The sequence below is a fragment of the Prinia subflava genome, chromosome 2 (genome assembly GCF_021018805.1).
Source record: "Prinia subflava isolate CZ2003 ecotype Zambia chromosome 2, Cam_Psub_1.2, whole genome shotgun sequence".
NCBI lineage: Eukaryota > Metazoa > Chordata > Aves > Passeriformes > Cisticolidae > Prinia > Prinia subflava.
Window position 1 is genome coordinate 62,479,411 of NC_086248.1, and position 144,179 is coordinate 62,623,589.

The 144,179-nt window shown below is 39.0% G+C and overlaps 3 protein-coding genes across 5 annotated transcripts; 1 reads left to right on the plus strand and 2 right to left on the minus strand.

Annotated features, from left to right (window-relative positions):
* Positions 1-20,544: 20,544 nt before the first annotated feature.
* Positions 20,545-62,179, minus strand: VTA1 (vesicle trafficking 1). 3 transcript variants are annotated; one of them, XM_063390254.1, is made up of 8 exons: positions 61,995-62,179; positions 48,482-48,576; positions 45,342-45,469; positions 44,614-44,689; positions 41,123-41,234; positions 35,234-35,410; positions 33,368-33,448; positions 20,545-26,514 (listed from the first exon to the last, which is right to left on the minus strand). In XM_063390254.1, the coding sequence occupies exons 1-8, from the start codon at positions 62,101-62,103 to the stop codon at positions 26,369-26,371; spliced, it is 924 nt and encodes a 307-aa protein (XP_063246324.1). In that variant the 5' UTR covers positions 62,104-62,179; the 3' UTR covers positions 20,545-26,368. The 3 variants fall into 3 exon arrangements, with proteins under 3 accessions (XP_063246324.1, XP_063246323.1, XP_063246325.1); XM_063390253.1 differs by having other exon boundaries at positions 35,234-35,413; XM_063390255.1 differs by lacking the exon at positions 61,995-62,179 and adding an exon at positions 54,711-54,816 and having other exon boundaries at positions 35,234-35,413.
* A 4,715-nt stretch (positions 62,180-66,894) lies between these two features.
* GJE1 (gap junction protein epsilon 1) lies at positions 66,895-68,753 on the minus strand. The gene is made up of 3 exons (XM_063391874.1): positions 68,522-68,753; positions 67,731-67,913; positions 66,895-67,348 (listed from the first exon to the last, which is right to left on the minus strand). The coding sequence occupies exons 1-3, from the start codon at positions 68,558-68,560 to the stop codon at positions 66,953-66,955; spliced, it is 618 nt and encodes a 205-aa protein (XP_063247944.1). The 5' UTR covers positions 68,561-68,753; the 3' UTR covers positions 66,895-66,952.
* Positions 68,754-74,374: 5,621 nt separating this feature from the next.
* On the plus strand, positions 74,375-95,986 carry NMBR (neuromedin B receptor). The gene is made up of 3 exons (XM_063391875.1): positions 74,375-75,119; positions 89,031-89,379; positions 91,585-95,986. The coding sequence occupies exons 1-3, from the start codon at positions 74,710-74,712 to the stop codon at positions 91,984-91,986; spliced, it is 1,161 nt and encodes a 386-aa protein (XP_063247945.1). The 5' UTR covers positions 74,375-74,709; the 3' UTR covers positions 91,987-95,986.
* Positions 95,987-144,179: the final 48,193 nt, after the last annotated feature.

A 144,179-nucleotide genomic window follows, 5' to 3' on the forward strand; every position in this document is an offset into this window, starting at 1 on the left:
TGCCCCAAACTACTTCTATGAAGAGGTCTGCAGCACTGGAATCCTGCTTTCAAATAACCACCTTAGGATTTAAAGTAGTGTGCTAGAAATATTAATGCATTAGAAGAGTTATTCTGAGTATCACTACATGATCCTACCATAAAAGACTGTATTTAGATATTGAGAGTGGGTGTTCCTCTGGATGCTGCCCTTTCTCTCTTCTTGGGAAACATGCTTCCTCCCCGTCCCCTCTCTGCCCTTCCTCATGCCTTTTCGGAGGATGAAAAAGGAAGTGGCACTATGTCCACAGACCCCACAGGGGCTTCCTAATCATCCTTCTACTCCCAAAGCACACAGCACTCCACCTCCACCTTCTCCTTGCTCAATACTTGGCAACTGGTTCCACCCTGCACTGGAATTTCCCACAGCATCTTAGCAATTAAGGCACATGTAAACAAAGGAGTGCAAACCCCTAACCACTACTGAGGAAAAAGGGTGAGTTTATGAGGTGACAAACACCTACGGGTGACTAAGAAGATACAGAAAACCTAAGGAGGCAAGAATTTCAGAAAGAAGGTGCAGGAAAAATGGTAGAAGCAATGACAATGAATTGGTGGAAGAAGACTGGGTGGATAAACCAAATAGGTACAGAAGAAGCATAGGTAGAGCCATATAAGGGAGAGACAATAAGTGGAAATACTGCTACAGGGTAAAAAAAGCCAAGGGACATTGCAGTGAGAAGATAATGGAAAATGACTGAAGGAGGTACAGAAGGAGAACGGTAAATTAAACTGGAAAACCAGAAAAAAATTAAAAATATGAAATAAGGATTAAGTTTATCAAAATTAAAATGATGAGATAAAATAAAATGGGTGTGAAAAAGATATGCAAAAACTTGTTTGTGAAATTCATACACTGCAAACAAGTATTTTAGGAAATATTTTAACAATGTAACTGTAAATGCACTTTTCCGACCACTGTTCTTCAGTATCACACATATTATGTGAGAATGTGTGTGTAGAGATAATGCCCACTATACTAACTATTGTAAAGATGAACAATCTAAATCATTAAAAGCCATGAACTTACAATCATTACATTCTCCTTCCATTTCTCATTTCTTTCTTTTCTTATGAACTTGAATGCAGACTTGCATTAAGCTCATAAGGAAAATGGAGCTGAATTTGCAGTAGTCTGCCTGGAATGGCTCCCATCACCACTTAGTTCAAAAGTCAGCAAGGCCTTAAATGGGGCTTTTTGTAGAGTTTCCATAAATAGCCAGCTCAGATTCAGGAAGGTCTAAACACCTCAAATTCATATGAAGTCAGTCAGAGGAGTGTCTATTAAGTTGCTCTTCATATTTTCCACTTTTATCTTGAATCAGAAGAACTTCTCCTATCATTAAAAACAATCTCCAGACAAAAACTAAGGTTGGGGTTTTTTTTCCTGAGTAATAATAACTAAGTAACTTTGTATTATTGACATAGACATTTCAAAAGACAAGAAGAATCACTATGATGTCTCCAGTGATGGTTATTGATGACAGTCTCTTGAAGCTGCAACATGGTTCTTAATTTCTTTACTCTCAGTAAAGTAATTTATCTGTTGGGGATTTTTTTCTGGCAGCTGTTAATACTTAAGCTTCTGAAAGCACAGCTAAAAGAGCATAATAGAATCTTAAGATGTCATCAGCTTAGCTGTAACATTGGATCTCAGGACAGGTTACTGATTTCAACTGTACTTATATTGCAATCAGCAATGGAAATAATTTGAAACTGCTCTGCCTACACAAGCAGAGTGATTCCCCCTGAGGTTAAGGGAAAGGTTCCCACTGACTTCACCAGGCTTTGGATTAAGCTGTGAATAAGGATCTGCACAGGGTAAATGCTGGTGACAGAATCTGGGGCTCTGCCAGATAAACACAGAAAGAGATGGGGAATTTCAGAATGCTTTGTTCCTGGAAGAGAGGAGACTTTCTATCCTTTGTTTTTTAGCTCTAATTATCCCCCATCCAAAAAAGAAAAAAAAGGTCAGGAGGAAAGAAACAGGAGAAAAGACTGAATTTTTCTTTTGCTCTCAAATGCTCAACAGAATGTGAGTACACTTGTGAGAAATGTTTTGTTTTAAACACTCTTTACTAAAAGTGACAACAAGCAAAATATGGAAAGGTATGATCTAGTCAGTCGTGTTAGAACCCATGGACAAGTCTCATAAACAAGGTTTTGGGTAAAAATGTCAGAGTGTACACTGGAGAATTCCATTCCCCGTCAGCGTCTAGTCTGTACTCATTTGGAAATACTCTGACGATAAGTACTGGGACATCCTCTTCCATACAATATCCAATATTACCCCTCCCTTTTATCCATTTTGGGAGTATTAAGGGCCAAGGAATATCCCTTTATTGAATGCTCCATTTTAATGAGATTATAGTAAGAGACCCTTCCAAAAGCTGATTTTGTGTGGGGACACAGAAAAAAATTCAAATCTATACTGACTAATGTTTCTCTTAATTTTCCATCAGTTTTCATATTTTTGAATAATCTAAGTGTTAACTTTTTCTGAAATTATTACAAAGAGGGGGCCAGCACCTTGAAAGCAATTTTTGTACTAGACCAGAATTAAACACACTGACTTATTTTCAAAAACATGGAGATGTGGCACTTAGGGACATGGTGTAGTGATAGGCATGGCAGTGCTGGTTTAACAACTGGACTTGATCTTAGATGTCTATTCCAATCAAAATGATTTTATGATTCTATAGGCTGGCTACGTATTGAAATAATCATATTAAGCATTCCAAGCTCTTAAATTTTGTATTCTTTTGATCAACAATGAACTTTTGTTTTCAACCATTTTCTGCTCAAGCCAGTTTTCAGAAAAAAAAGCAAATGTGGGTACTGCATTAAATTTAAATTTATTATATTAATGTGACATACTGGTGTTTTAAGAAAAAACAAATAGATAATTTTTGCCAGAAAACCAGATTTCAACAAAAATTGGTACAGGGTAGCAATGAAGTTGAAGACTGTGAATTTTCAGTGCAGAGAAAAGCATTTGTCCTTTTCTGAGCCAGAAAGAACATTCATCTTTCCTGGTGTCAGCAAATACATGCAATTTACACATCACTGTCTAAGCTTCTGAAAAAAATGTGGCCCTTGAGGCTTTCTTCTTCAGAAAATACAAAATAAAGCTTCCCACCAATGTTTTTTTTTCATTTGGTGGGAATAACTTAAAAGCAGATAGGAAGCACAATTAAAAAATCCCTTGACTGTAATCCATTCACCACACTCCAAGCCCAGACTTAGCAGGAAAATAATTTGGTGATACAGTAGGATTGCCTTATCATAGCATGCCTAAAAAAAGTCTCTACAATTAGATTATTAAAGCATGGGGCCAAATTCAGTTCAATTTTAGTTAATAATGCAAAAGCAGTTGCAGGTAAGTTGGATGCAAGCTTTTGTATTCTATTTGATGGAATGAGACTTGAGGCACTGCAGGTCCCCTGATTTGGGTTTCTGTTAGCATGGAATAGGTTTTTTTTTAAATTTTAAATGCATAGCAGATTTGAATGCCTGAGCTTTTGGGTTTATTTTCCCTTGAGTTCCTTGGCAACTCACCAGGCCTTTTCTACTTGCTCTGCATGAGAAACAGCAAGACCATGTGAGTATTATATGTGTGTGTGTATAGGATATATGTGAATATATTTTGGTTGTAACACACATTTTCTCTGAAAAAGAATACCTTTGTACTGACTACTCATGCATATATATGTGTCTGTGTGTATCGAGTAATAACTAATAATTAATTAATCCTTTGTCTGCATAGGGACTGAAGGAAACTGGGAACTCATAGATGCACACTATAAAAGAAGTGCTGTATTCTGAAAATAACGTGGAAATACAATCATCTTGCTAATACATGTATAGCTCAAGTAAAATATTACCTTAATAAAGGAGCTAAGGATCCACTTGTGCCTGTACAGATGTAAATATATTCAAGTTTGTTTGCTCCAACTTATGATAGAATTACTCATTTAAATTACAGATGTAATAAAAACTAGTCTTGCACAGCCCAGTGAGTAAAATCACCAAGACAACTGTTAAGATATAGAATCCAAGAGAGTAACACTGTCCAACCAATAATCAATGTTCCTTGAGCTAATGCTTTACCTATGTATCTCTCCTTGCATTTCAAGCTGCCTGAACCATGGAAAATGTAGAATGATTAAAATAATTCTTCTAACAGCCATGAAGCACTAAAATTTCAAAAGAGTCTTCTGTTTGATGGATGCAGGACTTGCTCCCCATGGTGTTGATACCAACAGTGAAAGAAACTGGAAAAATTTTGATACCTACACTATGGTCTTATCTCCAGCACTCCTCTTCACAAAACCTCTTCCTCCCATGACCTCACTGCACTGCAGAGACCCAGTCCTGCAGCCTCCTTCACGTCCCAATTAATAGCACTCTTCCCTGTAGTGCCTAGGGAAATGCAACCTTAAATCCTCCTTTTCTCCCATTCTGCTTTCCTCTTTGCTGGAGTAAGTAATTTCCCATACTGTCTTCTTTTTTCAGACTGCAGCATCTCTTTCCCTTCACACGCCTTCTGTCCCAGCCTGCCTCAGTGCCTCCTCAGACTCTGCAGGTAGATCTGCTAAAAGCGGGAGGCAAGCTGGCACAAGCCAGCTGAAAGAAAGGTAGCTGGCAGAACACAACCAGTCTGTGGGCTGTTCTTAGAGAAGGCTGTATTCATGTGGCATGTTAAACCCACATAGACAATCCTTCATTCTGGCTCTGAAACCTGTGGGGTAACCTATTTCACACCAATGCAAGGGAGCACTCAGCACCCATGCCCAGACTTTTAAGAGCAGTAGCTGCTAGGGGAAGGAGGAACAGAGGAAGAAATAGAAGGGGACATCACCTGGGACATGGCTGAAGATACACTCTTGGGAGGAGGTGCTCCAACAATGAAGGAGTTATTGCTTTGAGGGATTTTAGCTATGGACAACCTATAGCAGAGCAAGGACACCCCAGAGGGACTCACTGGGACAGAGGACAGCAAGTGGGGTAGAGGAGAAAGAGTAAACAAGGAGTGTCAGAAAGTAACTATTATTCACCAACGCAAATTTAATGCAGTGCCTCATTGTAGAGTCTGGGACAGTGTCAGGTGGTGAAAACAAGGAAAGTTTAAACCAGGAGGAGTAGAAAAATGATATTTGACTGAAGGTGAACCTAGGAAAGGGGAAGGAAAATCAATTGTTAAATCAATTATTAGAAGCTTATGTTCACAAGCAATAAAAAAAATAAATTAATTGAATGGTTTGGAAGAGACCTTAAAGAGCATGTAGTTCCAGTCCCATTGCCATGGGCAGGAACACCTTTCACTAGATCAAGTTACTGAAAACCCCACCTAGCCTGACCTTGAACACTTTCAGGAATGGGATAGCCACAACTTCTCTGGGCAACCTGGTCCGGTACCTCACCATCCTCACAGTAAAAAAATTCTTCCAAATGTCTAACCTAAATCTGCCTGCCTTTAGTTTAAAGCCATCACTCCTTGCTCTATGCTCTTGTAAAATTCTCTCCAGCCATCTTGTAGCTCCCTTCAGGTTTTTGAAGGTTGCTGTAAGGTGTCCCTAGAGCCTTCTCCAGGCAGAACAATCTCAACTCTCTCAGAGTGTCTTCATAGGAAAGGTGCTCCAGCGTGTTGGAGTATAATCTTCATTATCCTCCCCTGGAGTTGTGCCAAGATGTCCATGTCCTTCTTATGTTGAGGGCCCCAGAGCTGGATGCAGCACTGCAGGTGAGGTCTCAGCAGAGCAGAGCAGAGCAGAGGGGCAAAATCCCCTCCCTCACCCTGCTCTCCATGCTGCTTTGGATGCAGCCCAGGGCACAGCTCGTTTTCTGGGCTGCAAGTGCACATTGCTGGGTCACACTGAGCTTCTCATCCACCAACAAAGCCCTTCTCAGAGCAGCTCCCAATTTGGCACTGTTTTGCCTGTGACAGTTTTGGAGTCCTCTTCTATTTCTAAGCCACTGTAAACATTTTCTTACATCTTACCCTTCTACTTCTCATATGCAAGAATGCTCTTCCCTGCTTTGGAATAAGCCCAAGCATTTTTCAAAAAGTTTCAGGCACAATTGTGACCTTAACTAAATCTACCAAATAGCAATTCCAGCAGTGGCTAAATCACTACTGATTTTGTTAACTGTGTGCATGCCACTGATAAACATGTTAAATTTCACATACTGAGAAAACACAGGAAAAATCTCCTTCCATGCAAACTGAGGCTCATTTTCAGGAAAAACCAGTTACATTTATATGTACATTATCGAATCATCTAAACCCAAATTCCTATTATGCAACTGTAATTGTTGTGTTTATTGGCCATTTTTCAAAATAATGAGAAACATTTTTATCCAGTATGGCACTTTAAATATAAGATGGTGAAATGTGAAGTGAATAATTAAATTCAGTACTAGAGAACTTGACATATAACTCTTGACATATCCTGTTATGAGCTTTAAGATAGGAAAATGCAATTTCCTGGTGCAAACACTTACTTTAGGCTTAATATAATCAGAATGATCATAAACCAATGATTCACAAGTTCTGTGTGTACACCCTTATTATGATATTGTTCTTAGTCATAGAGTTTATTGTCCTTAGAGTCACATAGCTCCTTTTACTCCAGAAGAAACTATTCTAAAGTGGTTGATAGTCTATGGTTTGCCAGTATTTCTTCAGAAGATCCTTTCAGTAGCCAAGAGCAGTTTATGTTGTCTGCACAGAAATAAAGTAACTAGACTTCCCTCAAAATGGCCACCAAATGACTGAAGAAAAACCTTCTTGTAATGGTTGTCATGACTATTTATAATATTTGTTAGTTCGTCATCCACTTCTACTCTTTCCTTTAAAGAGAATAGACCACAACTTAATTCAATCATAGCAAGCAAAGGATGGAAACAGACCCCACACAATTGCTGTATTTTCTTTCTTTCTTAAGAATGGTACTGGCATCTAAACAAAGAAAACTTGAGGAGAAGAAGGAATCTGGCTTTCATTTTTGGAAAGTATAACACTAAGCCAACAATACGTCTGTGGAGACAATAACATATCCATCTCCACAATGGCTTTGGCAGTCATCCTTTCATCTCAATTTCCTATTTCACAGTTTCAAAATTCAAGGTACAAATGCTCTCTTCACCTCATTCCATCTCCCTTCCCCTCTCCTAAATGGTGAATGAAGCCTCAGCCTTCAGGAACACTATTCCCTAAAAGAAATTGTGCATCATTCAGACTGCGCTCCTCTGGCTTCTTTTCCCTCACTGCTCCTAGGAATCTGAATGGTTTTCTGAGCTGTTACATCGTGATCAAACCTACTTGTTTTCATGTTAGCACAGCACCAGCTTACTTAGATGCCAAGTGCGTTTTCATCCAATCCTTCATGGAATTATATCCACCTTCCTGACTAGAGTCTGCTGCTGCAATTACATGAGGCAGGGGTTTTAACAGGGCTTAACCCTTCACCTTACCTCTCTTTCTGATCCTGAATCTCACTTCCTTCTTCAGCTGGAATGCATATTGCTCGATCTTTCTCTCTACCAAGTGCCTTTGAAACACTTTGGTTATAGGTTTTTCACTGCAGGCAGCTGCCCTGCCACATTTACTGAAACCTGCATAGGACACAGCTGTTGGATTCCGTGACGGGATCTCAAGACAGCCCAAACTTCTGTGGTGGATCTGGGAGTGAGGGTACTGAACATCCCAATAAGATCTTCTACCCACAGCGGCATTCACAAACAAACTACAACCTGATGGCTCCGAAGACAGGTTGTTGGATCTTGTAGATAAATTAGAAAAAGAATAAAGCACTTGAAAATTCTTTGCCCTTGCTAAGGTTGTTTGCTTTGAGCACTAGTGCAATCTTGAATTTGTTCCTCCAGGTTTTCAGGTTTGAGACAGCCTGGACAAGACAAGAAGTTAAGATGCTCCCTTTCCTGCCTTCCAGCCAAAGTTCCCTTAAGAAACCCCACAGCACAAAGCACTATTGGGAAATCAGAGCATCTGGCTTGAACATATGTATCTGCATGATCAAAAATTCAGATTTTTGTTTTATGTTCAGTTTCTGAAAGCATTAATGGGACACTGTCTTTACTCTCTACAGGTCTTTCCAGGCGTAATGTGATGGAAGGCACGTGCATACAATCTTCCACTGTGCAGTTTAAGAAACTAGAGCTATCTTTTTTGAATGAAAGTCTGTATTACCCTTCCTTCTAGGCTAAAGTATTGGTATTTTCTGTCTCTTGAGATTAATTTTCTTGACTGTTGCTCCAGTCTTGGTGACTTGCAGAAGAGCTTCTACAACTTTTGGGCTTCCTTTCAAAGTCTTTTTTGCTTTATCAGATGACAAATCAGCACATGGGAATAGAAAATTTACTTTATCCTATCACTGCAAGAAATTATTTTTCTGTTTTCTGTGTTGTGTGCCAAGATTCTGCCCTCTCTCTGAATGTATTTGTCAGCAGGACCCAAAGTTGTGTTTACAACACAATCCTCCTCTTACTATGAGCGACAGAATGCATCTGAGTGTGGTATGGATGAGCATTTCTATCTATTCTTTTACCAGCCATATCAGCAAGATATGGCTGGTAAAAGAATAGATCTATTATCTATTTCTATTTCTATCTATTCTTTTACCAGCCATATCAGCAAGAACTCTCCCTCCAACTTTAATTGGAAATAAATTAATGATATAGTGGAGAAATATCTCAGGTTTCCATTATGCAAAGTGGTAGCCTGTTAAATAGTCAGGCTTCCACTGAAGGATGGAACTAACATGCAAACACTTGGAGACCACATTTTCCCATTGAGCAGACATACATCTAATAAAATGTGTGAAATATAGCAAGGCTTTGTCTTTGAGGCCTTTTTGAGGATTATAAACCTGTAATACAAATAGTTTTCTCTGCAATAAATATAAATACCACTGAAATTGAAAGATAGGGTGAGAATATGACAGAATAAACCTAATTGTTTTTTGATAGATACTTCCAGACTGTTTCCTCTCTGCTGCATTGTATTTCCAGCAGACTTCTGGTAAACTGAAGTACTCAACTACCCCTCTGTTCATAAAATTAAAAAAAAAAATCTTTGCCAATACATCACTGTTCAGAATTAGAATTTAAGTTTTTAATTTTTCCCTAAAATGGCCCTATGTGATGGGCCATTTTTTATTTACTGACATTACAGAGCCATGTGAAACAATTTATAAAGTGCATTTCATTACTCAAGCACCAAGCTCTTAAAGGTGACAGTATTTCACTTTGCATTAGATTAAAACATATTTGTCAAATATAACTTTTGCAAGTAAGTAGCTGTTTTTTTCTGTCCACATTTGGAGCCTTCCTTGACTTTCTTCCTCCTTATTGATCCAAGTCAATCCTTCTGGCATTTGTGTTCCTTTCCCTGTTGCACATGAGAATTTTTCCACTATTGAGAATGCCTGGTGCAGTCTATTTCATAGATGTATGTACTGCTTGGCTTCCATTACAAATATAATTTACAGAGCAATATTTAATGATTTCATTGCTTTCATTGCACTCCACTGGACACATAGGATCCATGTGCATGTCTTGATTTTTATTTAGTTCTTTGTTTTATTGTAAAAGACATTTATTTTGGATAGATGCAACTATCAGTCTATACCAGTTCACTTATTTGGCAGCTGCAAATTAAAAATACTACACAGTATTATCCATTAAGATTTGATAGGGAAAAAAAGGAGGGAAATTAAATATACAGGTAATTCCAGAGGTAAAGAACTCTCAAAAAGAGAAAAAAAAAAAGAAAAAAAAGAAAAGATTGTTGCATGTTGTCAACTGAGACAACAGGTGAATCATACCCTAGTCTCACCTGGTAATGCTGAAATAAAGTACATCCACGTGGAGGGAAGGCTCCCTCCAGACGCTTGTAAAAAAGCCTACTGATGCTCCTAAAAGGTATTATATTGATGTAACTGCTTACATAGTTTTGCCAAAACCAGAAATCATACAGATGTGACACTAAGGTTTCACTGAATGCTATTACCAAATAGCTATTACCAAATTTCTATCTCAACTACACAAGTCAGCTACTGAATTACTGGATTTGATGTAACAATTAGTCAATAAAACCCAGAGCCAGGACAGCAGATACACTGTTCCTCCCAATATTAAACTGTAGGTAAAGTGAGGATACTTGAAAGAGAAGGCTGTGCTATTGTCTGTCATTAACAAGGATTGTTAGAGCCCTCAGCACCAAGATTTAATTAAATGAATACAAACAGGCAGTCCCATAACAGGAAGACACTTAAGGAGCAGCATAGAGGCAGTTTTAAGGAAGGGCTTCTTTTTCTTGCCTAATTTACTATTTCCAGTTATTGTTTACAAATCTTTCATGTCAGAGTACTGCAGTTAATGAAAGTATCTGTGTTTACTCCTTTTTACAGTTTCCTCAAAAACTAACATGTTATTTATCTTCTCTAGAACTAATAACTATAGTTCTAATATGCTGGTTATAAAGAGATGGCTGCAGTCTAGACAAAAGCCAGCTTAAAGTCAACTTTAGTTCAAAGGACAGCAAATAAAGGCTAACAGTGCAACTAAGAGAATCAGGCTACACTGAAAAGTAAAGCACATCTTTAAACAGCCTTAACAAGTACAACTGAGAACTGCAACATCTAGCAGAAATATGGGCGGGCAGACTGATTTGTTTGTTTGGTTTAGTTTGTTGGAATTTTTATTTTGGTAAAATCTTCTATCTTCCCCATTCCTTCAGGTAACAGTCAACTTATCATCAAATTTATTATTAATTAAAATCCATCTTTTCTCAGTTAAAAAAAAAATCTTTTGCAGTAGAATTAATTACGTTCTATGCCTAACAGGTATTCAAGCACTTCTTGCAGACTGGATACAGCTTCAGCAAAATTTCCAGATTCCGACTTCATTGCTGATGGCACCTATATTACCTGGAACTGAAGATTAGAAATGTACTTTCAGAAATTTCCCTTTTCTGGGATAAAGCTGGCTATGACAGATAAATGTTTGTACCTTTATATAGAGAGGCAAAGTAGAAGGTAGTGAGGAAAATATAGTGCAGCTTGTCATGGGAATACATTGTTTGAAATGCGCTACATTGGCTCACTTGGCTTCAGGGAATCTGTGTGGAATTTTGGCTGCATTGTGTTTGAAAATTGTGTTTGCATTCAGCCATAGTGTATCTGTATGATAAGGAAATTACATTTATCATAATTACTGGTTTAGCACATGTTCCACATCAGTACTGAAATACAAAAGCTCGTAAATTCTCTTCTTCCTTCAAGACACTGTTATTTTAAATAAACCTCATCTGAAGTGCAGGAAATTCACAGGAAAATTTTACTTTAAAAACACCTTAATATAAAAAACCCCCACTTGTTGCACTTCTGTTAGAGAGGTCTACTACAGAAGCATAGCTGATACTGAATACTTTTCTATATGTGTGTAGAAATGTTTTTTTCATGTGTTAGAAATGCTTTTGCATATACTCTTTCAAAAATCAGGAAACATTTTGGCAGCTAAATTGGATTTGGTATGGCTCCAAAGGTGCTTCAGTGCACATTAGTTTTAAAATTGAACAACTATGGTATAGAGGCAAAAGTGCCATTTTGATCTGAGGGGAAAAAACAGAACATGAACAGAAACGAAAGTTTCTTTGCTAGTAGAACAAGCAGATTTAGTGTAATAGAAATAATATTCCTAAAATCAGCTTTTCTTCAGTAAAGGGCATCACCAAAATGCTTAATTTGACAGACAAAGGAGTAATTGAGGACAGTGTAACTCCTCTGTTCAGAGAAACCTGTCTAATTTAACGATTTAAGCATAACCTGGCTACTTAAACAGTAACACACAGACACCAATATTGCAATACCCCCTGGTCCAGGAAGCACCATAACCGACTTGCTGCAACCACCTGCAGTCCTGCTGGCAGCAAGGTGCCCTGACACAGGCTGCTGCTGCTGCTGTACCAGCACGCAGAACCCCAGGCCAGGAGGGATAACCAGCCACGCTGAAACCCAAGCTGCCACAGTTCTGTGTTAGAAGTATTAAGGTAACTTAGACCATGGTTACTTTTGCTGCAGTAATGCCCTTCACTTGAAATTCAAAAATATGCCCTTGCTTTGCGTATGGAAACAAAGAGCTCTCTTTTGGCTTTATCAGTTGCTCTAAATATTTGGGATTTCAACAGCATGCGGAGTGGGAAAATGATATTTACACTACCCACCTTTAAGCACTCAATGTACTTCCTTCCCCCTCCTTGTCTCCAGTGTCTGCCAGGTTTACATTTGCTATAGCACCTCTGTCTCCTCTGGGAACAGAACACCAGAAACAGCGTATCGCCTCTAGCTTTGTGATAAGTGGCAAGGAAACAGGATGTAAATTCACATGACAAGTACTCACTTAATAATTTTTCATAAATTATAGTGCTATTATATTTGATACTAGACAGGGAAAATATGTGTACAAACAGAGCCATTAATCTACTTCAAGTCATCTGTAGAGAAATACTTTAAGGATCAAGTTCTCATTTACTTAATTGATTTTTATTCTGCACATGCTTGTGCAAGATGACAACATCAACAGTTCTGGTGAAACAACCGAAGAGGGATATCAGAGAATACCACTATGAAAGGAATTTATCTACAGAAAGCTATCAGTGCCACCAAAACTATCACTGAGATAAGGAATGTTAATTAATATCAAACCAGGAGGCTACCTTTGGAATGGATAGTGTTTGATCAGTAACTGTGAAGACACCAGTTTACAAATACATTTCTTTCCCTAAATTCTACACACAACTCAATTCTCATAGACTACACACAGCTGAGCCTTCCTCACTTTGTCCTAAGAACTTTAGGGGTACATGAGAGTTGGTCCCCAGAACAACCTGGGAAGACAGGTAATTTAAACTGAACTGGAATCTGCCCAGTATTTTGCAAACAGAGAAGCTTTATTAGGACATACCAGGGAAATGCAAATATTTTATTTCTCTGTGGGCATTTTAGAATGGATTATGATGATTCTAAAGTTTTATTCTATACTGTATCATACTGTCATATATGCAATGATTAATTCTTACTACTTGGATATAAGAAGAGGTGGAAATAAGAACAATGACAAAAATGAGTCTTTAATTCTTGGTGAAAACATGCCATAAATTCCACATAGCTCCATACTGTGTTCCATCAGCAGAATTCACACTATGGCCTTAAAATTTCTCCTTTTCTTACACATATAATAAGTTTAATACAGTCTAACCTTATGACACGTCACTAAAGCTAACTCTCTCCAGTGAAAATAGTCATGAAATTCTCTTGTTATGGAACAGAGAAACTGCAGGACAATTAAAACTCCCATTTATTTGCTGTGTTTAAAAGTAACTGTCACACTGCCTGTTGTAATTCTCAGATTATGTTTCTGTGTACCTGTCCAGAATTGGTGTGTTAAAAATATGGAATTTTAATATTGTCATTCTAGAGAGTTAAAGAAGTATTGTCTGAAATTCTTTATTTCACTTTGGCAATTGTTCCTATTACACTCATTTACTAGTTTACATACTATTTTATTTTTCATTGTGATAATTTCCACCGTGTATGGTAGTACACAGCCTTAATTTGTGTCATTGTGCTCCGCCAGGCCTAAAGCACAGCTAAAACTCAAAACACGAGCACAGCCGCAGTACAAAATTAGAAGAACTGATGAAGAGTTGGTTTAGGCTTTGAGAAATAACCACATTCATTTAATTCCAGGCATGGATTACTTGGTCTCTAATGCAGTTGTGCCAGTTTTATTAAAAAATAAGATTTACAAAGCAACCTTTTAACTGGACACAAATCTCATACTGTGGTTGTTGCTTGAATGGCAGGGACATGGTTTAGTGATGGACTTGGCAGTGCTGGGTTAATGATTCTATGATCTAGGATTCTCTTTCTAACATTGGAATAACTCAAATGCCATGTGGAACAAGCTGTGTTTCTCCTGTATAGTCCCTTAGAAATTATGAGTGTTTAGATGTGTTTCTATAAGGTTTAGAACCCATGACTGGTTATGGAAAGTAGAATTTATCCAAATATCCTGTCCTCAAATTACTTGGAGGGAATATATTGTTCCCAGTTTGTTTCCCTTCTTCACCACTGACATAATTTGTGTCTAAACTATTGCATTAGTATACTGCAGAATCAAAGGTCCTGTATTTATATAAAGCACATATTAAAACATAAATATTTCTTTATGCTTGGTGACCCCTCTTTTCTGGGGACAAATTAACAGTCTTTTGTACACTAATGCCCTAATGTTCCTATGGGAATACAGTAAAATATACTAGAACTTCACCATTAATAAATTTTATGATTAATAAATTGTATCAGGTGAAGCAAGAAGCACTTGATTGTTGAACCTTTTATGAATTAGGTTCCCCTCAACAGAAAGTTTTCTTGAAATTTACCAGTCTCATTAAGCTTGTGCTATGGAAAATAGAAAACATGCCTAATAAATGAAGGGTCAGTATTTGAATGAGAATTTACCAGTAAAATAAAATAAAAAGTTTAAATATTATAATATAGATCCATCATAGAAACAAAGTAAAGGGTAGATTTTTTTCTTTTTCCCCCTTTGGTGCTAGTTCCATGTTAGTGATCATTTGTAAAGTAATCACATAAAAATGCACAGCTCTCCCTTTAGAAGTTCAGACGAAGGCAGGAAAGTCAAAGCTCTGTCTGATCCTCTTCTCTGCATGCCTCCTAGTTTTGCCAAGGAAGCAGTACAGAATAACTGTTGACTCCAAATCGGCAAGAGTAGGAAGTCTAATTAGTCTGCAAAGGGATGGCCATTCCTTTGTAGTCTGACACTGGATATACTTCAACACATTTGTACACTCCCATTTTTAAAAAGGGGGCTTTGTAAAACCCTGGCATGCTTACATCCTGTTGCTTTCGCAATGCATCATACTGTGGCCAGAAGTGCTGCTATTGTATATCCATCAGAGCAGCTTCCAAGATTAAATTAATACATACTTTAATCTTATTTTGTTTTCAAAATAGCACTCCAATAACTCAGTCCCGACTGAAGACAAAAACAAACAAACCAAAAATCCCAAAACATAAAAGCAGCACACCTGTTGAAAAGATAAATCCTTTATTTAGAAAGGAGGCTGCAGTTATGTAGGGTAATAACAGCCAGAGCTACGCAAAGCTCAGGGATGCTGCTAGACACAATGGCCTGCTTCCAAACCCCTCCTTGGTCAATGGGGTTTGTAACCTCAGGCTCTGCTATCCAAGAATCTTCCAAAAGAAAGCAAAATCCAATTAAAATCGAATCTGCACTGCAAAATACCAATTCTTGCCCTTTTCCCCTAAGTGACTCTTGGTTCACTGGATTGTCACTTTGGCAAAGTAGTCAAGTTTCACATCCCAAACTGTAATTAGAGAAAATAAACAATGATGTGTCCTGTTGAGAAATAATATTCTCAAAATGATAGTGGAACAACTGAAAAAATAGTACTGTGCAATGTGGAATAAGGCATATAAAAAAAAAAAATCACATGCAGTGATTCAATTTTGTCCTTGCAGTTTATGAATTGCCTGTTTTGTATAAGACGCTCAAGAAAATACTTTCTCAAGTAAAGAGAGAGAAAGAAAAGTCACCTTTGGTGAGTCTGCTGATTTTAAATCACTCCAGCAAAAGCTAGGCTGCTTTGAATAAGAATACCAACATAAAACAAAAAGTGATAAGTTGTGGAAACCTGTATCTAAGGAAAATAAAAAAGAAAATTCTGGAGCATGCCAGTGTCATGGCACAAGCAGAGCACTGCACTCTCCACAAGTGCTCAAACAGAGTTATGTCAGCCCTTATCAATTATAACTTCCATTCCCAAGCAAATCTTGGAAATGGCAAATACAGGTACAAATGTGATAGAGAAAAACTTTTTTAATATATACATAGTTCTTTTTATACTATGTGCTCCACAGATACCAGACCCCGATATTGTAAAAGAAATGGACAAAATCATGACAATCATTCATGACATTTAGTCTTTCTAGACTTTGAACCTGTCTTAAAAGATTTGGGAACACGGTTTTAGAGCTAACGTCTTCACAGCAAATTAAGTCTTGAGAATCTGAACTGCTATTTAGGAGTATGTTTTTGTTTTAATCATCTTTGCTCCCACATAAGCTAATCTGGATATAAGTCCTCCAGAATCCACAAATCATATCTCCCGATCCTATTCCTCTCTTCTTTTTTTACATGCTCTGCAATCACCTGTCACCAAAGCATATCTGTCCCTTCTCCATGAACCCACCATTCCTGTTGCAGTTACAGAGGTTCAAGAAAATCACACTTGCAGCAACTCATAAACCAGCACACATTTGTATCAGTGCTCCACCTCCAGAGAATGAAGCAAGTTATTCACCAGCCAACTTACACAATTGTTACAACACAATGTTAGTAAAAAAACCCCCTACTGACAGGTATGAAGTACCTGCCATTCCTCTTGCCACATTGTAGGGGTGGCATTTCATTGCTTTGAAATTGTCTATGTGACTTGTACATGACACATGTCAAGGCTAGCTGCAGGCATGGAACAGCAATTGAAAGCAGTCAGACAGTGGTAAATAGGAAATATAATAGGAATTTATAATTATTATAAATAGGAAAAATAATTTATTCCACATAAATACTGCTATTACATAATCTTCTCTGCAGACAATTCCACATACTTAAGTCCTGATTTTGTTCACATGGAAGTGCTAATTTCACCATTTAAGATCCCTATGGCTCTAGATTTCTCCTCCCATATGCAGAAAATCTGACACCTAGATGCTAAATTAGATATGATAGAATCAGACATTACTAAGACAGAGACCAGTGTTCACACATTGAACTGAATTAGTTTTCTTTTCATGTAGAATTGGACCAAATAATTTTCTTCTCTCCCTGCCTATTTTGATGACACTAATCAAAATCTGTGGTTCTGGGGAAAGGAATCACTGAAGAAATAATTATTTGCATTTAATAGCTGAATGCTTGCAACTAATTCCAGTGTGATCATTGGCTTGTTTGTGAATGTTGTAACACAGGTTATGAACCTGCATTTGGTGGCAAGTGTAGCATTTAAAGACATGCCAGACAGAAATGGATGTGCTATATTTGAATGTTTATGAGGCAAATAACAAACATGCATCAACACCTCCTAAATTTTTTACTTTGCTGCTATCTTAAAATACAATTTTAGGTACAACAGTAATTAGTTGGCACATTAACTTAGTAAGAACTGAATAAAAAACGTATGTGCAAATCCATCATTTTGGACAATCAAATGAATCAATGGCGTAATCAACTAAGAAAATTATTTGAAGAACGAGTGGATTGTGTTGGTATAGTTTCCCCTCCCCAGCCCCTCTTATACTCTACCACTGTGAGACTTCAAATACATAAAATTTAGGTTTCAGTTATATCATGCCAGAGAGAAATATTAATTACATTAAAAACTCTAATTTCTTTAACAGTTACAAGAATGAAGCACATATTCCCATACAGAATAAACCCAGAAGCTCACAGTATCAAAATGAGCATACATGTCTCCCCAAACACTCACAGCAATAAAGATTTAGGTGGTTACATTTTTGACATTTGTTTTATTTTAGAATCTGGGTTAATTTTTCCTGTCCTCCATCCACTTCTGTGTGGAAATTCTTGTGTGAGAAGAATTTAAAGCTTTTTCCATATAAAGTCCTTTTACTGGGCACTGCTCAAGCATAGCTGGAAAAAAAGATAACTATGAATAGTCCCCTTAAATTTTCTATCCTTTTATATTTTGCATGTACATTAAATTTCTAATTTACATTGCATCTTCATGAACACTATCTGCTGTGGTCATTTGAGTAATGACATATGATGAGCCTCTGATTCTATTAGAAAGTCTAACAAGGGAATGGGGGTCTCGTGGGAGGAGTTCTAGCAGACAAAGAAAAAACTGTTTCATGATTTCAAACATGTCTGAGGTTACCAGCTGTCAAACACTGGAGATAAATGGCATCAAAATGACATTAGATCAAAGTCACAACACACAAAATAAACAATTTGAATTGCACTCAACAGAAAGATCAGTTTTAATATTTTCTAGGGAGGAGGGAGGTCCCCTAGTGACAAAAAGTATCAAGCCGCTATCCTTATCAAAGTGACCACTTCATTATGCAGATGCTAAAGATTTCTTACCGCATGATAAATTTTCTTTAGGAATTAGGATGCACACCGACTAGACACTAATGCATGTGCTCTGGTATTCTCCTGGGAAGCCCAAGGAGTCATGTGACAATTGCTTTGTGCCAAATCCCAAAAGAGATTATTTAGCGAATCTCCAAATGTTACCAAGTGGTTGTCAGATCCTACTATAAACAGAACCACTCAGTTCAGCTCACATGATTGTAACAAGCCTCTTCTGCACTCTCGTGTACTTTTTGTCAAAGTTCCTGGTTTTCTGAGCATTTTGAACCCAGCCACTCAGTGAGACCCAGCCACCAGGACCTTTGTTTTGGAGTGATGATGAAGGAACCTACCAAGACACAGACTAATAAAACATACTATCCTTGTGAAGTACTTCTGTCACCTGATGCAAAAATTTCAAGAAACTACTTTAAATCTAAGTCTCAATAGAGAGTTTCAGAAAAATGGCTGAAAAAAAAGGCAGTATAAAGATTATGAGATCAGAACCGCCACTCATGCTATCAGCACACCACACCTGGATCCATTAATGTCATTGCCATTGTTCTTGCTGTATTTTACTCAACAGCAAGCAAAGCTTTCTGAACACTGCAAACACTTATGTACATGAGTACTCTTACTGCCTCACTACGACCATTCAAATGGATGGAGAGTTACTCAGGCAAGTAAGTATAGGATGAAGGCCAGATGTGTGTGGTTTCTATTACCAAAAGCTGTTGAGCTGAAGTGCAGCCGTTTCGAGTACCTGCATGCCTGTTTTACAAACACAGACTCAGTATTGACACTGAATGAAGTATTTTTCCCAAGACTGTGCAGACACACTTCATGAACTTCAGCACGAAAGAAATATTGATGATTTTTACAATAGCTTACAGAGATTTCAGTATGGGCTCGTTCCTACAAAGCTGAATTTACACCAAGAGATATGGACTCTATCTTGTGCAGTGCCATATCCTAACACTATGCTATACACCTCAATCTTTGAAAAGATTTTCATATTTGCAAATTGAAAAGGTGATTGAACTGAGAAGTATGCAGACTGTGGATATTCTTTTACAGTCACAAGCAAACACACATTAGGTATTGAATTAATGCAATCTATAAATATCTCTTCATTTTACCCCACACTCACTATTATTCACAAAAATCCTTACAATGCATTGTAGCAAACATTAGGCCTAATAACGATAAAATTTTGTGGAAAACATTTTCCCACTGGAAAACATGTGGAGAAACCAGGTAATCACAGTGTCTCAAGTTCTGCAGTATCTTTTTCAAAAATAACATCTCCAAGTATTTTGGAAGATGGACCATTACTCAGGGTTTAGCAAAAGCCAGAAAAAATGTCCCAAAAGCCCTTGAAAAATTGAAATTTTAACTCTAGAATAATTTCAGACTTACAATCCAACCCATAAACTTATTAAGATGTCTTAAAATAAATGCTTGACCATTAATACCTTTAAAAAGCCATTCTGTACCCATGGTTAATATTTTTTCAATAAATAAGATTTTCATCATCTTAGTAGCTCTTCTTTGCATCTCATAATGGTAAATAACTTTCAGCAACAAAGACCAGAATCAAACTCAGTACTGTAAGTGACAGTGTACTTTTTGTACTGATACAATCTCGTCCAAGGCATACTAAATTTACATTATGATCAGCATTGCTTCTGCTTCCAGTATCCTAATTTTTATTTAAAAAAACACCATCTTGTTAGAACCCAAGAGAATGACATTGTGTTTTGTGTTTTCAGTTTCACTCAGTTCTAATCCTTCAGTTAAAAATCACAGAATTTTCCCCAGTTCTCTGGAGGTCTTGCAATACTTCCCAACTTCATCTCATCCACAAATTACGTCTGATTTAGATGCTGACCTCAACCTAAGTCACTGATACATGAAACAGGATGTCCCTAGGCTGATCTATCCCCATTTCCATTCTGAAAATAATTTAGAATTTACTGCAATCTCTTTTTCCACCAGCTTTAATCTGTTTTTCAATTCTCATGTTAATCTGTTTCCATCCAAGTATTTTAGAGCCTTATATCAAGCATTACTTCATTTTAAGTAAATTAAATTAATTGCATTCATTTTCTAAAACTCAGTGTCCCAAACCACTCGGGGTGAGGGGAAGAATGAAAGGGCAAGGAGGAAACATACTGTATGCTATCACACTCATGTTTGAACTTCCGAGGCTTTTGTTCACCATATGAAGTAATCTCTTGTTCAGTCTTGTGGTTAAAATAGGAGGTCTAAAATTTATCACAGCTTTTTTTTTTTTTTTTTAATACAATTGTTTAATTCAATTAAAGGTTCCTATTACTGCATTTATATTTATTTCAGTATGTAGAATGGAGTTTATTTTGGACCTCTGATAAATTCAACATTTTAAGATTTGCACTTAAGATGCTACTTTATATATTCCTGCCTGTCATTTACAACTACAATGTTTCCATATCTCAAATCTTCTCATTTCTGCCTGTTGTTCCCTAAATTACCCTATCAAGTTTTTTCCCATTTCTTCTTGTAGGGTTGACCTTGGCAGGACACCGGTACCCACCAAGCCACTCTATCACTCCCCTCCCCAGTGGGACAGAGAGAAAACAAGATGGAAAACAACTAGTGGGTTGAGATAAGGAAAAAAAATAATAATAAAAAAAATTACCATCTCTGTTTCTCCTAAAAATTCTATTTACTTGGGGAACTTATTACAATGATCAGCCCTTCTCTTCTCATTACTTGTCAGAATTACAAAAATCCTGACTGTATTAATAAGTGTTAAATCTAAATAATCCCATTTTACAGATGGGCTCATTGAGGCAAAAGAAAATTTACAATTGCATCAAACTGCTTAGCTGGAGGTCTCCAAACTTCTACAGATTTGTTTGTTGGGCTCTGACTTGTGAAATAGCTCTGAGTAGAGTTAATTTCCATATATCCTTCTTTAGATATTATAGTCATACTGCTGTCAAAGAGATTCTGAAGCTCTTCAAAGAAGGGAATTACAATCACTACCTCTTTCTTTACAGCGCATACCAGCTAAAACCCAGACCAGATAATCTTTGCAAATTACCCGAGAATGCCTAAACATGCAGGCTATCACTCAGATTTAGCATTGTATTAAACGACAGCAAACTCCTCCCAGCTATGGGAACACCAGTTTGAATACAGACACTGCAAATGGGGAGGCAAATCAAACAGGAAGGAAAGCACAAAATCAGTAGATAGCATTTAAAGGCAAACAGATCTCTGTAGTTCTCTGCAGATACCAGGCAGTAAATTTATGCAATCTCCCCAGTTCTCCAAAAGGGCACACAAAGTAAATTGTAATTACTTAATAAATATGACATATTTAATAAGCATAGATTCTTAGGATGGGAGGATCTACTTTCCATTTTCAGAATGCTGTCAACTTGTATTTTTTTTCTTCACTTTTACAGCTACACTTGAGATTCTGCTATCATTTTGTCAACTACATAACTTTCTCCTGTGTTGTAACTTACATTTGCTCCAGTCTGCATTAAAAAAAGTTGTTTTTTCCTGTCATTCTAGTGCTCCTTTCCACCTCTCCTATCCCCCTGTAATCTTCTGCCTTAATATCCAGCATTTTATCTCATCACTTTCAAAGTTCTAAAGAAATCAGACAACTCTAACCTCATTCCAGTCACTGTCCTGCTCCCAATCCATGTGGGAATTTAAGTATTTTTTGTTTTCTTCTGCAATCACTTTTGTGCCCCCTCTCATTCTGTGGAGAATACAATTTCTTTTTCTCTCCTAGCATACGTCTTCCCTCTTTCAAGTTTGTTTTCAATACTCTTATTTATAAGTTTCCTATTCTGAGATCATTTAGGGCATTACAACAGTGTCTATAATCAGACTGTTCCAATACTCTTGCAAGCCAAGGAGAGCTCTGCTGCCAGCACTCTTTTCTTGATTGATAGTGAAATACCCAATGGAAACTCAAGTTTTGTCCAGTTCTCTTGTTACTACAGCAGTGCATTGAAAGGTGATCATGCAGTAAGAAAGAAGTATTGCTCCTTTTTCCTAACAAATTTGGTTAAAATTCCAGTGTTTAAAAATAGGTCCTGAGGTGATTGTGAAAAACAGTTGCTGTCAGTACCAGGATGCATTGGTGGTTTAGAAACTTGGCATCGAAGTCAAGGTTTTCCTAGCCCAGATATCCTGGCTCAGGCTCTAATTCCATAAACCGCACGACAAAGGATATTGTAAAAGTACGCAAGAATTACACTTTATAAGCATGGGCACTTTCCAATCCCAATCAAAACATTAGCACAAAGACTAACAATAACAGAAATTACATTTGATCTTTCTTAAATTTAACTTCATCTGAATTTGTGTTCTCATTCTTTTTGTACTGGGCTCCAATTTTACAGCTGACACGAAAAAGAAGAAAACCAAAGATCATTCATTTGGAATACCACACAATTAAATGCTAACTTTTGGCCCTATGCTAGTACATTTAAAACCTCACATTAAGAACATTTGTCAGTAGTATCTATATATTTGTATACGACATTTTCCCAATACTTGTGAACAAGGTAATAATTGTTTTTTAAAAGGCATTCCTATAGCTCACCCCTGAATTTCCATGCATTATATTATACATGCACTGATGTATCTGCACACAGACCCCCTCCACCTCCTAATTCTACTTCAGGCAGGAAGTTTCTCTGGTGTTAGGTTCTCGTAGGTCAGTATTGTAGTCTCAAATCTTACTGTCACAATCACATTCTGAAATGTGATCATACTTAAGTCTGTGCTTCTGAAACTTCACTTACAAAAGACACTATTAAATATTCCACCTGAAATTACTTTAAAAATTTGAGAACATTGGCTCCAGTATTAGTAAATCCAATTCATTTGAACGCATCTTCACCATTTCATGAAGGATGACCTCCTCTGCAAAACACTCTTTAAAGACTTCTGTAGGAATTCTGAAGTATAGAACTTTCCTTAGAGAGAAATGAAAATACAAAAAACTGCAAAAACATAAAGCCTGTTAAGTAACAAACATAGACTGACTAAAGTTCTAGCTTACATAAGTAGCAAAGCTGAACATGAAATACTTGATAAAAATTTAACAGATGCTTCCTTCTCCTTCTTCTCCTTTCTTAAGCAAGACTTCAACAATTGAGAACTCACAATCCAAAGGAGAACAGCCAACAAGTATGTAGGTGGCAGTCACACAGAAAAGGAGAGTTTGTAACTGCAGCATGGAACAAAATCAGAACTCTCCTTTAATACTGTATTTGTTTGTGTGGGGAAGCAGTTGAGAGAAGCTATGTGTTGATACTTTATCACTCAGAATGGCTGCAAAATGAATCAGTCAACACTTAAAAGCTCACACAACATTTAACAATGGGGCCATAAATTTCAGTGCTTGTCACAAATTCCAACTTGGAATAGTTATAGCTTATGTACCTACATTCTCCTGACATCTTCAAATATGTACACTTTTTGAATCGTTCTACAATGCTGGTTTGTACTTTTGGGCTATCTGCTGTATCTAAAGCTGTCCCAGAGGCTATACTTAATGGAATGGAAATGCTTTGCTATAATTTACTTTAACCATCAGTTTAGATAATAAATATTCAGTCTGTTACATCAAAAATCAGCAGCTTAAAGATGGGGTTTAAAGCAAGGTTTTATGAGTTGTTACAAAACTTCTCAATTAAGAAATGAATTATTACAGCAAAATAATTTTATGCAAAATAAATTCAAAAGGCTATGTCAGGTATTATGGTCTGAAGGCTGGTATAAGGATATGTTCCATTTTACATGAAATTTGTATAGTAAAACTTCTAAACACTAATTTATTTTCAGAAATAATATCTTGCTAGCTTCTCTAAGAGATTCCTAAAGTTTTGTATTAGCATTTTCATCTCCATTCCCCTCAGGAACACTAACTTTAATTTTTTTCTAAGCAGAAGTAAGTTAACAGATGTGCAAATGATCACTCAAGCAAATTGCTTATGACTTTTGCACTGCTTACCACTTTTTTATTGATAATTCCCTGGTTTCCTAGAGGAATCAAGAGGTACAATAGAATCATGGCTACCAAAAAATATTTTATACACCTTAAGAAATACTTAAATTTTAATTTTCAAGCATAGTTACGTATTCCATTTCAGATCATTAAGCCACAAAAGCCCAAGAACTTTAATTTAAAAGCCTCAAATCAATACAACATTATATCACAGTTACTTATTTTTGCACGTAAGACAAAAGCCCCAAAATTCTTTTTATCAATTTATAAAAAGAAATAGGAAAACTGAATTTTTTCGTACAAGTTCTGGAGACTGAAACTGGTTTTAAAAAATAGTAGTGTGATCCTGAAATGAAAGAAACTTCTGATTATTTTATAGCAATGCTGCATATACTTTATAGCAATGCTACAGTGTAAACCAACAATTATATATGTAGAAGACCTTGCAATAATTCAGTTTGATACTGAAGTGAGAGATCTACCTTGCATGACATACTGTACAAAATACAGACTTACTGCTCTGGTCTGTACAGCATTACTGTCAAAATAGTTTCAGATGGTTTTATTCCAAATTTCCTCAAACGATTAAAATCTAACCTAAGTCATTGTCCAGATTAGCATACTATACCATATCAGAAAGCAACACAAAAAATATGACATTTTACCTATTAAGTCTCAGTCAACTAAAGTGCTTAAGCATACATTTTTAAGTTTCATACTACCTGTTTCAAATCTGCTGTCAAAGACACTACACACTCTAAAGGATACAACCAGCTAAACTTTAATGCCTGCTTATGTTTGATTTTCTTTTCCTCATTTTTTGCTTTGAATATAACACTTATTTTAGTCACTCCAAAAAGCAGTGCAGCTATAAATAACATGGATTTGATCCAGCAGCTTGGAAAGACAGAGAGATTAGATAAAATGTCATTAGAATTATTACATATATCAGACATGCTTTATGGTGTACTCAATTATTATGTCACGCCAGTTAAAAGACTGAGTATTCTTCCTTTTAAACAGCATGGGGGTATTTTTAACAACCAAGAGCTCTATAACTACAGTGGTAGACCTCATAAATACTCAGTTTCCAAGATATTTTAATTAAATCTCAAGTCCAAAAAGTCTTCACAACAAAACAGACAGAAAAAAAATTAGTTGGAAATACAAAGCTCTATGACACTAATACCAGAGACAAACCTATAGTATTTCAATGGCTGAACAACAAGCTTTCTTCCAGCCTCTTAAAAAGATGGAACAGCTTTATTCTTTCAGTAAGTCTTCTTGACAGTTCAAATTATTAAGAATCTCTGCCTCCAGTTTTGGGATCATTGTTGATAAATATTAACATTTTCTCTTAATTATCCATACATATACAAAATTGTAAGTGTTTACACAGAAGGAGCAAGAACCAATAATCAAGAATTAATGTCCATACACCTGTGGGGAATTAGATTGGAACAGCATCAAAATTCCTCCCTCTGAAGTATCAAGAGATGTTTTTTCCAGCACATTTTCAAATGAAATACAAAGGTCCTCAAGACTCCCTCAGATTAGACTTATGTCTCAGATAACACAAATACTGAAATAATTTATGTATAGAAAAGTCCTCCCCAGTGTGAACCTGTCAGCCTTCTCACATGCTCTCATTTCAGGAGGAAAGAACTTACCTTAGTTACTATTTTAAAGCTATTATACCTATTAAATAATTGTTTGCAATAATAAAACAAGAGTAAGAATTTTAACAGAATATCCTAATTCTCCAGGTTTTTACAGTCAGCATTTTCCAATTCTGATAAACCAAATATTGCAAGATGAATTCTAACTCTTGACTGGTGCTCACAGTACTTTCTTCAATATTTTGCATACATCAAGCCACTGCATTCATATTTCAAGCTCCACTGTCTGTAAAATGAAAACAGAGATTCCTATTGTACCATTAATTGCTAATCTGACACTGAAATAGTGGTTTCATTGTCACGAGTGATGGGATTGAGAATTTCTGTGTAACTCCACCTCCCTAACGGGTACAGTAATAAACTGTTAGTTCTTTAGGAAAAAGACATGAATCTGTTGGATTAAATCTTCATTCTCTGCCTGTAATCAGCAGCTTGAGGGCCTTCTGGAGATTCTGCACAGCAGTGCTGACATCTTCATACTGCAACGCACTGCCAGCATATTTGCAATATTTCTGAGCTCTGGCAAAGTCCTCTGGAGTCAAGCGGACTTCTCCTGCAAAAAAAAAAAAAGTATTACGAAGTTACTACAAAGGAAATCTGACTTAAGCTTCCTTTCTTACCAATTTTATGTTTTATTTACGTTTGTGGTACTATTATGAAAACCAGGCTAATATTTGTGGTAGTATTAAAAAGACCAAGCTACAGTATTTCTTCTGTTCTCTTCTCTTTTCTTTCCATTCATATAAAGCTTAACTTCTTTGCTATTCAAAAATGTGAGGACTTTTCTAAACACTGGTATTTGCATGACCCAGTGCGTTTCAAAAGTATGCCAATACCTTTGAGAAAGATCTGCTCTTCATCTAAGGAAAAGGAGAGCTTTTACATGACATGAAGCTAGCTGTAATCATGTTACAACCTGCAAGAAATAAAGACAGTGCTTTTTGTGTTTACAGTATAATTACTCGGCTTTCTTCAAGAATAATACATAGCCAGAAACTGTTCCTTCTCAACTGGAATAAATTTTCAGAATGTAGAAGCATTTCTCACTGGCATGTTTTCACACATTTTATGTTTCTGTTTTTCCAAATACTTCTTATGTTTCCAATTTTATATAGGACGACTGAAAACAAGATTGATGTCACGAAATGTGCCCATTTTTGTAACACTGGAGAACACTAGCAAAAAGTACTCCCTTAATATAGTACAAACCAACTGTTACTTATTAATCAGAGTATTTTCTTGATGTAAGTTAAAACTTTAGGAATTCTGTAGTGCTCAAACACACGCATTCAGTCTTGGAGAAGGCATAGTAGGGACTTATGCCCTAACTGGCAGAAGATTTTATATGTGAATAGTATCACTGACTTAGGTGTAAAATAAAGCCCAGCTGTGTTACTGCACCTCCTTCCACCCACAAATTCACTGGGAGTTTTAAGGCTAATCCTATGCCACTCCAACAGTGTATGGGCAAATTATAAAATCTTTACTCTTTGAAAACAACTTAACTTGTAAATGATAGATTTTTATGGGCATGGGTAATTAATTATATAAAACACTAAAGGTTATGTATATAGTCAATAATTTCCCATACAGTATGGTATAAGCAATGAATAGATTTCACAGGTTAAGAAAAAATGTGCTTTTAAAGGCAACATACATTTTACATAAAACTTTAGTCAAAGATTTAGAACTGTTGTTAGCATGACTATGTTTACCAAAGAATCTCTATTCTTATCAAAAAATGTCCATTATATTTGCTTTTCCTTCTCCCAATCTTACTATTTAAGAACAGCTTTTGAACAAACAAAAAAGAAAACCTGGGAATACTAAAAGCTAGACTGGTCTTGCTGGTTTTCAAAACAACCCTACCCAAATAAAAAGCAGAAAGGTAAGCCCTCTGAAGATTAATTTTATCAATTTTTAAAATACACTCTAGAACTCTACTTATTTTCCTTTCAATAATTAAATATAACCATTGAGGGACATAAAAACTTGGTGGGCTCATTATCATTGCAATGTGTGTTAATTTCATGCTTAATAAGTGAAGCCACATTAAATCTCTTAAAATATATTCACATGTGAGCAAATACACACGAGGGAGTGCATAAATACAGGCACACACCTCGGGTATTTTGTAACCTCAATACAGTCACAGACTAAAAGCAGCTGGGGTCAATCTGCGACCACATTACTGAACATCTTTAAGAAATTAAAAAGACCAAGTTCCCCTCAAAGTAGCTTTATGCTATGATGCCAAAAGAAACTACAAAATCATTCTTTAAAAACTGGCCAAGGCATCAGTCCAGTATTCAACTAATTTCTTGGAAGCAAGCCTAAATTCACCAGTCTAATCTTATTTTTACAGTATGAGCTCTATTAATGTTTTTTTGGCATAAAGCCTTATTTATTATGAAATCTACCTCAGATGCTATTATGACATAACTTGAGGGAAAGAAATTATTAATTTTACATTTATAAACCAAAGTTTATACAGTAAGAGGTTTGATCTTTTGATGTGCTCAGTAGCCTGAGATCCTATTGATGTCAACACCTCACAATGGAAAAGCAAAGTAGAAACAAACCAGCTTTGTGTTCTGAAGTTTTACAAATAATGTAAAATTTAACTGTAGTGACTCTACTTAAATCAACAGTATAACCACAGAAGTTAGTAACTTCAATTTACATATTCTAAGGGTAAAGCAGTTCTGGAGGAAAGGCCCTGGGGGTCCTGGTGGACACTGATTTGCCCAAGAGCCAACAATCTGCCCCTGTGGCAGAGAGTGACAATGGCATCCCGTGCTGCATTAGGAAGAGCACTGCCAGCCGGTGGGTGGAAGTGATCCTCTCCCTTTCAGACACATCTGGAGTGCTGTGTCCATTTCTGGGCTCCTCAGCACAAGAGAGATGGACTGACGTCCTGGAGTCAGTCCAGCAAAGGGCCACAAAGATGACTTAAAAATGGAGCACCTCTCATATGAGAAGCGGCCAAGAAAGGTGGGACTGTTTAGCCTAGAGAAGAGAGAGCTCAGGGGGATCTTATACCAAGTATATAAACATCTGAAGGGAGAGTATTAAAAGGACAGAGACAGGCTTTTTTTCAGTGATTTCAGTGACAAGACCAGAGGTTGAAACACAGGAGAGCCCTGTCTGACACCAGGATACAGTTTTTACTCTGAGGGTGATGAAGCTTTGGGACAGGTCGCCCAGAGAGGCTGTGGTGTCTCCGTCCCTGGAGAGACTCAAAACCTATTTTTTGAATTAGCAGTGACATTTTGTCTCAAACTTCTTTAGCGCAGGAAATTATCCACAGGGAGAGTGCATGGGTAGGGGGAGACACAAAGGACATGGTCCTGAGTGACTGGTTTTACATGACCCTTCCTTGAGCAGAGGGGTTGGACCAGACCACCTCCTGAAGTCCTTTCCAAACCCAAGTATCCAGTGATTTTTGGCTCCAAAAAAGCCCAACAACAGGGAGATAGGAAAGGTATACTGCATTTATTATAATCAAACCTGCTTCCTGTGTTAATCTCAAATTATTAGGACTGTAGTTATATTAGGACAGGAATATGGAATCTGGAACAAGCATGATTCTTTTAGCTTAAGAAGAACACAAATCAAAAATTATTTGACTAGAGCTGCTGAAATATTTCAGGGGAAAAAACCAGTTTTATAATGAAAGTAATGTGCATTTTACACAAATATATCTGTTTCTCCTTGGAATCCTTTTTTACCCATCTAGATGTTTTTCCTGTTTATGCTGCCCAAATATAAGGCAGTTGATTTAGGAACATTTTAATCACACAAATTGGTGCATAAAAACAGCGATGACAAAGGTAACAAATGGTTTTTGAAACAAGATACTCTTTTTTCCCATTCAATCACTTGAAATATTTTAAATATAACTATTCAAGGATTTCTTTTTAAGATCATGAAAACACATTCAATGTCAAATTATTATTTCTACCTTGAGTGTAGAATATCAAACATTATACATACAACTACAATGGACAAATGCTTTCTTTATACTAGGCCACCTGTGGAAGCGACCATATGGCAACCTAATAAGAACTTACAAAAACTGTGTAGCACAACTATGAATGCCTTTAGTGTTAGCAATATCTGGGGTAATAAATTTTTTAAGAAAACTACACCAGAGAAGTGCACACACGTGTACATGAAGTTGCTGCATAACTCTGCATTCTGTTGTCAGACACACTGACCCATGCTTAAATGCAAAAGCTTTGACACTTTCAAAAGTCAGTGTTAAACTCTGAAACCTCTTCCCACAGGACAACTACTGAAAGATTTATGCTAACTAAAAATCAAAGACCACCATTCCTTTAACTTAATCTTCCTTTGATAAAATATTCTACTCCTTTCCACCAAAAGTTTTTCTCCCATAACAACATTAATCAAATGACTTCTCCCGTGTTATGGGAAGCAAAGAAAATATTTAATTTATCTTTAAAATATACATTTCATCTTGCTACAACAAAGAGTCTTGCAGGAGTATGTGGAATATCCTGTTTGGCTATGCCTATACTACCACATTCAACATTGCCAAGGAAGGCGTCTCAGCACTCAAACTTGACTGTGTGCAGTGTCAAACTGCTGGAACGGATTCCAGTATGGTTTTGGCCCATGCGAACTAGCACTTTCCCAAACAATTCCTGGGCATGACTTGTGGTCAGAGCAAGCTACAGAGCATTCAATATGAGCAGTCTTAACAAGCTACCCTGTTTAGGTTTAGAAGTTTAATAATATGGATTTGAGAGGTTCTGTGCCAGCTGTTCTCCGTGCCAAATATTTGCAAACCTGTATAATTTGTTAGCATAGACACAGACACCGTGTCTAATTCATGGAATAAATGTACCTTGCACTGTGCTAGCTCTGCAGATCTGCTGGATGAAGGGTAACACTGATCCCTCCTTGCTGTCCAAAGGAAACAGAAACAGTACACACCTCAATACGCAGCAAGGATCCAGCCCAGATATGTATGTATATTGCAGCTCAGGAACTGGGGAGGGCTCCTGGGCCACACAGTTTTGTACATCCACTAACAGATACAGGCATTTCTCAATCTACTTATGGGTTAGAGAACAAGGCCACTGCTGGCATAGAAGGACAAATACTTTCCATCACTCTCAAGCTTCTTAATTCCACACATGCAAACAAAACTGTCACTGTACCTCTGCTGACACATCCCCTCTGAGACTCCTGCATAACTAACAGTGTGTTTTCTAAGTTTTCAAACCAAGAACCTGTATAATCTTTATTATCTCTTTGAGTGCACTTTTGCAGCACTCCCTCATACGAATGTATCACTTTGAGCTGTTACAAGACCCAAACTTGTAGTGACACAACAGATGTGCAGAGGAAGAATGCAGGCATGCAAACACTCAGGTTAGATCAAGTTAAGAGATTTATCACGGTGTTTAGCAAGGGTCTTTAATCTCTTAATTACACAATATTACTTAATACGCATTCTCATAAACACACTTAATTCCTTCTTATTTATGTACTTATTAAACCAGGTCATCTAAGGTAGGTGGTAAGAGGGAGTGCAAAAAATGCACTGATATTATTCAGATATTGAATAATGGAATGTCTTAAACTTAATTAAAAAATTAGGTTTCAATCAAAATGATGACATTTTTGACAACCAGAAACAAACATTCAAACTGAGAAACAATGATAACTAAAATTTTCAGAGTAGTTACCAAAAACCCTGGTACAATGACTAGAAGATGATGATAAGCTAGTTAAACATGAAAGCTTGGCTTCCAAACACCACAAAATTTGCCTTCCAACCAGCAGTTACTACAGCAAGGCTTAAGTAAAGCTTTGAGCCATTTGAGCTGAGGAGCTACCAAAACCCCCACAGCAGTCCCCAAAACTCAGAAACTATCACCAAGTTTAAATGTTACAGCTACAGGTCTGAGGTTGTTTTCAATAAAATGAGTTACTTCCACATGAGACATTAGTGCCAGCTCAGCTGGCCAGAGCATTGTGCTAATAATTTAGCTAATAATCAGTTGTGGGTTCAATCCTTGTCTGGGCCATTCACTTCCAAGTTGGACTCAATCCCTCTGGGTCCCTTCCAGCTCAGACTATCCTGTGATTCTGTTATTACAATAATATGCCAAAAAAACTATAGCACCTAGAGTACCTTTTGCTCTAGAAGAGAATACTAAAGGTTAATATGTCTCTGTGAATGGCAAATGTTATTTTTAAGGCATCTTCTATAAAAATAGCTCTCTAATATATTAAAATGGAAATATCCTTAAGCATTCTTTATGCCAGCAGACTAAAACCAATTTAAACGTTGAATTCCTACTACAATATTCGATTAAAGCAAAAATGATTGTTCAGTAAAGCTATTTTAACACAGACACACTCTTCAACAACATAATAAAGTAACTAAATATTTATAAGTTAAACAATAGAAGAACATACCTGTCTAAACTTTGTAGTCGTAACAGACAATGCTTTATTGTGGTTAGTACTAGAACTTAACATATCAATTATGTATAATATTATATACTAATATATACTACTATCTTTCCCTAATGAGGATAAACTGTAGGGGAGAATATGAACAGATTTTGTACCAGGACTTCTAGACCTCCTCCTTACTCAACATCCATGTTATATTGCCATCAAAAATCTGATTACTACAAACAGATGTAATTATGTTTGGTTTTTTTTTTTACACTGTTTTCTCCATTCCATGGACAGAAAAATTCTTAGAAAACAGTTAACTCTTTGTCCAAACGTACATGAGCGTTCAAATTAGAATCTAGGATGATTCCAGATTTATTGCCAGTTACTACTCTTCCACAGCCCATGGTTTGCCTAAGGTTAGCCCTTATGTGTACACTTCAAAGCATGGAATATGCAAGCAGACATAAAATACATATGATACAGGTTATCAGTGATTTCAACATCAAAGCACACACTATTATTCTGCACAAAAACACAACTCGAATGTTTTATGAATTATTTTATGAAAATACTAAGTAATTTACATGCTAACTCTGTAGAATAAATTTTAAGTAAAGGGAATGTGTATTGATTACAAAAAAGATAATTTAGCAAGTCTATCAGGAACACAGGCTTTGCAAAGTATATCAGAGCCTCACCTGAGAAGCAACAATATAAATAATAAAAAGCTTTATGCAATGCTAGCTCACTGGGTCTGCTGTCAGACAGACAACACTATATCGTAACAGCTTTCAGAAACTACTAAAATCTTAGCAACACCATGCTTAGATGTTTTTAAACATTCTTTTTAGAATTCTGGAACAGTGTTCAGATAATAGTGAAGGTATTTCTCAAACTTCTTCCTTAAGTGCAGGAGAGACACAGTATGTCCATGTACAACAATACAAATGCCACAAGCTTACCTGTAGACTGAGCACTGTAAAGGGAAGGATCAACTAGAGGAATATTCTGAGGAGCAGGCTGAATGGTGTTACTTGTCACTCCTGCAAATCAATGCAAAAAAATGAACTTGGATTATTTTTACTTATTGGCTTTAAAAGTAAGCAAAAAACCAGAACAGATACACCTTATGATTTTCAAATTAAGCAGCTGATAGCGTACTAATTCTGAGACTGTGTAACAAATTTTAATGGTTTCACTTCAAAGAAGAATGTTTTATAAAAAAACCCAAAAGAATGTCATCCATTTTTCCAGTAAAGGATTTCAGAGAAATATAATTTCAGGCATTAAAAAAAAAAAGAAAATACTAGTCCCAGAGACATTGGTTACCTTAATTGAGGCAAATCTGCTAAAGAAAAGTGTGAGTAAACTTCTATATTTGAAACTTAAATTCTACATCCTAATACCAGAGGCAGTCTATATTATTATTCTTTTAAAACCCAGTGTCAGTCACCTCACACTTGCACACTATCTCCTTCCTAATTCCTTTGAAAACAATTAGTGAGAATAAAGAAGCTAGGTAAGTTTAAAGGGGAAATAATGGTGCTAGAAGAAACAGCACTTCATGCTATGAAGCATTCTTGTACCTGCATTCCCATTTTAGGTACACTCATTTGCTTTGATCCAAAACTATTTTTGCAGTATGTCCAGAACACACCAGACTAGCATAAAGTTATTTCTACAACATCTGCTGTCTAGGAAAAGGGTATAATCACTTTTCTAAATTACCTCACTCCACTGAATGATTGGTGGGATTAGAACTATGTAATGCACAGAATTCATGTATTCCAACAAGGTATGTACTCATAATTTTCAGATCTGGTAAAAAAACCCACAGACTCTCCCTCCCAGACCCAAAAAACCCCCCACCTATCTGAAGGATTTCCTTTTGATAAAGCTGAAAAAAAAAGCATCCTGAACTCTTCATAGGGTGAAGCATTTTCTAAATGAGAAAGTAAAAGGAGGGAATGTGATAAAAATATCTCGCACATTTGATAATATAAAAATGTATCTGAACAACAGATGACCACCATGATTGAAATCAAGAGATTCTAATTTTTTCATCTTATTAATGATTAATTAATAATTCTACTCTACGATTATTATAAAAAGTTCCCATAAGGTAAAAAAGTTGTATTCACCAATCATTTAATTTTTTTTTCTAATAAATACAGCATCTGGGAAGGAACTTGGAATTTTTAAGAACTCAGTTTTGGTCCAAAAATTACACGTAATAATAAGAAGGATGTAGAAGCCAATATGTTTAGGCATAGGGACAAAATTCCCATTAATAATATTGTCTGAAGTCAATCACACTAAAGCACTTGCATGGGAAAAGGGGCACAAGCCAAACCAAACCAGCATGAATGGTACATCAGGCACGATTGCTATAGGGTTGTAACAATTTTAACACTGTGCTGGATAAGCTCCCACATGAAGAACAGCAGCCTATCTGCACAGGAAAAGCTACATATGAAATGAAGTAATACAATTCCATCTATAAACTGAAAGATTCAAATTGTGCTTTACAGTACAGATGTTGCAACCATTTCACTGATTTAAGAGAAGACAAATAAATTCTGTCTGCAGGAACAGTCACTTTCTTAGTCCATATATGTCTTCTGTAAATGTGCTCCAAACTACGATTTACATATTCTAAGAAAACATTAAAAAAATATGTCCAGTAGCATTTTTACAATTTTAGCTTATGAAGATGCTTTTGCCACACAATACTGTGTTATTCTACTTTATATGTGATGGACTAGAATTTGGTCAAAAATTCATCTCCCAATAAAGGCCTGGATTTCTCAGGTATGATTTGGACATACCTGTGTTATGAGGTACTTCAGCTGGAGTGTTGGCTGGTGCATGGGCACCTGGTGGTATATGTATGCCAGTGTAATTACTAGTTGGTATATTGTTAGCTTCATATGTAGATGATGATGATGATGATTGAGGTGTTCCACTATGGACAGAAGATGATCCCGCTTCTTCCCTTTCGGCATCTGCTAAAATGACACAAAATAGGAATTACTGCAACTATTAAGCATAAAAACTTGAAAACTTAGGCTTTCCTTAAAACCTCCTTTCGAATCCTTATTGCTAAAAAAATTGCCACCATACAGTGTGACATAAAACATCAATCCAAACCACACCTTTGAAAAGGTAAAAAGCACCATACCATACAATAAAGATCTAGAAACTCAGATACTTTCAAAGATCTCTCCTGTTCAACTTCAAGAATCATTTCCTTGCTTGTCTGAGTATAAGCTATCCGTCTCATTAGAACAATTTGTTATACCTTCATGTTCTGCATCCACAGACGCTGAACAAGTTATTACAAAACTACATTTTAACATACACATGAATCACAATATGAAAAACTGTATTTGCCTTACAAACTCTTCATAAAAGGCTAGACAGTGCCAATTCTATTACTTCAAATCAAACCCCACATAAACCAAGAGGAGCTTTGGGAAAGTAATACCAAACAAGAAACTAAACACAGCTTAGCCAAGTCATAATTGCATCTAGAACAGTTAGAATACATAATGAGCTATAAGAATAATGAGGTTCAAAATATCCCACAGCATGTATAAAGAATATACATATTTTTCATTCTAGTAATGTTCTTAAGGTTCTTAAGGTTCTTAATTATTTATTTAATATTGCTTTAAAGGCTAAGAATCCAGTCAGTTCAGAATATATGGTTGATTCCTGCTCTTTCACTTGAATTTAGTTCAGTTTAAAACAACTGATTTACTGATTTACATTTACTGTGTATGCATTCACCTGTATCAATAATGTCAGATGGAACAAGCACAGTTTTTGGGAATTACTTATTTAACAGCCAGTGCTTGAGAGGGAACAAAAAAATACAGAAGGACTAAACTTGTACGTGTGTAAAGCTAGCAAGAGAGATGTTTTAAGAAATCCACATTGATCTTCAACTACACAAGACTATGTGTTACGCAAACACTTCCACTGCTTAATAATTAAATGGCCTACTATTAAAAATATGACTATTTTAAATATCAGAATTGTTTCCCATGTAAGTCCTTCTTCTTCCCAGAAAAAATTCACCTGCTAGCTTTACAAAAAATGCCTACATACCTTCTAATTTACAATATGATTTACTAAAAAAAGGCTATAAAGCAGAGTAAAATCAAGTGTTGTTATTAGAGCATTTTTAGTGGACTTTAATAAATAGACTCCGGCTTTATGGTACAATTTCTGACAAATGGAAATGAACACTTGACAGGCTTCTGGAAGACAAAGACCCATAATAACAGTGCCTGCAAGAGGCAAACCCACAAATGGGCAATCTACTTTTTAATCAGATACAGGTATCAAAAAATTAAGCTCAACTGTTTGATTTGCTCATTGTGCAACTGGCCAATGTTAAAACTGTATTAAACATAAAAGTAGTTTTGTTTAAGTTAAGTGTCCTTAGGTCTCTAAAGTGCCCAAATATCATAAAAGCATTGTAACTGTTCTTTCTGCAAAGCAAATATTTAAAATATTCTTTATCGAAGACTAAAGTATTAGAAGCATTTTAAGATACCCACTCTCAGTATTTGTGAATAGTTTTTAACAGTAGAGCCAGATAAAAGGATTTCAGGCTGCTGTGAAAGAACATTTAAGTCAACAGAGGTTTTAAAGTCTATGGTTAGAATGTCCTTAACACAACTGAAAAGAGAACTTTTCCAGGGAATGGGAAAGAATGCTAAAAAATTAGAAAATTATTTTCTCATGCAGCAGTAATAACCTAGAATTCAAAGTTCCTTACTAGGAATTCAAATCCCAAGTTTGCTTAAAGATGCTGAAACTAGGCTGTGAAACAATGACACAATTGTTTTACATTTCATTTTGGCTCCAGATGAAATTGTTTTACATTTCATTTCAGCTCTTGTCTTGGAACCTCATCAGCTTTTGTGCTTTAATCCCAGCATAATGAATTCATGTGCTCTTTAAATTTTCTGCAGAGCTACAGTATACCCAGACCACCTGCTTGTGGTTTTTAAAATTATTTATTTATTGAAGCAAGACTTCTTGAAATAATCACCCCAGCCCCATAACCAACCATCCAAAGATACTCTTACACAAACAGAGAATTCTCAAGGCTTAATGGCATAACCTTTTCTAGTGTAAGCAAGCACCAATCATGACTTAATTTCAGCAGCTCAGTGCACTAAATATAAAATTAACAATTTTTTTAAGGAGTCCTGACTCCTCCAGTTCTCTGGACTCCTATTTTTAATGAGTTCAGAGAACTATAATCTATCAATTTAACTTTTTTTCTTTCTCTCATTCTGCTGCGTTGTTTCTCTTTTGCTTGAGATGTTGCTAAAAGATTCATAATGTAAGGTTCTATATGAATACTGCTTTTAAAAAACAACCAAATGTATTTTTTTCCACAGCACAGAAAAACTAACCCAAAAATCCATCAACTTTTCCCACACTGTTCTTTTCACTAGTTGGAACTATTAACGTTTTCTGAAATTCTGTAATAGAAATGTAGCCTATATCTTATATATTACAATGAAGGTGATTACATTTAATGTATTTATTATGGCTACAGTATGGCTATTTAGAAACTTTTCTCGTATTTCCGGTTTTTTTTCTATTAGCGTTAAATCTTGTTGATTACCTATGGCTAATGCTAAGTAACCTTTACATGTACTCTATGACTTGTATTCCAACTGCATTAATAAATTAAACATGTCATTTTAAGGTTTCCATAGTGGCATCATGACAAAAGCATCCATAAATCCAACAGCAGAACTGCATAAAGCATGCCTATGTTACTTTAAAAACATCTCCAAGAGTTACAGTATGGTTTTCAAGAATCACAAAAAAACTGCCACACTTTGGAAAAAAATGGTAATTTGTCAAGCTACAGAGACCTAGTTTCACTCTGTTTAAACAGACTTTTTCCACATGCTAGGGGAGGAAGAAAATGAGCAAGCAGAAAGGAATGGGGAAGGTCCAGTCATACATTCAGACAATACTGCTTTTCTTCTTATTATGCAGAAAGAGGAACTGAAGCTCTTCTGTACTGATTCTCCTCATAAAAATTATTTTGCATAAAAGTTTGGTCTTGATTATGTGAAACATTATGGACACCTACACTATGGAGCTAATTGTAAAAAATAAACATCAACATGTATTTTTCATTTCTCAAAAAATTTGGGGTGCGAGAAGCAGTCTCTCTACATGAAATACAATTCAACAACGAAACAAACAAACAAACAACATTGCCAAGTTACAGATCTTGCAGGCTCCCTATAAAAAAAGATGTTAAAATTTTGATTCACTCAGCATTTGTGTCCCTTTTAAGCTGCATGTAGACATTATCTGGTAATGAAAGCAAAAGTCTTCACCAATTTCCATTACCACCTGTAATGAATTGCAATGAAGACCAACGATTTGAGGAAAGCCTGAATTCTGCTTTCCTTCCTATAAGTTTCTTTTGTAGTCTTGAGCAAGTTAGTTACCTCTGCACATTAATAAAATGAAGAAAAAGCCTATTTGTTGCTTTTGAGAAATAATTAGCATCTACAAGTTGCACACATGGATTTTTAGCAAAAGCTTTTTACTGTTTACTTATTTTTGCAGTAGTTTAAAATTCACATACTCAGATTCGCATCACATACTCAGGTCAGCTTTACCACACTATGAGCCAGACCACTAAAAGAGCACTGATTTAAAGCTGAAAATATTTATCTGAGCTATTCATTACATTCCAAATAACAAAACATTTTTCTCTCATGTTGTGTTCTCCATTAAATCATTTGACAGAGATGAGGTGCTGCTTGCAGTTGGAGTTGCATCATAAGTACCTCTTGCTACAGCTGCATGGACAGTTAAGAAAACTGTCTGGAAAAGATTCTATGTTGAAGAAGAAATTAGTTTGCTAATGCTTCACTTCAAATACAGCTGTGTCTAGATTGGAGCACATTTCAGTGGTTAAGATACCCATTCCAGTGTTTAAGTCTGTAGGGTGCCTTTAGGTTAGGAAAACATAATGACAAGAATAAACAAGTAGCTTGGAAATATAACCATCATATTCAGTATTTGTTCACAAATATTTGAATTTACTTATGTTGCAATGTTTCTGGAGTACTAATATATAAACAGTAATTTTATCAAGGAAACTGCAAATAAATTATATTTGGCACCCAGACTCTTAGACACTATAAAGTTAATAATGAACTGAAATAGATGTTCAGCACACATTCTCCTTAAAAAAAAAAGTGATAATATCCTTTTTTAAATGTAACACTGTCCAGAACATGTGAATTACAATGTGGAGATGCATCAAAATGTGAGATTGCATGATGAAAAGATTAGGCATCAGAAGAGAAACTAGTTTTCTAATGTTTTGTCATGTTTAAAACAGAAGTAATGAGTAGAAAATTACAAACGTACTAGTAACTTATCAGTTACTTAAAATTACAAGTTCAGAATCCACTCCAAAATCCACAAACCTCAGTACAGACCCCAAGCACAAATTAAAGCAAACAAATAAACAATTGCTTTTATATGTATATACATCTATATTGCCTATGTGTGCACAAGTATAAATACACTGGTAATCTATACTAATACATATGCTCACAAAACTTTATTTAGCCACCCCTATAAGGTGGTTCTGCAGGTTAGATACAAGCCACACTGAACAAGCTGGATCTTTCCCTTTCACACTGTAGGTTTGTTTACTGACCCTTTTTATTTGGAGAAATTTGTATTACCAAATCCAAGCTTAAGAGATAAATTAGCATCAACTTAATTGACAAGCCAAGTCTCACATGCCAGCTCAAATTATTTGATGGTCTCAGTTGTTCCGCTAGGTATGTGAAGAATAATACACAGAGGTTGTCATTGTTTGTCTGGTTTAATATGCATAGTGAAAATATCCATTCCAATGACATCCTGTTTCATAAGAGATCAGCCTTTGAAATTTGTATTCAATCTGCATTGAGGAGAAAAGCAAATAAACTGGTCTTTGCTACCAAAACCAATGAAACTGATCACCATCTAAAGCAAAACAACTTGTACTGATACACATTCTGTTTGGTTAAGCAGATGTCCTTGGAAATCACCTCCTTAACTGTTAGATAAAGTGGGAACCTCAAGGAATCCTGTACAGAGAGCTCAGGTAGCCAGAGGGAGCAACTGAAAACACAACATAAAGGAGGATGAGCGAGAATGAGGCAGAAAATCCATCTCAGTAAGAGCAGGCCATAAACCTGTTTAGAAACTGACATTACACAGGGAGAAAGAGGCTGTCTCACGAACAGGTCTTTGCTTTGAAGCTGAATTCACTCGCAATCAGTCCATTTTTAACTCCTGCATAACTTCTGAGAGAGGATAAACTGGCAAAGGGATCATAACTTTACAGAATGGATTTAAAAGGACTGTGGTTAGTGGTAAAGAAATGTGTGGTTCTGGCTCAAAGCTGACAATGCCTTCTTAGAGAGTAGCTGTATTCAAAATAATAATCTCCACTACAAAGAAAAGAATATTTTATTAAATAAGTCAATCACACAGTAAGGTCCAATAAAAATACCAGCAGGAGAAGGCAGCCCAGTGCGAATGGCACATCAAGCGGGGAAGCTGTGCTTCCTGAGGGCTGCTCCCTGAAGAACTGTGCACACCACCACTTCACCTTGGCACAGCCTTCCTCTCTCTTAACAAGAAAAAGAAACACGTACCAAAACTCTCTCCTTCCATTCCGATGGGGCCTGGCTGGGGAGTCTCTCCATTCTTTAAGCAGTTGTGAATGTATGCTGCCTTCCACCTGGCATACTTCCTGTGCTGGGCATTCTGGGGGAAGGAAAAGGCCAGCCATTTTAACCACTCATTTCTGGGAATTGATGCATTCAAACCACAAACATAAACATCATTTCCATTTTCTCTGCTGTCATTTGACACCCTTTTAAAGATAAACAGCACGTGTAAAATTAATAGGTGAATTTAAAAAAAAATTAAAATAACAATTCTAACAAGTTCTCAGCATGAAAGGAAAATGTGGAGATCTTCAATTAGTGCAGCATAGCAGGAAAAGGAAACAAATGACACCAAGAACATCTAGTATGAAAGGCATAGCACTGTGTAGTAATTATTGACATGAAATAATGAAGAAAGCTTCCTATCTCCATAAACTTAGATGATTATTTACTTTAGATTTAAATACTTCAAACTTAAAATGCTACTGCTGCTGCTCAGAAATATTATATATTTTCTAATTATATTATGTTAAAATTCAAAATTTTGTTTAAAAGCATGAATACAGAAAGGCTGATGTAACTGCAGACTAATGTGATTTGTTTGTAATATTCTATGACATTAAGATTTCCATTTTGTTTTTTAAAATATACTTTACTATTCCTAGATACAACTTTTAACATGTCAAAACATGAAAGGAAGATTGGCCACTTTGTATCTCCCGGGACTCTTACAATAGTGTTTAATTCAGGAAGAGCTGTCAATTGATGTAAGAAATATTAAACTGATTATGCAAATCAACTACTTTGTCAAAAGTTGTATGGGAAACAACCAGTTCTGACAGTTATGAGGTAATATAAATCAAAGAATAAGGCTGAATATAAACAGATGAGAAATGTGGAAAGATGAGTGGAATAATTTGCCCAAATGAACCATGCAGGTTGGGATAGCATGCTTCACAGCAACATAAAAATTATAAAAATTATTTTAAAATTAAAAATTAATTTGGAAATTAAATCCAAAGTTTCTGAGAAATTAATTAATGAAATTCAATTCTGTACTTCACAAAACCTATTGCACTGTCATCTAGAACAGGGTAGAGAGTCACAATACAAAAGGTATCTCCAGCAAGCTCCTTTGCTCATATTTAATACATTGCATTACCCAGATGCTCATGCAATCCAGGAGAAAGGTCTGGTCTTCATGTTTCAAAACAAGATGTTCTCCAGAAATAGAGCCTATTCTGATGACATATTTATTCAAATGCATTCAGTCTGCCTCAAATGGAAAGTACAATTGGAAAACATGGCTTTCTGTTAGATTTTGTTTTAAGAATAACTTCTGGTCAGTCAGTGTTACAGATTAAATTCCTTCGTTTTAACAAACACTCTAGAAGCCACAAAATACAGAAAACACACACCCAGAGTATGCTACTTTTAGGAAAGATTATTATGCAATATTTAAGAGCCTGTATATCTCCCCTCTACTATAACACGGTGATTATTTACTGACAAAGTGTCAAGATGCTGTTGTATCCCGTGTTCATCCCAGGTGCTCAGCATGGCGGGAGCGGTGTCTGTGAGGAGAGGCCGGGCCTGCCCCACGCTGGGTAAAACCAGCTCCAGGGCACCCACCCCGGGGCACAGCTGGGGCCCTCGGCCATAGGGTGGGGCCCTTGGCAGTGCACATTCAGGAAGGGGCTGAGCACCACCAACCCCCACAGCCAAGATACTGGATGGAGAGAGGAGGAGGGAACAAAGTGTTCGATGTCTGTCTCTGTCCTGCATCCCGACTGCAAAGCTGCTCATTCCAGAACTGAGAAGTGAAATGCTGTTGGTTGTGGTTTGTTTTTAACATGCACTGCTGTCCCTTCTCAACAGACTGCCCTATTGAATGAATGTTACTACTGAGGTAAATGAAAAGAAAGCTGCCATTGCAGAGCTTCCTGCTGCTCTGATCTAAGCTGTGTCTTGTAAAACACATCTTCCAGAAAATCCTTTTACCTAGTTCCATTATGGAGATATAGAACAACCACTCTTCATCTGTGACACAATCCATTCATACTACCCAATAATCAATCAGTTGCCATTTAAAAATATACATATTATGCTCAACACCCATTTTCTGATTCTAGGTGTCAAATATCTGCTTTCTATGCCCTCTGCTGTTGATTTAAAAGCCTTTTAATAGTTGACAGTCCATACATATGAAGGCAATTTCAATTATCTATTGAAAAAATAGGCAGGTGGTCTGACTATAGATGTCATACTCTATAACCAGGTGTCAGGCTCAGTGTATTTCAGGATGACAAAAACTTCTGCAAAAGTCTGACAGTCAAGTTATACTTCTCCCATCATGTTTTTACATGAGAATGGATAAAGAAACTGTTGAAATGATGCTATACAGAAGAGAAAACAGTATGTGTATTTCTTGTACACTTTCTTTTACTGTCAGTGTTCACCAATTAAACAAAATGAGAGAATTATGCTTCTTTCCAACTACAAAGCATTTCTGTCCTTTCAGCATCAACAACAAAAAACCCCAGCACACAGTACAAAATGCACCACTGCTACCATTCTGCACTGACACTTGTAACAATTTCTTCCATCTTCAAAGCAGGATTGCTTCAGGTACTCTGAGGACTCATTTGATCAGTGCACTGTCCTGTGCACTGGATTCCTACACACTAAGACTGTTTTTTTCAGTCCAATTCAATGTGCAAATGTGCATTCACCCTCTGGCTCTAGGAAATGTTATCATTACTGGATCTAGAAAAGGATGTCAGGGTGCAGAGCAGACAGTTTTACGAGAACATATCAAAGAGCAAACTTACTTCTGCCTCTCGATAAAATGAAAATTTGGATTGGTAGAGTCTCAGGCTACGGAAGATGGAGAATCTTGCAAGAACTCTTCACCAAGCATTTCTCTTGGGTAAGACCTACCTGTAGTATGTACACTTACATTCTATGGTATTCAAGAAGTGCACCACTATCAAGACCATGCTTTTACCTTCTTTCCAGTATTTACAAATGCAAGTAGTTACAACAACTGCATTTTAAACTGAGCAAGTACGACTGCAGTTTAGGCACAGTTACTAGATTGGGGATTTACATACAGGATGTCAGGCCTGTGACTTTCAAGCACAACATGGAAAAAAGGTGGACAAAGCTAGGAACCTTGCATCATTTTCCCCCTATAACCATTCCCACTTGCTCAATGTAATGCTATGTGTCTCACAGTAAAAATCAAACTTTGAATTTCTAACTGATACTTGTCATGAAGCACTTTTTAACATATGTCTAGTATTTCATCTACAATTTATTTGAAATATTTAGCAAGGTTCTTTATGGCTTACTAACAAGTATTTTGCTACGCTATTAGAACCAATGCTCTTTGAAATTCATATTCACGACTTATAAAAGCAACACCTGTGCTTGGAAAAGCTATCAAATAATACACTCATATGCCTGACACTTACCTCTTCAGAGAGCTCCCCAAATACTGTTAGAACATCTATCAGGAGACTTGCAGTATAAAAGGACTTTATCATGTTTCTGCAAAAAAGAAGGCATTTTGCTAACTTGGTAATGTCAGTCTCTCAGAATCACATTTTAGGAGCTGTAATCTTAGACCATACTGGCTTATTTCAAGCCAAACATCAGGTTTTTTCCTTTTAATCTGATGTTACAGAAGCTGCTTCACAACATTTAAAATCCAGCAATACTGCTTAGTCTCCTAACTACTATGCAGAAAATGTTCAGTATTTTTTAAAACTTACATGTTCTGCACTGAGTTTTCAGTTTGGAATGTTTTGTGTAGGACATCAGAAATCCTGTATTAGCTTAGAAAAATACATGACCATATAGTAGTAATTGCTGTAAACCCAACCACATAATGGGTCATTACAACTATTTTACTATCACTGGTCAACAGAAACTAGAACATGCTTAATAAAATAAAGCACAGTATTAGCCTGTGGTTTTAGAAGGCTTGCCAGCAGGTAAGCAACTCCCTAAGGAACATAAGGAGAAAACTAGATAATGTGTGAAGTTACAGACCTAAAAGCAGTAACAAATTGAGTTTTACAGAAGTGAACAGAATGTATTAAAAGCCCAGTTCTTGTTACGAGTAAAATTAAAGAGAGTTTGGATGTTCACATTCCCTGATCAGTATAGTCAGATAAGAACAACAAAGATTTTCACTTACTTATGAAATTGCCCAGCTCTGTCTTCATTGTCTGCATACAAAAACATTTTCAAGGCATAATTCTCCACATGAGCAGAACCAACAATTTCCTGAGTAATTGCTTCATTATCACCAAATTGCTTTTTCATCTGAAAAATGTTGGAAAAATACAATAATTATGTTATTAGACTTTAGCAATTCTGCAAACACAAAAAGAACCTGTTGATTTAAACAAAGTCAAGTACAATTGAAAAAGAAACAACTTAAGCTTTGTTTACAAATCTACAGCCTATAACATAACAAATGCTAAAAGCAGCATGTGAAAGAAAAAGCACATTTTGGAGAGAGAAGTATTACAAATAGGTAGCTCTGAATCTTCGGTCACAAAATGCTTACATAAACCACCAACACCCCAACATCCTCTCCCCCAAAGTTAAAAATAAACACAACTACAATGCTGTGAAGGAACAGCAACAGATATTTTTCCCCTTAGTACCTGAAAGACCCAGCACTCTGAATCCTGTGTCAGGATTAAATACAGTTCAACTGGTAAAGTAATGCATGCTTTACAAAGGTGCTGTAGATCAGAGTGATGTATTTTTTCTCTTATAAGATTATTTCACTGCAGTTCATTACATGTTTCAAAGTATCTGAGCCCTACCTTGACTGGTCTAGTGACCTATGGATTTACTGGAATTTTCAGTGTAAGCAGCATATTTCAATTCAAAGAACTCTTTTCAAAGATGTTAGAGTACAAGATTCCTCAGGTTTCCCAATAAAAATCAGTAAAGCAAACAACCCTCTAACAGTTACAACAGGTGGATTTACAGCTTCTGAATAGGCTTACTGTTTGCACATAAGGAAATCTCAGGTTATCCTTAGAGAACAAAAACAGGAACACTGCATGATACTAACCTGCAGCCTTTATTTTGCCAAAAGATTTAAAAACAATCTCTGAATAGCAGCTATTTTTCACTGTGCGTGTGAAGAAAATTTAATCATGCAGGCAGCATTTTCGTATTTTTTAGATTGCTGCCAACTTTCTAAGACACAGAATGTTGCCAGAAAAGTTACTTGATTTCAGTAGTTAAATATAAGCTTTCCAAACAGAATTTTAGTTTAAAGGCTTTCATCAAACAACTCTATGTTGTTTTCAAAAAGTATTTGTTTTATGAAGTGTAATTTTCTTGTGAAAGTACCAAAATTTGTGTGTTCAAATGAAACACTCGAACACTGAAGATAAGTCAGGAAGAAAACTATTTGTATACACTAATATTTCCCTAACCTATCTGTATGCCTCACACTCAGAAAAGAACTGATTACTATACTTGATCTGATGCTCAATTATTTCAAACACACAACTGACAGTGTTACATACACTTTAACCAAGTTGTTTACTGTTGGTATTATCACACAATCTGTGATTCAACACAGCAGTACTGGTGTTTCACATGTTGATACAAAATTTTAACCTAAAACTCAAGGCACTGAGGTTTAATCGTATAAAAACTTAAACTCCACCCCTCTGCGCCCCCTCGTGGTTATTGGCAGACTGGAAACAGCAGCTCCCAAATTACAGCAGGGGTCCGAATTTTCCATAAACTCAAACTTCCTAGACCCCAAAACTCTTTATTAGGCTTGACTAGGAGTGCTCTCTCCATCCTTCCACCACCCTGATACAGAGAAGAATGTTAAATACCTGTGCGTCACTTGTCATACAGACAATCTTACCAGTAACCAAAAGGTGAAACTATGGATTTTTGCTGCTGTTCTGGTCTTTTCAATTTTGAAACAGAAGGGGTAACTGAGTGCTGCAGACTAACTGCTGCAGTACCACAAGTAATCCAGCAAATTCCAACAAATTCCAACAAATTCCAACAATTCTTAGGAAGTGAAGAGCAAAATCCTTTTGAGTTTTAATCTCACCTCTCCTGCCATCTCTCTCTCCCTTTGAACACAAACCCCAGTCCTATTAACGATGTCAAAATCCAATGAAATAACACACCAAGATTTCACTGTACACTGAATTTTCCATCGCAAAAAATCAGTGATAAAAAAAGCAAGAAGCACTAGTTATGAAAAAAAGAAGACAAATGGTTCATGTTTCATTTTTTCTCTGAAGAATCACAGAATGATTTGAATTGGAAAGGACATAAAGGGTCACCTAGTTCCAACTCCCCTGCTGTGAGCAGGGATGCCATTCACTAGAAGAGGTTGCTCAGTTCCTATCCAACCTGGCCTTGAATACTTCTGTGGGTGAGCGATCCATCTCATCTTTCATAACAGAAGGCTGTTGCACTAGTTTCACACAAACTCTTCAAGCATTGACGGACCCTGGATGGAATCACCAATACTGAACAAAAAAACCACTGCTGCTTCATTTTTCAACATTACTTTCTGCTTCCAAATGAGCACTTAGACCTTAAAATCAACAACCTTCTTTCTTTGAGAATACTGAAAAATACAGGGTATGAACATAAACAGCTCCTGGAACTTAAACTGCCCATCTGCACCACAACTTTATCTTTCTTTCTTTAACTCTCTTCTATTTAAGGCTTTTTAATAGTATCAGGTCATAGTATCTGCATTCAGAAGAGCATGGCATAGTTATCCCTTACCCACACATTAGACTGTGCTTACAAGAATTTATAAAATAAATTCTCCAATCTCTAACACAGGATACAATCAGAAGTATCCTTATCTTTTAAAGAATATTTTTAAAAACTCCTTAGATACAACTGTTTAGGTTAGAGATTCCAAACGCATCCAAGGACTAAGCTATTAAGGCCTATAGCAGTGAAAATAACTGTACAGACTTCAAGGAATCAAAGACAAATCAATTTTAAAAATCTTCTAGAAACCCCGCATTAACTTCATAATGAATTATGATTTGTCATGAGAACATGTATAAATAAAGCATTGTAATTTATGCTGTCTACACAAAATCTTATGGCAAAATTCCAATCATGTTTGTGCATGCATACACACATACAGCTTTATCTCCTCCCAATCCTTCTGCAAGTCATTTCATACAACTGAAGTTCAAGCAGTGTGCTTGCATGGAGAATAGCTGCAGAGAAATTACAGTATTTCCAGAAATTTAAATAAAAGTTAAATTAGTATCATGATAATTTTTGAGGAAAGCAATAAATTCTACTTACAGCTTCCAACTGATCCATCAGTTTGGATAAAAATTTACGGCATTCTGGGGTTTTACTATCAATCTTCATCCCTGTCTGCATTGCATACAAACGACCTTGATACAAAACACACAAAAAACCACTGAAAGTTATTTTCTGAGGCAAAACCCATAAGCAAACAAAGCAATGCCCCCCAACACACCTGAAAGACAAACACATGATTTAACCATAGACTGACTCCAGTACCAGTGAGCAGTGACAGCCAAATGTAAGGTTTGGCCTTGCAGGGATACTAGGAGATATTTTTGGGAGATTTATGTTTTATTTTTCCCCAGTGACTATTCCTACTCATTTTAAACTGATGTTTGTATCATTATCATGCAATATCAAGTGCCTTTATAAACTATCATCACCCTCACTTGCAACTCACCCAAATAGGAACTTCAAATTGATTTGAGTGTATGGATATAAATGGAACTTCATGTAGCAGGAGTCAGTTGGCCTTAAAACACTTGAACACATGGTATTAAGCACCTACCATATCCATGCATACATAACATCAAAACACTCAAGGCACAAACCTGATTTTTAAATCAGACAAGACAGACTTTATCAAACTTCCCCTGCAAGTAGAGTTCCCAGTTTTTAGTAAGATCTTTAAAATGAATGCTTAATATATTTTGATTAAAAATAATCTTTCTACTACCAAAAATCTGTGAGTTTTAGATTTGCACATGGCAGAACTTTACAGGCTTCATGGAAATGTGGGCAAACCCAAGCAAGTATTATTTACTAGGATTAACACACACCGAGAAGGGAAAATAGCCAGAAACATTCAGTAATCAAATGCAGAACATTTTCCACAAAAAAAACATTCTTCTAACTCTCACTTCTGACTCTTAAGGGAGTCCTACAAAACACTTTCAAATGCAGAATTTAAGAATCCAAAGTTGTAACTCCACCAAATACTATCATGAGGTAGTTATTATGGAATACTCTATGTCCTTCTTGCAGGACAGAGTTCTGCAAGCAATCCTAACTTGCTTCACAGCTTTAGTATCTCGTTCCTCCCTTCATACACCAGAGAATCTTTTCTCTTCAAATTACCTCAGTACACATGAATATAACACAATTGTTATCACATTGCACTTACCCTGATGCTTGCTACAGAAGAAAACATTATATACTCAAAAGCTTGTCTGCCTTTTCCATCTATTAGCAATTTATCTAATAAAATTAGGTCTCTTTCTACAAAACTTACTTATATTCTGCTGGTGAGCACCATAATTTAATTCTTCTGGATTTTTAAAATAGTACTTCCTATTTCATATACAACTGAGTGTTCAAACCAGACTAAGCATACATTCCTTATTCAGGTCTGCAAAGCTCACTTATTTTTGAACATTAAAGCTGTTGGGTTGTCCAACCATTTAAAGACATTCTTCCTGAAAAATAAAATACTTCTGCCCTCCAACGCATCTCTATTTTTACTATTACAATACATATATTAAATATATGTATGAAAGGATCTAACATCTTTATATTTAAGTTTTCAGTAAAGAACAACCAAATGAAAGTCCTGAACAAAACTAAAGGAATCAGTAAAGGCTAAGACCATGACAAATGGAAGAATTGCTATGTAGGTTTCATCAAGTGACAACTTTATTATGAAGCTAATTACTGACAAGTACTCTTAAGCCCACCTAATTTATCTTCAGGATAGTGAAATATTAATGTTAAACATTACAAAACATTTACACATGTAAAATTGAAATCAGATTTCAAAAAAATTCAAACACAGATACAGAGAACTGCATGTAAGGCACTAAAATTAGTATTAAAAGCAACCATCAATTAAAATACCATCATCACATGACAAGGAGCTAATTTGCAGTCTTCAATTAAATTGATTTGTAAGTACATGCTTGATTGTAAGCTTCCCAAACCCATTTCATGGTATAATCTACCAATACAAAACTTAAGAATTAACAAAGGGTTGCTAAACCTATGAGCCATCTAGATCAGTTATTTCTTTTTGATGGATGCCAAGATCAGATATTTTCAGAGGCAAATAAATTAATTTTAGACTGATATGCATTAGGGTGACAAATTCAAAATACATTTGGTCATTACAGGATATAGATTTACCTTACTTGCTGAATGATGCACCTTCAGATCCTGTCTATAATTCATTTACATAAAAAGAACCGTGTTTCCATATAAATGGATTTTACAAATGTCCTTAGCCTTGATTAGTTTAAAAATTAAAGATCTTCTATGTTGTAGCCATTACTCTTGTGTTATCTGCATGTGGGTTTTTCCACGCTCATTGCAAATACATCCATTTAAATCGTGAAAGCCAGATAGTTTTTTCTTCACTTATATCCAAAGGAGTGCATTTACAGGACTGAGACATCTGTATGCTTTGTATAAAGCCCTGAAAAAACAGCCCTTTCCCCTCTTGGGATTTCAGAGGCTGAGAACAACTTTAAGAATCCTTCAGGCACTCCAATGAACAAAACCAGACTTGAACACAAGACAACACTTGAACACAAAGAAATCACATCAGAGAACAACAGCTACAGACACAAGAAAAATGTTTTTCTTGTCCGTATATAACTACACTGTGGGTGACCTCAAGCAATCTTCCACACCAACACCCTCATCCTAACAAAAGATTCTAGGACCAAGGTACCCAAGGTTCCCAGGATGTTAAAAATCAGAGTACCATTATCCAAAGCACAGACTGTCAAGAAAATGTGAAGGTGCTCTCACAGCAGCAGCTCTATGATACTAGGAACAGAGACATTCTAGAGACAGATTGTTAATGTCACCTGAGATAAGATTAAATGTCCCACCTGTCACAGCAATTACATCTCTCTACCACACAACTGACCACAGCAGACAGTTACCACAAGCAGCCACCAAGTCCCAATTTGTATCACTGCCTATAGAAATTGCTAAGATTTCCTGAAAGATCTTTTTAACCAACAAAAGGTCAAAGCACACGTAGGTTACCCTAACAAGAGAATCTACTGTGACCTTTAAAAGCTTCTCAAGTCTGGAATTTTTGCATGCTCACTTAACATATTTATGTGTTTGAAATAAGGACTAACCTGTCCAGAGACAGGCCTCTGATGAGGCAGTCATTCAGATAAGGGCAAAAGCTATTCCTTTTTCCTCAAGTAAATGGTGATCAAGAAAGAGCACGATATGTGTGAAAACAGCTATTGACAGCTAGTAGCATTCCGTGCCAAAAGGCAGTCTTAGCTCAGATACTATTGACAAAACATTGATAAAACCTGATTGCAATGAAAGATGAGGCAACCTTCAGGTTGGAAAAATGCAAACCAAACACTACCAGTCAAAATCTCCACAAATATCAGTTTCAGCTGATGAACTGGAGAAACAGAAGAAAAGTACACTCTACCAGTTTGAATCTCATCAGTGACACACAGAATGCTAAGTATGTTTAGATACTGCTTTACTCAGTGCTGTTCTAGTCAAAAGTAAGGCTTTGAGATTGAAAACCTCTATCACTAAACTTATCAAGCAAACAAGGTAAAATAGCTGAAAAACTGAGAGAACTAGAGATTTCTAGGGAAAGAAACAAAATAGGAAGAGGAGAAAATAATTTGGTATTTATCTTTAAAGACAACACTGAAATAAATATAACAACCTTTTAATGTTTTAAATTTTTGCTTTTGAAATTATCTGTATAAAGAGCAATAGAAGAGTGAATCTGAAAGCAGTAAGCAATCCTTTGCCTTACTGCTGCCAACATGAAGAAGCATCTACTAGTTATACTTTTTCCATTTTTGAGTATTACTACATCATATTCCACAGGAAAAAAAATTATTTCCAAATGCAAGTTCTTCCACATCTGTGTCTTCTGTTATCCTCTCTGCTCTAATTTTGAAATGTTCCAAGTATTCTACAAGTCGTCTATCTGTAAGACTGTGCTGGTTTTGATACTACTACCTTTGCCAGTTAAGGTGTTCTCTTGCGTATCTTTTGTGTGTGCTTAATCACACAAGTATTACTATAAAGATATATGATTGTAACTGAAAAATATGTTTTCACCTAGCGAAGGAAATCCTTTAATGACCTTTTCCTGCCTAACTTGCAGCAAATGGGCAAATGCACCTCATTACTAAGTTTTCAGCAGCAAGAGCAAAACATACTTTTCCTGTGTTAATATCATCAGTCAAATTTTAAACTGGCAATTAATGGTCAAAGAGTTGTCCACCATGTTTATGTTGACATGGAGGTTTTTGTTTATGTTGGTAATCTCAGTAGCAAATAACTCATAAGGAAGAGGTCAAAAGTTTACCACCTCCAACATCTCCGCTAAGAAAGTCTACAGTGACATGAGTTCAGTTGCCTCCTTCTCCTACATCTAAAAGAAAACAAATTATTTACATTCCATTAAATACAGCTGCTTTGGTTTCTGTAACATTGCAAAAGCAATGGACAGTATTATTGTGCTTGCTAAGTCACAAAACTTTTGTTTCAATGAAAGTAGTTCAATTTCTAATAAGTGGAAAGTAATCTGAACAGTATAGATGCCACAAAAGAAACCCTCATAGTATTATGTATTACAAATGCATTGTTTTACCTTATAGAATACCACACTTGAAAAGGCCACTTTACATCAAAATCATTTTGTTTTTTACTTCAGAACTTCTCTACACATTGAGCAAAATGCCTAAAGTGCATGTCCCTAATGACCAATGACAAACTGTTAAAACTAAAGAATTCGACCTACAGGAGGCATTTGTTTAGGAACTTCTGATAAAAAAAAATCCTCTGTGAACAGACAAGGTTCTGAAAATGTTGATGTAAAAGACAACTAAACCCATACACTGTAGCTGCAAAAATTTTCAAGTTTTAAAGCCTAAATGCATATGAAGAATGTAGACAACCTTGGAATTAAGTGACCTGTACTTCTTATCTCTCTTCACTGTTTATGATTAAGATCTGGAATATCTGGAAACAAACAGGTAGATGAAATTATTCCTCCTTTTTGTTTAATGCACTGAGTTTTAAAATAGATACAACTATTTTTGCCCCCCTTTATTCAAACCAAGTACCAAAAAAGACTTATGTGACCAACAATGTAGTATTGTATGCGCAGAAAGTAAAGTACTAAGGAGGTAAAGGAGGCTACAGAGAGCTAATGTTTAAATATTAAATAACATTAGAAGTAGAGGTAAGGAATTTGTAATTTTATACACAAAGACACAACTGTTTTGCCAATTATTAACTCAGAGTTTGCTCTCAGTTTGTAGACAGGACATTTATCTTCAAATTCATAAAGACTTGGCAAGTAATCATTCTCACAAAAATGTTTTTCCAAGACAACTATAAAATATACATCTTGATTTGCTGCCCTTAATCTTTGTTCAGTAAATACTAAGTGTGGGTGTGCTGGCTGGAACTATACAGTGAGCTTTACAGAAACTTCTCTGCCTTTATTTATGTCACGTAACACCGTGTTATTTTTCCTTTGCTAATACACAGCACAATTTCAGAGCAAGTATTTTGTCTCTAATATGTGCCAGATACTCATTCCTCATACACAGTAAGCTACTCCAGATTTATGTTTGGATAACAACTGAAACTCCCCTCACTCCCATTTTAAACTAACTTTGTGCCAAGTAAAAAATACCAGAGGACAAAAGTTCCAGCCAGCAAGCATGCACAATAGGTTGATTCCCCATCTTTCTTTTTCCTGGTCTAACAGGATCAAAAGATTATACTTCTTTTTCCCTGTTAACTCTCTAGCATAGAAAATAAATTACTAGCAACTGAAATATTTTTGACAATTGATAGTAACAAACTGACATAAAACAGTAACAAAAAACATTGCCATAAATTTTAGCGATATTTCGATTCTGATTAAGGGATGAAAGCTTTACCAGGCTGTAATTTATGACTCATTCATATTCGACATCCCTTTGTCAAACCACTGACAGAAAAACGTTTGTTAAATGCTTGGTGCAGGAAGCCAACAGCTGGAATACAAATGTGGGAAGCAAAGGGCACAAAGACATTAAACTGGATTCTACTCAAATCCAAAACTACTGGAAATATTTTCATATGAAAATTAATTATTCTTGCTCTCATAAACATTAATGTGTCATATTTCAATCATGTAATTTTTGCACATAGGTCATAAATATATTTCTACATGGCTAAGTCCAAGCTGTCTGAATTCAAAGACTTTTTAAAAATAGATTTAACATACTGACAAACAAACTTGGAGGGCCATACACTGTCTCTTCATTACATGATCCTGAAGGAAATTGGCAAAAGACAAGACACTGGACTGGCAGCATCAACTGAAAATTTAAAACATTCCAGAGAAAACAAATTACTTTCAAATACTTATTTTCAAGTAAAATTAACTTAGGGAAATATGTAAGAAAAAATATAATGCAAAAGTGGGGAAACGAAGACTATAAAAAATATAATTAAGAAATTCAAAAGAGGATGGCATCATGACCCTCTTGTACTCTCAGGTTCTTTTATAGTATTCTAAATCTTACTGAAGAAAACGAGTGGATAACAGTATAGTATGTTACATGCTAGACAAATATTATTAATTAGATTAGATGACAAAACAAATAACATAGTAACACCTACTATGAATCTCAGGAAATGATTTTATTCTACACTACCACACTTCAGTCTGGTTTAAGGACCTATTTTGGTCTTGTAAAATTTGAGTATGTGTTATATGTACAACTAATAAGCTTCTAAGCTTTTCTACAATATTTGAACTACACGTATTTTTAAAAGCTTATCTCTACAGCTAAATAATGAAAATATTTCCAATTAAAACAGAAAAACTACATTAAACATAGGATTTACAGTAATTGAGAACTCTAGAATGCAAAAAGGCAGCTACTCTGGATTAGCTGTGGTCAGGTCATGAGGATAAACAGCTTTTAGTGATTAGAGCACAAAATCTGAAACACTCTCTTGTTTAGTTTAAACCGGAAGAAGCCTATTTCACGTCTTTAAACTACTCTGTGAGATGAATCTACATGAGATAAACTTCCAAAGTGTACTCCTGACCTTACTGGCTACCAGCACCCACACCTGAATTAGGAGAAGTGTTAGGAGCAGGTTGAGGCAAGTGATCTTTCCGTTCTACTCAGCACTGGTGTGCCACACCTGCAGCCCTGGGCTCCCAGAATGAGACATGGGAAGGGCCACAAAGCTGATGAGAGGCTAGGGACATCATGACAGATGTCACACCAGGAGAGGCAGAGAGCTCCGATTGTTTAGGTTTTGTAAAACAAAGAATCAGAGGGTCTTATCCCTGTGCATAAATACCTGACGAGAGAAGGGGGGCAGTGGGGAGTGAAGACAAAGCCAGACCCTTCTCAGTGGTGTCCAGTGACAGGACAAGAGGCAATGGGCTCAAAATGAAATACAAGAAATCCCATTTAAACAAAAGAAAAGTCTTCTACTGTCTGGGTAATCACACACTGGAACAGGTTGCTCCCAGCAGCTGTGGAGTCACCATCCCTGGGGATGTTCAAAAACTGCCTGCACACAGTCCTGACCAACCTGCCCTAGTGATTATGATCTGAGCAGGGCATTGCACAAGGTGAGGTACAAAGCCCTCCACCTTCAACAGGTTTGTGATGCTGCAAATCAAAATGTTGATGTTGATGCATTCTTTCTTCAAAGGCAGCAGCAAACCTCAGGCAGGAAAAGACAATTGTTAATTCTACTTCCAGAAGTACGTGTTGAATAAATATATAAATAAATAAAAAATTATGAATGTTATGGTGGAGAAAATCCAGCTCAGTATATTTACACCATACAAGTGAAAATTAGGAGTTTTTACAAATGCATGAAACTCAGAGAAGGTTCCAATCTCTGAAGTACACTTCCTCTATACGTTCTCATTCTTATCTCTGTCAGAACAGATTATTTTAAAATATTACCTATGTAATCAGAGCAAGTGACCAAAATACTACACAACAGTTAATATCATAATTTTTGCCACTACCCATGGTCTGCTTTGAGGATTGTGGCGTTTATACAAGTATCTTTGTTATTCCAACCACTTTTTTAGTTTTTCTGTCTCCACAGACAAAGCAGTTTTAAGAGCACAGTCTTCCCCAGTTACAAATCTTTGAAATAATCAGAGCAAACAGACTGAAAACAGAGAAAAAATAGAAAGCAAAGGGAAAAGTATAAACTGAGAAAAAATTTTAGCTTATACTCATAGCAGAGTCAAAACAAGTCTCACAGTACTCTACGAAATTGGTATTTACTTAATTATCTGACTTAAACATATTAACTTACCCTGAGTAAAGAACAGATTAAATCTATTATCCACATGCAAGCTCTAATAAAAGCCTTCAAAACATTTGTTGTATCAGTAGCCCACAAAATAGTTTTCTGTCACCAGCAATATGAGAATATGGAAAATGTACTTTTACAAATGGACTATATAAAACCAGAACAAAAGATGGTTATTTAAACTGGAAAACTCAGGGCTTTGATCATACTATATATAGAATTCTACAAGCACATTTTTAAATGCATTTCAATTCAACAATGTCCCAGTATAAATGAAGTCACTAAGTATGTGCTGAATCTCTCCAAATACCAGTTACTTTTAATTATATTAATATTTCTTAATTACATGCATCTTCTAAATTAATAATTTAGAATGCATCCAGATACAATAAAAAACTGAAGAATTTAAAAGCTCAGTTAAAATATGTGACCATTATTAGTCCTTCCTATTAAGAAGGACTAATTGGATTGGTCAAGGGTAAGAATTGGTAAAAAATACTGGTATTTCAGTTGCATAAGTAAAATTGCACAGTAACTGTATTTCCAGAATTCTTAGTCAGGCCATGAACTTCACAGTCTATTTTTTTTGTAATAATAATACTAAAAAACTCTTGTAATTTGTATGCAGAGAGAAGCTTGTTTCACAGGTATCTTGCTAAACTTTAAAGTGACAAACGAGTCACATTTAACAGATGGATATTTCTGTTAAAAGCTGAATAACTTTCGGTTTAAGACGCTGTCAACTAGTTGTGGAATAAAACACAGTCTCTTTTGCTTTTCTCTTCCACTTGATCTCACAAAACCACCAATGTTAATACAAGAGTATGATCCTTTGGAAGCATTTCTCTGATGCTTTTCCACCTCAGGGATTAAAAATTGAAGATTTTTTCACACCTCTTTTATCCAGGTTATATCTACTGATTTTACATGATTGTTTTCTCATGTTTAGCAGACTGCAAAGCAAAAATCACCACACTTTGCTTTTGGAAAGTTACTAGAATCATAATTTCTCACGTGAATTCATTGACTATCCAAACACTGTTCATGGAACATCAGTCCTTTTCTCGCAACTCACTGGCATTCTCTCAATACTTTTGAATTAGAACATCGATGTCCAGTGAGTACAGACTACCACTCACCTTTGTTACAGAAATTAACAATGAGACTGGAAAGCTGAAACAACAGGCATTAAGGAAAAATCTTGCTTTTAACTCTAAAGTTTGTAGCAGATACAGTTACCTCTCAAACCTTGCAATTCTTTTTAAAAAACCACTCACCAGTCCAACTGCCTATGCCACAGATGGAGATATGATTTCTTCAGTTATTACAGGCCAGAGATTTTTTTTATCAGAGCCTGCCTCCTTGTGTCTGCAAACGAACATCTCAAACTACTCAAACAGATTCAAGTAAGTTTTTAACACAAAAAGTTACTTTATTGACTACCAATTATATATTTGGTCCTTGCTAGGCAACCAATATTGCATACTTTTCAGGTATTCCATTATACCTGCTGAATAAGCTGACCTTTACTGAACCTGAAATAGCTACATACTTAATGAAAGGATTAACAAATAATACAAAAGTAAAAAAAAAATCATATGGGGAGGAAAGCATTTTAAAATAAGGTGGTAGATTACTGGAGTGCTGAACACTTACATTAATCACTAAGTGTCTAATCTCTTTAAAAGGAGAATTATTTTGTGAGGTCATGTCCTACTAAAAATAATAATAAAAATAAACCTGGTTTCTTTATTTCTCTACAATCTGTGTTCTGGGTAGAAGAAAAGTTACAACCATGTGAATGTATAGTGCACACTGTCGTGAAAAAAAATATTTTAATTACTTCAATCAATGATGTCCATCTACTAACAACAGAGCTAAAAAGGTAACAGTATACATACAACATATAATGCTACTGATCATATTCTGCTCTGAATCCGAATACCTGAAAAAGATGTTAAGAATGGAGGTTTTGTAAGGATTACCCAGGATTACCAGCAATAAACCAGTTTTTAATTTTTGCAATGCGGAATTACCACAACAAAAAAGTGTTGTGTTATAGTGAACAGGAACATCAATGTTCAACATTTTATTTTTCATGTGGAAAATTATGTGGCAGTTGAAAAAGACAAATAATACCCGCTGTAGCTATTTATATTGTGTAAAACAGATTAATGCTAATTAAATTACAGTTTCTGCAAATCAACATATGCCAGCAATACCAAAAAAGCAGGAGTCCTGCCTTTGCCCCAAGCCACTGTGTCTTGTTTCTTTTCTTTGTCTGTGTGGGAACACAGCTGTTTAAGCAACAGTGAATTGGCCTGGCTGAAAAATAGCTTATTATTGTCTTTCATCATACAATCACATCAACATTTGCTTCTAAACCACTCTAGGGTCGGGAATGAGAGGCCAGAGAAGGACTATAGCATTTTCCTTAGGTAGCATTACTGATTTATGTGAGCTTAATGCTCAAAATGCACTACACACAAGAGAAAAAAAAATGGTGTATGCAAATAAACAATGTAACTGCCACATAAATTCCCAGATTTAAGGGTACACCTATAGCACTTAGGATGAGAGACAAAAACATTAACAAGAGCAGTAAGCAGTTTCTCTGAAAATTTTATTGCTAAGGTATAGAAAGCAATATTTTATGTTGCAAACACATCTCGCCAGAGTTCACTTGCTTCCAATCCTCAAATTAATTTGTGTCCCAGCTCTTATTATTAGACATATAAAAGTGCAATTTAACTGAAAGTAACATAAATCAAAACCTAGCATACATATACACCCATACAGCAAACTACTGTGCCATGGAACATCAATAATATTGTGACCAAAGGTTTTTTTCTGGGTATGAACTGCTTATGGCAACATTCCAAAGCTCTAAACAGATCAGAGTGATAGTCACATCCACCAGCTAACCAGTGATCCCCCTCCCAGAGTGGCTGTGTAAGCAGCTTCCTGAGGGAACAGGCTGCACTCTGCTGTGCCTCAGCAGCCTCCTGGTCCTGGGGCACGCAGGGCATGCGCCTGCAGATGAGGCTGGTGGAGAAGCAATCCAGCACACACGGAGTTTTCCTCCCTCTATTCCTTCACACAACTTATAACATCAAATGTACAGAGCTCCTCCGAAAATCATTTCAAAGGCTCCACAAAGAGATGTTCACTTTTTTCAGTGAAGCATTTAAAGAGAAGCATTGTTTTAACCCTACATAAATCTGCATTACTTTCAAAACATTATCTGAAAGGAATCCTGAATTTTTTTTTGTATCCCCCGCTCTACACTTCTAAAAATCTTTTTAGTAAAGCTTTTATTATTCATAGCGTATTTTTTGACAGTAGCAATATTAATAATTAATACTTTGGGATTCTACGTAATTATTCCAAACCCATGACGTTAAAAATTAATGGTTCATAAATCTTAGTTTTGCTTCAAAGCCAGAACTAAATGAAGAAAAGGAAAAAAACCACTATGGCGCAGGAGTACTGCATTTTCGTCAATCCAGACAAACTCATCCACCACGGGAGGAAATAAGTGTCATCAGTGGAACACTGCTGAAAACAAATTCTTCTCCTTTGTGTATTTAAAAAAAACAAAGGATCTGAGCAAGACCTAACTTGAAAAAGAGGTGTCAATGCTTTTTACTTTACGTAATACTGTAATGAAACAGATACCTCTAGAATACAGTCTTTGATATAGTCAGTAATGAACCAGATGTGTTGAAGTACTCAAATGAAAAAATTTTCAGTCTACTTAGGACAGACAAGGCAAATGACTTTACAGAAAACGGTAATTATTCAATCAGGCCTTTTTTTCCTCTACACTAAGATTTAAGTTTCAGAATGCAAAAGACAAAGAAAAGTAGAGATCATACACTAAAACATTTCTGGTTTAAAACAGACTTGTATTTCAGCACCTACGCTAATGCATGTCTTTTTCTTGTATAGCCAGACAGGGTGTTACATCTGACAGAAAAATCCAAAGAAATAAAGAAAAACAAACAAACCCCCCCCAGTGCAACTTGACCTAGCTGGTGCTTCCTGCCACACACAGTGTCACTTGTCCGGTGTTTTTTTCCAGTAAATAAAGAGTGAGTTCTACTGAGAATGTCCAGTGTCCTAATATGTGGCTACCTCACCTTCCTGGTTGCACTTTTCCATGTTAGCACATCATTTCTGTGTAACACAGAAATGGTAAAATTACTCTTCTGTCACTCAGACGACAGTTTTTTCAGAGCAATTTGAAAGCTGAATTTCATTAATTCATTCTTCTAAATTAAGATCACCTTATGAAGAAAAACTAACAGTTCTAAATCTAATTTTTATTTCATTCTTCTTGAAGACAAGCCAAGTAAACCCCTCGAATGACCTCGTGTCTCAATAAAAATACCAACGCTGTGATGACCCATCCTCCTTCCCCTTAAGGTTGGGTTGTCAACAACATACACATACACTTCTAGTGATCTGCTGGTCTCGGGCCCTTTACAAGTGTGGCTTAACTGTAACAGGAATGTAAGACAAACAGCAAGCTCGCATTTCTTAATTCGCCATGCAAAGTCTTTTAGAAAGGCTCACAGTCCACGCTGACAACTATTAGCTTAGAAGCCACATCAGCTTGGAAGTTTTACAGTAAGGTTTTGCTGTGTTCATGTCAGTGAAAGAAGCAGAAAAAGAACAAGCTACTCACTCCTTTTGAGAACCCCGAGTTCTCAAAAGTAACAAAGTAACAGAGTAACAAAGCCTCACTGAAAAGAAAATGAAAGCTTCTATCAACCCCAAAGATTCTCAAACTCAAAGTACTTATTCAGGGCTACACAGGAGAGAAGGGAGGTCTTCTCAGGAGAACACAAACTTTGAAAAGGTTCTTGAACGTTATTTTTTTGCCATACTTATTAGCACTGTTCCACGAGGACCCCTTTACAGGGTGGCGCACCAGCAGGCGGGCGGGCTGCCGGAATGCGCACTCCGCCTGCCCACAGCCTTAGCCCCGCAAGCCCGGAGCACAGGGAGGCGGGTGGGGCTGCAGCGGCAGCCGAGGCTCCGCGACCACCCCGCACCGCCCAGAGGTGGGGCTTCCCCCGCGCCCGCGTCTCCGCGCGTCCCGCGGGCAGCCCGGGCGGGCCGGCAGGAGCGCTCCGCCCGGGGCGGCGGCGGCCGGGCCGGCCCGGGCCCGGCGGGACGGCGCCGCGGCCGCCTCCTCACTCACAGTAGTACGCCACCACGGGCTCGCGCTTGTCCAGCTCCTGCGCGGTCCGCAGATGGTGCTGGATGCTCTTGAGCTGCGGCGGCAGCGGCGGCAGCGCCGGGGCCGCCATGGCGCGGGAGGCGGCGGCGCGCGGCTCTCGCTGCCGGGGCTGGCGCGCGCCGCTTCCGCTTCCGCCTCGGGCGCCGTGGGCGGGGCGCGGAGGGCGCCGCCTGCTGGCCAGGAGGGGCCGGGCGGGGCTGTTCGTCCGTCTGTCCGTCCGTCGGTCTATGGGGACCTACAGGCTCAAACGCCACCCGCGTGGCCCCTTGGTGCTTGAAACGGGTCCCGCAGCAGCCGTGAGGAAGGGCTGCAGACTCCGGGGCAGTCGGGGCTGCTCCCTGGCGCAGCGGTGGAACGGCAGCCTGGTCCCGGCTGAGCAGTGGGGCCCTGCCCATCGCCTCTGCCTCCCTTCCTTTGGCCGGCCTGCCCAAAGAGCTGTACAGACCTGGCCTGTGCAGGTGCACCTGCAAGTAAAATCCCTTCTCAGACTGAAACCCTTTCTCCTTGAGCTGCGCCAAGGCTTGCCCATGTCCGTGAGGCCCTTGGGGCCTGAACTGTGCCTTTACTTCTGCGCCTCTGCCCTTCATCCCTAAAAACTCTTGTCTGCAAAAATCAGATTAGTTACCTGATATGCAACAAGCCAATAAGTACACACTCAAGAGAGACATTGATTATTCATTTCAGAGCCTGGGTGTTTGGGGGTATTCCATAAATCAAGCACCCCATCAACCAACACTTTACTATTTGTACATTTAGCAAACAAAGGCTACAGGTTACATGGTTCTCTTATTAATTAGTTTTCTGTCTTCCGTTACTTAATGACTCTCTTGCTTCTTATGCTAATTAGTGAGCATGTTTAGTCTTTCTCATTGGAGGCACTGGGTTTCTTGGGTCACTGGTCCATCAGCTGGTGGCCAGGATCTCCTCCTGCCAGAATTAGCTTTTACCCAGTTGGAGCTGATTGCAGCACAGTTGCTGAGTTACCTTACTAGTTTCTTCCTTATTTAGTGAGTTCTGCCCTGTAGCCTGTACATTCTGCACTCCTTGTGTCAACTATCAGTGGGCATCCTTCTTCCCAAGATTTGTTAACCTCCCCCAGGGTCTGAGATTGATGAAGAGTGTCGAGCTCTAAACCTGGCAAACAGTGTAAACCTGGTAAACAAGGCCATTCTACTACCAAGTGATTTGTTTCGTAACACTTGGACATCAGTTAGGGCTTGCTTGTTAGCTGCTGTCTCTTTTCACGGATTAAATCTCCCTTGTCATTGATTAAGCTTGAAAGTATTCAAAGATTTAACATCAAAGAAAATCCTTTCTTAAGGAAATATATTCCACATTTTGCAATACTGCCGTGGCCTGGCTAATAGGACTGGGCTGCTTCCTGGTGGCTGTCAGAAAGTCTGTCAGCCCTGGAACATGCATCTCGTAGGATCACCACTTCCCAGATAACTTTCTCTCAAAGGGACCGTGAGGGATTTCTGGTTTTGCAGAGAGGGGATAAGAACAGCAAAAGAAATGTGAAGTGTTGAAGCAAAACAGGTTCAAATGGATCTCATAAATTATTGCAATATAAATTATTTTAGTGTCTATTACCTCATTATGTTAAAACTACTTTTAAATTTCTTTTAGATAGCCCTTTTGCCAAACCTCTTCTTGGTGTCAAAGTGTCTGTTTGCAAAGGAGGAGAATGTCAGTGCTCCAGGGCATGAAGAAAGTTGTCTGTTGGAGGAAGGCACAGGGAAGGAGAGGTGGCTGCGTTGTCTCATTGCTGAGGTAGGAGTGTGCCAAAAAGGGAACAGAGGGGAAATGATGTCTGACTAGAAGAGAGGAGTCCATGAAAGTAACAGAACAAGGCGTGGTTACAGGACTGTGTGCGATGCTGTGGTGCTGTGCTAGAAGCTGGCTGGCCCAGAGCAGCTATACCTTTGATGTAAATGCAGTCACATCACAATTACAGCTCTTTGTTAAGTGAGAACTAAAATAGCCATGATGTCTGACTAGAGACAAACACATGAGCTAGGGATTGCTTTAAGTGCTGTCTGTGAAAATTAGGTGGCTAGAGTACAGTGGAAAACAATGAAAAAGTCAAAGAAGCACTTACAGCGTGAACCTGATGTAAGCAACAAAAATGCTCCCTCAGTGTTCTGGGAGACAGGACTTCATGTTCACTGTGTAAAGAAATACCACTGAATCAAAAAATCCCCAAGTGTATGATATAATTCCTTTCTTAATGGCAAAAAGGAAAAAAAAAAAGCTTTCACAGTCATCTCAAATACTTGCTAAGCATTTGAGCAAAAATCAGCTCAACGCTAAGAAATGCATGAGGCATATCAATCTCAGAGGGAGTAAGGGTGGAAGGAAGCTGATAGAAAACAATGTAAATGAGGATGAAAGTGGTGGGAGTTTGGAAAACTAAGCAAAAGAAAAGTTTAGAGACACTTGAGAACACAATGAGTGCCAGGAAAACAAATGGCAAATATAGGAAAGAGAAGTGATGACATCCATGGGGAAATGATTTCTTTACATGGACATAATATCTCCATCAACATGTTCTAGAAACTAATGGCAGAATCAGGCACAGAAACATTTGCACTAAAAGGCAATAATGCACTTTTTTTTTTTTTTAATGAAAGACAGAGGAGCTTGACAATTTTAATTCTACAGGAAATGCAGGAAAAAAAAAAAAAGTGGTGGTGTATCTGATTTGGAAGAAGGAAAAATTTTAATATGTTCCAGAATTTGACCACAAAAGAAAGGCCATGGTGGTGGGTAACCCAGCTCCTAAAGCACTCCAGGGATCCTCAGGCAGTCCCATGCCAGTACTTGCCCTTCAAGGCTCTTGATGGTAACAAGGACTTAAAGAAGTCCTGAGGGCTTGGGGGTCCTGGCACTCTTCTGACCCTTCTGAAGTGTTTGGAAATTTACAGAAGAACAGCAAGCAAGGACATATTAAGCACCAGAGAAAATACTGACAAGGTTGTGCTTAAGTTATTTTATTATTATACAAATAACTGATGAAGTGGGATTTGTGTACCATTGGTAACAACTGTACCTAGCATGTGAAAGTAAATTCTTTTTCTTAGTGGTTCTATATATTGTATGTTTTTATCATTTTTTTTAACCTGAGATTACAAGTTTCAATTGGAAAGAATAATTGCAGATGGATATTGACATATACAGTGAAAAATTAAACATATATCAACCAAAGAATATGGCATATTATGCAAACAAGAAGTTAGCACAGGGATTTTTATTTCACTTGAGACGCTTGCAAATATCAAATAACTAGTTTAATATTGCATAAATCTGATAGCTTTGACTGGACATTTATTTAAGACAACATGTAACTTATTTCCAAAGGGAAAAATAATATTAATGCTTTAATATAGCAAGTGTATTGAAATATATAATCTTGTTCTTGATCAGCATATTAAAAAAAATCACACATCTAGTTGTAGCCCACTTTATTTTAAATGACCCAGATTCCATCAAATCCAAGACAAGTAAAACTTGCTATTCCATTTATTTAGCAGGTTTGCTTTTGTGGGTGAGAATTACAAGGCTATGATAATTCAACTATGTTTGGGGCTTATTAAGTAACACTTGATGGTAAAACATTTGGTAAGAATTTTTCCAGAATTTTCTAAATATTTCTGAAATGACCCAAATTCTGGTATCAGGATCTCAGCTTTTTATTTTCGAAAAACAAATGGAAAATGGCTGATTGCTATTATTGCTTTTGTAGATATTTTATACGGGAAACTACCTCCTCCTTTCTTTCTGATTCTGAAATCTGTTTTATTTCCTTTATCTCACTTCAGCACAAGGAAATCACTTCTAAATTTAATATTTTTATTAGCCCTTAAGAAGAAGCTGCTGCACACAAAACCACCTGATGCCTATATAAAGTTTGAGACCCAACCAAATACACTTACTGCATAGCATAATTTTAATATGCGGGGTTCTTTTCTTTTTTTTTTTACTGCTATTCTAGCAGCTCTGGTCAGAGCAAGAAAAAGTTAGATTTGACACAAACAGCAGAAAATTCTGTGAGCCAAATTCTGCGGTCACACACAAGCAAAATGCATTGAAATCAAATCATGATTTGGCCTAGGAAAGGCTTTTCTTCAAGATTTTATTTTGACACTTTTAAGCCGTTTATGCAAATTTGTTAAAAAGCCCTATTCCGCCTTCAAAATGTGATCTTACTAAATTGGTAAAAATCTTCTGCATGGTAAGCCAAAACATAATGAGGCGTTGCAGACAGCACAAAGAATACCACACTACTCTTCCACTTTTAAAAGGAGATTCTGAGCCAGCAGGTGACAGTAGCTGAGCCTCTGCGAAGTAACTTGGTATCCATGGATATGTGGTCACCACAGCCTAACCAGGGGTCTCTGCCCCTGGGGGCTGAGATGCAGGTTGCATCTCAGTGGCACTTCTTGGGAAGATGCTCACATGCTTTCTGGTACCCAGAGAGTATCCACTATTATTGTTCAATTCTCAAGCCATAAGAACATGTAAGAAATTTGCAATAGTTTTTCCTAGAAGGGCAATGACCTTACTATCTCTGATGGCACGTGTTCAGAAAAGCTGTGAATAGAAGTATGTTTATAAATAACCTTCTCCTCACACACAGACACTCCTCTGGAGGCAGAACTATCATAGGCTTTCATATTTATATGAAAATATATGCAGGAGATCTCAGTGCCTTTGACCTTGACATAGAAACAAAGACTACTATAGTGTGCATGTTTTTAGATGAGGAGTTTATGTCAAGTGACTATTCTGCCTCAGTAATCATGAGTGTACTTCTGCAGCACTGCATAGAGGACAGGAGATGTTTTTTGCTGTGGTTTGAAGTCCCTGTTACAAAACTGCAGGTGGACAGAGCAGTAAATGGGTGCAAGTGGTTGACATCACTGAGTTTTTAAGAAACCTAGCCTTCTACATGAGATCTCAAAAATTTCGGCAACACACAAGATCACTGTAATCACAGTAAATGTGTACATTGCAATAAGAAAGATTGTCTTTTCAAAGTGCTCTGGCACCATGCACCGGGTAATGTTAAAGTTTTTTTCAAGTGCTCCCACATCACACATGTAGATTGCATTCACTTTGAAACCAAAGAGCTGAATCTGAAGCCAAAAAGCCACAACTTCAAGGACAATCCTTAAGAAAACAGAGAAGATATAAAAACCAGTGTAGGATGACTTTTGGAGAATATCTTCCTGTTTGATGCTCTTACAAGCAGCGTAAAGGTGAAAAAAGGCTCCAGGTACCAGTACAATCACCAACTGTAATGCCCAGAATACCTAAAATGTAGCAGAAATGTAGCTGTCAGATCATTTACAACTGCTTTGGAACAGCTAAAACACATGCATATTGGAACGTTTTGCAAGTCTGTTTTTATTATATATCAAATCTATAAAAACTTGGATGGCAATAAAGGTAGTAAAAAGCAGTTGTGTTTTGATTTGAAAAGTTTAGTTGGGTTGTGAAACATGAGGATTATTTTGAAGAACAGGAAGCACAGCTTCATATTTAGTCACAGGTATTTAAAGGAAAATATTAATGAAAAAAAGCTAGCGATAATTAGTCTAGTCAGTTAGTACTTATATGGAACAATCATGGTTTAATTTTTGCAGTTTACTTTCTTTGCATTGGATTTTTACCATTTAAAAAAAAAAAAATTACCTGAGGAGTTATAGGTCTGAACTGGTTGTAACAGAAAAGATTAACCTCTCTCTTGTCTGGGTCACAGCTGAAATGCAAGGCCTCATTTCCATAAACAGCAAAGCCCAAAACACCGAGGAAGAACATTCGGATTGAGCCAAAAAAAAGAGTGTGGAATTGTCCAATTACTGTTGGCGGCCTGAGCTGCAAATCGGAGGGTTCATTCAACATAAAAAACAAAAATGAACAGTGTTATTGTTGGAGGTCCACTTGCTCCTTTTCATTATCCAAAATATTTATTTTATTCTGCTTGCTTGAAAGAGACAGTTTGCCTATGAAGGGTGCAGTAGCTCTCTAAGCAAATAACGTCTTACAACATTTTATTGCTCCTACTAACTTTACATAAACGTTAATTTGTCTAGCACTTGCCAGTTCATTTGTTTCGCTGCCTTTATCAGTATTCCGCTGCTGCAGAAGGCGCCAGACGGAGCTGAGCGCTTCGACCCAAAGGCTATTTGTCCTGCTGTTGTACCGATTCATTCACATGATGTCAGGTGATGGCAAAGCACGGACCGCCGTGCCACCATCAAACCTAACCACGCTTAGAGCCTTCCTTATTCCCGCAAATTAAAGTCCGGGTTCCCCGCAGGGGCGATTGTCGCCCCGCTGGGGCCGCCTGCCCGCCGTGCTCGGGCCGGGAGCGCGGGCGGCGCCGCTGCCCTGTGCGCGGGGGGGGAGCGGCGCGGCCCCGCGCGCTTTGGGGCCCGAGCCCCGGCTCCGGTCGGGGCCAGGGGCTCGCCCCGCGTACTCACACATCCCTCCGAGAAGCTCCGGATGTAGTTGGGGGACATGGCTGGGGAAGGTGCCCTGTGTGGGCGGCGGTGGCCGGAGCCCGCCCTGGTCCCGACCCCAGCCCCGGCTCGCTCCGCCCTTTGTCCCCGGGCGGGCCCCCGCGCTCGGGCCGGCAGCGGGCGCAGCAAAAGCGGGGCCGGACGGGCCCGCCGATAATCCCCGGGCAGCACCGTCAGCAGCGCCTGCCGCCACCGCCGCTCCGCCGTGCGCTGCGCCCCTGCCCCTGCCCCTGCCCCTGCCCCTGCCCCTGCCCCTGCCCCTGCCCCTGCCCCTGCCCCTGCCCCTGCTCCAGCCCCCGCCCCTGTCCCTGCCCCTGCCCCTGCCCCTGCCCCTGCCCCTGCCCCTGCCCCTGCTCCTGTTCCTGCCCCTGCCCCTGCTCCTGCCCCTGCTCCTGCCCCTGCCCCTGCTCCTGCCCCTGCTCCTGCCCCTGCCCCTGCCCCTGCCCCTGCCCCTGCTCCTGCCCCTGCTCCTGCCCCTGCCCCTGCCCCTGCCCCTGCCCTGCCCTGCCCTGCCCCGCCGGCCCACGCCGGCCTTTCCCCGCCGCCCCGGGGTACCCGCTGTATCGACCATCCACCCCTCCCGGCCCCGGAGCCGCTCCCCGTCGCGGCCCCCTTCCCCGTCCCTGCTGAGGCCCCGGCGCAGCGCTCCCGGGGCTGTCGCCGGAGGGAAGAGCCGGGACTCGGCTAGCCGGAGCATCTAGAGCTTATCAACTTTTTAACTAAGTCAAATAAAAAAGGATGCGGCAGGACTTGGAAGCTGTAGATCCACCATCCTGAATTCAAAGGAACAGAAATTGAATTAAAACAAATAATACGACCCACTTCAAAATCGCTGCAAATAACTTAATGGCAATAATTGCTACTAATAAATTGCCAGCGTACTCAGAAACTGCCGCAAGGAAGTACTTCAAGTCAGTAGTCTGAACCCAGTGGGAGTTTTATGAGAAGATGCAGACTGGAAGGATGGAGATGGGAAACCAGTAAAGGGGAAGTGCTAATTTGTCATTCACTCACCAGTATACAGTAGTTTATTTAGCGTGCACAGGAAAGTGAAATCAGGTTACCAAATTCAGAGAGGGGCAGTTACTCTTTTGCCTTTAAACTCAAAAGAGAGCCTCCCTTGTAACTGGCTGCAGCATGACTTCAAGCTGATGTATCAAAAAGCATTGTTCCCTCTGTCATGTATGCTCATAGGCACGGAAACATAGGCAGAGGAGGGGAAATGATGGGAATTTGTGTTCATTTTATGTATGGATTTAGTTGTTCTGTCTCTAAAAGGTGCCTCAATGATGGTATTAATGACATGGTTGAAACAAGTGTTGTAAGACATCAAAACACCCTTTGTAAAGGAAACCGCGCTGCATCTGCTGAAGTAGGTAAATTACAAAGAAGGTAAAAGTGCTCCAATAAGTGCATGTTATTTACTACAGCTGCTAGTTCAGGCAGTTAATTAAATGTCTGTCTCCTGGAGTAGTGTACAAGCTGCTGGATCGGTAGCACTTAGACTGGATTTCCAAACTTTTTTTAATGCAATCTGCTGCTCTGCTCCGTAGAGAGAATGCTGAGGTTTGTATATATCAAATGAACTAGAAGCAATAATGTCTTACAGTGGTGTGTGATCTGCAATAAATCTGTGGTTTTCAGTGTGGTGACCAACCTCCACCAAAATGCAGTGATTTTGGTTGCAGTGAATTGTTTTTAAATACACATGGAGTTTATCATCCAAATTCAATTCCAGTGAATTGAACAAAATGACTAAACTAGTTCAGCACATTTAATATCAGTAATATTTCAATACTTTAATTGCTTAAAATATGAATTGCCTATTGAAAATCTGCTGTTGAATGTACCTCAAAAGTAATTGTATTTGTATTTATTAGGATCTCTTTAAATGGAAATTTTTAAAAACACAATAGAAAAACTGAACAAGTCCTAGTTTCTAAATGGAGATAGCTCTTCCAAAGCTTTTTATTATGCTTGGAAAAGCAGTGATTATTTGCACATTAATTGAAGAACATGAACCCATGAAGTTTGGTCAGAATTTGATTCTGCTATAGATAGAAACAATATTTCAGAACACATTTTAGGTAAAAATCTGCACTATACAAGTGCTACTTTGTTTATTTTTATTTTTACGTGAGAATCACATGGTTACCTACCTGACTGGATTGTCTAATACAAGATAAACAACAATCAATCTCAGTAGCAATGTAGAAACTTGAATCTCTGTCCTGTGATAAAGGTGCTAACAGAAGACTTAGCTGGCAATGCTCTGATTTTTCTAGAAACAGATAAGGAATACAACTACATAGAAATAAAAAAAATAATAATTCTGAAGAGGTTGTCAGATAAACCCAACACAAACCCCATGAGTGTCTGCAGTAAAACCCCACTGAGTGTGATGAATGGGCCCACAATAAAATTGTCACTTTCTTTGAAATGGCTCCAGTGTCATGTGAGCTCAAGCACAGGAATCCCATTATCTTCGCACTAGGGGGAACTAACAGCAATGTTTTCCTTTTGTCATGTGTGTTCAATAACGTGCTTTGTAACACCACATTAGGATAACTCGAGATAGAAGTAGAGTAAGCTTGCATTATGCAGTCCTTTTGAGTGCAGTCTGCCGAGGGAACTCAAGCCATTCCCCGGGACGTCCTTGACAGAAAATCATTATTGGTTTTGAATCTGTAAGAGCAGCTGTCTGTTAGTTGTCTATCATGGACAAATGGGATGGAAGATGTTGATATCACATTTGTTTCTAAGTGAGTCTGAAGCCTGGATTTTGACTCCAGTTTGCAGCTCAGCAGTGTACTCTTTAACCTTTTCATGAGTTGAGGTCCTACTGAATGAATACAGTAAAACAAATGGAATCGAAATGCACGCATAAAGCTACAGTTGTGCTTAGAGGGATGACCTGTGTGTTTAACATTAAACACCCAATTCATTGCTTTATTAATGTGGTTTAATATAATGGCACCTGTTATCCTCATGCCGTGAATAAAACCAGCACCATCAAAATGGTACCAAAAAATTATTTGGTATCAATAAGATAAGGTTTTGTTTCCCAAAAGAGAACTTGCATGAGTATTGGAGAAAACCACTTCTGCCAGCTTTCCAGCTTTGTCTGGAAGCACCTAAGTTTCAATTCTGGTTTGCAGAGTTCCCTCCATCAAAATATGAAAGCCTCTATTGATGTAACAAGAAAAATTGTTGTGATGTGCAAATCTGGAATTAGCCCTGGAATTATCAAGTGCCTTGAGCTGCATACATGTGTGAAAAGAGTGTTTTTTCCTGTCAGACCCACTTCTCAGTAGAGGGCGTTCGTGAGATGCGTGGAGTTCCTCATTCCTACATGAACTGATTATGAATCTCTACATTTGCAAATTAGGGATGAAGTGGGCTTGCCTCTCATGTTTCCAAGTTGTTGTGGTTTCTGCACTATGGTGTCGCACTCCATCTGTGGTGGTTGATTGTGCCTGTGCAGTTTCTTTTCCATTGGGGAGATTCACCTGTGGCACTCTCTCCCTCACTCTTGTACCAAGAACTGTGTCAGAGCTGCACAATGGAATTCTCTCTAGGCTGTAATATGAAATAACATCTAAAGACAGGGTTGGACTCTTGTTTGGAAAGAGAATGATGAACAGTTTGTTTGTGGAGATCTGAATTCCAACTAATTTATGTCAGGTTCTGTGAATCTTCCCCCCACACACTTTTTTACCTCTGCAGGAAATTGTATTCATGCTGGTTGAGTGTGTTCCATTGACTTTACACAGGCATCTGTTGAACAGCATTAGAGGCATAATCTAACTTTCTGTTTTCCGTGAGCTGGAGACACTCACTTTTCTCAAAGCTTATTTCCTTGATCAGAAATCCTTATTTCCAGATCAAAGATCTGTGGACTAAAGGACAGATAAAATTCACTAGGATAGAAGAAATTCCCCTGGAAAGTAGGAGTGGTGCAACAAAAGGCCAGGGGTCTCACCTCTTGTGGGAGCCCCAGAGGGACCACGTCAACCTCTCTCCATGCAAACTGCAATAAGTTTATATCAATAGAAGATTTTAAAGTGTTCTTTTGTTGATATTCATGCAAAAAGACTCAACGTCCTCTTGTCCCAAGAAAATCATTATTAAAGACATGTTAAATATAAACTATTGTTCCAGTGGGGATCATATTATAAACCCATTCGCACATATAAACCCATTTGCAAACAAATTAGCAAAAGGACCATACTTCCAGTGTTAAACTCACAGTGTTAAACACTTATGTTGGATCCAGCCAATGGGAACCAGAAAGAGTGATTTGGAGTGTTAACAGAAACATGACTATTGTTGATTTTAGAAAATTTCATGTACACTCAACAAAGTAGAGAGTCACAGCAATTTATATAAATATGTAAACCATCAGTAAGCCTGACTCAGAGGGAACATAGTTGAATTTAAAGTCGTGTGGAGGAAACTTGATCAGTAACATGAATCACCTTCAGAGAAGCTCTGTGATGATTCTGATGAGCTGCTTAGTGGTAAAGGTGAAGTATCTAGCCTGATCCATTCTGAGGCCTAGCACTGATTGGGTTCAAACGAATTACTCAGCATTATATGAATTGGTAATTTACAGTTTTAACGCATTTATATATTCAGAGATCTGAGAAGAATCTCAACGATCAATTAATAGATATAGACAGGTGTAACTTTTAAGAAACTTTTTTTTTTTTTTGATAATCTTAGTAAAAGTTTATGTAGGAAGAAAATGCTGATTTAATTCCTACACTAGACAGCATACTATGGACATGCTTTGCTTCTGATAATTTCAGTGGTGAGGCTCTCTATAGACATGCTGTAAACTCATATAGCTTCAAGAGAACTGCTGCGGTAATATGAACAAGCTAGCTCTCTACAAGCTCATGGATCCTCTCTTTTGAGAAAAAGAAATAAAGGAATCAGTCTGCAGAGCATGTTACTGGCAAACGCTGTTATTCTTCTACTTTAACATTTTATCTTCGAAACTTCAGTCCAACGGGTCTGCCTGTCTCCCAGCATATTTACATTCATGGCTTCTGCTGGAAACAGATGGAGCTGTTTGGACAGCCTATACATGTGCAGACACGCAGAAGCAAAAGACATTATCTCATTGAAAAGCAAGAAACATCAGGGACAAATTCTACCCTTCAAAGAGGCAAACAAAATTCATTCTCCACCGTTATACTATTTGCGGAGTAAGTCGTGGGTAAAACACATCACCTGTCCCCCTTTCCACAGTCGAGACCACTGTGAAATGCAGCTTCACAAATCAAACCTTTAAGCACAGCTGATGTCTTTGAGTAGGATCGATGCATAACCCTCAGCAGGATGTCAGGAGTAACATCTCTTCATTCTCACACCCCTCGCTCCCTGCCACCCTGCGGTTCAAAGCACTGTGGTTTCACCGGAGTAAGATGCTGAAAGACAAGTTTCCGGAGGCGATCCCGCGTTCTGTCCGGCGTGTCAGTCAGCTCTCCGGGTTGCCGGGCAGAGCCTGGCGGGGGCTGCTTTGCGGTGGGCAGCGGCGGGGAGAGAGGCTTCCCTCTCCCCTCCCTCTCACCACGTCGTCCCCATCGCGCTCAGGGGCTGGGACCCCGCGGGACGGCGGCGGCTCCGGGATCCGCCTCTCCCTTGCCCGCCAGATGCAGCTCGGCGGCGCGGGGCCGGGAGCACAGGCGCTGCAGGAGGAGGGGCGGGCCGGGGCGGCCCCTCCCGTACCAGGTATAAGCCGGTGCCGCGGAGCGGGGCGCGGGCAGCACCGGCGCGGCCGGACAGCGCCGGCGGCCCCGGGGAGCGGCCGGACCGCGCCTTGGCCGCGGCGGCTCCCGGGGACGCGGGAGGGCTGTCCCGACCGCGCTCTCTGCCCCCAGCTCAGGGTCTGCTGCCCACCGGGAGACGCTTGTCCACAGAGCCGTGGGGCAGCGCACCGGAGTTGTTATTTCCCTCCCCGGCCGCTGCGCCGGCGGACATTCCTCTGCATTTCTTAAGGGAGAAAGCTCGGCAAAGAAGGCATAGGAAGAAAGGCAGTCGAGAAGGGGGGAAAAGTTGATTGACTTGCAGAGAAGTGAAGCTTTCCTGTGGCTCCCACTGGAGACTGCACTGGAGACCTTCAGTCCACGCGAAGCTGCAGGATGGAGCCCCGGCCCGAGCTCACAGCAGTGCCCCTCGGGGAGAACGGGAGTGTCCACCTGGTGCCCGACACAGCCCTGCTGTCCCCGGGGAGAGACACGGCCATGTTCATCATCCGCTGTGTGATCCCTTCACTCTACCTGCTCATCATCACCGTCGGCTTGCTGGGCAACATCACCCTCATGAAGATCTTCATTTCCAACTGCGCCATGAGAAGTGTGCCCAACATCTTCATCTCCAGCCTCGCTGCTGGTGATCTGCTCCTGCTAGTGACCTGTGTGCCTGTGGATGCCTCCCGGTATTTCTCTGAAGAGTGGCTCTTTGGGGAAGTGGGCTGCAAGCTCATCCCTGTCATCCAGCTGACCTCTGTTGGTGTCTCTGTCTTCACCCTCACCGCCCTCAGTGCTGACAGGTAGGAAAGCTGGGCTGCCACCTCAGCTCTCTGCAAATTGGGCTAAGGCTGGATGAAAGGTAAAGCAGCTCTCTAGATAAGGTATCCCAGGTTTGCAATCCCCTCATTCCCACCTGTGAGGTGCCCGTGCTTCTCCTTCCCTCACTGACCGATGGCAAGTGGTACTAACTGAAGTTAAAGGGTATTTGGAAAGGGCTGTGCCTGGCCCCAGCCTCCAGGGTGTCAGCTGCAAGAAGTGTTTAGCCCTTTAGTATTCTGCACCTCTGGGATGGTCCTGTAACAGTCCATAGATTGAATTTTTATTCATTGGAGTAAGGTTTTAGATGCCAGATATGATCCTTGCAAGTCACAGTGTTGTGTCAATAGGCAGTGAATGACTTAAACCAAGTTAGGCACAGGTGTATTTTTAATCAATTTATTTCTTTCTGCTGAGAAGGTGCACACATGTGGGTGTGTATGTGTGTCTGTGCCTTAGTAGAAGAACAGGTTACCAGAGGTGTCTGCAGGAACTGCTTTAGCTTTTGGGAATTCAGGGACACCAAATTGCTCTGTTTTAATTGTCAGTTTTAAACTTTTGTTCAAACTATTCTTATTATCTTCTGAACAATTAGAAAAGAAGAAGAAAAAAAAAAAGAAAAAAGAAAATACCCCCAAACACCCTAGAAAGTAACACTTTTATCTCCGTACTTGTCAAATTAGGAAGAAACAAAGAGCTGGATTCCCAGTTCTTTCTCCCAATTACTGTGCATGGGTACTTAAGGAATTTATAGCAACTGAGTGGCTGTAGGAATATGCTTCAGGTGCTGAAAGACAAAATCTTGCAGTGTAATTGCAAACTTAAATTATATGAAATTATCTCTTTTTTTAAAATCTAAGCAAAAAATGAAAATGTTTAATTCTTTCTCCACAGAAATTCTCCCCTTTACTTTTGTTGGGTTTTTAACTGAGCCATTGCATTATATTTATGCATGATGTGAAGAGCTGAGTTTAGAAATATATCTTCACACTTTATTTTTTTAAAGAATTTTTAACCCTTTATTTTGTTTAATAGGCTAATAACTATTTTTTTAGCTAATTCAGTCAATTGTTTGATTTCACTTGAGGGTAGACTTCAGTGAACATTAATTCTTCAGTGAACATTAATTTCAGTTCTGTTTGAATCAGGACATAACATATTTGTCTATAAAGACTGTAACTTGTGAAAATGGATTATGGTTTTGAAGAAGAGCTTGCAAAACATACCTCAAGGTGAACATCTGTTACTCTCTGATTACCTCAGTTAAATCCATCAAAATCTATCCTTACAGATCCAAGGAAACCCTGCAGTTCTCTTTCTGATCCATTTCTACTCCTTACTATCTTGTGGTGTACATCTTATTTGAAAAGAGAAGAAATTAGTGGAGATCATCTCTCTAGAGAAATGCAATGTGAGGGAATGCTGGTAATTTAATGTTTAAGGATTCATTCATTTGCTTTTTATATGGCTTTGGAGCATTCATTGTTTGATTTTTCCAGATAATTTTATATCCTTCTTTTTATATTAGTAAGAGTCAAGTATTTATAATACTGACTGTGTTTATGCTTAATGCATCTAGAATCGCACATACTAAAAAACAGTTACAGTTTGTGTGCTGAGAACAAATAAGTTCATAATAAATCCATTTCTCCAGTATTTTGGACTCCACAGTATATGCCAATGTCAGAAATGTTTATATTAGGAATTTGCAATGTTTCTTTAACCTTTGTAGTTTTATTTTAGGTTACTGAGAACAAAAAACTTTTACTTTCCAGTCAGAAGATCTTCCAGTGACTTCAGAGACACTCTCCTAGGGCCCAGGAGACTGCTGAGTGAAGCTGGAGTCAAATCTGTGGTCTTTGTACAACACTTGTGTTGAACTAGAGGGGAGGCACTGGTGTGGAGGGGTTTCTGTGACACTAATCTGTAGCCAGATTCTAATGTATGTTGTAACTAGATCAGTTGTGGGTGGTTATGCTGGCACATCAGAAGTGCTGGCAGCAATCCTGCACCCAAGAGGTGATGATGAGGTGAGGCCTGGCTGGGGACAGTGTTTTCTCCAGATAAATCAATCTAGGGTAGGAGTTAGCAGTTTGTAAGCAGTGATGGCACCAAGAGGGCTGCATTATAATCCAGTGCCAATCTGGTCTGGTCTTCTTAGTGGCCCCTTCTTTCACAGATAACCTTCAAAGTACATTTTAATAAGAGATAATTAAAGCCCTTCCTACTTTTTGCTCCTTGTAACTGCGAGACTGTTTAGAATGCCAGATATTGATTACACTGAAGAATAGATTTAGCAATACCTAGGATTCTTTGGAGCATGCCTGTGGAAGTCAGGATAAGGGAGGTTGTGTTGGTTTCCACAGTCTAATTAACACTTATTGTTTATGTGGAAATTCTGCATGACAATTTCCTTGTGTGTGATACATATAACAGAAGTAGCTACAGAAACTATAAACTCTGAATGACTGTTGCCAACAAACTGAAGGAAGAAATAGTACTTTTACCACTACTAAAAGTACTACTACTTTATTAAAAGTAGTAGTATATAACTGCATATATATATTTTCTAAAGTTGCTTTATTTCATACAGATTTTTTGTCACAGAAGTCCTTCTCAGCATCAGTAATGCTTTCAGTGTGACAAACATGCACCTTTTATTCAGAAGCTTCATTATCTTGTATTGACACTGTTTGAGTTTTAATTTGGGGATTTTTGTGTTTGTGTACAAATGGAATAGGTAATTTTTAACAATACTTTCCAGGCTTCCCTTCCATGCAGATGGAATTTAGCAGCATATCTGCCTGAGGTTGCCCATCCCCATCACAGGAACAGCAGCTGGTTCTTCCCACCCTGAGCTCCTGGAGGTGTGGCTGCCAGGAGTGAGGAGTGGTGCCCTCTGCAGCCCCACACGTGTGGGGGCAGAGAGGGCTGGAGGCCAGTGCTGAAGGTGGGGATGGTGGCAGCAGGGATGATGCCATGGTGGCACTGGTGGTGCAGGGTTTCAGTGTCAGAGCAGGATGCAATCTCCCTCTCCTATGGGATGGAGAGGGCAGCACAGGAGCTGTGCTGCTGAGCCAGCTGTCCCTTCTCACTGCCACACAGGAGATATATAGGGACAGCAACCCTGCCCCTCATGGCCACTGAGTTTTCTCTATTGTGGAGAAACCAGACCACCTCTACGAATCTTAATATTCCTCTTCTTCATAAAATCAAATAAAAAAAAGAGAGGGTGATTAGCAGAAAGAGAATTTAATAGGGTGGATGACATTTGAGGAAAAGAAAGAGGGCTGAAAAACAAAGATGTACAAAAAAAAAAGAGGGGAACTAAGGAGAGTGTAGGACAGAACACTCCTAGTAGCACTCAGTGCACCCTGAAAGTGCCCAGAGCTGGTGCATGATGGCCAGGGATGCACTTCCTAAAGATGTGGTGGGACAAGAATTGAGAAATGGGGCCTCAATGAGGTTGTTTCTCCAGGGTCAGTTTTGGCAAGGGCTAATGGATGTTGATGAGAAAGTCTCAGGACTTGGTGTGTTCTTTGATAAGGAGGATAAAAATAAAGAAGTGAGAAGTGTTTGCCAGAGGGACTGCAGCATGGCACACATGAAGAAAATGTGTGCTAGCATCTCTTCACTGCAAAAAGGGCAGAAGCCAGGGATGAACCTAACTTCAACCATCCAATGAACTTGCTCAATGCTGCACAAAGTGTTTTTCCAATTTGTGTCCATGATGGACCACACATTTAGTTCAGGAGGCAAACTGGGCCCATAGGGCTCCTCATCTTCTTCTCAGGGTGAGGGATCTTGCTGGTTTGTGCATGGGAAGGAGTCTAGGTAGGGTAAGAACATAAGCGGGGAGGTATGGAAAGGTGTTTCCAGGATGCTTTTCAGAGGTCTGGATGGCATTTTAACCTTGGTGTGGACAGCTCAGGGGGCAGTGAATGAAGACTGGGTGCTACAATGTGCACATCTGACATTACTACGTTATTGTATGGTACCCACAAAATGCCAAGACATCTGGAGTGAACAGCCTTTGAAGGAATAAAAAGCAGCCCCTTCAAATAGCTTTAGCTTTGTTCCATGTAGTCTTTCATTTCCTCTTTAGCTGTCATTTATGCCTCATTTTTAAAGTGATTTGTAAAAATAGGATTAAATTTAATTCTGTTCTTTTGCTACTCTGAATTTTCTTTCTAATGAAAGATTTAAATGTGTTAGCTCTAATGCAGTTCTGCTGCGCTCTAATGGAGACATTAAAGCTGAATTAGCCCTACTAAAATTGGAAAAGCATCGTATTTGCTTTCTTCCTAAGTAATGTGACATAAAGACACCTTTGATGACACAAGTACTTGATTAACAGTACAGTTTGAAAATTTCAACAGGTAACAGTTTAAAATTTTTAATTAATACTTGAATAGCTATATAGTGCCTGAGAGGCTTAAAGTGTGTTCTACAGATTTTCAGAGCTAAACTATTTGTTGCTTCTATTTTTTTTTTCTTTATTTGTTTTACATTTGGAAGACTGCAATCTGTTTTTTTAAAAAAATCAAAAATTTTTTTTGCAAGTTTGCACTCTGTGCTGATGGCATCTGATAGCAAAATCTGTTTTGCCTCAGTTTGCTGGTCTATTGTCTCCTGTTTTTTGGGAACTTTGGAAATGTTCTGAAGTGTGAAAAGCTGTCTTAGTAACTTATTTGGATTTTTCATTAGTAATATCACCTTAATGAAAACTTCTTTTTACTTTTCTCAGAATTTACTTTTAGTTTCTTCTTTTATTAGTGCAGATGCTGATTCAGGCTGAAATACAGTGATTGAAAAAATATAAAATCCTCATTTCTTATTACACGTGGTAGTGCAGGTGAAGCAGGACAGCAGAAATTATTTCCTTTTGAGCTCTAATAGCTGATAGTCAGGGACTAAGGAGTCCTTATGAGGAAAGTAGTATTAAATGACATCTTGAAAATTACTTATAGTTAACCAAAGAGTAAAGAAAATATAATCAAAGGTAAAATGGAAGATTATCTGTATAAGTGAAAAACAATGCCTTAGCTGTATACAGTAGATGGGAAAACAAAAATATAAGGACCAAGTATAACTATGAGATTCTATAAGTATATATTTAAGAAACCCTAACACTTCAGGTAAATGTATTGAATGAATGAATTATTGAAGTACATTAAAATAAATGATGGTCCAGATGTTTCTCTCACTGTAGGCTGTAGCAGTATGGTTATAATTATGCAATAACAAGCAATGCAAAAGAAAGTTAAGAGAGGTTTGACAAGCTTTGTCTGTTGCATTTTTTCAACTTGCCTTTTAGTTCATATATGCAAACTTGACTCACAAAATAAAGCTTGTCAGAAAACCTTTGTCAAATTAAACAATGAAGCCTGTCCTCTCCTGTCCCCACCCAGTAATTTTCCAACTAATTTGTATCCATCTTATGCAGATAAAAGGAATATGATATATAATATTCCAGAAAAAAAAAGAGAGGTGGGACAACCATCCCCTCCCCAATAGTGCAGAAAGAATTTTATGTCTGGAGTAGATTAACTATTCTAGGGTAATATTGTCCAAGCCAGGCAATTCGAATCAACTGTTAGAGAAGTTCCTCTTGTGACTGTCTTTGCACAGCTGGAAATGACTTTTCAGCAAATAACATTTTCTTGTCAAGCTAGGTAACTGTTTCTCCAACTTTGTACAGACACTTCTGTTAAACCTCCTGCCTTTGTGCATGTCCTGTGTGTACTCTCCAACCCGTACAGAAACAGCTTAGCCTGGGGATGGGGACGTGAGGAATGGCTGTGGTGTTCATCCCAGTCAGTGATCCATGCAGTGCCTGTGTTGTGCTGGCAGAAGCCTCTTTGTTTAACCTATTGCATGTGCTGGTGTCTGTTTGCCTCTTGTAGGCTGCAACCTAAACACAGAGAAACAGCTTCAAAACCATCCCTCCTGTTTCCTGCTTCTTTGAGCTATCCAGTAAAAGCCTGTGTCTGTGACAGACAAAATAGCTGCTAAACAGCAGATCCAGCCCAATTTTTAACAAGTATGTATATCACCATTTATTTATTTGTTTGCCCCGCAGCATAATGGGGTACACTTATCTATTACACTGGAATGGGTTTATACAAATTGGAGTGTTGGAGTTCTCACGTCTGCATTTAGCAGATCCTCAGAAATTATATCAAAGATCAAGTGTGCTCTACCAATGCTTTGTCTAGGGAAAAGACTTCACATGATAAATTTGTTAGAGAATAAGTAATACATCTCTGTATATGTGTGCAGTGTGATGAAGCTCTTCAATATCTTCCTGAAAAGGGATAATTTAATTGAAGCTTCATTTTAAATTGCTTAATTACAGAAGAACTTGTGTATTTATGATATGAGTTCTGCTGTAGAACCAGGCTATATATTTCTGGTGCTAAATTATTTTATGGTTTTTTTTTATGTATTAATGAAACACGGTATATGCAGTCATGATCCCTAGGTCTAAACAGGTTCCACATCTAAATCCGTGCTGAGATTCAGCATAATTTGACAGTGTAATTACAAATAGCAAGTTCTTACAACTTCATTAAATTCGTAGAAATAAGAGGAAACATACTTTGGTGTCCATTGAAGAGAAGTGTATTTTGGAATTGACACAACTTTTCAGAGAAAATAACCATGAGACAAACAGTCCACATAAGCTTTTCATAATTGCATCTGCTGCACGTAGATGTGTGTATTTCCAGCTTTGTATGAGCATATATCAAAATAAAATTGTGGTGTGTGTAAAGACATGAGAGAAATGGGTTATTCTGATAAGTGGTTACTATATCTGATATAATTTTGGTTTTCTCTTCACATGATTATCCCAAAGATTGTTTCATTTTTTTTTTTCCAACTGCTCCTCATAGTATTTTTTTAAAAATAGTTTAATGCTTATGTTTTGGCTCCAAGTTTGTTCAATTAAATGTATTTGAAGGATTGCTATATTAACTTTTCCCTCTATAATCTTTTTATATTCCTTTTTTTTTAAACCATGGTGTGTACTTGTTTATTTTCCATCTACATTGATTTCAGGGCAGACCACTATCAGAAGTTGAAATAAAATTGAACTGGAAATGTGTTTAAAAGTGAGAGAGTAGAGCTTTTAAATGATAATACTGGACTAAATAAATTAATTTGTTGAATTTTGAATTTAGAAGTTAGAGATTTAGGGTGTACATTCTCAAATGGGAAAATCTAAGTCTGTTCTAGATGTATTAATAGAAGTTTGGTTATTTAATTCTTCCTGGCTTGTAACATTTCTAAAAATCATCTGACCATGTAATGTTCACCACAGCAGTATGTTGTATGCCATGGCCAGGATTATAACTGAATTCATCAACAAAATGGGAGGATTTGTTTTGTAACAGGAAGAATTTTATAATGGTAAACTGGCACTAAGCATATTTTACACTTGGGATTTCTTCTTTCAGATGTTCTAGTTTCTGTAATTGATATTTTTATCAACCTTATGATCCAACAGTGATGATTTTTATTCAAGTATGTACAGATATTTTTGCTGAGAGACATGCAGTAACCATGTGAGCATAGTAAATATGCAGACAAGCCTGCAACTCTGTCTCATCTGTCTAAAGGTTGGGGTATCAGTGGGATTTGGATCAACCTCATTTGGAGAAATGGATTTCTCTTTTCTCAAAGTCCTTTGACCCTTCAGGATTGAGACTATAAACCCTGAAAGAATTAAATAAGGTTAGTTTTGGTTTCCTAACTTTTTTAAAAAGGAGAGGGGACAAAACCAAACAGTACCTAGGCTTGTCCAGGCTGCACATTTCAAGGCCTGGTATCTAACCTAGGTACTGATTTTCCTCTCATCCTATCCACCCCTCCTGAGCACAGTCCAAAATCCAGAATTCCAAATTAATGTTGGAATGAGATAAATAGTCCAGAAAGGCGATAGAAGCCAAGAGAATACACATACTAAGCTTCCTTATACTTCCTCCTGGAAAATAGTATATCCAGTTGTTTGTGTGATGCAGGGGACTAAGAATAAAGCTCTCTCCTCACAGGTGAAATGTTGATTTTGAGCCACTATCTCGCAGGCCTGGGCAATGGCTCCTAGATACCCTGGCTGCATGAATGGCCCCATTTCTTCCTGGAGAGGCACATGCCAGACCTGCCTTTGCTGTGGCAGTTTTGTCAGGGCTGATTACTTTGGTGTTCCCCAGCCGTTATTTAAACATAACTTTGAGATCAGACTCCTCAACTTGGCTGTGCTCAGTTTCAGGATTGTAAATGAAGCTCAGTAGGTGCAAACTGGGGAGCTCCTGGCACAAACAGCAGGGGAAATACAACTGCTTGCTTATTTTAAAAGTCAAGAAAGAATGGGCACAGTGGGTTGGGAGGGGCCAGCCATTGTGTGAGACTTCTGGATGATGCTTTCAGGCACCTGAAAGTGTGGGGGTTTTTTCTATGCACATATGTCTGTGTATATCTATCCATGCACAAACCCATATTCAGAAGTACCAGAGCACGGAATTGAGGACTGGCAGTCAGACACTTGTCAAACTGGTTTTGTAAAAGGCCACGATGTGGTGTTGACCTGGGTCAATCAGTATTCTCTAAACAATTTCTAGGCATGATTCAGGATTAAACACAAGCCCAGGGGCCATTACCAACAGAAGTGTAAACTGCCTAATTTGTTTGGATGTGGTGGTCTTGTGCTAGGCTATTGAAGAGATTAATTAAATAGCCATGGATGTCCAGGCAATGCCACTTGGCCTCCAGGCCTAAAAATAGACTATGGCACTGTTTAGTTTGCTCATATAGATGTAGTATCTTTATTAGTTTTGGTTCCTCTTTCTTCTCCCTCTCCACTCCGTTTTCACAATAGAAACGTAGAGAAACTGCAGCTCTAATGAAGACCTATTAATCTTTCTTAACATATGTAAAAGCATGTTCATCAGTGACTTGAAATTATCAAACTTAAATGTAAATTTACTGGAAATACTGACATATATGAACTTTTCTGAATAATAGCTGGTGAAACAATTTACCAATATTGCATTCAGGAGCAGAATTGAACAAATTACTTATGGACTTTTAACTAGAGCAGAGATAAATTAATGGCTTTAGAGAAGTAGAACTAAAAGTTCAGATTGCAGACAATGAGTTGGCATTGCAAGATTTACATGAACTTCTAAGATGCATAGTAGCTAATGTGAGGCAAATAGCAAGTAGCAGAAGTAGAAAGAGAAGAAAAAATAGAAAGGAAAGAGAAAATTTCTCCTCTGAAACACTGGGTGGACAGGACAGGTAATACATTTCATGCAGAAAAAGACCCCTCCAACATCCTGGGAAACTTCTGGTTTGATTCTTTTCAGGGTGGAGAACCATCAATAAGTGTTGAAGCATTATTTATAGTTTTTGGCTCACCACAGTGTATTTTTACAGAGTGGAAAACTTTTACAGAGTAGAAAAATCTTAAGTTTTTCCCCCTGAGAAACACAGAACACATGTCATTGACACTGACTTTGTGTTTACACATGGTCTTCTAATCTGCATTTCAAATACTGTTCATTATATCACTGTCAGACCTCAGAGATGCTCATTCCTGAGAGAATGAAATTCTCTGATCTCAAGAGATAAGCACTGAATAAAAATATTGATATTACCTGAAAAAAAAAAGACTTTACATTGCAAGAATTTATAAGAATAAAGCAGAACAATGCAAATATCAAATCAAATGATCAAATGATCTCACAATGTTTTCAGCTAGATAAATTGTTCTCATCTTAATGATTCAGCTGGAGTTGGGCCAATTGAACTGCCCATACCAGGAAAGGGCTTTGGTTCCATCCAAAAGTTCATTTTACTGTATTCAAGTGAACTGTAACTGGACATGATATGAGCATTTTTAACCAAATACTGATTATATATCCAGGTTTCCTTTTCACACATATTTATAAGCTTTTATGTTGTTAAAATTTTTGTGTTTGAAAGCACCATGCAGGGACACAATAAAAGACTAACACATGAATGGTTTTGATAAATTACTCTAGTTTGCAGGAAATGCAGTACAATGGTACAGCAACATCACTTTAAAAAGCTCATTTATAATGAGGCAGATAATACCAACCCCTCCAGCTCCAGGATTCAAATGAAAATTAAAGCAAAGTAATGTGAAACTCCCCTGCCTGAATTGCGTCTCTGCTTGGCTTCTGACACTTCATTATTACATTTATTTTCATTGTGATGTCACATAGGAAATTAGGTGATAAATTAGGGTCCTAGTTCTGGTAGGTACTATATAAACAGCAATAAGAAGAAAGTCCTTGACCTGAAAGGCTTTTAAAAAAGGACAAGAGACCACACAGAATCCAAAGGGCAAGGGGATAATCTAGTTAGAATGGTGGGCTGTTTTCCATTGGCTGCCTAAGTATTGACTAGTTGTTCTGGGGTTTAATTTTTAGGGTTTTTTTTAAGGTCATCACAACAAATTATTCTAGACAAAGAGGTAGGAAAGTAAAGGGTGGACAGCATAGGTCTAGTAAAGGAGCAGCTTCTTTTGAAATCAAGTGTGTGGGAGGGAAACAGCATTGTGGATGCAGCAGAAACAGGAGTAGATCTTTCCATTCTAATGCAGCTGAGAAATACCTTTAGAAAGTTTTGGAAAGCAAAGGTTAGGAGAAGTAGGTAAAATAGATTGATATTTAGAAAGTAGCAAAATGTTACACCTCTGGAGAAAGAGGATATTCTTTTCATTAATTTATTTTGGAATTGTGTAGAAGGGAGGAGATTACTTTAAAATGGAAAAACACACTATAGAAAAAAACAATCTGCTGAAGGAGAGTGGGTAAGTTTGTGCTTGTGTCTGTTGATAGAAACCACAGCTCCAAAGACAGGAAGGATTTCTCGAGTTGGGGTCCCTTTGTCAGCAGTGATAATAATAGAGGCTATAGGAAGACGGAATTTAAATTAAGGCTTTTAATTAAAAGCAAATGCATATTTGTACTTATTTCCCAAACTTCATGGCAACCTATAATTTGCTCTTTTTTCATCAGTGAAATAAAAGAAAAGATGAATTTACTTACTAATTTGACTAACTTGCACTATTAGTCTAATTTACTGACATTGTTTTTATTGATGGAAAATATGGTCTTTGTAATTTGAATGGCTGGTGGTATGTTTTAGCCTTACACTGGTTTTATACAAAGGAAGAGAACTTTGGAAACACTTCTCATTACACATTTTACATTTCATTTTATCTCTAACCTGTTTCTTTTCACTCTATAGCTTTTTAAAGATAAACAAGATGATAGGTTTTGTAGAACACAGTGCATTTTTCTTCCTGTTGACACTGAGTACTGTGAAGGGCTGAGTCCTAGGAAAAGTGCCACCTTGTAGTCAGTAAAGTAGGAAGTAGAAGAAAAGAAGGGGTTTTTTTTTGCACTAAACTCAGCTGCTTTGTGAAAAAGGGCACTCTGCTCCAATGCCTTTCCACTTGGAGTAAGTTATGGCTCAGGGAAAAGCATACTATTTGCTGAAACAGCAATATATGCCAAAGTACAAATGTATGTCACACCTTCTGCTAATTTAAAGACTTCTTAAAAAGTCTTCTATTTAGAGATTAACTAGGCCAATTTACTGCTAAAACAATTATTTGTGACATGGTCATTTACTTGGGTCATAGGACTGTGGTCAAAATATTTTGAAGCAATGAAATGGAAAAGGAGAGGAAAAAATCTGTAGTACAAAACATTATTGTTATCCAGTGTCCTCTCCGTACCCCAAAATCCCCCAACCAGGTCTTCCCTGAGAATGCAAACTTTTTAAAAAATGAGCAGATGTGTAAGGACTTGACATCACTTCAAAAATAGAGGGTCTGTCTTTATGTAATGAAATAAAGGCAGACAGCAATAGGAAGCAATTATTGAATAATAAGGTCACAATTTGTGCTGGGGCTATTCATGCTTTGTGCAGAAACTTCTGTCCTTCCTATGGCAGTATAAAGCCTTTCTTTACACCTTGATGTCCAGGGAGTTTCTCACTGCAGAATGGTAGATATAAATTAACAGAGACAGTTTGGGGAGTTTTGTTTTCTACTCTATGATAGATGAAAACAAAGTAAAAAGTCTCTCTCTGAATTTAGAGAGGTTATGAACATTAATAGCCATTATTTTTAATTATTTAATGATCAAAGAATTTATCAGAAACCTGAGAAAGAGGATCCCAAGGCACATTTCAACTCATGTATTCTCTGAAGGAAAGATTTACTTGGGTACTCTGACAGTGCACTGCTCCAAATGTTTTCATGGCATAGCCAGTTGCAAACATCTGCTTAAGGTGTTGAGGGGCTAGGGACTACCTGTCAGGACCTGCAAATTAGCCCTAAGGGGTATTTGGGATCACAGTTCCATTTATCAGCATTCCCTTCAGCAGCCATGTTATATTTGGGTATAAACTTGATAAGTATTTAGCCATTTGCTCATACCTGTACATATTTATACATCTATATGCATGTATATCTATCAACATGCACGGATATGGACTTTTATCACAAAGTAGAGGCATCTAATTTACTGTTCTCCTTAATCTAAGCTCATTGTGTAGCTAACAGAGAAAAAAAACCAAGCACCCTAGAGGGTGATTTAATATACCTAAAATTTGAATCACCCTTTGAAAGTATTTCTCCACTGACTACAAACACCCGAGGATGAACAAAGTTATGTAGTTGGAGTACGAATCTCTCCTGAGTCCCCTTATTCTGTTAAACTTTTCTTTGAATATTAAAGAAGAATAATTTTTCTGCTTCTCAAAACTTCTGCTCTTTCAGAAAAAATCACAGCCATCCCAAATCAAATTGAAAGTAGAAACAAAAAAATAATGAAGTTAAAAAAAATCTCATGAGCTTCGATATTACCACAGCTTGGACAAAATGAAATGTTTTGTTTAACCTTTGTTTAAGGTTTAGTTTTTAATAAAATCATTAAAGCATAATTTACTTACATTTAAAAAAATAAAATAAATTAAAAATCTAAGTGAAACTTTAAGGTATTCTTGAAATATTTTTCTCAAATCATATTTGCCCATATTATATGAACATTTTCTTGTGGAAAGTTTATTTTGTATCACCTCCTGCACTGATTTTTTTCTTTTAATAACAGAATTCTGGACCAAAGCCTACTTCTATTCATTTATTTTACTTTGGTCTAGAGTGATATTTCCATTCGCTTCCTGTTTCCATTGCAGGGGCTATGAAATTACCAGTTCCACAAAGGTCTATATGCAATCATACATTATGAGACAGTTTTCCAAAATGCAGTGTAGAGCAGCAGCTTCCAGCTATTGATGTGGAAATGTTTACTTTATGGAAGCGTTTAATACTTTCTGCACAGGCTGTGGGGAGTCATACATGCCTGACTTTATGGAAATTCAAGATTCCTCTGAGGGGGCTTTGGAGCATCCTAGAGTGGGAGAGTTGTGGTGGCAGCAAGAGAGAGCCCTGGGCTTCAGGCGCTGAGGAAAGAAGGAAGGAAACACTAAGTGTGCATGTGCTGGTACACATGGAGTGTGGAGCTAGGATGCACATTCGGAGATTTTTTGGCAGTATTTGGAGAAGCAAAGGGTAGAGACACGGCTGATTGTTCACTTTCACCACTCTGGCACAGAATGGGCACCTACAGCCACAGGTTGTATCCAGGGCTCCTTCTGCCTCCTCTGTTGCGTGTATATATAAAAAAAGGTAGAGATTTAGAGAATGCAAGTTAAAGAAAGAATACAAGCCCCTTGACATTTCAAATAAGAAAAAACCATGACACTATTTTAATCAAAGATATGAAGTAAGCTTGTGCATTGTGTGTTGAATTTGAGTACCTTTTAATTTGCATCTGCATTTTGATGAATTTCAGGTACAAAGCAATTGTAAATCCCATGGACATCCAGACCTCCAGTGCAGTGCTATGGACCTGTCTTAAAGCCACTGCCATCTGGGTAATCTCCACGCTCCTGGCAGTTCCTGAAGCAGTGTTCTCCCAACTGGCTCACATCAATGACACAGATAACGCCACTTTCACAGCTTGCATACCATACCCCTTGACAGATGACATGCACCCAAAGATCCATTCTGTGCTGCTTTTCCTTGTGTATTTCCTTGTCCCTCTTGTAATTATCAGTATCTACTACTATCATATTGCAAAGAGTTTAATAAAAAGTGCGCACAACATCCCTGGGGAACACAGTGAGCATTCCAAAAGACAGGTAAGCAATTTGCTTTCTACATCCTGGTAAAAGATTTGTGTGCTGTATACATTTATAAATGAAAGTCAAGGAATTATAACATCCAACTTATTGGATTTTGCAGATGATTAGTTCAGTTTCCACATAAATTAAGCCAAGAATTATCTCAAATTTTTCCTCGTTTCCACAATTACTCAATATTAATCCCAGTATGTAATGATTAAGAACAAGGAAAGTTATAAATTCATTGCCATGAATGCACATTCCTAACAGCAAATAAGATTGGTATATATGTTTGTATGTGCTGTTACTGTAACCATTACTTGTGTTCTTACTGATGAATGATATTTTTGTAGTTAATGATGGTGGCTTCACCTATAGGCAGACCTACTGTCTTTATAGGCAGTCATTTCAGGAAAGAAATCTTACATGAATGTTTTGGAAATTGTCTCTGGTTTTTTGTGCTTGGAAATGAGAAAACTGACATAGGCAGGGGAAACTTTACTTAGGGAATCTAAGATTCTTCTCAGATGAAGGAGTGCTGGAAATGGGAACAGAGAGGATTAACTGATTTTTTTTTATTTTCTCAGATACAATACTGAACTTGTACCTTTCTAATACCCTTTCTGTTAGAGATGCTATAAAACTCATGGTATAGATTCTGTATGTCTTTGAGACAAAGCATTTGAAAATGCTGGACAAAGCCAATCTTCCCCGTAAGGCACAGGAAGCAATAAGAGAGTAACGTTGGCAGGAACTCACATGTGTACAAACAACAGCTCTTGTGGTGAAAGTGCCTCAACGACTTTGCAAAAGCATTAGTATTGATAGAGAAAAATACTTATGGCCATTTATACAGTTTTGAATGGTTTTCTCTGCCAGTAATTTAGAAAAATTTCATACTCACAGAAATCTCTTTGCATGCACATTCTTTTAGAAAGACTACGTTCCTTAATGTCCTTTTTAGCAACATTTCATTTCTACTCTAGTCTGTTTCTTGTCAAAAGTGCATACATATTAGCACTTCATGTATTATTTTATTTTCCTGTGAAATATAGAGAGCCTTTTGGCTGAACCCTCTGGATGGAAACAATATTTAATTTATACCACATTTCTGAACTCACATGTATTTTCAAAGTAAGAACACATTTTTTCATTATACTTAGGTTTTTTTCTCTTTGTTAATCTATGAGGCTCAGAAGAATAGAAAATTCTGCTGTACTTACTTATTTTCCAGCAAGAGGAAATAAATTCAGACTATTGCTATAAGCTCACATTACTTTAGGCCAAGTGTGATATTTGCACTATATTTCTGCCCCTTTTAGACTGCTCTCACAATCTGAATGCAAATGCTACCATATTTGAATGCTGGAGTTTTTCCATCTTTTTTGATTTCCCCGCTGTTTTTTGTTTAGATAGACCCAAGAAAACTATTTAAAGATTAATTTCACAGATTTTGAAAAACTGTTAGAATAAGTTCACTTGATTGGTTTTCTTTTTCCCCAGAAAACTGAGCAGAGTAGAAAACTTTCCTTCCTCTGCAAAACCTTCGTGCCTGATATATATAATAAATCTTTTAGGAGGAATATGGGGAAACTTTCTGCCCCTCTTTGGTGCCTTCTACCTGGCCAGTTTATCTCCCTCTCTCCGTTTGGAACCACTGTGTAGGCTCATATCCTGCCATCTTTTCAGCCACTCTCAGTATCTACAATGTAATCTGTTACACCTTAGCACTGCAATTAAGGCACATTTTGTGATGTTATTGCAATTAATGGAACCTTTCACCTTACCCTGGAATTAAGATGCTTCGGATGCTGTAATCAATTTTGTTGGTTTCTCTAGGAGAAAGATGCAAGCTGAGACCCTCAGTGAAAAACAAAGGGATATAAGTACCACTCTATAGCTAACACCCTAGTGATGTCTATCTCATGATATCTCTCGATTTTGAAGGCAACAGATTCCAAATAGCTTTCTAACTAAAGCTTAAATTTTGAGCCAGGCACTGAGATCTCAACAGAAGAGGTTGCATTTCATGACGTGGTGAAAAGGAAAGTAAATGAGATAGCAAAAGTAATTCAAGCCCTGAAGGAAGCATTTTTTGCTGGTCTTACTCATGACCGTACTCATAGTTGAAGCTAATACCGAGCAAAATGCGACATATTTTAGTTAATTCTGTTATGTGGATCTATTTGTTGTTGTTCATTTGTGTTCTCTTTATCTTTTTAGATGGAAACTCGGAAGCGTCTGGCAAAAATTGTTTTAGTTTTTGTTGGCTTCTTCGCTATCTGCTGGTTTCCTAACCACGTGCTATACATGTACAGATCTTTTCATTACAATAAGATTGATCCATCGATGGGACATATGGTTGTTACCTTAGTGGCCCGAGTGCTAAGCTTCTGCAACTCTTGTGTCAACCCATTTGCACTGTATTTTCTCAGTGAGAGTTTTAGAAGACATTTCAACAACCAGCTTCGCTGCAGGAAGAAAGGTCAGAAAGAGAGATCTGCCAGCTACTTGTGCAACTCCTCTGCCATTCAAATGACTTCCCTGAAAAGCAATTCCAGGAACCCAGTAACTACCATGACACAACTGAATGGGCACAACTTGAAACAAGAAATGTCATTATGATCTAAGGAGTGTGATTTTTGACTGTGAAACTAATCCGAACTTTTCTTTTGCAGCTTGTAACTCAGTTTTGGATTTTGTTCTTAGACAGTCCTCAGAAGAGAGGATCTGTTAAATTCTGGACAATCTGAGGTTATTTCACACCATCTGACTCTTAGAAGTGAAGAGTATGTTTTATTGTGAAAACAGAACGGACTGACATCATATTGTACTTTAAAGGAGATGCTGATATATGTTTTCCATAAAGGAAAGCAGTGTATCCGATATAATATTGCTTTAAAAAGTATAGATTTTCTGATCTGAAAATACGTATTTTTAACTGAATATTGATCCAGGTTTACATTTTGCTTTAATAGATTTTGCATGATTTTAGCTCTGTGGTGTGTGCTAGCTTTGCTGATTAAGACTGTTAGGCATTTTGGATTCAATTAAACTTTTAATTTATTTTTTCTTTAACCAGATCACATGTCAGCACAGGTAGTCAAATAGACACAATGTCTGGAGTTTATTGCTGCTACTTATACAAGGCTGTTCATATAAAAGTTTGAAGGGGGATAGACAAAGCTGAATCCCCTGTTATACAGTGGCAGAGAATCTGACAAATAATCATTCCTAGGCTAGGTGAGACTATCGTGTCTGAGCTCCAGGGAAAATGATCACAGCATCTTTCTTAGAAGGGGCAGTAACAGCAGACAAAGGCACCTTGTGGAAGTAGTTTTTTATGGCCAGTTCATGAGCCAAATTTAATTTTAGGTATGTTTTTATTTACAATTACCCCTGCTCCAGCACAGGTCTGTCTCTGTCATAACACTGTATCCTGTACTTCTGCAGTGACTTCTCTAAGGTGAATACTAGAGAGTACACTAGAAATTTAGTTTGGATTTTGGAATTAATTGCTAGTCTTTTAATTTCAAAAGCTGAAGTGCTAATGCAGTGTATCAGTTCATTGTTTGCTTTGTCCTTAATAATACACTTGCGCTTATTTAGTTCTGTTTGTAACTCTGTGAACCACCTGAAGTTCAAAATTTCTTTCTCAATTCCTCTTTCTTCAAGACTAGTTATATCCCTACCCCAATATTTAAAGCAGTGAGAAGTTGTATTGATGTAAATTGTAAGTGTTCTAGCTAATTATCTGAAAAAAATATAAATTCCCAGTTGTAACCACTCAACAGGGAAAGTAACTGATAGAAGTTCTTAATGGAAACTGGCATGGTCCAGCAGGTGAGACCCATAGGAGAATGTAATGTAGTTAAAGTTGTGTGCAGCATTCAAATGAGAGAACTTATTAAGTTCAGTTTAGACTGGCTCCATATGACCTACCCAACCTTGCTGGTTGCAGTTGCCCTCTGGCTTCAGTGGCTCCTTAGAAGACTTTATACAATGGAGCTGATTAGCATGAACTTGTAAATCTATGTATGGCGGTTTAGAAAGTTGTAATTTTGTCATAGTTTAGGGATGGATTTCCCCAATTTAGTGTTCCCACTGAAACACTCCAAAGCATGTGCCGCTGTCTCACTCCCCACTTCCTTCTCTCCCTCTCCCTGCAGCAGGATGGAGACAAGAAATTGAAGGCACAAAAGGTACATATCAAGGGTTGAGATTATAACAATCTACTAGAAACAGCAATGAAATAAGCAACAAACAGTAGCAACAGAAATATTAATAAGAGAGTGTTATTAAAATTAAATAACATGAAGTGAAGGATTCACATGCAAGCACTCACCATGCAGAACTTAGCACTACCTGGACCCTCACTTCACCATCGGCCTGACTGGAAGGAACCCATCCCTTCCCTGCCCCCTGCTTTGGCATGAGGTGGTATAGAGAAACCCTGGGGTCCTGGTCATGTCCCTCCTGGCTACTGTAGAAATGAACTCTTTTCTGCCTGGAACCAGGACACATCCATAACTGCCTGGCACTGCCTCATCCTCCTTTTTTTCCATTTTGCTTCTCTTTCTTAATGCCTTAGTTTTGTATGAGCCCACATGTTCTCCAAACTACTTTTTAATTTTATATCACTAATTCCTCCTGGATGCCAGACAAAGTTTTGGATTCTTCTCTTCTGATCAGTCTTGAGTCCTTTTCACTCACACATATTTTACACCTGCAAAGCACTAAAGCTTAAAGTCTTCCTTTGTCAATTCTTGATGCTTATCACTGACTGTGATCAAATCTTCTGTTTATTTCTGCTGGGGTTTTTGTGGTTCCCTGCTCCTTATTTTGTTTGACAGTCTTGCTACACTGCATAGCCTTTTATGAACTTCTAAATCCATTGTGGTTTTTATTTCCTAAATGAATTTTTCTGATGTGGACATTACCAGATGATACAGGTGCCCTACCGGAAAGACAATAATCTTATTTGTAGCAGATTTGATGCTTCTGTTTGATTCATGTTCTCCACTCAATGTCTTAAATTGCTGTGTGTGGTAAGGACAGCATGAGCCAGCTTTCTGGCAGAACGGAAAGCTACAGTCTGTTCCTTTTTGTTGTGAGGAGAAGATGTTCCGGGGCAGATTATAACACCTTCTTGTCAGGAAATCAGCACAGTTTTGCTTCATTATTTCCCAGACCTAATATTCAAAGTCTGTTTCAAGTAAGTAAACTAAATTGTATATAGCTCCTTGCAAATTCTTGTAGCATGGCATGGGGGCATTAGTTCATCTGTCTGGAGCTTTACTAGGCATGTTGCTAACCCAATGTGCACCTTTTGGAAGTGTCTGTTGCTGTGCTTCTGTACACACTGTATATAAGCTGTATGTATAAAGCTAGTTTCACACAACTCTGCTTGCTAACAATTAAAATGATTGTAGAATGCATTTTATGAAGTATTTTCTTCTAACTGTAGTCAAAGAAACAAAGGAAATCTGTAAGATCTTGTCAGCTTTTCATGTGATACATTGAGATCTATGCCAACATAGTTGTTAAAATGCCATGTTTTTTTTCTTTTTTTTTTTTTCTGTTATGAAAATTTTCTTATTTTGGAAACATCAGTTCTTTTCTACCTTCCTCTCCTGAGTTTTGGGATGGTTTCTTTCAAAAAATATTTTTGCAACAATTGAGAAAACTACCATCGCTTCTTAGTCTTTGAAAAATGAGAGAACAGAGTAATTACTGTTTCCTCACTTAAGACATTTATATTTTGTAGATTAGAGCTAGTACAACATTAAGTCTGATAGCATCTTCTCACTCCACCTTGTCAGTACTGGAAGTATTACATTCTCTGCAGAATCCTGAAATGTCAGTATGGTTGACTTCTCAACTGACCTGAGATATCTCATTTAGCATTACACTGTGATGTGATAATTATCTTCAACAAAGCCACTTCACTTACAATACAGGACAAATCTTTACAACACACCTGCCCCATAGATATTTTTCTTAACTCAGTCAAGACAGATTCACAGAAACTATGGCCCAGGAATTAGCAGGGAAGATCAAGAAGTCTTAAACCATTCTCAAAGGGGGGAAGGGATAAGACCAGGCTACTAAGGACCAGCTTAGGGGCAGGAGGCTTGTGACCAGGGCAAAACCATTAGCCCAGCTGAGGTGCACCTACAGCAGTGCACACAGTATGGGCAGCAAGCACAGGGAGCTGGAAGCCATTGTACAACAGGAAAGTTATGTATTTGCTATCACAGAAACGTGGTGGGGTGACTCTCACGACTGGAGTGCTGCAATGGATACATATAAGCCCTTTAGAAGACACAGGCAAAACAGGAGAGGTAGTGAGGTGGAACTGCATGTGTGTGTGGGCAAAAATCAGGGGGAAGGTCAGCAGGGTGGACATCATGGTGGTGGGAGTCTGTCATATTCCACCCAACCAGGACGATCAGACAGAGGAGGCATCCTACCAGCAGGTGGCTGAGGTCTCATGGTTGCCGACCCTTGTATTCATGGGTGACTTCAACTTGCCAGATGCCTTCTGGAAACATGACAAAGCAAAGAGGAAACAATCTAGGAAGTTCCTGGAGTGTGTGGAAGACAACTTCCTAACACAACTTGTAAGTGAACCTACCTACCAGAGAAGGTGTCCTGCTAGACCTGTTGTTTGTGAACACAGAAGGACTGGTGAGTGATTTGCTAGTCAGTGTTTATCCTGGACATAGTGGCCAGGAAATGTTAGAGTTTCAGTATTGGAAAATTAAATTGTTTCAGTATTGGAAAATTAAATTTTCCAATTTAATTGTTAAATTGGAAAATGGTTTAATTTTTAATTAAAATTAATTAATTAAATTAAATTTATGGAGTGACATAAATTGTCAGTATTTATTGACATAAAGAGGGGTACCAGCAGAACTTCCACTCTGGACTTCCAATGAGCAGACTTTGGCCTGTTTAGGACAGTGATTGACAGACTCCCTTGGTAGTCAGTTCTGAAGTGTAAAGGAGTTTAGGAAGGCTGGGTGTATTTTAGAAAGGAATTGTTAAATATTCAGGACCAGGCTGCCCCCAACTGTAGAAAGACAAGTCATCAGGGAAAAATACCAACCTAACTAAACAGAGAATTTAGGCTGGAATTTAGGGAAAAAAGAGAATGTATCACCTCTGGAAGGAGGGTCAGGTAATTTGTGAGGACCATAAGGATATTGCAAGGTTATGTAGGGAGAAGATTAGGAAAGCCAAACTAGAATTTGGATGTATTTTATGCGATGTGAAAGTCTGGAGTTATACTCAGAAGTAAGTGTATATGACCTCAAGACAGTGCAATATTATCAATATGATCTAAAATCACTGTCAAGTCTAAAATTATAAAGTACTCTTACTTTTGAACATCCCAATGTCTGCAACTAAATGTTGCTGAGCCCTGTTAGCTTTGCTTGTCTGAGAGCAGATTTACTTAACCTCTGTACCAGTGCACATACTTCAGAAAAGCACAGAATAGCTTTAGGGCTCATGAATCTACAGCAGCTTCTCCAATCTGGTTCTGTGGCTGTGGAGAATGGAGCTATCAGCAGCAGAGGTGGTATCTCTCTGTAGAAGAGAATGCCAGCAATGGCAAATATAGCTTTCACTGTGCACTAGCCTTTGTTAAATGCTTCTCCTATATCTACACACAGTTTGCTTTTTTTTCCTCTGATGGCATAAGCTGATGTGTTCGACACATTTCATTATTCCCACTTTCATACAGATACATTGAATAAAACACATGGACTGCAGTAGATTTCCCCACAATGAAGGAATGGCAGTGTTCTGAACCACCTTTGTGCTCCCAGGAGTGATATGGGCATCAGTATAACTCCTTGAGTCAGGTAGTAGTCCCACCAGAGGGGATGTGTTACTGAATCTGCTGGTAACCAACGCGAGTGAGCTAGCTGGGGGTATCAGATTGGAGGCAGTCTGGGCCACAGTGGTGGAGTTTGCTGTCTTTAGGAATATGGGTGAAGTAAGGAGCAAGGTTAGACCCCTGAACTTTAGGAAAGCAGAACTTCAGCTTTTCAAGGAGATCAATCAGTGGGATCTCTGGGACACTGCCCTCAGGGACAATGGGCTGGGTAGAACAGAGCTGGTATATTTTAAGGATGTCTTCTACAGAGTGCAATAGTTAGCAATCTCCAGCAGTAAGAAATAGGGCAAGGAAGGCAAGGGGTCAGCACGGCTGAATCGGGAACTGCTTGTCAAACTACAGGGAAAGAAGCACACACATAGATAATATAAATAATGACAGATAGCCTGTGAAGAGTGTAGAGATGAAGTTTGGTTGCGTAGGGAGGAAAAGAGCAAGACCAAGGTGAAGCTGTAACTGAACCTGGCAAGGGACACAAAAATAAGAAGAGCTTCTACAGGTAAAAAGAAGTCAAAGAAGGTGGAGCCCCCAATAAACAATCATGGAAAACTGGTAGCAACAGATGAGAAGGCCGAAGTACTCAACAACTTCTTTGCCTCAGTCTTCAATGGCAACCTCTCTTCCTGCACATCTCAAGGGGACGGACAGCAGGATGAGGACTGGGGGACTGAAGTCCCTCCCACTGTAAATAAAGATCAGGTTCTCTCCTAAGGAACTTGAATGTAAGTCAATGGGATCTGATGTGACACATCCTGTCGGAGTCTAGAACATCCCTCTGGCGCCACCCTGGAGGGTTTGGAGACCGGACAGGGGGGTCTGGGATCTGTACAAGGCGCTCAGCCAGCCTCACACAGAGCTCAGGAGGACACTGTCTCTGATCCCTGTCCACGGGAGTGAATGCCCACATTGTATGAAGAATCACAAGCTGAGAGAATTCAAAATAAGTAGTATTTAGTTTATCATAGAATGTAAATGTAGAATCTAGGATTCTCAGTATATGGGGTTGAAGAGGCAAGATGGAGGAATTGGGGAGTGGCCCCTGTGTTCCTTGTTCTTGCTCTCGTTCCCCATTTTCTGCTGAGTTGGAGCTCAAGGATTGGTTTAGAGTAGAAATGACATGTTAGCATAGGTAGTAGGTATTGGTAAAATTCTGTAAATAAAAAGTACGTTTTGGACAGTGGTTGGGTCAGGGGTACCGTACATAAGGTACGGGGCTCTCTGATCCGCCCAGTCCGCCGCGTGTCCTGCTCTGCGGAGACACCTTGCAGAGCTGAGAAAGAACTAAGATAAGGTACCCTGCCAGGGAGGCCTGGCAGAGCTGAAAAAGGACTGAGATAATGAAGAATAAACAACCTTGGAAATATGCATTGGCGGACTCAGCTTGTCGTCTCTACCTCTGGTGTGAAACACTTAGGGCAAAGAGAAGACGAAAAACCTTATTACCTCTGGAAACAGCAACCCAGGGGAAACTCCCAGGGAACAGCAACCCTGGGGAGATCCTATTACCTCGGGGAACAGCAACCCCGAGGAGAATCTCAGGGAATGAAGACCCTGAGAACATCCCAGAGTCCTGAGGGAATTGACTGATGTAGTCACTTTCACAAGATCGTTTGAAAAGATGTTTCCTTTTCAGACATCTTGTTTCCTAAGATGTTTGAAAAGTCATGGCAGTTAGGTAAAGTCACAGGAGTAAAAGGGAAAAAGACAGCCTGCAAGAAAGATGGAGAGAGACTGTTTATAAGATCATACAGTGATAGGACAAAGGAGAATTGGATCAAACTGAAAAAAAGTGGTGAGACACCAGAAAAGGTGCAGTGAGGTTGTGGATGCCCCTTCCCTGGAATTGTTTAAGACCAGGTTGGATGGAGCTCTGAGCAACCTGGCTTAGTGAAAGATGTCCCTGTCCAGGGCAGGGTGATTAGAACTCGATGATCTTTAAGGTCCCTTCCATGACTTTATGATATATGGTCGCTCTAGCAATCTGGCTCAGCTGCAGACCAGAGCACAGACAAAGAAGAAAAGGCTAAACTTAGTGGTGCGTCTCTTTTAAATTTTGAGTGAGACATTATTGATATTGTTACCTCTAGGACCACAATCTCTTCCTGTCCCACAGGACTTCTCTTTATGCTCTGCACAGGGAAGGAGATAAACATAGGAAGGATCACTGTAAATCCAGTATTTACTTATTTTGGAGATCTTTGCTTTGCCACTTGAAAAATGACCTTTTACTATGGTTTTCTTGAATGCTTTGTGTGCTGTTTATAGAGAAGAGCAGTTTTGTGGGTTTAGCCTTTATTGAAAAAAAGTGTCTGCATCACCCTGGCAGTTCATATCACAAGAAGTCAGGCTGCATTTTCCAGCGTGCTGACCAGTACTGACAACAGGCTCAAAACCACATTTCAATTAAACATCAAAGCTTCAAATCAGCTTACACCTGGAAAGGATTTAGCAGCTGCTGACCAGAAAATCAGCTAATCAAGATGTATTTCTGAATAATATTATTAAAACCTGAGCAGATGCAAACTCCCAGTTTGACTCTTTTGCCCACAAGTGCAATAGAGAACAAAGACTACGTGCAGAGAGGAGGAAATGAGCCTTTTACACAGTATGCATGAGAGGACCAGCATGCTGTTGATCACACCCTGTGAGACTCCCAAATGGGCAAGAACATGCTAGGAATTTACCCAGCTTCTGCTCTTCAAAGATGTAAGGATATTTTATGATTATTTTATAATGACAATATAAATTGAATTGGGCTAAAAAATACAGAGCACATTGCTAAGGAGTTTTTGGTAGTTGTTAAAAGTATGCAATCAAGCACTGAATTGAAGACATTAAGATGATGGAACAAGGTCCAGAGAAGGGCAACGGAGCTGGTGAAGGGCCTGGAGCACAAATCTTATGCAAAATGGCTGAGGGAGCTGGGGCTGTTTAGCCTGAAGAAAAGGACACTCAACGAAGACCTTAACACTCTCCACAGGTAACTGAAAGGAGGTTGTAGCAAGGTGGGTGTTGGTCTCTTCTCCCTGGTAACATGTGACAGGATGAGAAGAAATGACCTCAAGTTGTGCCAGGGATGGTTTACATTGGATACTTGGGAAAAAATCACAGAAGGGGTTGTAAAGCATTGAAACAGACTTCTAAGGGAAGTGGTGGAGTCACCATCACTGGGCGTGTTCGGAACACATGGTTACAGCACTTCAGGACACAGTTTAGTGGTGGACATGGTTTAGTGGTGAATATCGTGGTGTTCCTGGATTGATGGTTGGACTTTATGATCTTAGAGGTCCTTTTCCAGCCTTAACAATTCTACGTTTTTATGAATGCTGCAGATCAATTATTGTTTACATGGTGTGTTGTAGTCTTTCCTCCTCTCTAGGAACAATCATCAGGTTTCTGTGGCAGTGCTTGGATTGTAGATGCAAGTGTGATCTGAGAAGTTATGTGGTGGTGTACAGTATCAGCATTCTGTGTTATTCAGCTGCCAACAAGCAGAGCTGTTGGCAATTCTCACAACATATTAGATCTGCAATCAGACATGTAACTGGAGAAAATAGATACAATAAATATGTTTTTTAGCTTCTTGGATATAAGACAATGAGAGGAAATCAGAGGAGCTGTCCATTACAAAAAAAAAAAAAAGGAAAGTTTTTTAGGTCATAACACAACACTTAGTACTTGCTACCTTACTGCCATTTATCTAACCTGCCAAACCTTGTCATCATGTTGATCATCCAGAAAATTGTTCTTAAAATACAGATTATTATACTACAAAAACCATTTTGAAAACACAAAATTATTTTTGGAGAAAATAGCTTGAGCTTAACAAACTAACCTAAGTCCACATCAAATTGCCTCATAGAAAATGCTAATCAGGTAGGTAAATAATTACCATTTAGTTGCTAACATTTCCTGTTAAAAATTAAAAAATAAGGATTGGCAGCATTTTGTGACTCAAAATTTGACCAAAAATTATTAGAGCATGAGTCAAGAAGGGCCATTTGTTTATTGTTTTTGACCCTTCTGATCCTCCATTGTCTTGTACCTTATGTTGTGCCTTATGTAGAGAGAGCATGAGGATGCTTTCTACTCTAAGTTCAAGTTATTTAATTAATTAGAAATCTCAGACAAAATCCCCTAAAAGCATCAGGAATTACCTCAGAGAAAAATGGTGGAGGTAAGAAAATAGTTTGGATCTCTGTGTTATTTTGCTGTTGTTGAGGATTTTCAAATAAATTTTATTTTAATGGATTCACATATAGCTTAGAAATATTTATTAAAACCTCATTTTAAGTCTGAAATATCTAGAAATCATGAGCTTAGAAACATCATTTTGGGCTCACATTGGTGTGAGTACAAAATAGGAAACCTTATTTTGTATTTTCTAGGAAGGATTTTTTGTACTAAGGAATTAAGGTGATACTGGTCTTTCTGAAAGCTTTTCTCACTTTCCTCTTTATCTTTCCAACAGAAACCAATATAATATCAATTTATGCATGTTTATTCTTAGCAGTGTAAAGCCATAACAAATATATAGTAAAATAAACATTCTTATATAACTTTATTTTAAATTTTTTCTCAAATACATGCAAAGCAGCCATGCAATTCTAATTTCTATTAATAGGAAATCACATGGAAATATATATAGGAAAATATAAATGTAGAGAAAAAATAAGGTAGTTCTTCAAAGTGCTTGTGGATTATAAATCGGATCGTATGGGACCAAGTATCCATTGCACTACCTCAGCAGTTACCTCAATTTCAGTATAATTGGGTTCTAATTAAATTTTACTTTTGGAGAAAGACAGCTAAAAATTAAATCTTAAGAGCTTTATGTTTCAAGCTGAGAACATGTTGGCAAGTGTTCATTGTAATAAGCCTGTTAAAAATCCATTTATTCATCTCATTTAGCTTCTATAATTCCCACAGAAGCACAAAAGCAACAAAGAACAACTAACAACCAAAGGATCCTGTCTGATGCTTTCCACTAGGGTTGTCTTAAAAATGGAAATTGCCCCCAAGAAAAGAAATTATGCAAAAAATATGAACAATTTTTCTTGAAAATGTCACATTTTGTGTGAAAAAACAAATTATAAACCTTTTAAGAAAAATTACCGTACTTCTTGAATCTAGGAAAAAAAGAGAAAAAACCAGAGAAAAATCAGGTTTTTTACTTAATGACAGAAGTTTTCTGGTTTTGAGGAGAACATTTCCATTTAGCTCAGTTGATCGGAGCATGGTGCTAATAATAATGGGATGGCTGTGGGTTTGATCCCCATATGGGCCATTCACTTAAGAGCTGGATTTACAATCTTTGTGAATCCCTTCCAACTCAGACTATTCCGTGATTCTGTAATTCTGTGAACCCAAACTGTCCCGTTCAAACTCTCTGGCATAAATCTTAAATCTAGGGAACTGTTTGCAGTTGCCCATGCAGAGGTGATATGTGTAAAAGGTCAGATTTTAAAGGATCTGTCATGTATGCTGAGAATTTTTACTAGAGGACTGCCTTTATATTTAGCAACATTATGAATGGCTTTTAAATGGCTTTTTAATGTTAAGGATATTGAGATGAACAAGCTATTTCAAGATGAACACAGTAATTTGACTGAAAGGCAGAAAGCAGAAGTGGTTATTCCATCAGTCTGTCAGATGAAAATAGAGGTATTTTCTGACACAGTCTAATATCAGACACTGAACGAGTGAAGATATGGCGCATCAGAACACTTCACTGTTTTCCCAGAGTTTGCACAATGGCACAACCAAGAGAACCTTTCAATGCAAAAGAAGTTTTTCTTCTTACTGAAGCAAGAATATACATAGCAGGTATAGTCCTTGGGTACACCCTTCAGACATGTCAGATAGATTAAAACTTTTCTTTTTTGTAGCTGTCTTTCATGTAATTAAGTTGGATCAATGGCTATGTGCAGTACTAATAAAGAATAAGAGAAAATGTCAAGTCTGTGACTTATACATTCTCTTGTGTTTTCAAAAATGCAGCAAATAATGTCTGATAATTGAGCAGAAAATACTGTTGGGGATGTAATCAATAGGAAAATGCTCATTTTGCAACACATCTGTTTAACACTTTATTGCTAAGTGACAAATAGGTTTGAAAAGAACAAAATTGTCCATAAATCCATAAATACAGAGAACTGGAATAAATCACATACCCAATACTGCTGAGCAGACTCCCATAGGACTGCTGTGGGCTTCTGTACCCTTCAGAGAGTGTGTTGCCTTATGGCATTGGTCAGAAGTGGGAATGGATAACAGCACCAGACAGGAAAATGCATTTTACAAAACCCCACAAAACCAGCTCACTATCAGTCTTCTGATGAATCAATTAAGATATCAAATATTAATCCTGTTAATTTAACGTAACAAAGTTTAATGTAAAAATTAAGAGTGTGCTTCATCTGGCTGTAATTATTCATCCAAATGTAGTCTATATATGTCTTCCAGGATTGGTGTTCATTTTATTTGCAACCCACTCCACCTAGCATAGATGTGTAATTCACCTTCTACAGAGTGTGTTGCTCTGTATATGCCTATGCCCTCATCCAGAGTTATGCACAGCCTGAATGTCTGGATATTTATAGTCTTTTAAAAGTAAGGTGTTTGCTGGGCAGTCATAAATGAGCCCACTTTGTTTTCTGTACGAAGTCTTTTCTCACTATAGTCCACAGAACTGCTGCAGAAAAGAAGGTGGAAAATCCTTCTTGCTTTTGAAGACTCATTAACCGAAGAATCCCATAATCAGCAAATCATGGTGTTCTGCCAGGACAGAAAGGAATAACCTCTGTAAGACCAGTGCTGGAAGCAGAAGTGGTTGAGTATCTCAGAGAACACTGTATCACCACCACAGTGCATGCTTCACTGATAACCTGAAAAAAAAGCTCCCTTCCATGTCTGGATAAGTTTGATCAGTCAGTCTTGCAGCCTTTCCTGTGCCATTCAATAGCAGCTCAGCATGCCCAACACATTGGGCATTACACAACCTCTTATGAGGGTGCTACAGGGGATGCTACATGCTCACCCAGAAGGAAGAATTCCTCTCATGGGATGAGGAAATAATGAAAGAAGGTAATAGGAAGGTACCAGAGGAGAAGCCCCTAAGGTACCTCAAAATAGGAGACATTACTCTGAAAACCTGACTTGTTTTCATTCTGGACTTAAGAGTCCAAGTGGAAGCATACTTCAGGGACCTCATTGTATTTTCTTAGTTTATGGGAAACTAGAACAACTTGATGCTATCTATGCACATCTTCCTTATAGGGGAGTCCTTTCTATAGGAAGATGATTTGGTTAAGGGTGACCTGACCAAACAGGAAGAATCTAGCAATACATCATCCAGGATTTTGGATAGAGATGGAGCTTCTTTTGCTTCCTTTCAGCAGGCATTTCTAACTGTGTATTGCAATGTAATGCACACACAAAGACTTTCCATTCTGTCAGGTATTCTGATCGTTCACACCATGAGAAACACCTGGACAACTCCATATGCTGCAGTTTGTGCCGTAGCAGTTAAGAGAACTATTTTTTCTCTTTCTATTTAAATTCAGTAAGTTTTTCAACTCCACAAGAGAAAGAAAAACCCCAAAGCTAGAAATTAATCTTTTATACAATAATATCATGATAGAAATGCCTTAAAAGAAATAAGGAGGAATATGATATTCTCAGTCTGTTTTTACACCCCCAGGCTATGGTGATAAATAACACTTGGCTTTTCCTCTCCTTCCCCATTCCAGTGTCAAAGTCAGTGTTGTCCTTTCTAGAAAACCTCCATGGTGCAAATAACAGGACAAACTTAATTTCACCATGGTGGCAATTGAAGACAGAACATTAATTTGAAAAATTAATGGTCCTCATAAGATTATAATTTAATGGATGGGGAAAGAAGCCATCTGAGAACAGCCTTTCAGTCTTAAGAAGTAATATATGAGACTTCACAGGCTATGGAGAACTAACTTTACCTTTTAAAAGATGTTTACTGTGTTTAGGAAGGAAAATTCCTGAAGCTGTCCACAGCCTCCTGTCTGTGATGTGCTGGAGGTTGTACCAGAGTCTTGTGCTGATATAAAACTGGGATACAGGTAGGACATTCACTCAGACCTGAAAGTCGGAAAATCTCTAAAAATACAAGACATTCTTACTGCACTAGTATGGTAGGTCTTTGGGCTAGGACCCTTACTGTGATCTGATGAGCACTTTATTAGAAGTATGACAGAGAGAGAGGAAAGTAGCGGAGAAGGTAGGCAAAAGGATCTTAAAACTATATGATTTACTTTTTAAAGTAAAACTCAGTATCCTGTATTGACTGAAGAAGTCCTATATTTGTTTTAAAAGCTTTACTGAAATAAGACACTGTTACTTTACTGAGATCAGATAAAGGAAATTTCAAGGGCAGATCATGTCTGGAAAAATTCTCAAACTATTATGGCTCCCAAGAAGATTGAGAAGCATCAGGCTGCTAGTGCATGAATGTGCCTCCTGTGCTGACTGAGCCAGCCTGACCTTGCTGCAAAAAAACAGCCTTGGGAGCACTGTCAACCCCAGTACACGTCCCATTGTGGACACTAGCTGAGCAGTCTGACGTGAGGACAGCTTGTACTCAGGGCTCTCAGGCATGCAATATACGAAGGCAGCAATGTGCTGGTGCTCTGGCCCCTCCTGGGGCTGTGTGGTTAGGCTGAGTAGACCTTACACTCCCTAAACACTGTCTATAGCTTGTCTTATGCACAGACTGGAAACTGAAGATGGGAACACTACACCTCCACTACATCCTGTATATGTACACCTAATAGTCACAGGCCCTGTCTCTGGGCACAGTTCAGCAGAACAGAATCATGGCCCATTGTAGAGTCATATTTACAAGAAAACAGACATGTACTAAACGAACCAGCCTAACCTTCTAGAACTAAAGAACCAGGTCATCTTTGTAAATAAAAAAGCTGATGTTGCAAAGAAAAAAGAAGAAGCAGAAAAGTTACTGACAGACATGAGAGTGTCAACCTGAATAAAATGATGCTTATGGTATCAACCAATTAGAGTAAGAAAAAGATGTGTGCTTGTCTCGTGGATAAAGTAGAGCTACCAATCAAGAGATGCGTAGACAAAGCAAAGCTGTCAATCAAATAATGGGTGACTATGTAAACCAAGATAAGAAGTAAATATAAACAATATTTAGAAGCACAATAAACTACTTTTGCTAAATTCACTTTAAATTGTGCTGAGTCCTTTGTCTTCTCTCCTCTGTTGTAGTGTGTTTTTCTGCACTGTATGCCTTCTGTGACCCTTTAAGTGGTCTGTTCCAGTTTCTCCCATGTTGTTAGTCTGTTCCCAGTTATTCCTCCCTTCCCCAGTTGTCTGCCACTCCCCAAACCCTGCCCCTTGTTCCAGGATATCCCATGTCAGTCCTCCCTTGAACGAACCCTCTGCCTCTAGACCCACCTACCTGATTGTCAATCTGTGTTTGTACCTGCCCTTCGTTCTGGAAAGTTCAGCATTGTTCAAAGTGCCATTGGTTTGCTTAAGTTGTATCCTCCCCTTGTATTCCTCTATTGTTCAGAGTTTTGTAAGTCCCTCATTGAGCTCCTCCCCTGTTTGTCTCTGATTGGTTTCTGCATTGTACCCTCCCCTTATTCCACTCCCACTTAAAGGCAAAGGTGATGCTTTGGTCTCTCTGTCCCTGACCCACTCGAGGAACAAACAAGCCCCTTTGTGAACCACACGGAAGGCCCCTCTCTGCTCGTTGTCCTGGTCTTCGGCACTGTCTCATCCAAGGCTGTGGGGAACAGAAGCAGCCCTGTTCCATACTGTCACCTGAACCCCTTGTGGTTTGGGGGCAGCTGCTTGTGGTGTTGACCAGAGGGGCTAGCCAGGGATTTCGCCCAGTCATGTCACTCCTCAGCCCATGACAAGAGTCCAAAAACTCCCTTAACATGCACATAACATACACACACAAAGTACTGGTAAGAATTACTGCCAAGTGGATAGCCCTGGAGAAAATGATGATGAGCAGTAAATCTAACCAGAATTGTTAATTTAAAACATTTATGTGTTGGCTCTGAGTGCTGGTATACCTTCACTCTCCCAGTCACACATCCAGTTTTGGGTAGTTTTAGATGTGTTACAGTGTAGGTCACTGCTGAGATGTTCCACTAGTTTAGTGTGCTGAACACAGACACGATAATTACACAAAATTGTAGAATGGGTTGGAAGGAAACTTAAAAAACATCTAGTTTCAATTCCTGCCAAGGGCAGGGAACCTTTCAGTAGACTAGATTGCTCAAAGCTCTGTCCAGCCTGGTCTTGAACACCTCCACGTATGGGGAGTACACAACCTTTCTGAGCAACCTGTTCCAGTGCCTCACCACTCTCACAAGAAGAATTTTCCCCAAATAGCTAATCTAAATTTACCCTCCTTCAGTTTAAGGCTATTCCCCCCTTGTCCTGTCACTACATGCCCTTGTGAAAAGTCCCTCTCCAGCTCTCTTGTAGAACCCTTTCAATACTGGAAAACTGCTATAAATCTTCTCCAGAGTTTTATCTTCTCCAGATTGAATAACTCCAACTCTCTTAATCTTTCTTTGTAGAAGTGCCCAGCCTGCTCTCAACTTTGTGGCTCTTCTCTGGACTGAGTACAACATGTTTCCATTTTTCTTAAGCTGGGCCTCCAGAGCTGGACACAGTACTCCTGGTGGGATTCCACAAGAGCAGAGGAGAGGGCAAGATACTCTCCCTTGACCAGCTGGCTGTGCTGCTTTTGATGCAGCGCAGAATCTGTGTGACTTTTTGGGCTGCAAGTGCACACTGCCAGCTCATATCCAGGATCTTGTCCACCAGCACTTTTGTATCCTTCTCAGCAGGGCTGTCTTCCATCAGTTCATCCCCAAATCTGTACTGATAGCAGGGATTGCCACAACCCAGGTGCAGGACCTTGCACTTGCCCTTGTTTAACTTCATGAGGTTTACACAGGTCCACCTCACAAGCCTCTCAAGGTCCCTCTGAACTGGATCCTTTCTCTCCGTGTGGACTACATCATGTAGCTTGGTGTTGCCAAACTTGCTAAGGGTGCACTCAATCCCATGGTCCATGTTGCTTACAAAGATGTTAAACAGTGCTGGAAGGGTGCAGTCTTTTCCTGGGCATGATGTGTTTTAACATAAGTGTCATCCATTTTATTTCGTTTTCTTTCATCAGATTATCTATTTGTCCTGTAAGTATGTCTACATGCAGTACCTTTGAATGTTCCCTCTGTTTCTTGGTGTTTTAAGCATTAGTAGAATAAAACTAGTACTAATAAAAATAATGTAATGTTATCTATTTCTGAAGTCTGAGTGTAATGTTAGGCAAATATTTTCATTACATGCTACTCATAATGCTACAGAACTCTTATTCATTTCTGTAAATGCTGATAAATAAATTGGTAACTTTTGGTGTACTCAATGACTCAGTGATTTACCAATCAGGAAATAACACTGTGAGGTTTGAGAGCCTGACTTTTACCCTTTCTATGGTTTATTTCTATAAGAACATTTTATAAACTTAGACTTGCTGTCTCCTGCACTGAGCTGACAAGTAGATGTACCATTAAACCATATAAACATTAATTCATGAAATATTTTCTTTCCCCCCACACTTTCTTGGCATGATAAATGAAATCTTACTTGGAACCAAAAAAATGTTGCTATGAACTATGCCTCAGCTTTCACTTGAGAAGTATCTTTGATAAATTGACAAAAAGTGTGTTGCTTGATTCGTCATTCCCTAGCTATAAAACTATTCTATTCAGCTCTTAAAAAGGGAAAGAATAATATGCAGAAAGGTGGTTATTATGTAAAAAAGAAGGGGGAAATCAGAAGCCTAGTCCCTAGTTTGCATATATTAGCCTTAGTCCTCTCCCCCAAGTACAACATTCATTGCCTAGAACATATAAAAAATATTTTTTCTCAGGTGGACCTTGTATTTCCAAAAACTGTCAGCAGTTCCCTTGTTCCCAGACTTCATGCTCATCCAGCTGTTGGCATATCTGTAATGACTCTCAAGAAGATGGTTGATTAGTACATAGTGTGGTAGCTTTTCAAATTAAGGAGTTTTCTTCAAGAGTGTGAATTTCAAATTAAGGAGTTTTCTCCAAGAGTGACCATATTTTGTAGCAATCCACGAAAGATTAAACTTTTAGTTGACACAGCTGAATGGGATTTGAAGTTACTTAATCCCTAAAAACTGGCCTCTCAAATTTTTTGCCACTTCACTTCCCCAGAATAGTATTTCATAATCAACCTCAAACCTATTTTTTTATTCAGAAGTTTTTGATGTAGATTTAATCAGAATTGTTGCTTTTTACTAGTTTTTGGCAGATACTCTGGCAAATAATTTATTTTGACACAGGATTTCCAAAGTATTCATGTACTCAGAACTGATCAAAGATGTGTCTAAATATATGTTTCTCTCGAGTAATTAATCCTTTAGCTGTTTGCCCGAAGCCAGCTTTTTTGTTATGCCGATGGTTTTTCATCAATATAAGCAAGTGAGATTTTTCTTGGGAGAAAGAAATGAAGAGTCAACACTGCAAAAAGAGTAATATTCCCTGTTGGGCAAAGGGGTGCTCTTTGGGTGTGTCAACAGCAATTTGATGGACCAAAAATAGCAGTGGTTTGGTCCATCACTCATGACTCAGGTGACTGCAATTGTCTAAGATACACACAAAGACAATGGTCATCTTGGAGAGGAAGTATTCCCCGAATGCCCTTTTTGGGTTTTTAAAAATCAGGAAAGCATCACAATGGGCACTAATGTGGTAAGTAGACAAGGAGTTGAAACCTATGCAGTGAGTTTCAACACCTAAATGTTTTTCAGGAGTGTACTCTACCTAAACTTATCACCTTCTCTGGGGATTCACAATGATTCTCCAATTAGATTTCTGATTAACATGCATAGGATATGTTCCCATCTTACCTTCCACCCTTTGGTTTAGCTTTTATAAAGCATGTATTCCACTGTCAGGGAACGTGTCAGGGAAGCCAATAATCTTAGCAGAGTGTGGACCACGAGCAGTTTCCACGCATTGTATGGAATCATAGATCCTAGATCTGAAGCAAGAGTTACTCGCTAGAAAAAAGGCAGCAATCTTCTTGTGACCATCTTGGCTTGAGTAAATGACAAAAGTGAATGGGAGAAGAAGGAAAGAAGTGGTGTTAAAAGATAGATCAGCTGTGAAGAATAGGGAGAAGCCAAGAGGCTGTCATATAGGCACGGGGGTGTGAGAGGACACACAGGAAAGGCTGGGATAGGCAGATAAAACCAACCAACCAACCACTCGGGATTGGTTAGCCTGAAGATACGGAACAGGCAGCAGTGATCTTGGAGGCAGGAAGTTGGGTTAGGGGAAGCTGAAGCTACCTGGTGAGTGTGTCAGTAGGCTGCTGTCACATATGCCTTTTGGCCATGCAGAAACTCCCATAGCTCCAAGGAAGAGAGCTGCACTAAGAGATAATGACTCTGTGATAAAACTGCACAGCACTTGTGGGACTTCTGGCAGCTGCTGTATCAGCTTGATTTGTTTTCAATTTACTATATATTGTCTTCTGTGAGAAAGATCTAGCTGGAAAGCAAGGAGGAAGGTTGCTTATTTCTAGGTGATGCTGCCTGACACATGCAGCACTCTCTGGAGTCTTCATCCCGTGGAAGAAACAGGGAAGAGAGAAAACCTGCAGATTGTGCACAAATCACCTGATACCTTTATTTTCTAAAAGTAATTAAATATGTTGATTCTAGTAGAGGATGGTGGGTACTGTCATTTCTCTGAACATGGGCAATGAAAACCAGTCAGCCCAAACTCTCCAGCATCCATGCTCCAGGGAACATTCAGGTATTTTCTGCAACAGCTTTCATGACATAGGCAGAGAAAATACTTCTGAGACTATCTTTTAAAGAGGTGGGCTCAAACAGTGAACTGGACAGAAGCCTTGTGTGCCTTTGATGAAAGCTCCAGATGCTGGTTCATTGGCAGCTGCTCACTATCACCGCAAGTTTTTTATTTGCAGAACAAATTGGTTGTCCTTCTACATATGTCTGCCTAAAAAACACCTGGCAGACAGACAGCTAATTGTTAGCCAATAATCTTTGGACAGAGTGTTGCAGGGTCTATTACATTTCAGCTCATTTTTTGAGGCAGCACAAACTAAGAGAAAGCTGCTTGAAATGAAAAACCAGTTAAAAGCTGCTCTTGGTAATGTCCATCACTGCCAGTTGCAGTGCAGGAACGGCAGTGTAGACTTATCCCAGAGGTGTATTAATGATTTTGCAAGAACTTTCTGCCTTCATGGGAGATGGACTTCATCTTTAAGTAACAGAAATACACATTTTCTTGCTCTATTTCACTCTAGCTATTTTATTAATTTATTCATTTTCCATGGTGGACACTCAGTTGTGCCCCAAGGCAAAACCTTCTATTAGTGAGGGCCACTGAATAGCATAGAATAGCAAAGATAAAATGTCAGTAGTTCTTACCAGGATACCAGCTCAGGGTATGTGCTTGGTTTCCTACCATTCTTTACCACAGTCTGCTAACTCATGAGAGCTACAAGGATGCTCTTCCATCACTGGGATTAGTTGCTCTATTTCAGCTGCCACATCATGGAAATGCCTTTTTCAAGGACCAAAGAACCTGAAATTGAAAAGAGAGTTTAGGCATTATTTTCTCACTGAATTGCTTGCAAATGACAATAGAAACATGAGCAAACTCATTTCCAGTATGTAATAAGAAAGAGCTAAACTAATGGATATGCAGTTATAGAAAAGAGGGGATGATTATAAATGAAGTATCTTTCATTTAGATCTGAATATGTAGATCCACATGAGTTAACAAAATCTATTGCCTTTTCAACACAGTTCTTAGTAATATTAAAGGCATTTGATTTCTTTGACTGGGAAGAAAGCAAATCCTAATCACATGCACACTAAATACTGGTCTGATCCCTTTCTCTGATTTATTTTCCAGGTATTAATACAATGATATTTCTATGCATATCTATTCCTTTCTATGCATTGCCAACATGACAAAACAGTCCTCCAGGAGGCAGATTATTTTAGGTTCATAAAAGGTTGCTGCAACCACTTTCCTAATCTCCTGATTCATTACAGAAGACACCATGTGTGTTTTGAAAGCATGAGTTACTATTATCACAATTATTGTAGTCAAGAGTGAGCAGAAAAAAAAAAGAAGGGGAAGAACAGTAGAAAGAGGGCAGAGAAAAAAATTACATAATCATCGCAGTGAAAGGAAAACAAAATCAATTTTAAAACTCCGTTTTATCTAGTCATCATAGCTCCTTCACAGGTAATAGACTTGTATAATTTTATGGGAATTCAAGCACAAGATTAAATCACAAGGAAAAATGTCTTGCTTAAACATATTTAAAGAACTTTGTTACCTTTCAAAATTTTTATACTGTTAATTGTCGAAGTAGTTAAGCCTCGGGAGGCTGTGGAGTCTGACTATGGTAAGGACACTCCTCCCTGGAGAGAAAGCATCTTCCGGGTTGTGGTAAGTCCCTCTAGGGAAGAAATCCAAGGAGACTGCTCTCTCCCGCATGGTGACAAAATGAGTTTCCCCCATAAGATTTTACTGTTACCATGTTAATTGGTTGTACCCCATTGGGTCTTTTTCTCCTTCCTCCTTTTTACCCCAGTTGATTGGTTCATTTCTGATCCTTCCCCGGATTGATCTATTTCTCAATCCCTAACCTGACTGGCCAAGTTGTGTAACCCCATCCCCTGCCTTCCCTGTATATAAGTCCCTGCTGTACTGGCTCTCCAGTCTTCTGTCACTGGATCCCCTCAAGGAATAAAGCTCCCGGAGAACTCCACAGAAGGCTCCGTCTTGTTCCTCCATGTCACACAAACAGGATTGCCCTTCGCAAAAGAATTAAATCACTCTAGCGGCTTGGACGTGCCTGTGCCACTAGGATGTCTGTTGTGGTTTGTTTTTACCTGCTGTATGTTTTATTCCTGTGTTCCCCTTCCCAAATGGTTATGGCCTAAATTGTACCACCCTTTCACCTGTCAATCCTTCCTTGCCACTCCTTCCCACCTAGAAACTTCCCTGCCAATCCCCCTATCTCCTCCCCGGTCCCCTGTCTGTCACTTGGCTCCTCCTCTCTTCCTTCCAGAAGGTTCTGGGAGAGCCGTTGCGTGATAGGCTGAGGATCAGAAATGCCCTCCTGTATCTGCCTTAAGTGGTATTCCCCTGCTGTCAATCCTGTATTGTAACCACTCCCTAGTTTAACCCCATTGGCAGTTGGACTTTCCCCTCCCTGTAACCTCCCCCAAGTAAGAGGGCTTGCAGAGCTTTTGTTCACGGCTCTTGTGAGTCTGCATCCCCTGAGGGGGGAGCTCCCCAGAGCTGCCAATAAAGCTTGGACTGCTGGCCCTCAGAAGAGTCTTCTCTCTTTCCTTCACTTCCTGGAGACCTGTCCTTCCTGTGACATGGGGCAACACCTGTAGCCACCCCTGGGGCAATGAGGGGTGTCCCCAGCCGATTGATGGGCCAGGAACTAGCCGGGTTTGCCTACCGAGGCAAAAGGAAGGGCCAGCGTCAGATGTACTTTTCAGGATGCTTCTGAGGAAGGTTGCAGCACTCCTATCCACCCTGCTCCAGCTGTGACAGATAATAAGTGACCTCATTAACAGATACGGGGGATAATTTGGAAAAGTTAAAGGAAAAGCAAAGAGAAAGAGCACAGATACTTGTCAGATCCCCAGCACACACATTTGAAATCCCAGCCCTAATATAGGCATCTTGTGCAGATACGTTCTTTAATGCAACACGTGCTTAAACAAAAAAAGAGAGGGTTGATCCCATCTATCTCACCCATTTTTCTTGCTCTCTGTATTCTCTTCTAGTGTCAGAATTTCATTTTAAAGCAACCTATTTCCATGTATTTTATGCTTTCCTGGGAATTTGTTACACATTTTGCTGTTTTGTATGTTACATCAACCAGTTAATATTTATCATCTACTAATGCAAAATCATGTTCTAATCTATCATTGTGTCATAGATTTCCTTGACACCATCTTCAATACTCTGATTTATTCCTCTAAATTAACATGTTTTTAACTTAAATTTTCATGGTTCTTCTTTTAAGTCATCTTTGTACTTAATGTAATGTTATTGGTGTTAGAATTCTGCACTAGCATTTGTTAAAATTTGGCTTTCCAAGCTAATAAAACATGAAAAATATATTTTGTAAAGACTATATTGAAAAGATTTATATGCTTGTGTACATATATGGTTAGTATGATGTCAACAGAACACATTTATAAAAAGCAAAAATGAAACAGTACCTGTTTGAGTGATAACTCAACTGGTGGTATAAGCATAAGTTCTTTCACTAATTTCAGTTTTGCAGGTGAAGTTTTTTCACAGCTCAACAGAGTAACCATTGAGAGTGGTTTCTTTAGGTGACTCCTGTAATTGGGAATGCCAGGTGAAAATAAAAAATCAGAATAGTTTATGACATAAGTATGGCACAGGGTTCAAAGACTACTACAGGCAATGGGGTGAAGGGTGTATTGTATGAGGTAAATTTAATTAAACTGTCACAACTGGCTTTGGAATTCTTCAATAACTATAATAATTTGGATAAAATCAAATAACAAAAGCCACACCTACCTGCTCATGTTTCAGCAGTGCAATATGTAAGTACAATGGGATATGGCTAATGATGGCCCCAGCCTTTGCTATGGCAAGTGGTGATCCCCCAATAGCCAACCTGCCACACAGCACTGATTCAACAGGTTCTGCAGATGGAATGGGTTTCTCTTCCACTGACACCTTCTTTGCTAAGAGACAGATAGTAGTAGCTAAATATTTCCTTGGTTCTAAACATAGGCTTGTGTATCACAGTTATGTGAATAAATACAGTATTGACACTTCAGTGTGTACTCGATGTATTAAAAAATAATAATTTATTTTTCAAAAACTTAATTTTGTCAGTTGTTTTATACTGACTGGGAGTACACATAATTGATTTCTTGTAATAATGATTGCAAAAAATATTTAGGGCTACTTCAGTTGGCATTTCCAAAGAGAAAGCAGGTCTTTCATATATTGCATATCCATAGTCGTATTATATTGTCATAAGAATTCATTTCCCTTTCAGATGCAGTTTGATCCAAAATGATTAAACCCAAGCAGTTCCCACTATCATGTTTACTGTCCACAGTAACATGAACACTTACATGAACACTTAACAGGGAAAAACCTACTGAAGGTGCACTAACTGATCTAATTCCCAAGAATCACTGTATTTGGAGACTGTTTTATACTGGCTCCAAACAGCCAGGCACTGAGTCTAACAATAATATTACAGTCAAGTCACAATTCATGAAAACAAGTACTATATGTAATGTCTCAATTAGTGAAAAGCAGCAATACATGTATCAGCAGAAGCTTGACTGAAAGTGTAATATACACCATGATGATACCTGGTTGGATTTAACAATTGCAGAAGTTACATTTAAGGTCAAAAGTGAATTTGTGGTGCACACATCCAGCATACAAACTGGAAGTATGTGATAATTGCAACTAAACTGATAAATAATAATTTGCCAAAATTTTCTCCCCTTCCAATAAATGATAACAACTCTTTTTTGTATGAGTTTAATGAATAGATGGAGATAACACAGTGTGCTCTTTTCCTTTGGGTTGCTTTTTTTTTCGCCATGTACTCTTACCTTGTTTTTTTACTCTCACATTTTTTCGTTTTTCCTCTAGCTGAACATTTGCACACTTTTACTTTATACTACCCACCATTCCCATCTCATCCCTTCTTTCTTTCTCTTCTGCTTGTCATTGTATTTCATAATATTTCAAATGTAACAATTTTCATAATATGCAAAACCTACCCAAGTATCTTATCAGCCTGACAGTGGTCAGTAGGCTCCCAGTCTCTTAATATTATGTTCAGTGATTAATTGACCCATTCCACAGCAGTAATTTCTTTCCTTCACATCAGCTTCAGTTGTTTCAGGAAACACGTTTTCAGTTTTTTGAGAATGAGTAGCCATTACAGTGGAACAAATCCTCTGAAAAAAACATGCAAACAACAAAACAATGTAAAAAGTTTTAAAACACTATTTAATTTCTAACTTGGAAATGTCATTTGAAAGACTGAGAAGTATACCCTTACCAACTCTACAACTACATATCTCCACATCTATATGCTCCGCTTACCTTGTCTCATCCAGCACCTTCTTTGTAGTCCCTTACATTTTGATAATTACAGACATTATTCAATTTTTTTTTTACCTAAATTATAACTACATAGGCAAAAACTCTCTGACAGAATTGCTTTATAAATACATATGATGCTATCAAAATGGAATGGAGTTATTTTAAGGACCATACAGTCATTAGGACACCTTTTATTGCAGCTGTTGATAGTCTGTTGTGCCATGATTTATCAGCATTCATGCTTAAGCACATCTCTCATGGTCAGCTACTTTTGTCTTAGATAATTTAAACCTATCTTTCTATAAAGATGAAGAATAAATGACACTAAGAAAATTCACTTTAGGAAGACATCATTTACAAATTTCACAGAGTTGCCTGGATTAAAAGTAGTCACTTTACATCCAGTGAATATCTATGCAGTTACACACAATTCAAGAATGAAGTGAACCAGAGTTTAACTTAGGGAAATTAGAAATAATTACTTCATAAAAGCTAGAGCTGCAAAGACCTAACTTGAATATTTCAGGCTGAGGAAGAAGTGAGTCTGTCATGGTGCTGTGTTTCGAGACCTCAGCGTCTCCACGCACGGCTAGCCTGGGCACCGCGACACGGGACGAGGATCAGTTCGTACGCCAAGCGACGATACCGATTCCTGTGGGTTCTTGTTAAGAGAGATCCTTGGCAGCGGTCTTAAAGTGATGAAGCAGAGGCAGGATGGGAGGCAGTGAGATAGCAGCGTTTATTGTGCCACAAGCGCGATATCACCCGCCTGCGGCTGCTCTCGCAACTTCCCCGAGGGCGGTTCTGCGTACACTTTTATACAGATGGTGTCAGGAACGGGTAAAGGTGAAACAACCAATAGAGGGAGTTCTGGGGACCGTTAGACAGGTGCAATATTCAACTTTTGCCAACCAGGGGACAGGGAGAAATAAAAAACTCGCGGGCTTTCTGATGGACAGAAAACCGACAGTTACGTCACTTGCCTCAGGGGTACACGTGGATGAGGAGGGAACAAAGGAACATATAACCAACTTAATAAACTAAATTTCACATACCTCCACATGAGTCATGAATTTTTGCATTGCAGGTGTTACATGGATATGTTTGACTTTACTGTCACCCAGAACAACCTATAATCTCAGTGAAAAAGAAGATCCTTCACCTATACTTTCACCTGTACTTTATTATCCAAAAGAGTGTCACACAAAGATAAACATAAGGACCTGAAAATTAAAGAAAAAGATAAAACAAAAGTGAACCTATAAGGTCAGTATGGGGTATAAGGAAAACCTACATGAAGATTAAGACAGAAAAAAAATATACAAAGATATTCTACCAGATCCCACTCATAAAATATTGTCTAATTAATGGAAAAGAAAGTTTTCATAGTTGCTGCTACTGTCTAACTTTTCATGACACCTTTTTCCCCCCAAGTTACAATACTCAATTGTTGAGTGACAGGGATTTATTTCTTGTCATAAAAATGGAAAATAAAATGTTTCTTGGGATGTGAGAAGAACAGTACCTCTCCCTGACACTATCCTAGTAAAATAAATAAAACAGAAAGAAGCAACTCATACAGCTCATACCTTCTTATATTTTTAACTCTACAGTATATTTCCACTTCTAATTGGCTGACCAACTCCATCAAGAACTTTTCTTCCAACTAATTTGCATATTTACTGGAGCTTTCAAACATTTAGACAAGTAGTTAGCCTTAAATGAACGAGAAAGGACTTCATTAAAAGTCAATTTCCAGACAAAGAGATTTTTATTCCATGAAATATGCTTTAACCAAATCCACCACTGAACAAATCCATTATGGGTCCCTTCCAACTCAGCATATTCTATGATTTATATGTTCCAGTATGACGCGGCCTGGGGGTGTGCGGCCGAAGCCCGCTGACCGCCTGAGGTCAGCTCTGTTGAGTCTTCAGCGCGCTGCGCCCTTCTGCGGCAAGTTGTCTTTAAAAAGACACTTTCTGCCTCAGAGGCACAGGCTCGCTACAGTGATTCAGCTCTTTTGTGAAAGGGTCGCCTAGGCAACCCCAGCAGCTCTGTGCCAGCAGAGGGAGAGGGAGCTGGTAAGCTAGTAAACAGCTTTGCCCACAGATCCAGAGCCCAGACGGCGCAGAAAGGAGCGGCAGGAGCCAGGAGATCTCCGGAGCTTCTTTATTCTGAGGCTGGAACCGGCAACATCACAAGGACCGAAGACCCCAGGGGGTCTAAAACACTGTGCTTTTATGGGGTTGGAAAGGGGTGTGGTTTTCTCTTAGGGCCAATCGCAGGGCGGATTGAGAAGTTCCCCAATCAGAGAGAGGATTGAAAAGTTCACCAATCAGGGAGCGAGGATGAGGAACTCTCCAATCACGGAGGGGATTGTGAAACGGCCCAATCAGGGGAGGGATTGAAAATGCACCAACCACGGTGCGAGAACAGGGTGAAGTAACTTTTTAGCCAATGTCTGCGGGACAGTAACTTTGAACCAATAGGGGAGGACTACCAAACTTTTGGCCAATGAGGGAGGGGAGAACAACTAACTTTGAAGTAACCGGGAAAACAGTTCACTTTATGGGAAACCCTAACTGTGGAATTGCTGTTACAACACACTCTCCCTCCAAGGGAGAGTGTCGCTCTCTTCTTGGATTTCCCCACCTCCCACACCAGTAAGCTTTGAGACCCGTGAGAAAGTTGGAAACAAGCTTTCTACTAGGCAGTTTTTTTTTTCTTTCAATGTTATCCGCAATGGGCCTAATGAACTACCATAATCCAACATATTTGTGTCTATAATAAACACCAATGTTGGTTTAGAAAAAGGATTAAGTTTCTACCTGAGGTTTATTACATACTTCCTTCCTAGTTTCATTACTTCATCTGGTAGCAGAGAGTCACCAAACCATGACTTACCAAATGGGAAAACTGGAAACACTAAGAGCTATGAAGAAGAGGAACATGCCAATCATCAAGAAAAGGTGTTACAGGTTCTGGTCCCTTTATTAGTGATGGCAAAATACTTGAGATGGGAAACAGTATAAGATGGAATCAAATATTTAAATTCCACACCCACTCTTCCATCAAAAAAAATACTAGAATTAATTTTTTTCACAAGCAGCTTACTATTGTAGTATTGGCAATTCCAGTATTGACACTGATTGAGGTTTCATGAGGACTACTGTCAACAAGATTTTGCCAAGTGGGAACAGATAAAATTGGTCTGATTCTTACCCCTTCCAGTAAGGCCTGCTTGCCTTTCATGAGAGCTGTAGTGCCAACAGCACGCAGTCTCTTGTTGCTGCTGGCCCCAGAGTTGTCACTGCTGTGCAGTTTTCTTAGGGACGTCCATTGTGGACTGCTTTGGTCTTTTGGGTCCAGACAAGCAGCCAGCAGAGAACAAGAAGCCCTGATGGTGCAGACACGTACTTGCTGTGGTGTCCAAGTGCCAGTGGCCACAAATGCAGAACTGTTGCAGTCCTTGCCCGGGCCTGAGGCGAACCACTGAATTGTCACCACAGAGCCGTCAAGCTCCTCGCTGCACCCCCTCGCCTGAGGGCAAGGGCTGGGAAGGGCACGGGCATGGCGGGCACCCACACTGGGATGAGGGGCCAAGAGAGGCCGCTCGTGCCCCTTCCAGGTTCTTCCGCTGCCCGCACTAGCAGCTCCCAGTGTAGAGCCCGTGGCGCAGTGGGAACGTGGACTTCATTGCTTCCTCCATCTACAGCGGCGCTCTGTGCCCTTGGTAGCACTCAGCCTCCCTCTGCTGCAGCCACCCCCACTACTTGCCTCCATTGCGGGGCCGCTGCTGGGCACCGGAGACAGCGAGTGCCCGCCACTTCTCCCTTGCTCCCCGCCAGGCCTGGGGCAGGAGAGCAGCACCCCAGGGCACTCTGCCCGGTCCTCACGTTCCTGGGGCTCTGCTCTCTGTGACCCGCCCAGGAGCATCCCAGGCTGGCAGCTGTGGTTGCTTTGGTTTGGCCCAGCTTGGCTCCTCAGTGCTGTGTGGGGCTCACACATCCCTCAGAGCCCAGTCAGGGCCTCCCCAATCATGACGCCCCGAGCAGGCTGTTTCAAAGAACCATGCAGCAAAACTGTGTAATATTGTGGTCCTGAAAAAGGGACAGTGTTATAAATGCTAATCCACCTTGCCAATTAGCAAAAGATAATTATGTTTATTAAAACAAAATTATAGAATTTTGGTAAAACCAACAAGCGGAGATACGGTGATGATACCCGGGATCGTCAGTGGGTGAATGGAAAGCAGCCTCTATTGCACTGCAATCCCCCAGAGTTCACGAATTGGCCCCTTTTGGGGTTCATGTTTTATACAGTTTATTTAGCCCATGGCAGAGGATTTCCCCACAGTTCTTTGTTTTTTGGGGTGGTTATTCAAATGCATCTCGGTCGTTGGTCTGCTGAATGGGGCTTCCTCTTGGAGAGAGGAGTGTTAATTTCTCTACTCCTGTGGGTTGGAAATGGAAAAGGAAATTCTGAATGAACGGGCATCCTCCTCTGATGATATCTATGATGGCACAGGGACAGTCCTAAACCTGGCAGGAGCACAGCTTCCAGGACTTGGAATGGACAATACAGTGCAGATGAGCTGAGAAGAAAGCACAGCAATTCACCAGGAAACCTCATCTCATCCTCACCAAAATGTTTCTGCAGCAGTCACTTCCCCAACAACACCTGGGAGAAATAACTGAAGGGGATTTACTTAAAAGTATTCACTATAATGAAATACTTCCAGTGTCAAAAAAATCTGTTTTTAAAATCATTTACATGTATAACCTATAAACAACAACTCTGATAAAATAAAAAGTACTATATACGAATCTGGCCTGATTAGAAGTCAGTTTACTCATTACTGTATTATTTTATCTTTCAGGAAAGAGAGGGAACACTCAATATCATTACAGTTTTTAAACTTTTTTTAGCTGGTGCATGCCCATCAGAAATCAAATTATAAATAAGCTGCACCAGGAAAAAAAAAGTTCTTTCATCACCAAGACAGACACACCGTTACCAGTTTCACAGCAGTGCTGGTGGAATTTCCTGATCTTTGATTCTTCTGTTATCCCATGACACATCATATACTGCAAGAATCATCGATGAGCATCAGTCATGTGAGCTACCATTATGGTGTTTCACCATGCTTCAAGTGCTGCAGGAGGTTTAAGCTGGAATTAATGCACATGTTCATGCAAATTAAGAACACAACAGTCCAAGTGTACACAAGATTTCAATTAAAATCTATTACATTGAATGAGGGCAAAAAAAAAGCAGATGCCAAGGTTGTCCTCAGAATGCAGAGGGTGATGAGCTGTGAGGACAATGCTGATAGACCTGAGATCTGGTGCCTGCTCCTCAAAGGTGGGAGAATCTCCATGTCCTCTGGGGGTTTGGGCAGGTGAGGCACGGACTGACTCTTGCGGGCATGGCTCAAGTGCTTGGCACTCAACCAGGCAACCTTCGCAAGGGACAGGCACTGGGAGCTCATCTCCTGCAAAACCTCCCAGTCTTTGCTCTCTGTCTTCTTCGCACAGCTTAAGAATACTAACTTTGTCCCACTCGTCCTCTGCCCGCAGCAAGGGCTTGACCCTGATGCTCTGGAGCCTCATGAGTTCCCACTTGTCCTGCCTGAGCTCCTTGTCACTGTCATTTTCCCAGCTAGACTGCACAAATGGTTGGTTACCATTCCCTTTATGCACCTCCTGGCCAATGGAGGCTTTCTCTTCAGAAAACTCTTGGCCAGTGTAGTTTTCCCATTAAGACAGTTCTTCGTAGCTACTGACTTCTCTGCGGGACACCTCTTTCTCATTGCCTTCAAACCAGTCAGAGAGTTCATGGTAGTTACGAACATCTAGGGACAGCTGTTGCTCAATAGATTCTTCCTAATCAGGAAATTCCTGGAAGCTACTGATGTCTGCTTGGGACAGCTCTTGCTCCCTGCATTTGTCCCAGTTGCACTGTTCTTGGAAGCTACTGGCATCCGCTTAGCACAGCTCTGGCTCACTGAAGTCTTCCTCTTCAGGTACTTCCCAGTAGCCACGAGTTTTTCCACGGGTCAGTTCCTGTTCAGTGTAGGCTTCCCCCAGGATACTTCCAGTAGCTATCAGCATCTCCTGGGGTTGCCTCTGGCTCACTGCAGGCTTCCCATTGGGACACTTCAGGGTATCTACCGTTATCCCCTGGGGTCAGCTCATGCTCACTGCAGGCTTCCCTTTTGGAAACTTCCTGATAGCTACCAGCATGTCCCTGGGTCAGCTCTGGTTCAATGCAGCCTTCACGTTGGGATACTTCCCAGTAGATACTGGCATCTCCAGGAAGTACAAATGGGTAGCAATGGCTCTCTGCAGGCTTCTCCTTGGTAGAACGCTTTTTCGTAGCTACCAGTATTTCCAAGGGACAGCTCTGACTCACTGTAGGCTTCCCCTTGGGTCACTTCTCAAGAGGTACTGGCATCTCCTGGAGTCCCCTCTGGCTTAGTCCTGGCTTCCACTTGGGATACTTATTGAAATCCACCAGCTATTCTGTGGACAGCTCTGGCTCACTGCAGGCTTGCACTTAGGATACATCCTGGTAGCTACCAGTTTCTCCTGGGCTCAGCTCCTGCTCCTGTAGGCTTTACCGTGGGTATCTTCCTGATAGCTGCCAGTATCTCCTGGGGTCAGCTCTGGCTTATTGCAGGCTTCCCTTTGGGATATATCCTAGTAGATACCAGAATCTCCTGGGGGCATCACTGGTTCACTGCAGGCTCCCCCTTGGAAGACTCTTCTGTAGATACCAGAATTTCCCTGGTTCAGCTCTAGCTCCCTGCAACCTTTGCCTTTGGATACTTCCCAGTAGATACTGGCATCTGCAAGTGGCAGCAATGGCTCACTGCAGGCTTCTCCTTGGGTCACTTTTCTATAGCTATCAGCATCACCTGGGGTCTGCTCTGGTTCACTGCAGCTTTCCATTGAGGGATATTTTCTGATATTCACCAAGTTTTCCTGTGGACAGTTCCTGCTTACAGGATGCTTCCACTTGGGATATGTTCTGGTAGCAGTTTCTCTTGGGGTCAGCTTATGCTCAGTACAGGCTTCACCCTGGGAATCTTCCTGATAGCTGCCAGCATCTCCTGGGGTCAGCTCTGGCTCACTGCAGGCTTCCCTATGGGATACATCCCAGTAGATATCACAATCTCCTGGGAACATCTGTGGCTCACTGCAGGCTTCCCCTTGCAACACTTCCTGGTATCTTCCTCTGGGGGAAGCTCCTGCTCACTGGGGGCTTTCCCCTTGGGAAACGTCCTTGTTACTGCCAGCATCTCCCTGGGACAGCTCTGGCTCATTGCAGGCTTCCCCTTGGGATGCTTCCTGATATCCACCAGCTTTTTCTGTGGACAGTTCCTGCTCACAGCAGGCTTCCACCTGGGATATGTTCTAGTAGGTACCAGTTTCTCCTGGGTTAAGATCCTGATCAGTGCAGGCTTCACCCTGGGTATCTTCCTGATAGCTGCCAGCATCTCCTGGGGTTGTTATGAATGAATTCTCAGTGAGTGTGGATGCTCCAAAGGCTACCCCTGTGTAGCTGCTGTGGACCGAGATGTGGTGGGGTTATGTCTCCAGAACTCCCGAGATGGCTGCCTCTGCCCCCAGCCCTGACGGATCCGCTGCCGGACCCCCGCCGCTGCTGGTGTCGCGGCCCTTGCCCCCGGGAAGTGGCGGCCCCGCGGCTGGCTGGGAGATGAGGGGAGTGCCAAGCATGGTTCTGTGGGGCTCTGGAGGGGGCAATGGGAGAGACATTGCCCTCAGAGACAGGTGACCCCCATCCCTGGCGGGACTGGGCAGCCATCCTGCTGGTCCTGCATTTCTGAATTAGCATGTAAAAGCAAGTTGATTGTCCTAGCTGTGCCTGCTGTAATCGGAGCTCACCTACTTCCCCCCCGCCCCCACCACGCTGCCTACTTGAGGAGGGCATATGCAAATAAGATGAACACACAGCATGCTGGGAGAGAGTTCTTTGAGGATAAAAGGCACCCCAAGATGGAAGACTGGACACGGTGAAAGATCCAGGTCATGCTCTCACCAAGGAGGAGGTGGATGGAGTTTGAGAACTCACCATAATCTATTAAGAGTCTGACGGGCGTGGGGACTAGGCCAGCTCAAGGGACAGAGACAGAGAGCGAGAAACTCTCAAGGTTTTTCCCCAAGAGTAAAGAACTGACGTGTGCCACTTTGCACTTCAGTGACAGACTCCCACCGCTCTGCCTTCTGATGGTTGACCAGAGAGAACTCCTAGCTGTTCCCATGGAAACAAGGACTCGGCACCTACTGTTTGCAGTTGAGTGATGAACTGGGACAGCACCTGCTCCTTCGAATTGCAGCATGAAAAACTCCTGTCTTTCCCTACCACCCAGCTGATGACTTCAATAAAAAGCTGATCACTTTAATAAAGAGCTGAATATTAGTAAAGGCATAAGCCCTGTTCTTTTCAGGGTCAGCTCTGGCTCATGCAGGTTTCCCCTTGGAACACTTTCTTGTAGCTACCTGCAACTCCCAGAGCAAGCTCTGGCTCTCTGCAGGCTTCCCCTTGGGGCACTTCCTGGTATCTACCGTCATTCCCTGGGCGCAGTTCTTGCGCACTGCAGGCTTCCACTTGGGATACATTCTAGTAGTAACTAGGCTTCCAAATGGGATATGTTCTGGTATCTACCAGCTTCTCCTGGGGTAAGCTCCTGCTCACTGTAGGCTTTACCGTGGGAATCTTCCTGATAGCTGCCAGAATCTCCTGGAGTAAGCTCTGGCTCATTGCAGGCTTCCCTTTGGGATACATCCTAGTAGTTACCAGAATCTCTTGGGGTCATCATTGGCTCACTGCAGAACTCCCCCTTGGGGCATTCCCTGGTAACTGCCATAATCTCCCTGGGACAGCTCTGGCTCGTTTCAGGCTTCTACTTGGGATACTTCCTGATAACCATCACCTTTTCCTGTGGACAGCTCTGGTTCATTGCAGGATTCCCCTTGGGACACTTCCTGGTAGTTACCAGCTTCTAGTGGGGTCAGCTCTGGGGCCTGCTCACTGCAGGCTTTCCCTTTGGAGAAATGTCCTTGTTACTACCGGCATCTCCCTGGGGTCAGCTCTGGCTCACTGCAGGCTTCCAAATGAGATATGTTCTGGTATCTACCAGCTTCTCCTGGGGTAAGCTCCTGATCAGTGCAGGCTTCCCCACGGGAATCTTCCTGAAAGCTGCCAGCATCTTTTGGGGTAAGCTCTGGCTCATTGCAGGCTTCCCTTTGGGATACATCGTAGTAGTTACCAGAATCTCCTGGGGGCATCACTTGCTCACTGCAGGCTCCCCCTTGGAAGACTCTTCTGTAGATACCAGAATTTTCCTGGGTAAGCTCTGGCTCCCTGCAGCCTTTGCCTTTGGATACTTCTCAGTAAATATTGGCATCTGCAAGTGATAGCAATGGCTTACTGCAGGCTTGTCCTTGTTATAACACATTATCATAGCTGCCAGTATTGCAAAGGGACAGCTCTGGCTTGCTGCAGGCTTCCCCTTGGGTCACTTACTAATAGCTACCATTATTCCCTGGGGGCAGCTCATGCTCACTGCAGGCTTTCCCTTGGGAAACATCCTTGTTACTACCGGCATCTCCCTGGGACAGCTCTGGCTCACTGCAGGCTTCCACTTTGGGATACTTCCTGATATCCACCAGGTTTTCCTGTGGACAGTTCCTGCTCACTGCCGCTTCCGGATATGTTCTGATGGCTACCAGTTTCTCCTGGGGTCAGCTCCTGCTCACTGCAGGCTTCACCCTGAGAATTTTTGTGATAGCTGGAAGCATCTCCTGGGATTAGCTCTGGCTCATTGCAGGCTTTCCTTTGGGATACATTCCAGTAGATACCAGCATCTCTTGGGAACATCTCTGTCTCACTGCAGGCTTCCACTTGGGATTCTTTCTGGTAGCCACCAGCTTCTCTTAAGGCCAGCTCCTTTTTAATGCAGGCTTTATCCTGGGAAGCTTCCTGATAGCTACCAGCATCTTCTGGTACAGCTGTGGCTCTCTGCAGGCTTCCCCTTGGGATACATTCTGGTAGCTACCAGCATCTCCTGGGGTGTTCTCCTGCTCACTGTCGGCTTTCGTTTGGGACATATCCTGGTAGTGACTAGCATTTCCCTGGGACTTCTCTGGCTCACTTCAGGCTTTCTCTTTCAATTCTTCCAGGTAGCTACCAGCATCTCACTGGGGGGACAGGAAGAGGGTTGGGGGTATGCTCCAGCTAACCACAGGATTGTCCTTGGAAAGCTTTAGAATAGGCAGCGTTCTCTTCTGGGGGCAGCTATGGCTGACTGCAGGCTTCCCCTTGGGGTACATTCTACTAGCTACCAGCCTCTGCTGGGGTGAGCTTCTGCTGCATGCAGACTTCCTCCTTGGAAATCTCCTTATGACAACCGGCATCTCCTGGGGTCAGCTCTGGCTCAGTGCAGGCCTCCCCTTGGGTCACCTCTTGGTATTTGTTCCTTACTCCTTTAGATAGCTTTCCGTCTTCCTCCTCTTCTGACTGGGAAAGCTGAAGCTCGCCAGCCAAGCCCCCTCCTCGCTGTCTACCTGTGGCAGTACTGACCTCCTTCCTGCTGCTCACTGGGAGTGTGCTCCCAGGGGGCTTGGGGAGGGCCTGGGAGGGTAGCAAGTGCTGTGCAGGATAGATATCCGGGTCTCTTTCATTCATGCTGGAGCTGCTTCTTTTAGTTGTGCAGCCATGCTCTGCTCCAGGTCCCCCTGTTGTGCTGGCTGGTGCCAGATGCCCGGATCTCCAGCACAGCCTTGCTCATGTTAATGTTCCACACTAAGTCCAGGAGAGCCTGGCTGGAGCCTGGGGGCTGTGTGAGGCATGGCCTGGGCTCTCTGTCCCTGCTGATGGCACCTCCTCACTGAGGGCAGGAGAATCTGGTGCCATTTCCACCTCAGGAGCCAGAGGCTCAGGGGGCTCCTCCTGCTGAGCAGGTCCAGCAGCAGCTGCCGTCTCAGCCTCTGTGGGGAGAACTGCCTGGGGTAGGAGAGGTGCCATTGCTACAGCTCCTGGACTGTCACACTTTCTTCCCAGTGGTACAGCTCTTTCTGAGTGCCATTTCCCCACTGGACTCCCACACCTACCTTGCACTGCTGCAGTTCTTGGTGTCTCATGGCCCCTCATGGAGAAACTTCCTGAACTTGTCATTGGTTAAACTCTCAGACTGTCACTTCCCACAGGCAAGGCTCTGAGCTGCTGACGTCTGACCATTGAGAAAGCTCTTGGTCCATGTCGTATTCTCACTCTTTGTCCATGGTGACAAAGGCCTCCTCCTCCTCAGTCTCCGACAGTGACAGGACTGAGCTGCCACCTGCCCCCACCCACTGCCTGCTGAGGGCCTGCTCTTCAGCCAGCAGGGCAAGGGGCTGGGTGCCTGGGAGTTGGGGTTTGCCTTGTTCTCTGCCTCTTACATCCGCTAGTGCGGAGGGGTGCCTGGGAGCTGCTTCCTGTTGAACAAATGGCTCTCCTGGGACTGGGAACCCCAGCGCTCCACAGCCCTTCGATACCCCTGCAGGGCGTGCCTCCGACATGTCACAAGGGCCTCTGGGCACCACAGTGTCCTGCATCACCAAGGGCCCTGACAGAATGCTCCTGTGTCACAAGGGGCCACGCCTGCCACCCCTTCACAGCCCATTCCACTGGGAGTGGCATGGAGCAGCGCCCAGACCCACGGGCTTCCAGCCTCTTGTTATGATACAAGTGTTAAAATTATCAGAAATGCCTCTGCCTGAATTTAGGGTGCAAACCTATGCCATATGCCAAAGTCGATGGTGTGGGTCTTATTTAGCGGTAAATGAGACACAGAGAGAGAAAAAGAGAGAGAGAGAAAGAAATAGAAATAGAAATAGAAATAGAAATAGAAATAGAAATAGAAATAGAAATAGAAATAGAAATAGAAATAGAAATAGAAATAGAAATAGAAATAGAAATAGAAATAGAAATAGAAATAGAAATAGAAATAGAAATAGAAATAGAAATAGAAATAGAAATGGGGTGGGGAGAGAGAAAGTGAGTGACCGAGCCAGATTAAGTAGAAAACCTCACTATTTTTTGGATCCCAATGATGTCCCCTTGATGCTCTCCATCAAGTCTTCTTGGTGGTGTTATAATTCTTATTATTTTTATTCTTATTCAGCTTTTTATTCTTATTCATTTTATTATTATTCTTTCTAATATTTACTTCTACTGTATCATATTCTGCATAATTTTATTGTCATTGTGATTCTGATACTCTTATTCTTTTATTCATTTCACGACATCCCCCCACTCTCCCAACCACACACACACTTTTTTTGTATGAATAGTTCACTTGTTTTCTTTAAAGGCGGATTGAGAGGTAGAGACTGTTTTTTGAAGGGAACTAGACATGTACAGAGGAGAAGCAAAATCTTAAATAGACACAAACTTGCCTTTGGGAAGTGTGTTGGTGAGTGAACAAACAGCTAAATGCAGTTTTACCTGCAACATGCCTAAGGGGGCATGTGGAAGGGAAAGCATGCATAACCCACATGGGAGCACAAATTCAAAATGTTTATCTGATTGTTCTAAGTGTATTCATTTTGTTCTTGTTCTTTTCTGTTACACCCAAGCACTTTCTGTGGTATTTTTTCTCCCGAATCCCATTTCATGTTCTTGTATTGTGCAAATAGCCAGCAAAACATTTGTAGAAGGGGCCGTAAGGTTTATTTTTTTATTTTTAAGTAATGTCCAATGAAGACTTCTCCAAGGCTTAGATAATACTCTATGTCTACTGGGGTGAAAAGAGAGATGTAGTGGGGAAGGCTGAAATAATATTAATTGATAAGAACTTTAAAAGCTAGCTCAGTTTTTGAAGTCCGTTCTCCATAACAGCAAATCTAACCACTGATATTTTGTCTCTGATAAAAAGATACATATTCTTTCTTGAAATAAATGGATAATTCCAGTCATTGTGGCTCCATAATCAGCCTTACCGATGAATACCATTGACCAGATGTTTGATACATTGTCATTATTGAGCTTTCCTTCTGGTATTTAAACTTATGCTGGGTTACACTTAATTACATCAGTGTAGTTCTATTATCATTTCCCTTCATGACAAAATCTTGACTTATCTGGTTGAAAAATTGCTGGCTGTGATCAGGCACCTGACAGCTTTGGAGAAGAATGACCTTTAACATGAAGCTAAATAGGATGTTTGCTCTTATTTATACTTGGGTGAAATTCAGCTCATGAACATGTGCTCTCAGATTTCTTTCTGAGAAGAAAGTTTGTGTTAGACACAAACACTCTAGCAATGTTCTCTGATACTGTAGGGCTTGCAGGTGTTATGAATCTAAGTCTAGCATTAGAAAATAATTCCATTACCACATACGGCTATTTTAGTCATCAGCTTTTCTCATTTTGGGTTGAAGATGTCACCATCTTCTGATGGCTACACCTGGAATATTAAGCTGCTTCAAGCTACTAGACAGATACTACAAAGAATAACTTAAAACATTTTGATTATTTTGGAATGTAATATTAGATCTCAAATTAAGTTTGGGTTAGGTTAATTTCTCCTTATTGTTAAAAAAGTGTCACTTGTATTAATACAGCCTTTCCTTTTCCAGAGATCGTTGCAGCATACTGTCTACTTTCTTCTGCCTGTTGGCCTGTAACAAAAAACTTTTGTCTCCCCTTATGACAAAAATTGCAGTTCTACCTGCTAGCATTATCACCTGTTAACACCAGAAAGAATGCTACCATTTTGCCGTGTGAAGACGCAGTTCTTGCAGTTCTTGATTCCCTAGCCCCAAGGAAGGAAGGACAAAGGAAAAGGAGTGTCATGAATGGAGGCTCCTGTCACTCCAAGGCCTATGTTTCATTAAGGCGGGGAATTTAAACTCTTCCTTTCTGCTTTGAAAAGCATCTAATTCGCCCTAAGTTGCATCTAGCAACTAGCAAAAGCATCTAATTTGCTAAGTTGCACTAGCAACAGCATTCCGGTATGAGCAGAAAACCTAGAATGTCCTGATTGCTCCAGTTCCAGATTTTGTCAGCTCTTTTCCTGCTAAGAGGAGCAAGTCATATCCTAAAGATACACAGATGCCTTTGCATACTCTCATGGTTGCTGGCAGTGAATGTAATTTAGACTTTTGGGATGCAGCCTTTTCATTCTAGACCGATGCAGTAACAAAATCACATCCCTGCATTTTCAATAACTTGGCAAACCACCACTTCATTTTGCAGTTACAGTGCCTTCCTTTTTTTTCCCCAAACATTCAGTCAGTTCAGGAGATGTAGATATTTTGTGAGTTTTATTCCCTAAGCCATGATTTCAGCACTTTAGTTAGATTATATCAGTATTAAGTATATCAGACAGTCACACAAAGTGTTGGCTTACAAAATTTGTATATAAGCAATAGCATATTTCTATTTATTGCTCAATTTTGGGCTTAAAATATTAGAAGATTTTCTTTGATATATGACTGACCTTTTTCTAGTAGGGCGTTATGAAAATAAAAGCAATTTCAATTATTCTTTACTTCATTGCATCTATTTCAATACCATAGTTCTTATCTTCCTGTTTCTATCTGTAAAGAAAAAAAAAAAAGAAAACCAAGTTTGAGGTGTCCATTTTATTGCATTATAACAAAATATTAAGTACAATGTCCTGTGTTTTGATTCCTCTTGTTTTATCTTGACAAAATAATCTTTGTTACATTTCAACACAGCATTTTGATAAAAAATAGTATTTGCTTTAAGAATAACCATGTGTAGTTTTTGTTATCGACCCATAAAAAGCCTAATTCTCAGCAATCTTAAGACAATGTTCTCAGCAAGAGACTGAAATATCACAAAGAATGATCTCCTGGTGAGAAGAAGCAAAAGATAGATTCCTTTCAGCAAAATGCAAATTAATTTCACAGGGTTTTGCTCAGCACAGCAAAGGGAACCATAGCAACATAAGCAAGCATCTACATTCAAAAGCTGTTGACTGATACAACTGAGACAAAAATTAAAGGGCAAAATCAATAGTGTTCAAAGTTTGCAAGCAAAGATGTGATCATCATTCAAATTTTCCATTTGGATTCAGAGCTCATACAAAATCAGGTATAAAGGTCACAGATAAGTAATTTTGAACCTCTGACTTGGATTTCTACTGATATAAAAAATTTCAGTAGACTGAAAGGGTGCCTTGTGAAATGCAAGTCCTTGTGCCGTGTGCAGGGTATTTGGTGGTAACTTTCCCGGTTCCTGGAGATTCAATGAATTAGAAAGATAACCTACTGTGGCGGTTGCTACTGCATATATTGCACTAATTAACAATCCTGATCTTCTTCTGTAGATGACCTGTCATGACACCAGCATCAAATGCTGTTTTACTTCTGTGGATCGGACACTATTTTGCTTAGAGAGTCACAGTCTTTTTGGGAATAATAACAGAAAAATTCAGACTGGATTCAATCCATAAAGAAGTGATAGGAGAGAAGATTATTAATGGCAGCCACTGCAGCTTCCTGTGTGGGAAAAGAAGAACAAAAAAACCCCAGAAGCTAAAAAAATCCCCCCAGAGTATATCTGTTTTACAATATATAACATCAATTTGAATTTAGATAATGACTTTGGTTGATAAAAGCTCTGTAAAACACAAAGCCTTTGAGTAAGCAGTTTGATTTGTACTTTATGACCTTCAGATTGAAATCTGGCATTTATGCTCAAGATAATTAGATGAGAACTGGCCTGAAGCCCTCAAAACTTGTCATTAATAAGAAATAAGAGGTGAATGGAGTACCTAGTGCAGAAATTTCCATTGAAGATTTTCAAGGAGTAGTTTTCAGTGCAGCATGGCTCAATATACTCATCAGTAACTAAGAACCAAATTAAAAAAAATAAAATAATACCACTGTGCACATTAAACAGAGCCTAGTGTTGAGTTTGAATAAAACTTTGAGTTAAGGCTGTGGGAGAAATCCCCCTGGTTAGAGTGAGAGGAATCTCACCCTTAAAACCTCATGGGAGTTCTCTATGTTAATTAGACTAGAAAGTTCTTTGTTCTTCGTTCAGTGATTGGTTTCTTTTTGCTGCATTGTTACAAATATTTGTCACCGTGCTCCCCCATTGGATGCAGTACCTCAAACTCCACCCTAACCCTCCGTTATGTAAATACTGTATCCATCCTGGACCCTGCCCTTTGGTGCATTCCCATATCTGGTGATTGGCCTTCTGCAGGCTGTTAGTTTGCCTATTAAACTGGTTCTGTTTCTGATTTCACTGGAGCGTGACTGTCTTTCTTCTTACCGGCCCCTGCGGACTCTCAACTGACATCTCTGAGCATCACAGCCTGTCAGGGCTTGTGACAGTCTAGTGTTGTCCTTATTTGTAGAGGGGGGGAGGGGAATTAGCAGATACGTGGCTTTATTTCTGTAAATGTGGTGTTTTTGGGGGTTTTTTGGTGGTTTTTTTGGGGGGTTTGTTTTGTTTTGTTTTGTTTGTTTGTTAGTTTTTGTTTTTCCTATGGAAGGAGCACTCTGAATCCCATGGCTACCCACATTTTTAGAGGGATTGTGAAAATTTGCACATAGGGAAGGTCTAAGACTAGAAGTGAGGAATGATCTGTAAAACATGGCTTTCTTCCAAAGAACTGAAGAGTTCACTTTTCTAAAGTATATTTAAGGGAAGTAAGAGAGGTAGTGTGATTGAGTTGTAAAAGTATCTTTAATAAGAGAAAATGGTGGGTATTTTAGGATTTTTCCAGGTCACTCAAAAAAAAAAAAGTAATGAAAGTAAATGTTCTGGACCTAAAGGTGTATAATTTAGATGAGGAAAATTAAGTATATTTTTACAAACCCCATAATTGCTCATTTGTCCAAACCACCAAGATAAGCTGTAAATATTAACAAGAATGGTATTTTTATTATCACACTTATTCTTGAGATCTTCAAATGAAGTTTGAAGTATTTCTAGGAATACATGTTAGCTGAATTCAAATTACTGAGTTTATATAATAATATAATAATATAAAAATAACTGGGAGAAATTCAATATACACCAGAAGTCAGAGAACTGGCTAGTTCTTCCTAGCTTTCAGGTTTTTCATCAGCATTTCCAAATCTACGTTTTTAAGCCAGTATACTGTGTATTCAGTAGCAATACATGGAAGATATCTAAGGGGTGTGTGTGGGGGGGTAAATTAGATGTGGTGAAAAGGGGAAATAGGTTTCTGTACATCTTCTGCAACACTTTTCTCTCTCCTTTCCTCTCTTTCTCCAAAAACTCTCATGATCATTTCCTTAACAGTCAGCTTACACTGAGCATGATTTTTCTTAGAAAGATAAGGAAGGTTGATGGAGGTAATACTTAGCAAAATGGTTTTATGTCTGAATTACCAATACTGCTTGCCAGTTCAACTTATCAATTCATAAAGCATATTGAAGGAGATGGGACAAGGCTGCTTCCATATACAAATATGTATGTAAATATTCTCCAGATATATAAACTGGAGAGTGGTAATACACCCCACGAATTTCTGCTCCAAAATGCAAAGCCTGAGCAGATGGACAGTCAGAACAGCACTGCAGCTCATGTCAGGACTTTGCTTGTAGCACTGGAATTGTGACTCTGGCTTGTGAAGCAAAATATTTGCAATGCAGAGCTAGTTTTTATTCCCTCATGCTTTTAAATCAGACATGGGGAGCCTCTAAATTTTTTTTTAAAGGCTTAGGAAACTGTCATAGTCAAGCAAATAGCTCTTCATGCAGAAGGTTACCTAATTTTTCTTAGTTACTGAAGGCTTTGTACAAATAGAAGGGAACTCATTTTGCAGTGGACACATCTGAGCAGATTGGGAGCAGACAGAGATACCTGGGACATTTGTGCAGTTGTGATGAAACTTCCTGATTAATTTAATATCTTCAGAAGCAGCAGATACCATGGATTATTAATGATCCAGATGCCTGAAAGCATGCTTGCAGCACAAATGGAGACCAAGGCAGGGAGTCCCTAATTTAACATTGGACAGAAGCTCACACGGTGCAGCAGCAGTGCCTGGCAGGTGTGGGAGGTCACATCCACAGCAGGAGGCAGGGCATGTTAGTTCAGAGGCAGTCTTGGGTGCAGACAGCTTCCAGGCTGTCAGCCTCGATGGGTCGAGTAATGATAGCAGTCTGAGGGGTCTGCTGTCATGGAAGTTGTCTAGGAAAAGTTACCTCAGCAGTGAACTATATTGAAGCATTTACTTGAGCAATGTACCACTCACAGTCTTGATAGTTTTGCTGAAACGTCCCTCCTAAATGCCTGTGCATGTAAAATTGATCATTTATGTTGCAGCTTTTACATGAGAACACCTTGTTATTGCATGCTGTGTCATGTGTGTGTTTTCTTTTCTAGATCAGTACCAACAGTATTTTTTTCCAAGCTAATTTTCCTTGCTTATCTTATTTTTCTTCCTTGTTTACCCATAACAGAGCTATTTCTAAGCTGTTTGAAGTCAGCAGAAACACTTGCTAGAGACTTCAAAGGAACCTGAATGTGTTTTCAAGAACAGATCAGAACGTGCCTCCTGTGCTGGAGGATCAATTAACTCAGGGAATGTGAAGTGCAAGCAGAGACAGCACCAGGCTCTGTCATTTCTCACAGAAAAGCATAATTCTTCTGAGCAGAGAAGATAATTTGTGCAGATTACTGTCATGTTTGAGGAGGTGTGTTTAGGCTGGCATTGAGCAGTCTAAGAAGGCAAGAAACCATTTTAATTTGTGACTGGTGACAAGTTTATAGAATTAAAAAGTTTGCTGATGGAAATAGCTATACATCTTGTTTCTAACACATCTTGTTTCTTTGCACTGAAGATGTATCCTGAATGAAATCTGATTTGGTCTGATTTCAGTGAATCTGCTAGTTAATGTTTCTATTCCACAGTCCCGTGCTTCCCCCCATAAAGCCTGATTGATTTTCAGACAGACATAATATGTTTCTCTTTACCACTAACCCATTTCATAAGCCAGCTTGACTTAATTGTGATGTCTTAAAACAACATGAAATTTTTACTAAGCTGAGGTTGTAATTGCCTCGTCTGGAATGGCAGTAATTATTGCTAAACCAGGTGGTTGTTTTGTTTTTGGTTTTTTTTTAATTACTGTCTAAGAATGATGGCCACTTATATCCATGTGCTTTATGATTTCCTAGTGTATCCAGATATATCAGCTGGTTTTGCCTTGTGCAAGGGAAAATGCTCCCAGTCTGCTTTGCAAAACACATCTAGACCCTCCCTGCAAGGCTAAAATCTTCCCTGCAAGGCTAAAATTCATGAACTTAGTGGCTTTGGTTGATTGTCAACAAAATCAACTAAATGTGTCTGCAATTTTCTGTGTTTATTGTTCTATCAGTTATGACCGATATAATTGCCTTTGTGATTTTTGCATTGCAGCTGTCTTATCACTCACCATTTATCCTGTCTTATGCAATAGAATACATTTGCTGCTTAGATTTACAGATGGTTTATAAAGCCAAGATCCCATTAAATCCGTGTGCATATTGGTTTCTACTTTAATTCTTATCTAGCCTTCATTTCATGATAAACAAGCACAGACACTGCTCAGGGAATGACTTTCCAATTACAGATACCTGAAGATAAATAATTTTTTTTTTTTTAATTCACTTGGGAGAAAATTCCCTCTTTTAAGCATGAATAGGAACTTATAGTGAAAGGATAACTTAGGCAAAGTTAGTTACTATTTATGTTGTGAACAGAATTATGATCTAAATTGTACATACAGGAGCCAAACAATTTACTTGAGCTATTAGCCTGAGGCTAATGTGCTTCCTTGACTGGTGATGTGACTCCGTGAGCTCTGTGTTTTAAATAATATTATCCGTGTAATTAATATAGATCGAGGAGATGTTCAGAATTATAATGAATATGGTAACTCTTCAGCTAAACAGATAATTATATCAGGAGGAAAGAATTAGCCAAATTGTGTTGGGTTTTGACAGACACTAACATTGTATAGCTATATTTGGCTTCATTTGTCCCCAGCTGATAGAGGCGACCCAGTCTCCAGAGACAAACAGATGTACATGGTTTGCTCTGTCACCTGGTTCACTGTCTTCTTGTCTGTGGTGTTCTGCTTATGGCAATGAGCTGCTGCTGCTGCTGCTAGAAACTTAGCACAGGGGCTCATGAGCAAAGCATATAGGCTTTTATCTTTATGCCCAGCAAGGATTTGGCATATTGAAATATTTTAAAAGTTCCTTCACCCCTATCTCCTTTATTTTGTGTGCGTTTTAATTAATCAAAGCTCTCTGAAGCCAAAGCATTAAGGTTCAGAGGAAAGTTGGTATTCTGGATTCAGCTACTAGCCTCTTGGAAACAGTTAAAATTACTCCAAGTGTTCTCAATTTTGAAACATTTTGATGCCAATAATCTGCCTACTGTCTCTTACTACGGTCTTGGCTGTTTTAAATTTCACTGCACACTGGTTTAATATTTGCTTATGTGCCAAGTTACTAATTAGTAGTGCTAATGTTAATAAAAATTATCTAAAACTAGGCCTAAAATGTTCCTCATTTGGCAAAGAAAATACGCATACGTGTTATGAAACTATAAAGGTTTTCCCAACACTATAAAATCTCTGAAGTAGATTTTTTACAGAGGCAAATCTTTCTGAATACAAGCCTTTGTTCTAAGTTTCAAAGATGCTTAAATCAAAATAAAGGTCAAGATTTCAAATGTCATAATGGAGAACATATATATGTATATATATGAATGTCTCTCTCTGTATATTAGATAGTAGCTTTTTCTTTTAGCTATTATTTCTTTTTGATATGTTATATATCAAGCAATAAAATCAAATTATATGCATATGTGTTGTAGACGTGCATGTTTAATGTTACATGTGCTCTTTGGGTATAAAATATCCACATAATACATAAATACATGTATATAACCATATATAATACTATGAACAAAGCATGAGGCCCTGAATATTTTTACACTCCCTGTTTATTGATTCTTCTTCTTAATTCTGTCCTTTCCTAACTTGACTCAGAATCACCTATGAAAATGCTGTATCTACAAAACTTATAGAATCTATTATGTTGTCGCAGCCACTACGTGACCTCTTCAAATTCTTGAGTGTATCAAAAAATATATATTTGTTGAGGGGTGCAAATATGCTTGGAAAAAAAAAAGTGTCCCCTTTACCCAAGTCTTCTCCTGTTTCTACTTTCATAGCTTGTTTGGTAAATTAAAGGACAACTTTCATGGTGCTAATTTTCCTGTAAAGCATTATCCTGTAAGCCCTAGTGAGCACTGACGTCTTTCCCTGTGGTGCGAGATAAAGTGTCTTACAACTTCCTCACTCCAGAGAACTGGTTTTTTTGGTGGATTCATAGCACTCATTTTTAGTAGTGCCCAATCAAAAAAGTATAGAGACCGTAAGACTGAAAATAAAAACAAAATTAAAATATTTCCATATTTGGTGTGTACAAAGAGTCATTCACCCCTGGCAATTGTAGTAAGAGCTCTATAGTATAGTCCCTAATCACAGGCCCCTCTTATGACGTCCTCTGTTTTTATCAGGTTTCTATCAGAGTGGTGTACTTTCACTTTTTGTAGGCAAAACATTGTGAAATCTAATTTTTCTTGAAGAGTCTTCATCTTACTAAAATTATTCAAAGAACAAAAAGAGTTTTAATTTTTTTCATACTTAAGGAATATTAGGCAGGAATATAATTCAGAACTACAAATATAGTTCGGTTAAACTTTTTTTGCAATTAAAATGAAGTTATAAAACTCTTCTGTATTTATCACAAAATCATAGAGGAAATGACTTATTAAGGCTGGAAAAGACTTCCAAGATCACTGAGTCTAATCTTTGAACAAACAACACTGAAAACAGCACTAAGTGCCATGTCTAGTTGTTTCTTAAACATTTCTGGTCATGGCGATTCCACATCCTTCCTGGGCAGCTTGTTCCAATTCTTAACCACCATTTCAGGGAAAAATCCTTCTTGATGCCCAACCTGAACCTCCCCTGGTGCAGCTTGAGGCTATGTCCTCTTATCCTGCCACTGGTTCCCTGGGAGAAGAGGCTGACCCCCACCTGGCTACAGCCTCCTGTTAGGGAGTTGTAGACAGTGGTAAGATCTCCCCTGAGCCTTCTTTTCTCCAGGCTTTACAATTCAGCTCCCTCAGCCACTTCTCATAGGACTGACTCTTTAGATCCTTCACCAGTTCTGTTGTCCTTCTCTAGTTGCTCTGTCACCTCAATGTCTTTCTTTTGGTGAGAGGCCCAGAACCGGACACCTGATTCTACCTGTGCCCTCACCAGTGCTGAGTACAGGGGGAAAGTCCCTGCCCTGGCCTTGGTGGCTACACTGTTTTTGTTACAGGTCAGGGTGCCATTGGCCTTCTTGGCCATCTGGGCACACCCTGGATCGTGTTTAGCTGCTGACCAGCACCCTCAGGTTCTTTTCTGCCAGGCAGCCACTCAGCCACTCTGCCTCAAGTGCTGCATGGAGTTGTTGTGACTCAAGGCTAATGACCAGCACTCTGTCTTGTTGAACCTCCTACTGTTGGCCTTGCCAGACTGATCCAGCCTGTCCAGATCCCTCTGCAGAGCCTTCCTGCCCTCCAGCAGCTCAACAGTCCTGCCCAGTGTGGTGTCGCCTGCATTACTGTTGTAAAGTCTTAAACTGTGACATCCATTGAAACTTTCTACTGATTTTAATGACCTTTGAATCAAACCCCCAGTGTTTTACTTGCTTTTAACTTTGATTGATTTCCACTGTTTCAGATAATTTTCAGCAAACAAAAACAAACACTCAAACACACAGGAGAATCCCAGTTAATTCTCCAAAAGGAGATGAAATTTATATGCAGTCTACCAGTTTAACTACTCCATGACTCATGGAATGACAAGCATGGTGAGTTTATAAAATCAAGCTTGTAACAAAGAGGCCAAATGGGAGGTTTAGTTAGTAAGACAAATAATTGTAATCCCTGCACAATGTTCTGTTTGTGCAAAGTATTTGTGTCATCTTTCCATGGCATAATTAAGCTAAACAGAATTGTTACCTTAATGAACCCCCAAAGTGTCTCACTGGCGTCCATGACTTCCACCACTGATGTTGTCCAAACACCCACAGAGCAGAATACTAAATAAATAATGCAAAAATCTAGATTTTTTTTTTTTTTTTTTTTTAGCTGCATCACTAAAATCCTATAGTGCCTAAACTATTCTACAAGCTGGAACTCCTTTCTTTATGAAGTAAACTCAGCTGCTGGGACTGACTGGTGGTCTAGCTGAAAATCCACAAAATTCTGAGACAGATTGTTTGGTCCTATTATCAACTTCTAATATTACATTTTGTTAGGAGTAAAGGACTCCTGACAGATGAGTTTAGGACCAACACATCCTTTTAAGATGAGGGTTCAGTGTAATTACAAAGTAATCAGTGTAATCACTAGCAAGCATCCCTTACAATCTTAGGCAAACAGAAAATTGCCTATATATTCTTTATTTCTATGGGTTTTATTCCTTTTCAGCAGAAATTATTTTCAATTTATTTTTAAATAAAATCCACAGTAGACAAAATTCAGTATTATATAAGCCTATAATTTGTAATTAAGTAGGAAAATTTCAATGCCTCCTCTCTTCTTCTCACATGTGCATTGCAATCACATCACATCCTCCCCTCATTTTCATGTCAAAATAGTAGGGGAAATGAAGCAGAAGAAACTCATCATGTCTTCCTTGTCAAGCATGACAAGTAGGAGGCTCTACAGGCTAAATAAATTATCTGCCATTTTCCTCTGGCCAGGAAATTAATTTGCAACAGTTTTTAAAACTTTTAGTGAACATCAAAAGAAGTTAACATTCAGAAGTACTTAAGTACAACAACATAGAAAAAGAAACCCTACACTTCTTATCTTCTTATGTGCTGGCTGCTGTCTTATCTCTGATACAGTCCTAGCTAGAAGGAAAACCAGAGATTTTAGCTGATACTGACTGAGTGCTTAGCTCTCAAATAACAAGTTTGAAGCTACTTTTGTCAGTTTTCTAGTGGTTTAAAATCTGAAACCTGAACAAATATTCTGTCTTGAGTTTTGTCTCACTGAGTCTCTGTCCCTTGCACAGTGCTGGCCATTCACTGATCCTGAAATCAAATGCGCATGTGTAAGACATGTTTTTCTCATGTGGTCTGCAGTGTATGCTTGGAGATTCCTTTAGACATCACAACAGCCATTGATATCAGACTCATTAGCCTGTGCTTGGCTCAGCTGCTCCCAAAGCTGGGAATTTGAACTTCTTGGCAGCTTTAGACATCAAAACCACATTGCTATTTGTGTGACTTTGCCCAAGAGTGGGAGCTGTTCTGGAGTTGCTCACAAACTGCAGGAGATTTAGGGGCCACAGATCAGTTGTCTTACACCACATCACTGGGTGTCCCAAAATCATATCTGCATCTGCTTTACTTGGTGACTGTCAATGGGAAAGGGAAGTGTTTCATTCCAAACCCTCACTCGATGCAAATCAATATCACCAAAGTGAGCAGAGCGATAGCACTGGGTGTTGGCCCATGCTGTGTTTTGCTCCTTGAAGTGTATTTTCCTCTCCATTAAATGTTACGGACTCTCACAGGCCAGAAGTATTACTTCACATTACCAAAAGCATGTTTTATGCATGTGTTAATAATGTCCTACATAATTTAATATAATGTATTCTTAACTTGCTATTTAATGCAAATAACACAACTATCATAAAGAAGCACACATAATTTTATGCAAAGAGCATTCTAGCTGTCTATTCCTGGTATCCACATGAATAGCTATTTCTCTGATATATCTTCTGGGCTAAATATTTTTATACATTTCAGACCTACTTGACTGAATAAAAAAAACTTCAAGAAAATATATTAGGTAAATTTAGACCAATCTCAAAGCTTTTTCTTGAAAAGGTTTGTTTCAGAACATACATAGAATCTGGGCTGTTTAGCATTTCAAGAAGAGAGAATGTTCTCTAGACACTTTTTTCTCCTTTTGTTTTTTTTCATTTGTAAGCCTATTGTTTATCTTGAAAACGTTGTTCTGTTGTACAGGAAATTATTAATTTCCTTTGTCTGTTTCCATTTTTCATACGCTTGCTCTGTGATTTTCAGGCTCTATTGCTTCCTTTTGGTTCCTTTACCATTTGCAGGGGAGAGGGGAAAAATGCTGCCCATTTTTATTTTATGTTCTCTTCCATTTTCCCTCTCCTGTTACATTTGTGCAAGTCCTGTCTTACCTTTTTCATTCAATTTTCTCTCAGAATTCCATTGATATGAATTTTAAGAGTATTTAAAATATTTTTTTCTTGACCCAGCTTTATTACATTTTTCTAATTTCACTAATGAAGAAACAGATTTAACCAATAGGATCTGATCATCAAACATATATGGTAACAAAAGGATTAGACTGAGGGCAACACTCTCTGGGGAAAGCTGTAACATTGACTTGCACTTGCATCTTAAAACCAATGCAATTGGTAAAGGGAAAAAGGGGGATAATTTAATATATTTCCACTTAGAGATTCCCAGTTTCTACTAGAGAGGTGCCAAGGAGCTGATTTTCAGAAAAGTGATGGGAATGGAGGATAAATTTAGTCAGGAATCCTAAATGAAGTGCACCAATGTCCAGAGCACTGGGTGATACTGAGCAGACGTGGAAAGGTCTTGGAGCAGGATTCTGGTTGGATTTTAAATGACTACGCATGGGAAAATGTGTCAAGCTATTGAGGATGAGGTCAGTGTGTCTGTTTTCAGTTCAATCATGTCAACAGCCTTCAATAATGCTGACAGTCCTAAGCCACTGTGAGTAGTTTGTGTATTGCTTGATATTGCAGTTATGTGAATTAAAACTCTTTATGTACCACAAAACCTTTTCAAGAAGCAGAAAGAAATTACCTGTCTCTTTGTATCTGTTGGTAGAGAAAAAATAATGAGTACACATGGGAAGTTTTGCTTTGCTGGGTATTGCAAAGCAGGAGGCATGTTAGGGAGATGGGCTCAAAGGAGCCATCCATGGAAGATCCATATCCCAAGGAACACCAAGAATCTGTTTCAGAGGAATTCAGTAGCACATGTGAATATAGATAATTAGGGAAAGTGTGTTAACGCTGACTTGGTATAGAAGAGTAAAGAGGGAACAACTGAGTAACATTTTCAAAAGTTACACTCTAAAACTTGAGGAAACCCCTTCAAAATCTGCTCCAACTACTATTTCAAAGTTCAGAAATCACAAAAGAAATGTAATTTCTGTAAGTTTTCTTAACACCATTGAGTGATATTTCACTCTCAGGCATGGGGAATGTCAGAGGTGTTGCTCTTAATTTGAGTATATGGAGGTGATCTCTCCCAGAGAACTCCTCCCAAATAGTCCTTGGTCACATCTTTCTGAAAATTTCCCTCCTGGTCCTGCAAGGCCTTAGCCAGCCCTCTAGATATTGAAAGAAGTTCCAGTACTGAGATATTTTTCTTATCATCCCTGAAATCTCTGGCCACTGAAATTTATATTCACCAAAGGCATTATAAAAGGTAGTGGGAATGATGAAAATTTGGTAGATACAGGAAAGACTCAGGAAATGTATCATAAACAGTCATAAGATAGCATAGAAGATCCAGGCTAGCCAAAACGTAGTCCTTCAGAAAAAGCTGGTGTTTAGTTCACGTAATGCCTCTTATGAAAAATTTCTTAGCTTGTGTGTGGTTTTGTAACATTTCTACTGCTTTACCACCTTTTTTTTTTTTCTTTTTTTTCTTTATGACCTTGAGGGAATGTCTGCATGCTGCAGATCTGTCCTATTTTTGCTGCAGGACATAGTGTTCTGTTATGGTGAGATACAAATATTCTCATCTGTACTGATGTCAGCATACCTTGTAATGATGTAAGTTCATGTTCAAGGCTGCTTTGTAATAAAAGGTGGTTTAAGTTATTGTGGTTACCCAGCTGCTTCTCTTTCCTTAAAAGAGTCACCTGAGAAAAAAAATCTCTGAGCTTGGGCACAAGTGTGATGACAAGATGAAAAACAAACAAATAAAACCAAAACCTGAAAAGTTTCAGTTTACAACTGATTAAAAAAACTACTTTAGTTCTCAATATTAAGAAGGACAGAGCTATTTCTGAATGCTCTGCTTACTGAATTTACTGGAGCCAGTGGCAAGTAGTGCTACTCCACATCAAAGTCACGCTCAATGCAGCAGTTTGCGACAAAGCTGTCAGAACTCCAATAGATGGAAATACTAAGTCATGTATTTCCTAACACACTTCTAGAATTGTCATGTCATCAGGCTGGTCAAACCTGTGGGTGTGATTGGCCCCTGTCAGTTCTTGTCACACTTGTGCTGGCATGGCACCAGAGAACAGTGACAATCAGAAGCAAGATACTTCCATCTTCTGTACTAAGGATGACGTTTGCTTATCCTGTCCTGTATATATGGAGCTGGAAGTTGCAGTAACACTACAGCGCTCCCTGTCTTCTCATCCAAATGCATTCTTCTGTTGTACAACTTGTATAAATGGCTATTAGGAACAATCAAGTTTTGTAATATGTGTAAGCAGTCATTCATTAAGCACACTATGCTTTTTAAATCCGTTTGTAACTTGCACATTT

Bases quoted from the DNA above. Each gene is read 5' to 3' on its own strand.
- VTA1 (XM_063390253.1), bottom strand. From the start codon at position 62,103: ATGGCGGCCCCGGCGCTGCCGCCGCTGCCGCCGCAGCTCAAGAGCATC. The intron at 48,577-61,994 runs GTGAGTGAGGAG...TTTTGTATCAAG, and splicing joins GCCCGTGGTGGCGTACTACT to GTCGTTTGTATGCAATGCAG. The intron at 41,235-44,613 runs GTAAGTGTCAGG...TCCTTCCCCCAG, and splicing joins TTGGGGAGCTCTCTGAAGAG to AATGCCCAGCACAGGAAGTA.
- GJE1 (XM_063391874.1), bottom strand. From the start codon at position 68,560: ATGTCCCCCAACTACATCCGGAGCTTCTCGGAGGGATGT. The intron at 67,914-68,521 runs GTGAGTACGCGG...TCCGATTTGCAG, and splicing joins GGAGCTTCTCGGAGGGATGT to CTCAGGCCGCCAACAGTAAT. The intron at 67,349-67,730 runs GTAATTTTTTTT...GCTACATTTTAG, and splicing joins TCAGACCTATAACTCCTCAG to GTATTCTGGGCATTACAGTT.
- NMBR (XM_063391875.1), top strand. From the start codon at position 74,710: ATGGAGCCCCGGCCCGAGCTCACAGCAGTGCCCCTCGGGGAGAACGGG. The intron at 75,120-89,030 runs GTAGGAAAGCTG...GATGAATTTCAG, and splicing joins ACCGCCCTCAGTGCTGACAG to GTACAAAGCAATTGTAAATC. The intron at 89,380-91,584 runs GTAAGCAATTTG...TTATCTTTTTAG, and splicing joins GTGAGCATTCCAAAAGACAG to ATGGAAACTCGGAAGCGTCT.